General features: G+C 40.2%; 1 protein-coding gene across 2 annotated transcripts; it reads left to right on the forward strand.

The window, feature by feature from the left end:
* The first annotated feature begins 13,150 nt into the window (after positions 1 to 13,150).
* On the forward strand, positions 13,151 to 63,826 carry prkd1 (protein kinase D1). Of its 2 annotated transcripts, XM_019263208.2 has the most exons (21): positions 13,151 to 13,415; positions 25,371 to 25,509; positions 39,892 to 40,023; positions 40,119 to 40,288; positions 41,542 to 41,565; positions 42,145 to 42,355; positions 44,729 to 44,806; positions 44,933 to 45,125; positions 45,221 to 45,344; positions 45,960 to 46,037; positions 46,678 to 46,845; positions 47,590 to 47,701; positions 48,812 to 48,864; positions 51,615 to 51,687; positions 52,136 to 52,242; positions 52,597 to 52,758; positions 54,284 to 54,382; positions 56,712 to 56,872; positions 57,128 to 57,234; positions 62,331 to 62,416; positions 63,318 to 63,826. In XM_019263208.2, the coding sequence occupies exons 1-21, from the start codon at positions 13,158 to 13,160 to the stop codon at positions 63,543 to 63,545; spliced, it is 2,763 nt and encodes a 920-aa protein (XP_019118753.1). In that variant the 5' UTR covers positions 13,151 to 13,157; the 3' UTR covers positions 63,546 to 63,826. The 2 variants fall into 2 exon arrangements, with proteins under 2 accessions (XP_019118753.1, XP_019118755.1); XM_019263210.2 differs by lacking the exon at positions 41,542 to 41,565.
* The last annotated feature ends 71,174 nt before the right edge of the window (positions 63,827 to 135,000 follow it).

A 135,000-nucleotide genomic window follows, 5' to 3' on the forward strand; every position in this document is an offset into this window, starting at 1 on the left:
GGAACAGGTGTAGAACAGTATAAGAGATGAAGCCAGGAAGACTCTTCAGATCTTACTTGGCTCAGTGCTGTAACGATGTATTTTCTGTGGTAGGATCTCCAACAGCTGTTGTTACAACCTGAATAATACTTTGCGAATCCGTCTTCTGATGCTCATCCTGCATCAACCAATTCGGGGAGGTGAATTAAGATTGCCTCAACGTTTTGGGGGCTCGTCCGGGATGCAGGAAGAGCTGGTTTTGGCTTAAAGGACGAACACAAGCGAGAAAGGACACAGACCGCGTCTAAATATGGTGAGCGCAAGCCTGTTTAACTCGAATTCTGCATATTGAAAATACCAAATTAGTGTCCGGATCTGTGAGTGTGAAGTCTCTAAATTTAACAGCGTGAGATCGTTGCAAAGTTTAGTAAACGGCCAGAAATAAGTTTTGAGTGAAAAAAAGTGTGAATACCTCAATTGGCAAAAAAGATAACAACAGACTGCCTGGTCGTGGCGGACAAGCCGTCATTGCGCGAAGACGGTGCCCTGGGTTGGCGGCTGGGTTTGAGGCCCGGGGAGTTCAAGGCCCCCGAATTCTACGGTTTGGGCCCTCGAAGCGGTACTTCGTAAATTCTACTGGGTTTGGGGCCCTCGGAGTTGATCTCCGTAAATTCTGTGTAGTCTGTTGGGTTAGAGTCCCTTGGGTTAGAGTCCCATAAAGATCGCCACAAAGGCTGGGTTAGAGTCCCGTGAGGTATAATTAAATTGTAAATGTGTTTTAAATGCTCTGCTGAAAATTATGTGTTGAAGTATTGTGTTAAATGTTGCGTTAAATTGCAAATGTTGTTGTATCCCTGATGTTTAACTGTCTGTTTGTGTTTTGTGAGAGAAATTAAGTGTGTAAAACCTATAACTTTGAAGTGTCTTCAGTAAGAGTCATATAGAGCAGTGTCTTGAAAAAAAACAAAAAAAAAACAGACATAAACTGACTGGCTGCTCTGACTCTACCACTGAATAGGACTGGTTGTTTGGGGCTATTCCATACAAACCAGTGGCTTCAAAGTTTAGCTAGGATTAAAGGATAGTGTAGAATGAAAGGTGATTTGATAAAGATGACGTGGATGGGGCCCCGTGGGGACCTGGAAGCCCTTTGAAAAACAAATTATATTATTATTATTATTATTATATTATTTTATTTTATTATTATTATTATATAATGGCTACGGCCAGAGTTATAGAGAGAAAAGATAAGGAGGCTAGGCTAAGGAGTGTGAAGGAACAGCTAGTTAAACATAAGGGCAAAAAGTTGTCCGATACAGGCTCCTTAGGAGCCTGGTTATGGCAGAAAGAGAAGGAATGTGTAGTCAGGAGAGATGAGGCATAAGAGAAGGAAAAGAAGGCAGGTAGACTGCAGAAAGGCAAGTGGAGAAAGGAAGGGAAAGATCTAGATCAAGTCGACGGGGATGGGTCTGAGCTGGCAGTCTGGTGGCAAAGCATTGAACGTTTGAATAAGGACGAAGGGAACGCCAACAGAAGGTAGATCCGACTCGCAACTACATCTCCACCTCCATGCCCTCCTAGTGCACCGCTCACGGTGGGTATTTATCCCACCATACAGCTTACAGAGGGTAAGCTACACATTGACGATGACCCAGACTCAGACTGGACTGTATCTCAACAAGGAAGTGACGCTGACACCCTGTCAACCAAAAATAGACCTATATGATATTACACTCAGAAGCCAGAAGAGCCTGAGACTGACAAAGACGATCCCTTTGTACAACGCAGACATACACAAGATTGAACAACAGGCCCAAATCCAACTAACAAACAGAGATGTATAGTGATAAAGTGGAACTACTTAAGTACTGTACTTAAGTACTAAAATGCAGTATCTGTACTTTTTCCCCAACTTCTACTTTTACTGCACTATATATTTGATGATTTATACTTTACTCCGATACATTTCATGTGCTACAATCTTACTCGTTACTACTTAGCGTCCAGCGCGACACGTGATGAATGACAAGGCGCTATGAACAAAATGCATTTATTGTTGAAGGTTTGGTGACAGGACTCGGTTTACTGTCGGCCGTAACCACGCCAAAAAAACCAACACAACAGTCCCTATCTCACATCAACCTACTCGTGCGCCGTACGTCATTACCTGACTCACCCAGGTGCGCTCTCTCACCTGCTCCCCTGCCCCCTAGCTCTTGCAGTCATTCAGTCTTCACAGAGGCGACTTATGAGATCAACATAGATGGAGGAGAACAAAAGTGTTGGCTGATGGCTGATTTTCTTGGCCAGATTGCACACTCTACAGCCAATGGTATCGTTTACAGTGTGTGCACGCCTGACCAATGAACAGTGTAAAGACCCACACAGGAGGGATCTAAACACGGAGCACGGCACTAAGTTAGCTGCTCAGCGAGTCATGGACTCCTCAACAGAGCTTTGGCGTCATTTTGAGACTCATTAAAGTTTAGGTCAACACGTGAGACGCCCTGAAACTTTAGAATGATAATCAATAACAATTATTTGTTGTTTGATGGTTAAAAAAATCATGAATGTAGCCTGATTGTCTCTCAGTTGCTGAATCTCGTATTCTAAATATATAACAGATCTGTAAGCTTCGGAGCTTCTTTGATTATCCACAGTATTAGTGATGACAGAAAAGCTAGAGCTCACCATCACACTGAAACTGTACACAAGGCTGCAAAACGCTGCTCGATTGTATTTAATCCTGCTGCTGTTTGTTGATGTATTTTTCTTTTCATTGATAAGAGGCTCACTGGAAACAATATTATTAATAATAATAATAATAAAAATGATGCGAGAAAAAAACTTGAGACAAGCTTGCATGATTAAAGAAAAGCTGTGATCGAGAACAGCTCTTTAAAGCATTCCTGCCTGTGACAACGTGTGGGTCAGTCTGCATTAGAGAAACAGTGTAGAGAGCAGTGGGGCTGTAAATCTTATTTACCACGTGTAAAGTTAACGTTTCCTGTACCAACTTTCACAAAACACTCCACGATAGAGTGAATTTGATGTGACTGGATGAGAAGTTAACATATACCATCTTGAAACACTATCGGTCTTGTACGTGATGCATCGCCCTGCACATTACAAATCATGTCACACGCAAGCAAGGAGAATTTATGTAGCCCGAGTGCGAAAATGTTCGTAGCAGAAGCAGACTCAAGAGAAATCTGTAGTTGTTGTTTTTATGAGAATTATTATTATTATTTTTGATGAATCACTTGGGATTAATCATTCATTTTTACAGCACTATACTGTATCTGATGTTATACAAGCAAGCATGTTACCAACTTACCATATTTATTTACTATTTACTTATAGTCCTAAACTAGTCGTCATATCTTTCGCTCCCTGAAACACATGTTAATGCCCAGTAGCACAATATTACAGTTGGTTCTTTAATGTTTGCTATTATACTAAAATGCATTCATTTCATTAGCATATATGAGGCTGAACAGGTAGCTAGTGCATCCCAAATGTTTCATATTATATTCAATTATAACATTTTCTAAATCTTATAGTCATTAGGCCCTTGATGTTGATATTTTTTGGGGGGAGGTCGTGTAGAGTACTATAGGCCACTGGGGGTGAGTCACGTGTGGGAAAAACATCTTATACTCCCACTTATCAAGAGCACAAGACACACATGAGGGCGAGCAAGACACAATTAAAGATCTACAACACAGCGTTTGGATCAGATACTTGAGACGAAACAAAAAGTAAATGATAAGAAAAATTAAGACAAATCACACCACTTAAGGTGATGGTAAGCCGCTGAGCCGCCAGGGACTCCTGATCTTTATCCTGTTCCCCTTTAAAGTGCCACAACCATCTCGCAGTTTGCATGGGAGGTGGGGCCGGACCAATGAGAGGTCGAGGATGGGAGAGGGGTCGAGGAAAGGGGGGCGCGAGTCCCAAGGGGAGCGCGGGGAGGAGACCGCTGTTACTACTGTAAGGGCAGGGACACTGAGCACGTGATTGTCCCTACCTGCATGACGGGAAGATTCCGGTAACCCAAAACCGGCAGGACGTAAACTGGGACAAAGATGGTCCTCCTCTACCTGCCGCCTCAGACACCTGCCATGAAGACTATCCACGGTAATGGCGCTTCTTCGAAAAAAAACAGACTCTGCCAACCACAGTGCCCACTTCTCACCCCGTTGGGTGGACAGACTATAAAAACATCCATCTGTGCACTTCACTCACAGTGCCGTATCTCTTCTGTGTCCCCCTGTGGGGACTAATGGTAACTCTGCCCAGATGGAACTGGTTCAGGTGCCAGTACTAACACAGGGGGGGCAGTATCTCCTCGACCTGTGGAAGAACAGTTATGCTGAAACATCTATGACGAATGTAAACACCTGAAACTCCCGAGAAACGCGGTATCTCTCTGTTTAACAGGAGTTGGAAGCCCGGATCACCATTCTCGAAGCCGGTATGTCTCTCCTCCTGACCCCCTCACGTACCCTCTTCTTTGACAGCTTTGCCAGACATGATTGGTACCAAGACAATTCAGGACCACCTGAGTTAAAAAGCTGAACAATTGGAATTCGAAATATTTATGTGGCACACGAAGAGTAACTGCAGGGGTGATCTGCGTCCTAAGCTGTTGCAGTGTTGCCTGATGTCAGACGAAGCTGCCCACCACATGTCTTTCTAGCGCTGCATCCACAACACCAAGCTAAAGATTAGGAGGCGTGGTAAAGAGGCGTTAGCCCAGACTGATGGCAGAACACTCACATACTACAGGTACAGTACTCTGTCTTGGCCAAACGTACAAAATAGTAATAATAGCATCTAACGCTGCTGTCATGAAACACGACCACATCCCCAGGCACCATGGTAGGGAGAAGAGACCACTACCTGACAGCAGAAATGATTGAAATTACCTGACCATCTGTGGCTCTAGCAAACCTGGACCCCTCTCAGAGTTGATTTCCTGCATTGATTTGGCTAACGCTTCTTTTGTCTTCCCCTAGCAGAAGAATGCGAGAGTTGTTTTCAGTTACCTACAAGGGTTACCAGTTGCGATACTACGGCTGCCACAAGGTTTGCACTTTTCTCCTGGTCTGTTTAATCAGGTACTCAAAGAGCATGAGTGACTGTCCTTTACCCACGACATACACTAGTACAATATGTAGATGATCTACTGGTAGCCGCACCTACAGCAGCCTCTTGTATTCAACGTGACACGATACGTCCTACAACAAACAAGCAGTTTCAAGTAAGCAAGATCAAACTTCAAGCTAGAAAGCAGGTCTCATTCTAGGGCGTAGATATCACAAAAGGGGTCAGCATGTCTCCAGAACACGATTAACATTTTACACACCCTAAGCCAATTAAGGTAAAAGACATGCTCTCCTTTTTTAGGCCTGACAGGTACAGCCGTAGCTATGTAGCCAACTACACGACTGACACAACCACTAAGAGACCTTGTTAGACAATAGGCTATGGTAACCTGACTGCAATTTGGAGTGGACTCAGAGGCTGAAGCAGCGGTTTATTTCACTTAAACAATCACTTGTCAGGCTGCTGAGCAGTTACACAGCTATCGGCTTCCTATCTTATCACTCAAATGAGTAATACTGATGTACATAAGTGTCATGCTGGATGGAGGGCACATGGAGTGGGACAGGTGGGTGGCCAAATGATGAGAACTTGAATTGGTGGCATCTTTCTTGAAAGATATGGCCCAGTACTAATCAAAACATGTGAACATGAAAAATTCAATGCAGACCAACTGTAGACCAGAAACCAGGTAGGTACCCCTTAGAGACAAAGTCAGGGAGAGAATTATTATAGACTACACGGATATGATAGACTCAGTTAGAGGGTACAGGTATGTGTTGATGTGTGTGGATATGTATACGGATGGCCCGAGGCATGCCCACCAAGAAGGAAGATGGTAAGTGTAATCAAGTTTCTGGTAAATCAGTATATCCCCCGGCATGGTTTCCTGGAAAGATCAGATCAGTGAATGGGAACATTCAAAAACCAGGACTCTCAGCAGTAGAGGTAATGTTGGGGTTAAAACACTCTTTTGGTATCACCCACTCACAAAAGTGGAACGAATAATAAGGTAAAAGCAAACTGGCAAAATCTGTGCACAGACCAAATTGAATTGTTGATGGTTACCTTGGTTCTTATGTCTATTAGGAGCTCAGTCAATCAGATATGGGTTCACCCCCACATGAACTCCCGGGGGGGGCTTTTCCCCGACAATACCTAATTTACCTCTGATGAGAAGTGATGATCAAAATCTAATCTCTAAAGCTTACTTCCATGAACTACAGGGCTTGGTGTCAGTATTTTCCAACAGGTGAAGGAGAGTGCACGAAGACAGCACCTCCAGAACAGAGTGGGTTTTGTTGGAGTCATCAAACGGAAATGGTCCGAACCGCCTGGACAGGGCCATTCCAGGTCACGGAGAGGACCTCCTACGCTGCATGTGAAGGGCAAAGGCGACACCTGGTTTCACAGGAGCCAGTGTGCCTGGCAGGGAACCAAAACGCTTCCCTAACTGAGGTCCAAAAGGATCTTCAAGCTGAGAGCACTGAGCGGCTGGCTCAGAATAGATCCCCCCACACAGGGCAGAATATCCCCGGGTGATGATCAGGGCACCAGGCAGTCTACCCCTGGGGCCGAAGAAGAAGACTTGGAGACGGGAGGAGGTGAAATAAGCGCTCCCTCCTACACATGGTGTGCCAAACCATCAACAAGAAAGAAGAAAGACAACATCCAGCAGCTGTGAGCAAATAATGCAAAAAACCTAATTCAGTTGTACATGTTGGGGGGATGTGTCATTCTAGGGTTGTTATGTGGGCAATGATTAAAGCTTGGGTTTCACAGGGACAGGACCAAGTGTAGGACGATTAGGGATTTGTATTAGACCGTTAATTATTTGTTTAACATTTTACTTTACTATACATAGTGTTTTCCAGGTGTATACAATTTGGCTATAGAGTTGAGTTAAAGAAAAACAAGACAATTAGGGTCAGAAACTTGCCAGGGTTTTCCCGCCTGCGAGCTAACAATAAGGGACTGGTTACTAAACAGTTTCATTTTATCTAAAAGGTTTGAGACAAAAGTTTAATATGTTTGGAGTTGGAGGTGCGTATGATAGGACTAGGTTTCTGTCAGCAGCAATTGTACATTACTTTTTATTTGTTCCACTCCATTGACCACGTGCCGTCATCCGCATTTGCCTGCGCCCTTAGAAAGCTGGATGGCAGACATGTTTGGTTCCCTTCTGATTTGTATTTCTATGTTTTTAGCTATATAGTTACGTGTGGTTGTGCTGTCTTCCTGTATCCGTTCCCTCTCATTAGGCTGATAACAGCTGCTATAGAGAAAACAAGACATTCCATACTGACGTCACTCCTTGTCTTCCTGTTCTATACATAGCTGCCTTATATGGTTATATTTTAGCTGCTCAAAATAGGGTGTTTTCCTTCTAAGGGTGCAGCTCATTTGCATTGTCTGTGCAAACCTTTTTGAGACATTCCTGAAATAGCCACCTGAAATAGCCAGTAGAAGAAATAGGAGTCAGCAACAGTGTGTGTCCCTGCTGTGCTGGACACTTCTCACTGTTACAATCATTTGTTTCATTATACATTCTTTAAACAGTGCAATTACTTGAATAGCTAGTGTGTTTGTGCTGTACATTTATATCCACAGAAACAAATAGCAAATAACAACGTATGTAACTTTTAAAGTGATGACTATAAATGTTTACTCCTTATGTAAGCACCAAACCAACGTATGTATTTTTCTAATGCTGAGTGTTTACAGCTACTAATGTGTGTAACACTGTTACTGTGAGAAGAGAAAATGCAAGTGCACTGACCAAACAAAAGTTTACTATAAAAACGAAATATACAATAGACCGGGAATTGAAAGATTTTATGTCATTGTTTACTAATTAATTCATTTGTGAGGAAAACGATTCAACCGGAAGTGCATTCACGAATTCACAATTTCATTTTTAAATGTATCCCTTGCATTTCCGGGCATGACAGTGGACGTCTGCAGTTTTATTTTGAAATATATCCCGTTCATTTCTGGACAGTGGAGGTGCCTGACAGTGGAGGTAGGTGCCTGACAGTGGAGGTCTGCAGCCAGCATCTCTTGCTCTAATTGGCAGATTACCTCTGTGATTAGTCAGCTGATTGGCTATTCCTCTCAGTGTGTGATCACCTGACTTAAAATGATCCAATAGCGTGTTGTCGGAGGAGACATTTAAATGAAGTGCAGCCCTGACAGAATAATAATCATCTCCACTGATACACACACACACACACACACACACACACACACACACACACACACACACACACACACACACACACACTGTTGTTACAGATCTCCATGGCAACAGGTTTGTTTATTGTCTGACCTGCTGTCTCTTTAGCTGAATGTACTATTCCAGGAGCCGTGACACACACAGTAACAATAATCTGATGTCTGTGTGTGTAATTCATTTGGATTTTCAGCGGTGAACGTTGGTACAGTGGTTATTTACAGACGTAAACTGGATTTTTGTGAGAAATGATTACTTTGTTATGGAAGCTGCTCCTGTCACGATCAGTGAATTCAGGGCAGTCACGTAGGATGAAGGGAAATTTACTGAAATCAAGTGAGGAACAAAAACACAAGAAGTCAGTCAGAAGAAGACATTAAAATGCATTAAACACTAAAATGTATGAAGTTATGAACTTACTTTGGTTACAGCTGCTCTATGATAATCAGTGAAAGCATCACTGGTATGTTCAATGGTGACATCTTTAACAGCGATGGAGATACTGTGGAGCTCAATGTAGAACAAAAATAACATCAGTAACAACACAGGAATAGCGTTGCATGCATGCTGGAAGGCTTCCCAACACATCCAGTTCATGGTAGGTAGGACTGACGGTGAAGGCTGAGGGTATCCTGGTGGATACATCCGTAACTCACCTCAGTAGTGTAACGTTATTCCATTAGATAGACTGTAGCAGCCCTCACAATCACTCATAGGCTGTATCAAACAGCGTCAAAAGAGAGAAAGTGTTTGATTGGATGTAAAATTAGTACACGCCCCCCAGTGCTGGATGAGTCATCAACAAGTTTCTATGATTTATCAGGAAATGACAAACTCTAAAACATGACTTTGTGTCACTGTTGGTCCAGATACTGGAGGACAGAGGACAGATGTGATAGAAACACTTAAAGTTCATGTCTGGTCCCAGTAGGTAACCGAGAAACCTCGATCTCACTGAGACACATAAGTTTGGTCAAAAATGCGATCAGGTGAAAAAAAAAAAGAGAAAATACCAAACATGCTGTCAGTGATCTGATCTTTCTGAACCTTTACCAAAGTATTTAACTCACCCAAACCCACCAACATGTGGAGGACCTGAACTGTAAGAGATACATCATTTAAAAATGCCACTATCTGGGTTATTTGTAAAGTTATTTTTTGTGATGTAAAAAATAAACAACAAAAAAAATGAGCAGGTCAGGATGAGTATTCAGCCTCAGAGTGGGAGTCTGCATTTCCTGAGAGCACACTGTTCAGCTGCTGAGTCATCCTCACATTAAGGAATGATTCAGTTTGAGAGATTCCTCCGTTCACTCACAGCAGCACAGACTGATGTTACTCTCGGAGGTCTGTTTATAGACATCCTTTAGTGAAGTCTGGAACAGTACAGATTGACTTCGGATGTCATCCACTTACTCAAACCTGAACAAGAAAAGAACGTTTCACAATGACTGCTGTTATGTTCAGACAATTAAAACGGTGTGATTAAGACAGGTAGCAAACATAGACCTTCTCTGTCAAAGTCAAACCTCTATGAACAGATATCAACATAAAAATACAGAATCTGCAGGTGAGGGACTAACGAGTTTCTGTTTGTAGTCTGAGTAGTATTGATCACGTTTAAACGGACTTTGGTTGCAACAGTCCATGCTATGAGCAAACGAGGCAGAACACCTCAGCCGCAATGCAATCTGGGAACCTGTCAGCTATCATCTGACGAGAATTCAGCTTTTATTACCAATACTGCCTTCAAATGCAGATATCTGCATATAGAGAGAAAAGAGGGTCTGAAACAAAGTAACAACAAAGAAATCATCTCACTGTTTCACCACCAAACTGTCCTCGGTCCATTTATTAGCTCTCGCCAGCAGTAAATCAGCGGTTTAAATAAAATAAACTTAAAACATCCTAAAAAAGATTCAGGATGACCTAAAAGTGACCTCAGAGACACAAAATGACTTAAAGAGAGTCAGAGTGACCTAAAGAGACAAAGTTTAACATTCCCACACTTTGCAGCTGGATGATCTTTGGTTGGGGTATGTGATGATGATGATGTATTTTGTGGTTCAGTTAGTAATGGATGTCATCCTGCTGCATTTTCAGCGTTTGACTGAAAATAAAGTTTCTTCCAACTCGACCACGAGAGCCCGTTTGTCAGAAAAACAGAAAGTGCTTTGAGTCATTTCAACAAAGGAGCAGTTTTCCAAGTCTTGGACTCTCTTTATCTCCGTCTTTGCTGCTGATGACTAAAGTTCTGCCGTCATGAAGTTCAGTGCCTTAGCATCATCTACTCTGACTCATCACCATCGTACTGTTTTAACACGCGGCTCTATAAATAAGGACGATCCTTTGACTGCACATTTCCAGCCTGCGTGATCTACAGGGAGCTGAACCCTGGCAGAGTGAATCACTGCAGAGACGAAGGATGAAGATTTTACAGCAAAATACAGATGAAGCAGGAGGAACAAACCATCAGCACTTCTTTTGATGGGATTATTACTGGACGTCATGAAAATTTAATCTCATGCTGGAGAAAATCACTTCCTCCACATTAATCTGCCATTCAGGATGCGGTAGCTGATCTGGAGCTGACCTGAGGCCTGATTTAGAAAACACCTGAGACCAAACTGTAAAGGACTGTCAACCGCTGCTGTCTTTGGTTAGCACCTTGTAAACTGTCTTCACACCACGTCTGACTTTTTAAAAATTGATTGATTGATGATATTTTCTGCCTTTTACACAGTGCATGTATCATTTTACCTTTCTGAAATAATAAAATGATTTTAACATTTCTGTTTGAGAGCTTGTGGATGAGTTATTCTGTTTTATTGATGCATCAAATTCACAATATTTTTCAAACTTAAACACGTCTGGTTTTCTCTTGAAGTGACCCGCCTGCCTCAACTCGTGGAGGTGATGAGATTTAAGAATGCTGCACCTCTTTTTTTTATGGTATAATAAAATAGAATTAATGTTATATCAATCAAGATTGATGTGATTGTTACACACACACACCATATGCCACCTCATCCTTAGTAATAAATGGAAGTTAAAGTGTAGGAGGGTTTGCAGAAGTGTGTCTTGTCTGTGTGTGTGTGTGTGTGTGTGTGTGTGTGTGTGTGTACATCTGTGTATGCATTTGTGTACGTCTCCTAGCAACCAACACACTTCCCTTTGTGTCTGTCTGTGCAGCGGTGCTCTGAGGAAGCTCACATTCAACAGGTGTGTGTCATCAACACATCTGTCTGCATCTGTCTGTATGTCAGTGTGTACAGACAGACAGACAGACAGACAGACGCTGTACAGCTGCATCATCATTGTTTCTAAATCTTGTTCTGCCTCGTTCTCTTCTTTATGACGTCTACAATGCAAAGCTCTGATTGGCTTGTTTGTTGCTCCAATAAATGGAAACATCAGGACAGATCAGAGCTTCAGAGGCTGGAAACCTCCCGCAGGAGGCGCTGCACTGCAGAAAAGGTCAGAGTTCACAAAAAATATCGCCCGTCCCTGCAGATGTTTTTGACTCACTTTGTAATACTTTGTTTTTGTACTTCACCTTCTGTTCATCCATCTGTCAGTTCAGAGTCATCGCTGCCACAGAGGAGGAGGAAGAAGGTAATGTTTAGGACCATTCTGCTACTTTTAGGCCAACAAAACACTGTAAGAAGAAAACACACATTTGTTGTTGTTTGTTTTTTTGTTATTTACTGTTATTTTAAGTATCATGCCATTAATGACAAATTAGTTTTTTACAAAAATTACAGTATTTGTCTTATTTTTTAAATTACATACAAATTTCTGTCAAATGACAATAATTATCTGTAATTAAGTATGTGGCTCATTATGTAAATATGTCTGTCCAAACTAACATTTTTCTTTGTTCTTTTTATTTTATTTTATTTTTAAGTTTTACAGTTTTGTGAATCATCACTTGATTGAAGGTGTTTGACTGTAATAATTCAGCGAAAAGCTGTAGAATAACAGTGTTTCTCTGTAAAACCTTGACTGAAAATTTCAGTGAATGTATAGCTTTTGACATTTATTTGAATTATGATTTTATTTTAGGGCTTTGCTTGCTGCTGACAGGCATATGACACATATGGCATATGTTTTTGTTTGTTTGTTTGTTTGCTTGACAGTGAATCAAATAAAGAGTAAGTATTTCTACACAATAGTCTATAATAAAAATTTGAATGTAACCTGCAGAAAATGTCCAAATGTTTGGGGATTTTTCAGAGTCAGAGAACAGACAACTTCCCCAGTTTATTTAACAGATTATCCCAGAGGCATAAACACAAACACGTCCTCAGATCTCTGCATTTACATGTGAAACTCACTTTTCCAAATTAAGACTCGACACCTCTCATCAATCTATCATCCATCAGTCCAGCAGCAGGCTTCCCTCTCTCCTCTCCTCCTTCCCTCCCGCCTCCTCCTCCTCTCCAGCCACTGTTGACGTCCATGGCTCTGTCACCCGCATCACCGGTATCCACGCTGCTCTCGGGTCCAGTCATGTAGTCATTATGTCTCCTTTAACTCCCTGTGTACTCACATCCTGTCTCTGGCTCTTCTGCGCTTTTCCTCTTGTTGTGGTTTGTTAATCAGTTCGTTTTTTGTCGGAAACTTGTTTTTTTGCGCTTTTTGGAGAGTTTCGTGCGTCCGAGCATCTCGCACCTCTCCACGCTTTAAATCCCTCCTCTGGTTTGCTCCACCTGGACCTGTCGACTCCCGCTCCGCCGTTAATTTCCCCATTCAATCACCGCGCGGTCATTTATCATCGTCGTGACTCCTAATTGTTTCTTGGCACGGTTTGGAAACCACCGGGGAAAAGGTTCATATGAGTGCGCCTCCGGTGATCCGTGCGCCCAGCCCGCTCCCGTTCTCAGGGGGGACAAATAACATCAACACCGGCACCGGGGGAGGAGGAGGAGGAGGTGGTGGTGGTGGTGGTGGAGGAGGAGGAGGAGGTGGCGGCGGTGGTGTGATCTCCTTCCACATCCAGATCGGTCTGAGCAGGGAGCCGGTGCTGCTAGACGCCGCAGAGCTCAGCCTCAGTCAGGTCCGGGAAGTGGCGTGCTCCATCGTGGACCAGAAGGTAACCAAGTAACCATAAACCAAGTCCTCATCAAACCCTCCAAGTCCTGGAAGATTTGTAGTAATGTGTCGAAAAGTTCAAAAAGTTAAAGTAGCTTTGAAAATAAACACGATTTTTGTTTGGTTTGGTTCCAGTCTGTCAGAAATATCTCAGAGAAACATCAAAAACAGTCAGTGAGAGGATCTGTGTTAAATATAACTGAAAACAAAAAAAAAGTTAGATAAAATTAATGTGGAGAAACTTAGAATCATGGCCGGATCAACATGCTGAAGGGCCCTGGGGCAAAATTAAGCTGCTGAGCCCCCTTACAGTTTATTTAATCTGCAGGATTTACAGGTTTTATGTAATTATCCTAAACTAAATTCCAACTCAGGAAGCACTGTACAGTCAGGACTACTGATGTTTGTCACTCATCATATTTGATCTGCATTCTGAAACACACTTTAACCAGAACCGTGACACAGCCACAGTCTTCATCAGAGGATGGGGTTTACCCAGTTGCCATGGAGATGACTGAGTTGTCATGACCAAAGTACGGAACTGTGGTTGGTTATGACATGGTTAGGACGCCCTCTTCCACATGCATGTGTGCATATATGTGTGTGTGTGTGTGTGTGTGTGTTTGTGTATCAAGTCCTGAATGGATCAAGGTTTGTTTAGGCTCAGGGTCAGAGGTCTGGCAGTCTACCATCCCCTGGCCCCTACCAGAGTCAGGAAGCTTGATAGTATTAGAACCTCTGTTTGAGTTCAACATTTATTGTTAGAAAGTCAATCAAACAATATGACAGAGACTCAAAGAGAAACTCCTGAGAAACAAAGACTATAAAGAGATGCAAAATTATCACAAAGGGATGCAAAACAACCACAATGAGACTCAAAACAGCTACATACAGACAAATAGCCATGATGAGACGCCAAACGATCGTGACCGTGAAGTGATTACAGTAACACAAATTAACTACGAACAGATGCAAAACATCCACACGAAAAAAGGCGAAACAACTGCCCAGAGAACAAATGACCTGAATATGATGCAGAAAGACTGCAGACAACTATAGATACTCAAAACGACCACAAAAAGATATTTCTGCCATTTATAGTCATATCCTGCTAAAATCAAACTTGTGACTATAAGCTCATCTGTATTGACGGAGGTGCTTTGGAAAGTCAAAAGTTTACATGTTGTATGCGATATGTTTTATATGGGACTGTTTGTCATTGGCTCATGTCTTTTCAGACTCACTGATTGGCTAAAAAACTGATATTTGACTTTGACATAGAAACACTGACACCCTAATGAAAACGTTGCCTGTTATGATGTGTGGTGCTGAAAGTCTGTGACGTGTAGCTGACATTTTCCTACAGACAGTGTGTGTGTGTGTGTGTGTGTGTCTGTGAGGGGGAATATTCAATACCTAACATGTGTGGATAATGTGCAGTGCCACAGGCGAGGCCATCTATAGTAACTGTAATTTTCAATCAATGATTCGGCTTTAACTCTCGTGACCTCCTGGACTCTCATGTGGGTTCGGATTCATGTCGGACAGTAAAACACATCAAAAAACACGTCACACACCTTTCCCCTCTCTTTATTGACCAAACATTTTAATCAAAGTGGTGTCTGACTCATTTACACACTGAAGATGAAGTGAATTAGACCAATAATAGATTCAAAAAGTGACACATTTATTTGAGACATAATTTCTCCTCAGATGACAACACATCGTCACCTTGTTGTTCTTTTCATTTACTGCTGGTGACAGTGTGATGTTTGACTGCAGCTTGGGAAAGAGTCCTGCAAACGGCAAGACACCTCTAGCAAGTGTGGGTTTTGTTTTCTGTTTTAGTACATAATTGTATCAAAAATCAAAAATAGAGACAAATAAAGACATGACTCCTGTAGCATTCAAGGCTCTGATTGGCTAGTAGTCCTTGCCTCTGTTGTTTGGGTTAGGGTTAGCTGATCTGAGGCAGATTCATGGTGGTTTGTTACAAAAAAAGCAGTCATAATTACATGGGAAGCGCCATTTTGTTTTCTAAGGCTGGTGAAGACATAGACCACCCTACGCTACCTCTGACTGGTGAGTACTTGTTTCTTAGTTGGGTTTAGGCAAGTGGAGTGATGCTGATTAGGGTATCAGTTGGTACCCACAGTTCGCTGTGGCAAAAACGCAGGTTTTTCTATTCACTTGAACTCCAGCAGCGATCGGAGAAGCTGAGCTAGGAGAAACTCATCCTGATGACACACTGCGGTGGCCAGTCCAATGATCAGAGTGGTTAAACCCTCCACAGTCATCTTGAAATGTTACTTAAACTGAGCGTGATCCAGGTGGGTTCATGGACAAACTCTGACACTCTACCTGTTGTGTTCTGGCTTTGTTTATTTCATGTTCCCTACATGTCCTACTCACAATTTATATTGCAAAATACTGACACAAAGAAGTTTCATTTGATTTGAGAGAGAAAGACAGACAGCAGTGGTTGAGTGGCATAGACAGTGAATGAGGGAGAGGGAGCATCGGTATCGAGAAAGTCGGTGAATCAGTGTATTAAAAAGTTCTTTTCTGATTGTTTTATAGTGGTTGCACAAATAAACACGCCGCCACGCAACCCTGCAGGAATTCACCACAATACCTAAGTTGGTCTTGAGGGTAAAACAATCAGAGGCAATGTAGGGCAGATCATTCCTTCACGAGATGTTGGAAGGTGGACAGAGGGAACATGGAACTTTTGATGTTAAGGAGCTGCTGCATAGTTGAAATATATTAATATATTAATATTTGCAGAGCCTCTTTAAACATCGTAGTGCATAGTGCAGATGAACACATGAACACACGACATTTCTCTAACGGCTTGCAGTGTGTTTAGCAGTATGTGTAAAGCATACAGTATGTGAGCCTGGAAAGCAGCGATCTGCTCCAGTGTTAGTCAGTATGGTGACTCACTCTGAAGCTCAGTCACTTCTTGTTGGAAACAAGATGAATTCTGTCTTTGTTCGCTCGCTCTGCAGGGGTTTCTCTGTTTTTCTGGCTTTTGCTTTATGAACTGAAGCTGTTGCCAAGCATTTGCAATTAAACTAGACGGAAACACACACACAGACAGTGTCAGTGTCCCCATGAATGTGATAGAAGTCCTCTTTCGCATACAGACAAGTCATGGTTTTGTGAATGTGAGCTTGTTTTTCTCTCATGTACACAAATAACAATGGTGTTAATAATGTGATCTTTCCCTCTCTCACTCAGCACCAAATCCACCAAACCCACAATCCTTTTCCTGCTTGTGACACATTATTGATTTATCAGTTTTATAGTCACATTTTATTAAAATGTCTATTAAAAAAGGTTTTATAGAGCTAATCTTACAAATATTTTTTAAGATTAAATGCACTAAACATATGATTCTACAGGATTCAGGATCGATTATGGTATGAAAACAGGATTGAGACAGAATTATCATTTGAACAGAGAGGGACTGGGACAGAATTGGAATATGACTGAGATGGATAAGAATGGGATCAAAATGGGACTTTAAAGGATCAGGATTGGGATTTGATGAGGATTTAGTCGTGATAGTATTGTACGAATCGTATCGCAATGTATTGAAAGAATCGTGACAGTACTGACATAGACATTGGGGCTCCTAACTGAAATGGGGCAAGCTCGGGACTGGACTGGATTTTTGGACTGGACTGGAGAGGAATCCGGATGAGATTGGGATTCAATTGGGATTTAATTATGAGCGGTTCGTGCCAGGATTGGAATGGAAACTGGGTGCTGGGAGCTAAGAGGATCAAGCGGGATAAGATATGGCTTAAATAGTGCCATTTTTAGACCATTTAAAACACACCCCATATCTATTTCTCATTCACACACATATATACATTGCATTGGCTGCCATGCAAGGTGCCAACTATTCATCAGTTTTTAGAAGCTAACCCTTTATACGCATTCAGTATCTTGGCCAAGGACACTTCGACATGCAGACTGGAGGAGCCAGGGATTGATCATCTGATTAGTGCATGAGCCACTCTACCTCCTGACCCTCAGCCATCCCTGAGATTGAAAGATCAGGATGGTATCAGAATGCGACAGGATCAGGGATCATAATGGGATCAAAATGGAAACTGGACAGGAATCAGGACAAGATTCAAATAGGATTGAATCGTGAAGAGCTCGGAATGGAAACTGGATGGAAGGAGAGGACTGAGCAGAATCGAGATACATTTAAGAGAGGACTAGTAGGGTATCGGGACACGAGTGGTAGTGCAATGGAAACTGAGCTGGGATGGAATCAGGATGACATTGGGTCTGGGCTGGGTTTGGTAACGGAACAAGAGTTGTAGTGCGATAGGATCAGGATGAGATTGGGTCAAGACTAGGATGGGACTGGAAAAGGTTCAAGCTAGAGATCAAAATGTGATTCGGACAGAATTGGGATGAGGGCTCCAAACTGGACTGGGGAAAGTTTGCAATTGTACTGGATCAAAATGTAATGGAAAGCAATCAGGATGAGGTTGGGATTCAATTAGGATTTAATGGGATTCTAGCACATTCAAGATAGGGATTGGGACAGGATTGATACAGAAGTAGGAAAAGATCTGTTCCACTGCAACCAGCATTTCTAGATTTACTCACTCTGGATAACAAATTAGAAAATGGTGGAAACCACCTGCCAAGTGTGAATGCAAGCAAAAAATAAAGATTAAAAAAAGGCAAATGTATCCACATTAGCGTGGTCACGTCGTCTCTTACACACATACATATTCCCATAATGTGTCCATTATCTCTGTTCAGATTCACTAATCGTCTCATTTCAGGTGAAAATCACCTCATTTCCCTCACAGTGAGACTTTTACACCTGAACGCAACCACACATATACCTAAAACCTGAGAGCAATGGTGCTAACGGTATGACAGTGTGCGACATACACACACACAGGTTGTTGATTAAAGTGTTTATTAGCAGGGTGTTGTATATTCTATAGAGGAATATGAAGTACAGCAGGTCACCCTCCAAGCGATGTCACACCAAACCGGTGTGACATCGCTTGAAACATGCAACACTTAACACTTCAAATAGCACCAAATGAACTGATTAACAAGAGATGTGTGTGTGTGTGTGTGGGTGTGTGTGTGTGTGTGTGTGAGTTGTATTTGAATTAATTTTTTAATAAACTTCCTTTAAGGTTTTAAGAGGTTTAAAAACTTTCGCTACAGAAGTCGCACTGACAGATCTGAGGCCCAATCAGAGCTGAAGATGAGGTGTTTGGCTGCCTGCTCATTGGCTGTTTGATGGTTAGGGTTTGCAGAGATTATGGTTGGTGGACTGTTGTTTTTAGCCAAATCCTACATTTAGCACATTACACAGAGACAAACAACATGCAACCTATGGGCAATTTATTATGGAAATATACATCATTATATGTATAAATGAATTTTTTTACCCCTTGTAAAAGTTCCCAAAAACACTGAGTTCAAATATCAAAATCACATAATCATCAGTAAACAGAGGGACTTACCTGGATCTCACACTGATGGGTGCTGTTTTCTAGGGGAAGTATGTCAAAGAGACAACAGACAGGACTTTAACACTTAGTTAGCTGATTTACATGTTAACAAAGACTCAAACTACCACCGCCTTACTGATGTGTAGGCTGAAGTATGGGTTTCTCTCTTCCACTATTTTGAATTTTGACAGCAGTACTCATTTTAACCGACAGCTACACATAGCTCCTTTGAGGCTAGTGCATTTAAAACACATGATCGTGCTGTCATGATGTTACGACCATATTAAGGGGTATGAAAGAAGTAACATAAAAAACAGATTTTAACGGTTATTAACCAAAAGTAGTTTATTAAATGAAAGTTTTTAGATTGTTTTAACAAAAGGAGGTGAGGCAAAAGGGAACTAAGGGCGAGCAAGTGCTGTTAAAACGAACAAACCAACATAACAAAAAGAGAACTCTAAACAGAGCCTATATTATCTAATTAGAAAACCAAACGAGAAAGAAAAGCCTTACTATCTAAAATTAATTCCAAATAACAAAACACACATCCAAACAGCACCCCTGAACTAATGTCTCTAACAGAAATCTTCTCCAGTGTGATCAGTAACTATAACTAAAACTAATCCCTGCCCAGTCCCAAGCCAAAAGGTACAGAATCCTCACCAACTCCGAATACCAACAAACGAGGCAAGCTCACAAACACACAACCAAGTGATGCCGGGGGCTGCGGTTTCAATCCCGGTGATGCTGCTGCGGGGGCGTTCTCATTGGTGGCGTGGGAATGGTGCCGCACCAATCCTGGCCCTGTACAGCTGACGACATGTTGTCCCTGCCTCCATCAATTTGGGGCCAACCAGGGACCGGCAACCGCACACCTGCATTTACCTATGGGAAAAAACACTACACACACACATATGCGCAGGGCGAAACGGCGACAGCCGTAACACATGACATGAGCAATATTTTAGAAATAAGGCAACTATGCTTCTACAGTCTGGAGCAGATTCCCCTGAAGTGAAAAACATACATGAATAAACAGCATGACCTGTGACTCGTTGCAGTGTTTACAGTAAATCTCCCCGGCTGTAAATGTTCTTGGTTGTCATGTGAAGTCATGTGTTCCTTCTGTAGATTGTTTCTGGAGGTTTCATCTTTGACACATATGCAGCCTTTTGAAATGCCTCGAGCTATGTGTGAATGCATGCTCTGTTTTCCTTGATGAGTGCGGTGGTGCTTAACAAGGTGTAACTATGAGACAGGTGTGTGTGACTCCATGTATCACTTCAGAGGTGACGTTAATGTCACATTAGGTTACATTACTGTTTGTCATCCATCAGACTGAAACAAAGATGAACATATTTCTACAAGTAGTTTAAAAACATTTACAAGGATTAAATAGTTCCTGCATACTGCTGTTAGAAACTGAATACAATCAGCTGATAATAAACCTGATCAGCCAGCATCAATAATCAATACACAACCATTAATCAAACCAATAACTAACAGCAGTCAATGTCAGACAACCTAGTTACCTAATGTTTCTGTGACGTTGACAGAACGTTCAAAAATAAACATATTATCAGTTTGAATTAAACTAAAGCTCCCTGCACTGACAGATAAACTCTATTTCTGTACAAACTTTCCAAAATGTTCAAAGTTTTTTCAAAGTAACTACCCAGTTTCATACTTTGTGTTTTGTGTCTTATTGTGAATATCAATACGGATGCTGGGACAACACCAGTAACCATGGCAACCGTACACAACAACAAAAACCAACTCAAACAAAAGTTACATTTGACCAAAATGTATTTATCACGAAAAAGATGAAAATCTAATCAAAATTAACATTTGAAAATTGTTTCTCGAGCTTCATCTCTGCAGAGGAGTAAGACACACACACACACACACACACACACACACACCTACCTCTGCCCTGCTGTAACAGTAATAATAAAGCCGTGTGTGCTGTGTTTCTGTCGGTAGCGGTTTCTCCTTGTTGCCTGGCAACTGATGATGATTGCGGCTGTGAAGTGTCCTTCTGAGGGCCATTATGAGGCACACACACACACACACACACACACAGAGAACAGATGTGTGTGTTTTCTCTCATTGTTCTCCTTCATTATACTTTTTCCATCCATTCATGTCTCTTTATTCATCTTTCTCTTCACCACACTGTCTTCCTCAGTCTCTCCTTCTTTCACCATTTTTCCCTGAAGTCTGTTCATATTCTATATTTTTCTTCTTGACAACTTGTCAGCTCAAACCAGCACGTTTGAGGAGATTACTGAGCCTTTTGTTAAACATGAAGCTATACATTTGTGAGAAGTATCGAGGACATGCCGTTGGTTTAAGTCTGAACATGAGTTCTTGGTTCATTCCTTCCTTGTTTTTACTTGTTTTTTTTTAAATGACAAAAAGGTGAATCCTTGCTAGATGATAGCCGATGGTTTCCAAAATTGCAGTTCTGTCAGTGTGTTCTGCATTTATATGCAGATATGTCCATAGAGATTGGCTCTGTAGGTGGTCAGGGATGCATTGTGACCAAATTGAACACAAGTGTAAATGTAATTGCTTTGAAATTCAAATCTATCCATTTTCTCTCTATTATCCGGGGTCCAGTCATATTCGAGACGTTCTTCTCCCCAGCAACACATTCCAGGTCCTTCTGGGGGATTCCAAGGTTTTCCCAGGCTAGATGGGCTATAAAGTCCCTCCGGTAAATTCTGGGTCTGCCTCTGGGTCTTCTGCCAGCAGAACATGCCGGAACAGATCCAAAGGAAGGTGCCCGTGAGGGATCCTAGTCAGATGTAAAGAATCACTACCTTAAGGTGGTTGCGGGGTTTGTGTTTCTCTGCATTCCTGGGAGCTGTTTTGTCCAGGTCAATAGACCTGAGTAGGGTCAAGTAGGGGCAAATTGATCCCAGGGGAGAGATCAGACTAAATTCAAAACCCTTATTAATCAGACTACAAGAAGCTGTAGCACCTCACCCAGATTAGGGAAACCGGCGCCCGCATCTGAAGCCCGAAGCTCACCGGAGAGCGTTTGGTAACAAGGTACGAGTCCATGAGGCTTGGCCAGGCCTTGTCATACTTTGTCTCCAGAGTGTGCAATATAATGTGGAAGCCCTGGTTTTCCACAACTGAATAGGGACACAAATTCCTGGCAATAAAAACTGCAATAGTGCTCATGATTCGCTTTGCCTTTTTTGAGTAGGGCGGAAACTTTGCTATTGTGTGCTGGATGGCTCTCTGGGTAGCATCTGATCATAAATCGAAATCACCTCTACATGGAACATCACCTCATTGACGGGGAAGAACCGGAGCTTCTGCTTGATACCAACTAAATATCGTTGGGCTCATCTCTATGCATAGCTCTGAATCTGGAACAAAAATCGTGTAAACAATTTTAAAAAACAGAGACCTGAAAAGTTTATTTCACGTAAAATGTAAGATTATTTTACAGTGCAGGTGTGAACAGGGTGTTGAGATGAGGTCTTTATTAGTGTATGAACACACACACAGAATACACATCAGGTATCTGCCGCTGTCACTGCTGACGAACTAACACACACACACACCTTTATAAATGGCATCACGCAGCATGTCCTGTCGTCATGGTGATAGTCCTCATCCCCATTAAGTGTTCTAAGTGAGGGCCGGTACATTGTCGCTGATTCTCATGTTGCTGTCGAAGGTTTCTGTCTCTAAAATCTTCAGCGTACAGTTTGTTTTAGAGAAGAGGTTTTCAGCTGCAGGTGTGTTCCTGTGTGTAAATGAAACGCTGTTTACCTTCACAGTCAAATAAATCAGCGACACACACACACACATCAGCAGCATGTGACATGTGTGAGAGAAAGGGCTCTGATGCTTTAAATCTAACAAGTGTTTCTGTTTCACACATTAAACCTACAACTGTACTGCGTTCAATGCACCTCACTCACAGTGGAGGTTTTTGACTTGTCATAGCAGGAAAAACGCTAATAACATTAACAATAGCTCAGTTCCAACAAGTGTCGCAGTCAGACGTGACATTCAGTTTCACCAAAATCAGTCAAATAGTTGGTGGTGTGTGACTTAGTGCCGTAAAGCGTTACGTACTTCTCCTGACCCGGAGCCCAAAGTTACATAGTGTGAGAACAGACGTACGAATGACAGAGACACCATTCACCTGATTACAAGTCAGTGTAGCATCAACAGGAGTTAATAACTGTTTGGTGTTGAAATCATCTGGACTGTATCTGAGTACAGTGTGTATATGTCAGTATTGATCTCTTGTTATAGCCCTGCTGCCTGCATTAAACTCCACTCACAGTCATCTAACGTCCTCCTCCTCCTATTTCATTTGCTCTTCATCAAACACATTTTAACTCTTGAGGGTTTTTTTTGTCCATCATGTCAATCAGCTACGATCACCAAGTTAAAGGTTCAATATTTTGGGAACTTTTTGGAGAGTGAGTGAAGATTATTTATTTTGTGTGTGTTCTAACGCATCAGTTAAATACTAAAATCAAAGCCTTTGTTTTCATTTGTCATAGAATATAAATAGTAAACCAGGAACAATTTAAAAAAAAAGAGCAATTAAAAATGAATTGACTCAAGCAAGACAGGAAGTGACATCAGCACTTTCCAGTCATCAAAATGCCATTCAGTTCCCTGTTGATTATAAACTTCAGTTTGTTTCAGAGATATTCACTGAGCGATGAGTTGAAGTGTTCAGGTCTAAACACTCAGCTGAGCTTTTCTTTGTTAGTGAAAAAACTCCAACATCCACAATGCCTTGCAGGGCCTTTGGTTTAATATACGTGTTGTACATTCGGTACAGAAAGTATTAAACAGAACTGAATAGAAAGAGATGGAGGAGGAGAGGAATCAGCCTTGAGTTCTTGCTGCCATGACAACAAGACTAGCACTGCTGCTATGGTGACACCACACACACACAGGCATACATAAAGATGTATTCATGAAGTGTATTGTTAAGGGTCTTTTTAAAAGGCAGAGAGAGAGAGGGAGGTGAAGGTCTGATGAGTGAGAACATGAAAAGTGAGGAGTCCTCTCCTCTTCATCACATCCTTATTCTTCCTCATGTTCAGTTTGTTCTCCTCTCCTCATGTTCTTTCTTTATTTCTTCTGTTGATTCTATTGTCTCCTTTCTCCTCATCAAGAAACTCATCATTTAGGGGATGTTTCTTCACAAACTTTATGTGAAGCACTAAAGCTACTTCACATTTATTGGACTTATTTGATAGATAATAGTATGAAATTCAGGCTTCAGCTGAAATGAAAAATATCAGAAAACTGTAAATAAATAAAAAATACATTACATACACTCTACCTGTGTGTGTGTGTGTGTGTTCTCGCTTTGTTTATTTCATGAAACAGTTTCTAAACCTGAGTCTGACTCATGATTATGCTGCAAAATAGTAACACAAAGAAGTTTGGCTTTTATCCAATGGTTTGAGAGAGAGAGAGACATCAGTGGTCGAGAGACGTAGACAGTGAATGAGAGTGAGCAAGTGAAATAAAAAGTTATTTCCCGGGAATTTAACTGCAGTCCTCGTCTCAGAGTCTGTGCTCGACCTGGCTCAGTTGCCTTCTAACAGCAGATTCAGTTAGCAGCAGCTGGTAGCAAGTTTATCTATTCATCATAAACTGTGTGAATCACAGAGGTTTGAAGCTGAGCAGCTGGAGGACATCAGAGGGAAAAGCAGCAAATATATTGTGTTTAAGCCGGTTAATCAGTGAAATAAAAAGTTATTTCCTTCACTGCTGTTGTGTGTGTGTGTGTGTGTGTGTGTGTGTGTGTGTGTGTGTTTGTGTGTGGTCAATAGCAGGCTCAGCGGTGCTCTGCGCTTGTGTTGCTCATTTCAGCGACATCATCGATTCCTCAACATGGTAGCAAACTGCACCTTTAACATCCTGTGGTTTCACTCCACTGAGTGTGTGTGCATGCGTGTGTGTGTGTACTCTTATACTGAGGACTGAATCTGACTAATTTAACTTCAGATAACTATCCCACAGATGTGTTTTAAAGTCTTGTTTCCGCAGTCGTAGAGCTCGGGAGCTGATCAGCTTCAGGTACACACCTGTCTGATCAACGCGTTCAAAAGTGTTGTCATCTTTTGCCAAAATTTGTGTGAATCCATGCCTCATCTCACCTTAATCCTGCTGCGACCGAGGTGACATTTATATGAATATTTATGAGACGACTTAAACAAAACAAAAGGTTGTGAATATAATGAAATAAAACCACGCTGATGTTTATTGTTATTTGATTAATATGATTTGATTATTGCAGTCTGGAGTTTAATTAATTTGAAGTGATTGTGTGTTGTTTGGCCACAGAGCAGTCACAGTCCAGCTGTGGAACTTTTTGTGCTGACAGTTACTTAAAAAAAAACTTAACGCATCAGTCTGTGGTTGGTCAACGTGTCTATTCTCTGTTTCAGATACCGGAGTGTGTTTTCTATGGGATGTACGAGAAGATCCTGCTGTTTCGTCATGACCAGACATCAGAAAACGTGCTGCAGCTGCTGCGCTCGGCCTCTCAGATCCAGGAGGGGGACCTGGTGGAGGCCGTACTGTCAGGTAAGATGGGATGGATGGTCATCAACATGTCAAACAAAAAAAAACATGCAAGTGTCATCGTTAAGGTATCAGCAGGTTTAAAGTCTCCATGAAACTAGTGTTTAAATGACTCGGATCACTTACTCTCGGACGGTAAAATGAACTAATCTTTTTATGAGTCCTTTCGTTCATTTCCTTCATTTCGTTCATTCACTAGTGCAGCGTTGTAGCCCTCTTGTGGCCAATGTAAATGTGACAAATGAACGAAAGACCGATCCGTATGAGCGTACTGCTGCACATACTGCTCGTCAGCCATGCAGCTGCCTTGTGGTGAGAGAACGTACTGCATGAAAATGAACGAATCACTCACTGAGACTACTCATTACTCCTGAATCATATAGAAGATTAGTTCAAATTGAACGATACGTTCACGACCGACACACCACTACATGAAACAGGAAGAAGAGATCCGTTTTCTCCCTCATCTTTACATGTTTCCTGTGAAAACAGAAAGGGACTTGTCGTGGATATTGATTGACGATTGCTCATAGACTGTATCAAACAGGAAGCACTACACTCCGTCAGAAGAGAGAAAGTGTTTGATTGGATGTAAAATTTCAAAAAAAGATTAAAAAATGAGTTGAAAAAAGTGAAGTATTACCAACCTGTAGTTGACATCACAACAGCACATTTAATGACCTTTGTTTCTGTCTTCATTATGGTTCCAGTATGTTGGTGTTAGCATGTTAGCATCTATTCAATTTTCATTTCACACTGAACTGGCAAGATTAAGAAGTGAAACACTGACAGATCCACTTTAAAATACAGGGCCAGTTCAGCCTTCAGTCAGTTATTATTTATTGAAATGACCCACATACACTACAGGATTAATCCGTCTCTGACCAGCGGAGGTTTTATTAAAATCACCCCACCCACAGAGAGACATAAATCTCGCCTGAATGAAGCTTTTAATGCAAATCAGCGACCAACTGAACATGAAAATAAACAAACTCTTTTAGAATATAGACATTACATTAGATAAGTTTAGATGAATCTTTATTGTCATTGTACACCGTAAGTACAAGGACAATACGTGTATCAGCTCACCAACACAGGGGTTAAGAAGTGATGAGACTGACATAAAGATTTTTTAATTTAGTTTAAGTGTATTGTGTAATTTGGCAGAAATATAAAACATAGAAAATAAATATGTCAATAAACATTTACATTTAGTCATTTAGCTGAAACTTTTATCCAAGGCAACTTACAAATAAAGGAAACAATCAAGGTAAAGTGTGACAAAGATGTTTTGCAATAATAACAACAATAGGTACTTAGACATAGCATCAAGTGACAGTTGTAGAGGGGAATAGATTCATCATGTTCACTTGTTGGTAGTGTTGGAGAGGAGGCACTCTCTGAAGAACTGGAGGTCTCCAGGAGTTTTTTGAAGGTAGAGAGGGACTGATAGGACCTTCCACCAACAGAGAACAACAGACGAGAAAGGTTTGGACAGCCCTGAGCGTACGAGTAGCAGAGCCAGGCGTCGTTCATTGGAGGAGTGCAGCGGTCATGAGGTAACATATGCCTGTACAAGGGTGTTTAAGTAGGTGGGTGCAGTACCAGAGACAACTTTATAGGCGACCATTAGCGATTTGAATTTAATGTGGGCCGCTACAGGGAGCCAGTGGAGCTTGATGAGCAGTAGGGTAACATGTGACCTTTTGAATTGGTTGTAGACCAAGTGCGCAGCTGTGTTCTAGATCAGTGTTTCTCAATCCTGGTCCTCGGGGACCACTGCCCTGCATGTTTTAGATGTTTCCTCCTCCACCCAGTACTCGAGTTGAGGGGGCATGGGGAGGGATGGCGTCCCCCCTGGCGGAAAAAATGGTCAAAATCATCACTCTTCTAAAATGGTCATCCCTTCTTCCATCCCTCGTGGCATTTTATCAATGCATGTGGAAATTACTTCTATTTAACACTGGAAATAGAATTACTATTCAAGATTTAGGGGGGCTATATGATAATCAGCCTATTACCTATGACAGTGGTTTTCAAAGTGTGAGGTGCGCAGCGCCTCCCTTGGGGGGCGCCAGAGGACTTCAGGGGAGGCGCGGCGTGGGAAAACTAAAAATATATCTTAAGATATGTGTCTCATCACTGTGCGATGAAAACTCGGCGAGCCAGCCCCCAACGAGTAGCAAAAAAAAAAAAATCCACAAAACAATAGAATATGTCTCATCTTTGTTGTCTTGTGGTCAGAAGTTCAATTTGAGTGCGAAGAAACGCTGCTAATGTCTCCTGCTATGTCTCTGCTTTAGTTTGAATCAGTCCCAAAGCTCCTGGTTGTTACATAAAGACAAAGAGGCTTTGAAAGTGAAGTGTGACCTCTTGGTGTGATATACTACCTTTGGGTTTACTTCATTCTGGATCGTTGGACCATTGGTGGGTCAAAGGTGAACGTGGGCGGTACTAATCGATTCTCCTGACTCTGATTGGTCGACAGGTGACAGGTGACAATCATCAAACACTGTGTTGTTTTAGCCTTAGCAGCACCGCTAGCTGCTGCCGCAGCTGCTTCATGTTCTTTAATACCGCTTGTTTCAAACATCGCGTCGTATTAAAACTCAAAGTCTTCTTTCCTCCTCTCTGAATCCTCCTGAACAACTTTTGCAAACAACTGATGTTAATAACTGTTGTTATCTTCTGCCACACTGGTGAAGACATTTTCATTATTAGTCTGGCAGAGACGGAACCAGGCTTGGGTCCTGCTAATAAGGCGAGATAACTTTTGTTACTACTTGGCCTGCAAACGTCGGATGATGAACATGTGTTTAAAAAATCAGCTGAAAAGTTAAATTGTGTGAAGTTGAAAAGTGAAGATGTTTTTTAACAAAAATGTATTTAAATGAATAAAAACACACAAAGATGTTAATGTGTTTTAAAAAGATGTTAAAAATACACACAAAGATTGTGTTTAAAAAAAAACATTTGCGCACATTCACAAATAAAGATATTTAAAATGTTTTTACAAATATGTTTAAAAAAAGATGTGAATGACATTTATTGTTAAAACCTTTTTCTCCAAGCCTTCATGGAACATTCAAAGCAACATCAATAACAGTAATAAAAGTAATAATAATAATTGTGTGTGTTGGGGGGGGCATTTGCTGCTTTTGAGTTCTCTGACACGGGACTCACACAGGAGGCGTTACAGCAGCCGCGGTTTAGCTGCATCCTTTGCCCGGCGTCAACTCACACCGGCAGCGGAGCAAGCCAGCCGTATTCACGCGAGATCACAAGACAATCCTGGACGTACACGAGACCCCACGATAAACTGTGTATAAAGAAAACAACAACAACAACAAACAGCTGACTTTGCTTCTCCGACGTGGAGGAGATTATAAAAAGCATATGTTGTGTCATAAATTATTGTGTGTTGTTCCACTTCAACAATTAGTCTCTCATCGTCCATGCTGAGACCCTTTGATCGATCTTTGATCACCTGGTGCCACGGGTCATGACGTAACGTTGATGTGAAGTTGTGATAAGCGACATGAACTGTGTATTGTGTTTTATTTTGAAAGGGGGCGGAAGTTTATTATGTTGATTCTGTGTCGGATTTCTTGTCTGGTGTGCAGTGCTCTGTTTAAATTTACGAGGTTTAGCAGCAGCTCATGGCAAAAATAGAAATGCTACGGAATGCTTGCGCCGTGGCGCGGAGAGCCGCTGCTGAGGCGTGCCCTGTGTGAGTGCTCTCATTGACTAGACTGGCAGCTATCTGCTACGGTGACCGCGGCGCAGCCGTAACGCGGTTGTAACGCCTCCGGTGTGAGTGGGCCTTTAGGGGAAGCCGACTATCCCACACTTTGAAAGAACCCCTGGTTTACATAATAATCTCTAGATGTCCATAGTTAAGTGGTTATTGTTTCTTTCCGATAAATAGTATTGTCTTGTGCAGGCCATGCAACTGAGAATGCAAGCTATGAATCAGGTGGGATTTAGGATTTGCCATGTCTAGCAAGTCACCCTAAAATTGACTAGAATGCAGGAAATTGCATCTAAGAAATACAAAGTTTTCTGGGGGAGGACCCCCAGACCCCCCGCAGGAAAATATGGCGCATAAATGAAAAATTTCACCATCCCCCCTGGTTTCATTTTACAGCTCGACTACTGCCTCCACCACACCTGATTCAAATGAGTGGCTCGTTATCGCTGTAGAGCTTGATGACGAGCGATTTGAATCAGGTGTGTTGGAGGAGGAAAAATCTGACCCCTAAAATATACAGCATGCGGAACGGCTGCAGAACAGCTCCGCTCCAGAACGACAGCTTACTCCACTGTCTGCCATACTCACACTTAATCCGTTGTGCTTAGGTGCATCTCCGCCAGCGTATGTGTTGTGGAGGGCTGCCGGACGCCGCAGTCGTTCCGTGGTCCCCGAGGACCAGGATTGAGAAACACTGATCTAGATCATCTGAAGAGGTTTCACTGTGCAGGCTGGGAGGCCCGTCAGGAGGGCATTACAGTAATCTAGTCGTGAGATGACCACAACCTGGTATCAGGAGTTGAGTAACACATTGAGTTAGGTAAGGTAGGTGATTCTTCTGATGCAACCGAGGCATCGTGATCGGTATCAATCAGTATCTTTTTTTTTTTTTTAACTTTCCACATATATTAATCAACAACATTTCCTTGTTCATGGTCATAAAAAACATTCTGATGTATTTGCTGTTGCAAATTCTACCTAACAGGGCTGTTCTAAGTGATATTAATACTACTCCTAAGAAAAGTAATATTAATTATAATATTAATAAGTATAATGAGCATGATAAACTTTGACAACAATAAAATAGAATAAATACCCAATAATAAATAAAGAAAAAAAACTTAATTAAAACCTTTTTCACCACTAAGCAGAACCACAGAAACCCTCCTGCAGGCATTAATTGGCTTTGTCAGTCTGAGAAACACCTTAAACAATCCAGATGTGTCAAATAAAGATCTTCAGTCTCAGTTTGGTGTCACTTCGTCTGTCTGGCTGCCGTCCAGCTCAGGACTCAGGTGTTCACGCTACACTACACTAACGGTCTGACAGCTGCCGCTTCCCAATTTGCTGCCTCTCTGTCACCATGCAGTACAGTGTGTGTGTGTGTGTGTGTGTGTGTGTATACATTTGCATAATGCTTGTCTGCATTTGTGTGTTTGTCTTAATAAATGTGCTTCCATATGTATTTCTACTGTATTCCTTTATTTAATGGTTTATTCCAACAGGTTTTTGTTTAGTTAAAGTGCAACCACTAAAAGCAGTTCAAGCGGTGAATGAAACAGAAACACTGAAAGAAATTTAAAATAGTTTATGTTTTTTTCATATGAAGATATGGAGAGCCATATGAAATCAAGACTGAAAGGAGTTAAGGTGTCATTTTAAATAGAAGCACTAAAGCGGCAGATTAAGTTTAAGAACTGAAATAAATGGAAGAAACTCAGCAAACAAACAATGGAAAGAGCTGAAGTACTGAAAGGACTTAAAGAACAAAGCACTTCAAGCAAGAATCATTTGAAGAAAAAGTCAAAGCAGTTGAAGTGGAAGTGGTGGTTTAATGAAAGACAGGCCATGAAAGACATTTAAGTGGGAGACAGTTTTAAGCAGTTAAAACGGTTGAGGTGCAGGTGTCGAACAAGGCAATGAAAAGAATTAAAGAGTCACTTAAAATGCAAACCTGAATGTAGTTGAAGAGTCATTTGAAGCAGAAGCAATGAAAGATGTCATTGAATCAATGGAAAAGGGAAGTGAAATGAAAGAAACAGGTAACGTTGGAAGATGAGGTCCAAGCACTAATAGAAATATTTGATATTTGAAATACTCAGCTTGAAGCATTGAGTTAGTTCAGTTAGTTAAAATGCAACTACTAACAGCAGTTGAAGCGGTGCTTGAATCTAACGCACTGACATACATTGAAATGTTAACAGTGAACACCGGGAGACAGGACAGGACAGGAGTTCAATTGTTTCAAACACTGAATAAGATGGAAGAAACTTAAGACAAGCAATGAAAACAGTTAAGAGTTGAGAGTCATTTAAAGTACAAAACTGAATGCAATAGAAGTGCCATTTCAAATTCAAGAGCTGAAAGAACTTGAAGAGAAGCAGTTCAATATGTAATTCAAGTAGTGGCAAATGAAGGTTGGGTAGCATTGTAGTGTTAGTTCAGAAGTGAACAAGCACTGATAGGAATGGAAGAGTCATTTGATGTACAGTACAAGAGCTAAGAGAAGTTTGGGTATTTTAGGTAGTTTTGTTTACATAGTTAAAGTGCAACCACTGAAAATAGTTGAAGTGGTGGTTAAAACAGAAGCACTGAAATGTTTAAGGTTTGTTGACAGTTAACAATTGAATACAGGACTGAAAGGAGCTAAGGTGCTGTTTCAAATAGAAGCACTATAGCAGGATATGAGCACTAAAATTAATGAAAGAAACTCAACAAATAAGCAATGAAAAGAGTTGAAAAGTCACTTTGAGTACAAAACTGAAAGTAGTAGAAGTACCATTTGAAGGACTTTAACTTTAGAAGAAACTGGTACATATAATCAAGCAGTGGCAAATGAAAGTCAGTCGATGTTGAAGTGTGTAAAAGTTTTAGGTCAAGCCCTGATAGGAGTTGAAGAGTCATTTGAAGTTCAATACAAGAACTGAAAGAAGTTGTGGTGTAAATTATTAAAATAAGTCACCCCAACAGTATTTTACAAGGGCACCATCACTGCAGCCTGGGGTTAGCATGAGTCAAGGTGATTGTGATTAGCTTAAAGAAACAAGACTGATGTCCTTTTCCTTTATATGATAATGAGTACAATCAGACAGTCGATTCCCCATCTTTCTCCCTAACCTACTCCTTTTCCTCTTCTTCTCCTCACCGTCTTTCCATTAATCCTTTCATCCCCCTTTCTCTTCATCTCCCCCATCTTCCACCTCCTTCACCTCTTCTACCTTGTCTTCTCCTCCTTTCTCCTCCTCCTCCTCTGTTAGGATGCTGACACTAAAAACACTTTGGTTAACAGCTTTCTGCCAGTCGCAGCGACAGCTTGAAGTGTGGAGGAAACAAACAGGAAACTGACTTTGTACGGTGTAACAGGCAGCTCTAGCCAAGCGAGCTGATTGGTCACAAACAACCTCAAAAAAAACAAAAAAACATCCTTATAATTCCCAAAACACTCACGCAAACAGGTTTTATTGGCTGCAATTTTATCCATGGAGCTAGTTGACAAACTGTTGTTTCCTGCTGTTTTTTAATCGGCTCACATGTTGATTAAAGTTGTTTAGAATCCACAATAAACCCTGAGGATGATGGGACTGAGGATGATGGCACAATACTCTACTGCTCTGTTCCTATGATTTATTGCTTTCATTAAAGTTTGTTATGAAGACAAACATCAAATTTCAGTAGCAGGCAAATTAAAAGCAGTAAAGGAAGTTTAATAAAAACCAAAAGTACAAAACAAAGCAAACGAAGACAAATACAAACATACACAGTCTAACCCTAACTTCATGTGTTTTTTGAATAATAATAATTAATAATGTGGAAGTTGCTGAAAATCAAACAAACATGGACGCCAAAGTATGTCATTCAAGGTAATTAAACCCAAACTTTAATATAATACAGGTACAATATGTATTATAGTGAATGTATGATATTCACTGTATTAAAATCATAAAATTAATATGCTATATCATCGTTCTTAATACTTGCTCGTTGACAGCCAAAATTATCTTATTTTGAAATTTACCGCCCAGCCGCTCTCTTTGTTTATGTTTTGGCCTTTGGAATTCTGATCAATTGGTTCCGTGTTCGATATCCGAGGTTGCCAGGTATGAAACAAATCTGTGTCAAACACAGCGATGGACAACGATGGAAGCAAGCAAGAGAGTTGGACTCTACCAGACCTGAGAGACAGAAACAGGTGTAGAGGTCAGGTATACACAAAAACAACAACAACAACAAAACAAGCAAGGTTACAGCAGCTTGGGAGAGTTTTATAGTTTCATAGTGCACAAACTCTGTCTTGATAGAGCTCAGTTTGAGTGGTATTTGATGGCTGTCACAGCGGCAGCAGTTGAGAGATTCATTAAGAAAGCCTAAAACCAAAGTAATGCAGAAATCATTTGATGGAAATGCTACTGCCAGCGAGTCTAATGCAACACTGACAACGTCACGTTTTATAAAATAAAAACAAATACAGTAATTACAGTAACGTTAGGTGACTTAGTGCACAGTAACGTGATTATACATTGTGTACTTACATACATAATCACTTTAGGGTCTCTCATCATTTTCATGTGTGTTTTCTAATGTCAGTGCATGTAACGTTAGACTGCTCTCGTTTCCTGAGCGAAATCCAGAGGAAAATACACAGGTAACAGGATACGGGACAAGTGTCGCTATGACAGGTAATATATGTAGTCAGATCTGCCTGGGTGTGACCACCTGCTGGGTGCGCCGTGCTGCCTCAGCAGGTCAGTGGGGAAGTGCCACTACTAGCTGGCGCTGCCACGAATTGAGCCAGCCCTTTCTCTGTGTTTTTGTATGTTGGACGAAACCACTATGAAACAATCTCCCTCACTCTGATTTAATGTATCTTGAGCAGTGCTCTCTCTCTCTCATTACAAACCAAACTAAACTTCTTCGTGTCACTATTTTACAGCGTAAATTGTGAGTCAGACTCTGATTTAGAAGCTGATTCATGAAATAAACAAAGCCAGAACACAACAGGTAGAGTATCAGAGTTTAGCTAGTTATGATTACGTTACCTTTCGCGCTAGTGAAGGTTCAGAGGCATCAACATGGCACCCTGTGTGAGCATCGTTAGGGGAAGGGGGGCGACTGTTTGGAATTCAATTTTACATATTATACCTTAATGGATATTTTACAGTTATTCTATCACTCCACTTTATAGCTGTTCTAATATTAATAACACTACATTAATGTTCATCATATATCTAAGATTGTAACAAAGATGAACACTCACAAGGATTAACCATTTTCTGCATACTGCTGTTAGAAACTGAATACGATAAACTGATTTTAAACCTGATCAGCCACATCAGTAATCAATAAACAACCATTAATCAAACCAATAACTAACAGCAGTCAACATCAGACAACCTTATCATACTTAACAGTTACCTAATGTTTCTGTAGCGTTGACAGAACATTCAAAAATAAACATAATATCAGTTTGAATTAAACTAAAGCTCCCTGCGCTGTCCGGGAAAAATATGACACCAAACTCCCTTTAAGAAATACAGCTGAGTAACATCTGCTGACCAATGGTGTTTCCATAGCAACAGTCTCTGACACCTGCTGACAAGTGCCACCATGGCAACAGTCAGTGACACCTTCTGACTAGTGTTCCCATAGCTACTGTGATTGACACCTGCTGATGAGTGTCACTGTGGCAACAGCCCGTGACACCTGCTGACCAGTGTTGCCATAGTTACACTATCTGTGGATCAGTACCCTGTGCATCCACACTTCAAACAAACATGAACAACTCAACACTTAACAGTAAAATGTTCTGGGGTTGGTCAGCTTTATTATGAAACTACAGTGTTAGTCAGAGATTCATTAAAACAAATAAATAATAAATTAAGAGTGAAATCAGACCTCTGAGCTTTTCATCCCACCTCTGAATGTTTATGTGTCATAATTCAAGTTATAGTTATTGAGCTAATCAGATAAAACACAAATATAATTATTAGTACACCACACCCAGCTGTTCCTCTACTGCTGGTTCACAGTTTCTCCACCCGCAGTGTTTGTTTTCTGGTTGTGCGTTAACAAGCCAGCAGCGAGCGCTCCTTAACGCTCCTAATTCCACCACAGAGAATACACACATAAACACAGGCATTTATATTCAGACAAGGACTACCTAGGAAACCCTCACACACACACACACACATGCTCACACACACACACACACACACACACACAAGTCATTTTCTGAAGCATATAATAACAGTTTGGGAGCTTGTTCAGACTTCCAAACGTATGTTGGCCCTCCAAACAAAAGGCATAAACAATAATTTGAATAAATGGAGGTAATTTCCTGCAGCAGAATGTCTAATCAGAGCCGTATTCTGCTGGAGGACCACAGCACAGGGCGAGTGTGTGTGTGTGTGTGTGTGTGTGTGTGTGTGTGTGTGAGAGAGAAAGAAAACGAAAAGGCGAGAGAGATTCAGAAATACATCCACAGAGAGAGAGAGAGAGAGAGAGAGAGAGAGAGAGAGAGAAAGAGAGAGAGAGAGAGAAAAGGAGCGAAAACGATATCCCAAACTACCCATCATGCCTTGCCAAGCCTGCTGGCCAACCAAACAAACACTCGGTCCATCTGCGCCCACTAAGAGCCTCTCATACCTCCAAAACATTTACAAAATACCCGCTAACAACCCATTCATTACTCTCTGTCTCTGTTTATCTCCCTCCCGTCCTCTCTCTCTCCATCTCTGGCTATAACTCGGGTTATATTCTATATTTTTCTTCCTGCCAACAAATCTCATGTTGAGACTCAATCCAACAGTGAATGTATCTACTAACAAGTTCTGTGTTTGTATCAAAGCCTTCCTCTGTGCCATAGAGCTCCAAAAACTATTAAAAACACACCAACGAGCCACACTGCCTGTTTACAGCCAGTATTAAGAAGCATCTTGCGTCTGGTCTGACCAAGTACACCAACTGACGTGAACATGTCGAATTTTACACATACAATTAATAGTAACAAAAATAGGATATGTCTGTGCCTGTGGAGAAAGTCCCCAAACTCCCTTAAAAATTTTGTGAGTCGTTGAGTTTGGAGAAACTTTATAAACTTTATGAAACACTCTCCACAACAAATTTTTAATTATTTTGGCCTAATTGTAAATTCGCCAAATGTTATACTAAAGCGATATCATATCTTAGACATTTTTTTTTAATTATCAGTTCGTTATTACTTTATGTAGTTATAATATTCCCTGTATGTCAATTTTCTGTTCCTTATAACTATGACATTTTAACTATAGGTAGAGGTTTTAAATAAGGCCTCGGTTTTCTGCCTCTCCCTGCACTTTACATTGATTTGGTTGTAGGCACGAGGCCGCAGGCTAGGCCGAAAAAACTTCTAAAATCCAGTCACACACATGACAGATGGGGAATTAACAGTGTTTAGAGTCTGTGTTTAATTCAGCGTGTGTCTGATCCACCAACCAATGAGAAATCTTCATGTTTGAAACAGTTCACCTCATTCCTATGGTCATCTATTACTAAAATAATGCTTGTCTAACACTAAAATAACACTGGTAGAGAGTTGTTCAGTTGTTGAGGCAATGAACTCTAAACTGTAAAGTTTGTACAGAAACACAGTTTATCTTTATGGATTATATTGATGCTGAATTGACAGTCATACTGTCGACATATGACGTCCTTTATCTCGTGTTTGTAGAGTGATGTGTTTTTTACGGACACGTAATGAATTGTTCAAATGTCATATTTCATAAAGAAAAAATTGGTTGTGTATTGATTACTGGCGGTGGCTGATCAGGTTTATTATCAGCTGATCATATTCAGTTTTTAACAGCAGTTTGCAGGAACTATTATGGGGTGGCTGTGGCTCAGGAGGTAGAACGGGTCGTCGACTAATCAGCTGATCGGTGGTTCTATCTCCGGCTTCTCCAGTCTACATGTTGAAGTGTCAGTGTGCAAGATATCAAACCCCAAATTGCACCCTGTAAGTCAGCTAAATGTAAATATTACTGAAAATCACATTGACATTTGTAATTGTGTCATCTACTTAAAATCCAGCAAATCCTGAGCAAAAAATAAAAAATGTGACTGGACTTTCATCAGTTTAGATTCTCTGGTTTGTTTCTATTGTTGTGTTTCGACTTGCTTACATTTGCAACTGATGCTTAATCTTCTAGGATAGATCCTCCATCTTCTTTAGTGTTTATGTTTTGTGTTAACATCTTGACACTTCATGTTCACTTACAACTTTGAATTTCAGTTGGCGTGGAAGCACTGAAAGGAGTTGAAGCGTATGGTGAAGTGTCTTGTAGGTACAAATAAATGAGTGCCTCAATTTCATAGTACAAAGAGATTTCAAAAGTTCAGAATATGCAGTGTTTTATGATTTTTAATCAGTTTGAAATGTTTTCACAGGTTTGTTTTTATTGCTCACTCTAAGGAAACATGCTCTGAAGAACCTTTTTATCCTTTTTTGCTGTTTTTTGGGGAACTGACTGCAAAAAGTCACCATTGCAGCACTTTTGGTGCTTTGAAGAACCTTCTTATGTTCATGTTTAATAATCTTTTTTATTATTATTATTGTTACAAAGTGTTAGTGTGGTTTCGTCGCTTTTTACTTTTAAACACACTCTAAAGCTATGGAGCATGAGGATGTAGTTGACGCATGTCTTTGTCCAAAAAAAACTCCACAGTTTTCTTTTTTGTGATTTATTGAAAATCGTATGACAAACAATAAAATTGCAGTAATCCAAAATAATAATCACGAGCACGGTCAAAAACTAGTGTGCTCTCTTCGCCTCCATCTTTTCCAACCAAAAACAAAATACGCACATATCACATTACACGTCTTAGCCAATAAGAAGAGTGCAACCTCAATATGGCTCTAACACAAAGATTTCTAAACTTTTTTTAAGCTGCTCACGCAGGCCGGTTGATTCCCTCTTCGGTGTTGTGGTTTTGCCAGCAGGAGGTCTCGGTGCTGCCAGGGTGCCCAACAGGGTTTTTGTGAAAACAGCTGTAGGATGTTTAGGCTCAGATGGCTATTATGGCTGCCGGCCCAGTCACCCCAGATCAGCAGCTGCTCGTCTCCAAGCCGATTTAAAAACATTTTGGAAAACGTAGAAAAGAAAAATCACTTCAGGATGAGACTTAGTACCACAGAGTCTGTGACTGCTTTTTTAGCTCTCCTTGAAAGTGTGAAACACTTCACTGTTGTTCTGCTGGAATCGTGTTGATTCTCTTGTCTTTCGGTTTTAATGTTTAATGTTGCAAAAGTCTTGAGGCGCTCATCACCTATAAAAGAACATTGATTTTAGTGACATGAATCTCAAAACAGAATATTTTGTTTCTCAATGAGGCATCATGTGAAAGACGTCTCTATTTCTCTCGTGTTTTTGATACTTAATTGACCAATTCGTTTTCCTTTTAGGGCTGGTATGTCAAATGATACTTCAATTGCTTTCAGTCCTTACGCTTACCCTAATTTAATTAAGTGCCATCAAGTTTGATTTTTACAAGGGAGTACAAAAAACTATATAGAATAACTGAAGAACATTTTCACTTCAGCTGACACTTCATCTCCTTTCACAGCTTACACCTCAGTTGTACGTTTTATCTGACATTTCATATCCTCTCAGAACTTTCACCTTACCTCACACTTCAACTCCTTTCAGCTATTACCCATAAACTGAAATCTCAGTGGTTACTCTTACATGTCAGCTCATACTTCAGTTCCTTTCAGGACACATCAACTTACATCTCAACTTCTTCTAGCCCTTAATCTGAGATTTCAACTTATTTCACTGCTTTCAATTCATGCTTAGACTTTCAACTGACATGTCATCTCCTTTTAGCACTTTCTCTTCACTTCCTTTATTGCTTACATTTCATGCTGACATTTCAAGTGACACTTCATGTCCTCTCAGAACTTTCATTTAAACATACACTTCAACTCCTTTCAGTGCTTACACTGCTGCACGCTGACATCTTACACCTTTCTAAAACCTTTTATACCCTCATACTTCAGAACTAGAATTCATACTTCAACTCCTTTCAGCTGTTACACATCATCTGACATTTCACTCACATCAGTGCCAACACTCTTTGCTTACAGTTTAACTGAATCTCTTTTAGGAAAATCCCTTCAATTCTCATTTTCTTCAAGTTCTTTAATGCTTACATTTCATGTTAGTCCTCATCTTCTTACATTTACATTGTTACATTTTCTTATATTTTAACTCATTTTGCTGCTTTCGTGTCATGCTTACATTTAAAGTGACACTTCGTCTCATTTGAGGAAGTTCAAAGATAGATTTTTCAGCTGTTTTAGTGCTTATGTTTAATGCTAACATTTTCATTTTCAATTCCGATCCCCTGACCTTGGAGTTTCAGTTGTCATGTAAAAATTGTGATGTTTGAAGTGAAACGTTTCAGTACCGCAACATTATAGTACAAATACATTCAAAAGTTTAGAGGATTCATATTTTTAGGACTTTTTTTTAGTATTTTATATTGTATTTGAACTGTACTTATTCAGCAGAACACAGGTAAATTATTTGACTTTAGAAGGCATTCAGATAAACGTTGTTGAATTCACTCGTATTTTGATGTCTTTTGATGTTCTGCAGCTTCAGCCACAGTGGAGGACTTCCAGATCCGTCCACACTGTCTGTTTGTTCACTCGTACCGAGCTCCGACCTTCTGCGACCACTGTGGAGAAATGCTGTGGGGACTCGTACGACAGGGACTCAAATGTGAAGGTATGAACTTACTGAAGTAGTGTTTCTGCTTTTAAAGCCCCATGAGACAAACTGCTGTATATTGGTTTATATATGTTGTCTCTGTTTGTGTCCAGGCTGTGGTCTGAACTATCACAAGCGTTGTGCCTTTAAGATCCCCAATAACTGCAGTGGAGTGAGGAGGCGCCGCTCGTCAAACGTCTCCCTGACGGGGGGACTGGTAAACATGGGGCGCCCCCTCTCTGCTGAGCCATCACCACCCCACTACACCGACGATGCTTTACTGGTCAGTAGACTGGGGCTCAGGCTCATCATATACATCCTAGTTAGTCCTCATATTATAGAAGAAAATCTACAATCTCTCATTTACTATGTTCTGACCTACCTCAGAAGAACATATCATCCAATTAACACAAAGGTTAGATGGTTTCTTGTATTTTCAAACAACATGTTTCACTTTTACAAGAAAAAAGTCTTTAAAAATGAAGACTAACTGATGAGCACTTTGGCCAAGGAAGTGAAGCTGCATTAATTTACTACTGCAGGTAGTAATCAAGCCAGGCATGCTGATGTTAGAGCAGATAAACACAGTGTTTAATTGTTCCTTTACTCTTTTGCTCTTGTGTATTTGGTCTTTTGAAGGGGATACAAACCACATCTCCAGGCCTTTGTAAACAGAGTAACCCTGCAGCTTGTTCAGTGGCTTCGCACTGTGATGTTGTAGGTCACCCTGTAGCATAATTTCTGGAAGCACCCGTCTGCAGTTTTGATGTGCTGTTGAAGTCAGGTGCTGTTGTATAAAGAGTGAAAAGTCTGCATATGGAAGAGGTTTGGGTGGATGGATGGGTCAAACAAACAAAGGCTTTTCAGCCCAGGAGACCACTGTCCATGTCCTGTGTGAAACCAAAAGTCAACATTGACTTCTTTCTAGTTACGTAGGCCCAATGTACAGACTGTAACTTACATAATGTAACATCATGGTTAGTTACGATCTTTTCCTAGACCTAAGAAAGTCTTTTTTTGCGTGTCTAGACATACCCAAACAACATCATCACAACATTATGACAGTCTAACCGGAAGATACATGCTTATTCTAGCCAACTGGACCGTGGAACTCTGCATGTCCAGAAGTTATACTAAAAAAGGTTCCTACAGAATTATAGTTTCAAATTTAGGATAGGAAAGAATCTGTTGCTCTTGATGTGCAGAAATCAAGATTGTTGTTTGTGGGACGAGTTTACTGAATGGTCAATTGCATTTGAGTCAACACTCCCTCATTATCACTGCTGGATGTACTGTAGCTTGATGCCAGGTTTGACTTCATTTGGGTCAAACAAACAACTAAAACATCTTTTTTAGACTTGAGGAAGTCTAAACTGATTTTGAGACACCAAAGGCAGTCAGTGTATTTTAATGGTTAAGACAAGAAATTATCAATAAAAGAAAAGATCCAATCAATTTATTTTCTTTTATTAAATCATTTAAGCCTGACTCTAACTAACTAACAAACTAACTATCTTTCTTTCATTTGCTCTCCAGTCTCCAGTCAGCCCCAGCATGGAGGTAAAATGCATCATTTTTACCCTTAATAATAAGGAAGTTGCTCTGATGAAGTGCATTAAAACCACATTCTAATTGATTCTAATTAATTGATTTAATGTTCAGTGTTCGTTTACTGCATTGCTCCCTGATCTGTTATTATTGTTTTTAACATACAGTAACTGTGAATACATCAGATGCTTGACAATCTTGACAGTCATTTCTGAAGGTCCAAAAAAGAAAACTAAAGAGATAATACCCTTATTTTTTAACATAGTGATTTAAGATTTTGGTTTATTCATTTATTTATTTATTTATTTGGTAACATTTGTTTTAACAGCTAGGAAAAGTTTCATTTTACTTTTGTAAACCTGAATCCTGAAGAACCAGATGTTACCACATGATGACTTGTAATCATGGGGGTAAATGTCTGCCGGCCAGCTGCTGATTGTTTACCTGGCATTTTCTCAAATAATCAACCATTGTCTGAAATCTGTCCTGAGCATCAGTAATAATGCAAGTCACTTGCTCCATGAAATGCAGTTATTTAGTTGAACACAACACTGGCTGGCCTCCTGATCTATGTCTCTGCTCTTCTCACAGCAGAAGAACCAATTAGATTACTTCCCCGGGAGAGAGCGGCGCTCCAGTTCCCAGTCATACGGTGGCCGTCCCATCGAACTTGACAAAATCTTACTGTCAAAGGTTAAAGTTCCTCACACCTTCCTGATCCACTCGTACACCAGACCCACCGTCTGCCAGCACTGCAAAAAGCTGCTGAAAGGCCTCTTCAGGCAGGGACTGCAGTGTAAAGGTGAGCCTCCTGTTTAACTTTAATGCTGCAATGTGCATGACAATGTGATGTGTCGGACAGAGCAAACAAAATTTGGATGACTTATCTCTGCAGCTAAAAAAAAGTAAAGTAACCCGAGGTAAGGTCATTAAAATCTTTATCCTCGGGGAGAATTGGATCAGGGAATTTAATAGAAATCTGATTGGTAGATGTTCAAATATTTGGCTCAGGTCTGCTTCAACAAGTTACTTTAAAGACAAAGCTGATTCAAAGCTAAGTAACTTTAGAAATAACTTTGATGTTAGCCAATCCTGATACGCCTATATTCAGTGCGTCACAGTAGAAGTAAACCAGGAAGCTACAGAAACTTTATGGTACCAGGGGTAATTCTCATTGGACTGAATAAATGCCATCTTGGTGTCCAGTGTCCAGAACTGGGGCCTCATGTACGAATACTTGCGTGGATTTTCACGTGAAACTTGGCGTACGCCAAAACCCAGAAACTGTCGTACGCACAAAAAAATCTAGATGTATCAAAGTGTGCGTACACATGGATCCAAGCACGTTTCTTTTGTACATCCTAATCAACGTGGAATTGAGCACACATGCAACTCCTCCCTGTCCACGCCTCCATTTACATATGCAAATCTATTTAAATAGGCCCTGGACCTGAGATTCACCTCTTTGTCCGATCAGATAACGCAATGAACAAAGGAAAGAAAATGAATTTCACAGAGTCTGAGCTAAAGATTCTAGTGAATGAGGTGGAGATTCTGTTTGGTACCCTGTCAACAGGGATAAATATGACCAAAAAAAAAAGACGTGAGTGGGAGTGTGTGAGGCTGTAAATGCCGTGGGATCCGAGCAGCGCACACACAGGTGTGGCGCTGCGGCTGACATTTCCAACTTTACGGCCGCTTTTACTGACAAGAATACTGAACACAGGGAGACAATCAGGGGCTTGATAGCAGCTCTAATTTCACCAGCAGAAAATAAAGAAAACCAAAAACATGATATTTGAATGCGCACATGCCCAAATGTGCATTGGCACACTGGCACGGTGCGCGATGGCTTAAGTAAAGAGTTTATTCGTTTCGTATGTAACGCTGGTTTACATACGGGACAATTAAACGAATAAACTATTTACTCACCCAGAAGCCACCCATTGCGCACAGTGCCAGCCTCCAGCCTGTTCCCAGCCATGCTGTTAGTCATAATGAATGAGTCGTGCGTTGAACCAGGCCACTTTGCCACGATGTTAGTTAGCTGCATTTGCGCATCACATATGATTTGAACATTGATGGAATGAAAATGTTTCCTACTTACATAAACAGATTCATCCTGTGATGGCGCTTTTATAGCAATGTGTGTGCAGTCAATAGCTCCGATTACATTAGGGAAAGCGGCTCTCGCTGCAAATTGCGCTTTAATGTTGGCCTGTTCAACAGTATTGTACGGGAATCTGATGTACTAGGAAGACATTAGGATGATTCCGTCCCACACAGCTGGCATGGCTCGGCTCAGGGTTGACTGGCACACTCCTGACCGATCGGCCAGCTCCCGCTGGAATGACCCTGTTGCCAGGAACCCCAGCGTAGTCAGCACAACTCCGGGCCACTCGCCGGCCCTCGTTGCGCTCTAGGGCCGGCCGCAGCTCTGCGCACAGCTCACCTTGGCCTTGGTAACCGAAATCGTCTTATGAGGCAATTATCATGGTTTGCAAGTAAATCCTCGCGTTCCTTAAATCGCTCACGTCGGATTGCACCATTTGCTAGGTCCTCTAACAACGCTAACGCTGCCTTTGTTAATATCATTTTCTTCAACACATTGCGCATGCTTTTATATCCACGTATATAATTGTAAACACGTGGGTGTGTTAATTGTTCATAAGTGTGTCTCTGATGTGCACATCACTCTGATGACTACTTGTTTTCACATTATTAACAGTTTCCCAGCTTCACCTCTAAGGATAGCAATAGCTGTAGAAATGTGCGTACGACAGCTGAAGTTGAAGTTGGCGTGGGGGCACGCACATTTCTATGATCATTTCACGTTTGATACATTTGAACGTGAGCGTGGAAAAGGACGTACGCCACTTTTTTGTGCGTACGCATGCTTTGTACATGAGGCCACAGGGGAGGGGAGACCACACCCACTTAGAGACAGGAAGTCAATAATATTTCATATCACTGGCGTAGATTGGTTAAACCAACTAAACTCAATTGTGGTTAAAAAAAAAAAACAACTCTGACATTTGAACCTTCCACCACAACCTCAGACATTTTCCTGGACGTTGCATCACTTCCGGTTTTCTTAATGAGTGTGTGATGTGAAACGTGACCTCCTGTCACTGCCGCTGTCTTATGGCTCTTCTTTTTTTTGCTTCTCCTTCAGATTGTAAATTTAACTGTCATAAACGATGTGCTCCTAAAGTGCCGAACAACTGCTTGGGAGAAGTTTCCAAAAATGGAGGCAAGTTTCAACACACTGACACGCCTGACTGTACTTACACTATATATATGGGGACCATTAGTGACTTCACATCACATTCATGGACCTAAACCTAATCCTAACATTAAGTGTGTCTTTGTTTTGTAGAGCTCCTCAGCCCAGGGGCGGAGTCAGGGGCAGAGGGATGCCTTGATGACCATGATAATGACAGAGGCGGCGGCCTGTTGGACGACATGGATGAAGCGCTGACATCAGAGGGGGGTCTCCTGCTGGAGGCGGGGCCGAGCGACCTCTGTGACATGCACGACCCCGACCTGGACGAGTCCAACCGAGCCATTAGGTACACACATAGACACACACACACACACACACACATACTGAGAAACACACACACGTATACAGATGATAGATTGTGCTTTGTCCTGCCCCCTGTAGCCCGTCCACCAGTAACAACATCCCCCTGATGCGGGTTGTTCAATCCGTCAAACACACAAAAAGGAAGAGCAGCAATGTGATGAAGGAGGGCTGGATGGTCCACTACACCAGCAAGGACACTCTGGTACTCCACCTGTCTGTACACCTGTCTGTCTGTTGATTTACCTGTCTGTCTGTTTGTTTACCTGTCTGTCTGTTTGTTTACCTGTCTGTCTGTTGATTTACCTGTCTGTCTGTTTGTTTACCTGTCTTTGTGGGCTGAGTTTGCAGACTTTCCCACAAGCATTTAGTAAACAATCTGCTGTGATTTTATCTCCTTAAACCACAAACAACACTTTATTTTTAGGCTTGTTTTAAATACTGAGGATAAAGATAACTGAATATTCATCTCATTGTTTGTTCCTTTCTTTTGTTCATACATCGGCCAGCCCATCTCCTGTTAGATCTTTTGTCATAAATAAAGAAATAAATGTGCTGACACGAAAATTAGGCATATTATTAATATCAGTGAGATGATTAAAGAAGTGAGAAAATGATGAGAAAATGTTCAAACAAAAGTTTTTAGTATGACTTTATAGAAACGTTTTGACAGTTGTGGGTTTTTTTTTTTTTAGCAGATTTTCCTTTAAAACTGAGAAAAAAAGTGTAAAATAAAATACATGATGTCAAAGTTTCTTACGGCTTTTTCTGTCCTTGCTTCCGACCTTCTTTCTTTCTCCTCTCCATCTCTGTATTTCAGAGGAAGAGACATTACTGGCGACTGGACAGTAAATGCATCACACTGTTTCAGAACGACACAGGAAGTAAATACTATAAGGTAAGACAAGATACAACACTGATTTCTACAGAAGTAAAGACAGCTCTTTTGCTTTTTGTTGTATAAGACTGGTTACCAACCTGAGGCCTCCGACGCTTGCAGGAGGTCAGCAAAGCTTCATGGGAGTCATGAGGCCTTCTTAATATAAAGGGATGTAAGACAACGTTTTTAAAATAGTAGTAGTAGTTCTATATCTCAACATAGTGAAGTGACACAGTAAAGACCAGCCTCATCCTGCATAAGAATATAAAACAACCAAAGAGGTCAAAGAACAACGAAAAGCAAACACAGATTCTGTCAAAAAAGAAGAACCTTGGTTTGTGGACTACTGAAGCTTTGAGTCTGACATTATGGCCGTCACCATCTTTTTTTCGTTGGAGCCAGAGGTGACCATATTTGGATGAGAGTGTGGAGCCAAACCAAAGAAAAGTTATGTCAGGTGAACTTCCACAAGTCCAACAGTGTTTGGACAGTGGGAAGCTGGTGAGGGATCATGTCCTTAATGTTTGGACTGTCCACATCATATATGACATTGTACTTTTGCCGTTATTATCATACTCTTGGTCTACACAAACGGCACCGAAACAAGTTTCTGTCTTGAGAGTTTTTTATTCATCCTCGGTTCTTCTGGTCTCTACAGGAAATCCCTCTGTCTGAGATATTATCCCTGGAACCAGCACAGACTTTCTCTCTGCTTCCTGATGGAGCAAATCCCCACTGCTTTGAGATCGCCACAGCATCACTGGTTTACTACATTGGAGAAAACCTGCAGAGAGCTGAATCATCTGTGACCAGCAGCAGCATCCTGGTAAATAATAGTGGTGTGCGATACTGCATATTTTGGTATCGATCCGATACCAAGTAAATACGGGCCAGTATCGCCGATACCGATACCGATACGTTTTAATAAATAAGGTGGATGCATCATTGAATTGCTAAATCTCAATTAATTTTCATGACCTCGTTTTCGACTTGAAAATACAGCCACACTGCGCTCCTCTTCCTCTCTGCCATTGTTCTGTTGTAGTTTTTTCTAGAAAATAAACACGCACTATGTGTGCTGATGAACCTGAGCCAGCAACTTGCTTGTTTGTTTGCTTTGCGCGTCTAAGTCACGCCACGTGACGGCGCAACATCTAAACACAAGAGGGGGGAGCGGGAGCAAAGTGTGCCTGCTGACACAGGAGCGGCAAGTCCGGCAACCTGGCTGTTTCCCCTTTGCCGAAACCACAGCATGCAAACAAGAGTGGAGCTTAAAATAAAGAATCGATCTCACCAGGCTAGTATCAATCCGATACCGACTTGGTATCGATACTATCAATATTTGGATCGATCTACCCACCACTAGTAAATAACATGATGGTCCGTTTACAGACAGATAAGTTCAGGATGTTAACCAACAAGCATCCTCTTGTCAGTAATGTAGCAACAAAAGCTTGTCGTCTAACTGCGAAGATCCACTGAGCATGTGAAACATGAAGAAAAGTTTAGTCCTAATCTGTTTCCTATTACAAGTTAATGGCTAATAATTTATTTTACTCACTGGTTTAAGGTCAGTGGAGTTGGGCAGGATGTGGCTCGGATGTGGGAGATGGCCATCCAGCATGCACTGATGCCGGCCGTCTCAACAGGAATTTCCCACAGTTCCCACCGCAGTGGACACAGTAAGAGACCATCACAGCTGACATCTCCATTAAAATCTGTACATGTTGATCCACTAAGTCTCAGTTGTGAACATAAAATTTCTGTTAATGTTAAGCCATTATGCAGACGACACCCAGCTCTTTATAGCTATAGACCCTGATGACATGAGCCCCTTTTACTGCCCAAAAACCTGCATCTACATTTTGGACATGTTGGTAAGTTTTGAGACATAGTTTTAAAATTTGTTTTGAACACCCGTTTCAAGCCTTACAATAGGAACTAAATGAGATTTTGGTGCTCTGTGACCTTCGGTTACTGGTCACACCCGTCTCTGTGTATTAATTTATAAAACAAACCTTTACCTGAATCTTTGGAAAATTACAATTTCAGCCTCCATCAGTACAAACTAACCTGAAGTTAGTTTTCAAGCATACCGAATAAGTCAAGTAAATTTTGGGGGAAATGTGTGTTAAATAATGCACAAGACATCTAAAATATTCAAATTTGATGTCAGACATTATGGAATAACGTTTTTCTAGCCTTTAAGCTTCTCAAGGGAAATAAAAGTCAAACACCTGATGTTAAGAGGTGCTCTCTAACTTCAATATGAATGCATGAGTTTGGCAGAGAATCCATCTGAAATGAAACTAAACAAATGTAAATGTCATTTTAGTATCGTCTCGCCTGAGAAAGAAAACATTTCCAGCTCAGGTATTAATGTTCATGTTGCTGGTGAATTCTCCTGCAGACTCTCACATCCCCTCAGGGCCGCGACGCCCACACAAAACCCATCAGAGATATTTCAGACCTTCACTGACGTCAAACTGATCATGACTAACGCTTCACTGTGGTCTCACAGTGACTCTGTGTGTTCACCTGCGTGGAAAGAACACTAAAATAATAGTGTCTCAACTGCCAGAAGGCTTCCGATTTATAACATTTATTAATATACTGCTCAGACAGTGTAAATACACATGTTAAAATACTTTAACAGGAGCGACTAAGGGCAAAGAACAACACAGACCTGTTTGTTAAAAGTGGAGTTTAATTAATTTGCTTTTTTATGTGTGTGAATGATTCACTGAATGATTCACTGATTTTTTTTTATCATGTTTGTGCCTCATGAACAGAGGAAATCTCCATTAGTATTTCTGTGTCCAACTGCCAGATCCAGGAGAATGTGGTAAGAAAACACACACACACACACACACACACACACACACGCAAACACACACACATTCAGCTATGTAACCATCTCTGCCACCTCTTCCTGTCTAAAGATAGCCACTGATACGTATTACTGTCATTGTTCAGTGGTGCACCAAGTATTCAGGTTCTGTACTTGAGCTTCCTAATTTTAGAGAAAAATGGCCGCCATGTGAATGTTTGCTAATATATCGGTCAGGTTTTAGTTTTAGTGTAGAACATCTGACAACCTTTCTGCAGGTTTTGTTTTTTCATTCATCTCATTAAAGCCTCATTGTGTAACTTTTTTTTCATAAACTAACGTCTGTTAAATCCTGTTGATGCTACACTAACTTGTAATCAGGTGAATGGTGTCTCTGTCATTCATACGTCTGTTCTCACACTATGTAACTTTGGGCTCCGGGTCAGGAGAAGTACGTAACACTTTACGGCACTAAGTCACACACCACCAACTATTTGACTGATTTTGGTGAAACTGGATCATATTTTATGGAGAAAATGTTTTCTGCTTTTCCCTCTGATGTCCTCCGGCTGCTCTGCCTCAACTCTCTGTGATTTACAGAGTTTCCTGATGGACAGTGAAGTAAACTGCTGCCAACTGTAGCTGCTGTTAGCTAATGTTAGCTCAGTTTGGAGTGTCAGTGTTTGTACCACAGGAGTTTTGGACCACCGGAAAAAAGAGGAGGTTTACAGGCCTGGGGTGCAGGGGAATGCTGACAGGGAGGTGAGCTGGTGTTGTGCCAGAACCGGAGCTGGGCGAGCCGCCAATGTAACCCAGTTTGGCAGCCTCTGTTGACATAATGGCAGAGGAGAAGAGACTGAAGAGGACGTTGACGGAGGAAGCTGTGAAGAGAAAAGGAGAGAGTGAGCGAGCAAGAAGCTGCTGGACAAGAGTAAATGTGGGACTGACTTTTAGTGGTTGGTGAGAGCTTGGTGAAATAAAAGGCTGAAAGACAGACGCCGAGCTGGGCTGACTGCTGTTGGACTAGTCAGTAATATTAGCTGCTGCTATGTCTGCTGTTGTTGACCTTGCCTGATGTTTGGCTGTTAGCAAAGTTGTCGACTTGCTAGTTTTTTATTATGAGTAATGTAATCAGAACAAATACTGAGCTGGGGGCAACACAACACATCACAACAAATAATGATTTCTACGTAATGATGCTTTAACTCTTTGTCTTTAACATGATGACAGTGTCTCTTATGGCCTCATGTTTTCTCTCATTTTTATTCATTTACATTTGAAGAGCTGTCACAGCGTGTCAGGTCGTATATGTAGCAAACACTCTGTACATTTACATGATAAAGATTCACATAACCTTCAAATGTCTGCAAACTCTATTCATGCAAATTAAACTACAGAGAACATCGAGTCCCATTTTTCTATGCAGACACGCTCACCTCGCCGTCTCCAAGGTGAGCACGTCTTCAAGCACCTCAAATGGAGATTACTGTGATTACTCACTCAGCCAAACGGTTTCCATAGCGATGGATGGTAATTAGGCAGTAAGCTCGGGGGAAGGGGGAGGAGGTTTATAATATTGTATTTCTGTCCTCTTTGCTTGAGGTGTGATATTAGGCTGTCAGCTAACAGGGGAGAAAAGGGAGACGTGATTGCAGACAAGGAGAAAATATTTAGCAGTTTTGGTGTCAAAGCTGTGGCAGATCACTGACGCTGTGTAGTTACACTCAGGGAGGCGCACGGTAGGCTCTCCTGTACAAAACCCCATTTTTGGAAAAGTCCTTCACCAGGTGATGAATAGATGTAATTGACATTTTTGTTGAACCCACTTTCAACCGGCCTCCACCTTCCTCCACTTTACTTAGAGCAGTCTTATAACAAAGGAAGCGTGAGACCTTTGACCTTTGAAACCTAAACTTTAAAGAAAGCTTCAGGCCTTCTGTGTTTTTTGAGTGTTGTTTTAAAGCCTGAGACAAATGCAGGGATTTCTGTGCCTCAAAATGTCAAAACATTTGGTTCTTTTACAGACTGTGGTTCTTCCTCTGTTTCCACTTGTAGGCATCACTTCTCTTGTGCCACATCCATTAGTTGACACACTGGAGGACAAAATGCTTCATCAGTGCTCCTTGTTTGTTTGTCTAACATGCACCTTCGGTTGTGCTTCTTTTGCTTTTTTTGCTGTTAGCTAATGTTAGCTCAGTTTGTTACCGGACTGTGAGCTCAGAGCACCGGGGCAGTGTTAGTGTTTGTACCACAGGGGTTTTGGACCACTGGGAAGAAGAGGAGGTTTTCAGGCCCGGGGGTGCAGGGGAATGTTTGGAGTGGAGCCGGTGTCGTGCCAGAACCAGAGCTGGGCGAGTGGGCAATGTAACTGGGCTCAGCAGCCTCTATGGACATAATGGCAGAGGAGAAGAGACTGAAGAGGATGTCGATGGAGGAAGCTAAGAAGAGAAAAGGAGAGAGTGAGCGAGCAAGAAGCCACCGGACAAGAGTAAATGAGGGACTGACTTTTAGTGTTTGGTGAGAGCTTGGTGAAATAAAAGGCTGAAAGACAGACGCCGAGCTGGGCTGACTGCTGTTGGACTAGTCAGTAATATTAGCTGCTGCTATGTCTGCTGTTGTTGACCTTGCTTGATGATTGGCTGTTAGCAAAGTTGTCGACTCACTACACATGTACAAAAAAATTTACACAAAGTCGCTTTAAGAACTTTATCCAAGTGATTTCCTTTATTTCGGTTGATGTGATTGATGTGCACTCTGTTTTTTAGGATATCAACTCGGTGTATCAGATCTTCCCAGACGAGGTTCTTGGCTCAGGACAGTTTGGCATTGTCTACGGAGGTAAAACATACCTGTACAATGTGAAGATGCACATGTCTTCTTCAAACACCACGTCCAAACGTAGCATCATCAATCACTCACTCAGCAGAGAGAACATTTAAACCTGCAATAATAATGCTTTTGTCACTTCAGGGCACCCGAGAATAAAGTTTATTTTATTTTCATGACAGGAATAATACATACAAAATCACTCAATTCCTGTCTGACTTGACTCTGCTATCTCCTTTGGATCGTGTTTGTGTTGGTAGAGACACATCCAGTCTGATATATCATCATATATGTCATCATACACAGGTACTAATAAAGACTAGACTAACTAGTTTAGTTAGAGAAGTGAAAAGCTTTATAAATTGTAAATACTGACATAATGAACCACAGTAATCGAGTAAATATACTTTCTACTTTCCACCACTGGCTGAGTGTGCATGTTTTGTGTGTTTTCATCCAGGTAAGCACAGAAAGTCCGGTCGAGATGTCGCCATCAAGATCATTGACAAACTCCGATTCCCCACAAAACAGGAGAGTCAGCTGCGCAACGAGGTCGCCATCTTGCAGGTACACACAAGCACACACACACACACACACACACACAGCAGTGAGTGAGACTTCCTGTCGTGAACGATGTTCATTACCGTGGCAACACTGTAGGGGTGTGACATCCTTTAATATTCCAGCGCTGCTCAACCTGCAGAAGCTGCTGCTGCGACATGTACACACACACACTGTTCACTTCATGTCTGCCCCAATCCTTCAGGAATATTTTGTCTTCAGGTTATAATTCAGTCATATGAGCATTTTCAATTATAATAGAAAAAACAGATGAATCTTAATAAACATTTAGAAAATAAAAAGTTCGACCTGACAGCAGCTGTCAGAACTTTAGACGATGATGATTTCTCCTCCCTGCAGAGTTTGCACCACCCAGGCGTGGTCAACCTGGACTGCATGTTTGAGACCCCAGAGAGAGTGTTCGTGGTCATGGAGAAGCTCCACGGAGACATGCTGGAGATGATCCTGTCCAGTGAGAAAGGACGACTGCCTGAGAGGATCACCAAGTTCCTGGTCACACAGGTCACACACACAGATACACAAACAAACAAAGGCTCCATTTGTACTTAGCATTTTAAGTGACTCGTATCCAGATAAAATCCAGATGAGATTTAAAGAGATAGTTTGTTATCTGTGTGTTGTATAAGGTGCTGATCCACAGTCAGTGTGTTACAGTAGACGTCAGTTATATTTATTAAGTTATGCAGAATTAAGAGCGTGGACGCTTTGATCGACAGGTAGGTGTCATTACAGATTGCTTGTTTGAGCAACCAGGCATCATTTGGCCCGCCTGAGATCCACAGATGATCCACGTCTTTGACCATTTCTAGATTAGCCAGGAAGCGAAAAAGGCAGCACTGCCAATATGGAGACAACCAGAGCCACCACACTGAGCTTCACAACAGCTCTTCAGAAACCTGTGAGGGACATCACAGAGACTATGTCCAGGGTTTATACTGTCAGTGCAGTCAGTACACCCACAGTTTGTAGAAGCAGACAGGAAGACCAGCATGAAGGTAAGCTAATGTACAGGGGCAACAATAGAATAGATTTAAGACACTAAAAAAAGGCAAACCTAGAGAAACCAATATAAGTTGAAGTGTACGCTATATTTAAAATACTTTCACTACCGTACCTTGCTGTCAGACAGATCTTTTCGACAGGGGGCTGAAACCTTATATCGCTCTGTCCACAGCCACCAGACTCAATTAACAAAAACAGAAAATAACCTTGCAGGACAGCTGTTGGTCTACCTCTACAGCAGCAGCTAATGGTAGTTCAGAACTAAGGTCTTAAAAATGTGTTTCAAAGTCAGCTAATTAAACAAACTAACTGATGGAGGCAGTGGCGGACCACCACCTGCTGAGTTCTGAGAGGTAAAATTACAGTCTTTGTCAATGAAGGTGAAGAAAGCATAGAGTTGTCTGAGAGCCAGGGTGGTGAAAATATTCTTAACATAACGTACATTTTGTTTTATGTTTTGTTGCTGCCTCTATCCACAGCAGTACATTAGCTTAGCTTCATGCTGGTCCTCCTGTCTACACTGACTGTGGATCAGTGCCTCATACAACCACATTTCAAATAACTCAAAAGTTGGAGACACTTTCATCTAGATCGAATATACGTGTCTGTCAGATCACAGTACTACTCCAGTGCAAAAGGAGGTGGTGTTCTGATCTGAAGCTGTTTAAAAACAGCAGAAGAAGAACTTTTACCAATTTAGTCAACAAAAACAGTTTAGCTTGCGTTAGCGATGAATCATATGAAGTACGAGTGAGACAAAAGTCTTCTTCATGTCTCAAACGCTCCCAACGTGGTTTGAACGATCAGATTTTAATCCGTCTTGAATGCATCTACACGTAGATAAAATTTTTGATCGGACCAGTATCTGATTCAAAAACATGATGAGGGTGGATGAACCCTGTTTGTTTCCTCTAGCGCCACCCTCAGGACATTTTTTAAATTTAAATTCATCCAATCAGATTGATGAAACTCACAGTTTATTATCATTAAACATTAGTTGTGTGTTTCTGTGTATCACCGTCAGATTCTCGTGGCTTTGCGTCACCTCCACTTCAAAAACATTGTCCACTGTGATCTGAAACCTGAGAACGTCCTGCTGGCTTCTGCAGACTCATTTCCACAGGTACGTGACAGGGACTGTGTGGACAACCAGTAAGACTGTAATATTTGGCTGAGGAGAAAGAAAAGGGCTGGAAGCACAATGGACCGTCCTGTTTATGTTAATGAGCTGATGGCAGACATGAGAACAGGTGTGCAGGTGGGTGGTGGAGGTCAGGTGACGGGGAACGCAGGGGTTACTGCAAGGCAGGTGGGAGTGGGCGGATCTGAAATGACAGGATGGAGAAAAATGTGAGGCAAAGAATCAGCTGACATGGTGGCACAAAGTGCATTTTTAAAAAGCTGGAATCATCAGGAATTATTTTAAAAACCCAGAAGAAGACTTGATATGAAGCTGAAAGATTAATGCACCACAGAAATGTTCACAGCCTCCAACCAACAGGCTTCGGACACACACACACATACTGCATATATATATATATATATATATATATATAATATATATATATATATATGTAGGAAGAGGTGAAAACAGCAAGATACAGGCAAGCAAACAAAAGCAGAAACAGACGAACTAAACAAAAACACACACAGACGGTCTATTAGCTGTCAGTGTAACTATTAGCAGCTTTCTGCAGTTTTCAGTCCCCTCTCCAGAAATAGCTGTTTGTGTCAGACGGAGTAACTGTTAGCTCTAATGATGCATCAGGTCGGCTGTTGGGCTCAGCATTCCTCACACGCTTTATTACTTACTGCGTGTCATCTGCAGAGCCTGCTACTCCCGCTAATATCAGGAAACAAACAAAATGCTAATGCCTTAAAGAGATACTTTAAAGAGTTGCTGCATTAATGTTAGCGAAGCGTGTCAAACATAAATAAAAATGTCAGCTAATGAAGTTATTTAAGGAAGAGGCTGACATTTAGTGAAATCCTCTACCCCTTCTTCCCCACAGTGAGATGACTTTCATCTCTGTGTTCAGTATACAATGTGTTTAGCCTAGCTTAGCACAAAGGAGCCTAGCTCCTTCAAAAGAGAGGAAAAAATGTGTTGCAATTGAGTCATTTTAGCCACAGTCACACATTTATTGATACGTCATAAAAAAGCTATTATCAACTATGTGGAAAGGTTAACTAAATTCAAATTGTACTCTGACTATTCAGAGCTAGGTTAATGGCCGAGCTGACATTTGTTAACCTAGAGAGCTAACATAGAAGATCAATATCAGTTTCAGCTATGTGATAGGTCAAGAACATGTTTAGTCTAGCTTAGCACAAAGACTTGAAGCTGAAATCTATCAAAGAAGAAAACAAAAACAGAAACATCTTCCAACAACTCCAAAGCTGTCTAATTCACCTGTTCTGTCTTGTTTATTGAACCGAAAATTGTAAAAATAAGACATTTTGGTTTTAGCAGCAGTTAACATTGCAGTCATTTGCTGATTGATAAGTGAGTGCTAATCAAGGGAACAAATGTGAAAACACAAACAATGCTTCTGTTCTGGAGCTTTGACCAACATCAACACTTTAAAATCGGGTCAGTCCACCTACATCTGAATATGTACCCGGATGAGGAGCCTCGATAACAACAGCAGATAACCAAAAATAGATGTGAACAGCAGCTGACAGTCAACGCTGAAGAGAACTGATACATCACAACACGACTGTGAAGCGAGCCAACGTATCCCGGATCACTTCCATCTTTCTCCTGAGTGTCTGTGAATCATCCTGCAAAGATAGCAGCCAACAGCTCTTCACTGTCAGCAGCTTCATCACACTCATCCTCCCTCCTGTGTTTCCATCCAAACACTGACTGTTGCTATCGAGCCAACAGGCTCATGGAAATCAAATTTGTGATTCAGGCTAATTAAGACTTTTCCCTGACCTGTGTCTTCCCTCTGCTGTGGTAACGGGGCAAAAAATATGAAATGTCTAGGATACTCACAAATCAACACTGGTGTTAAGTCAATGAACACCTAGTTTGAAGCTCATGTTGTCCACCAAATCATCTGACTTTATTTAATTTGTGTCACAAAGAGCAACACTGGAAAACAACATGGCGGGAGTCAGATAGCCAGCTAATGTTTACCTTTGCACAGACATCATGTGCCAATTGTATTAATTCCCAAACCTGTTGCTACCAGACTTTATGTTTATGTTTTACAGTTAACCGGTCACAGTTATAAGAGGCCTCATAATCTAAAATTTAGGGCCAAGTCACAAACATATGTTTCAAGCCTCTACAAATGACACATACAACATACAGTTGAGAGGTCCCAAGTACAGACGTAATTTTCATAAATTAAAAATATTAATGAGGGACTTGAGATTAACTTTAAAACAAACACAATAAACAAAAACATTTTCAGTGACACACCTTCATCTTCTCGTTTCAGGTGAAGCTGTGCGACTTCGGTTTCGCTCGGATCATCGGTGAGAAGTCGTTCAGGCGTTCTGTGGTCGGCACGCCAGCGTATCTCGCCCCTGAGGTCCTGAGGAACAAAGGCTACAACCGATCTCTGGACATGTGGTCGGTTGGAGTCATCATCTATGTCAGGTAGGAAACTCATGTGATGGATGACTTCAGTCTTAAAAGATTTTAGTTTTAATCTTTTTTATGTGCTTTTATTTGTTTTTGTTTTGTTTTGTTATTTTCTTAATTTTCTTCTTTTAGTTTTGAATTCCTTGTGCTGAACAAAAGACTACAACATAAAGCAAACTATCATTTTGAAATCATCACTGTATTACAGGTTAAATCTGTAATATAATTTCTATATTTTATATCAAACTCCGTGTTTCGTCTTCTCTGCAGTCTCAGTGGGACGTTCCCTTTCAATGAAGATGAAGACATCAATGATCAGATCCAGAATGCTGCCTTCATGTACCCTCCTCATCCCTGGAAGAAAGTTTCCCAGGAAGGTACGTAGCATCATGGACCTCAATGTAGTCTCAACATAGTTTCATCCAGGACAGTAAATTGCAGTATCAGCAGCAGAAACATGAAAAGAAAAATGTCCAAAAATATCTTTACCTCATCTTCATAGATAACTAGGTAGCTTCCAGGCTACATAAATGAAAAAGATGACAACGCTGTATAGTTTGTTCTAAGTGGACTTATAGACGACAGCCTGATCAGACAAATGTAGGGCGTTGTGGTTAAAAATTTTTAGTTAATTGTCAGGTGTGACAATCACAAATGTTATCACGGATCAGTAAACCGCCGAGCGACAGCTCATCTGGTTGGCATCTGACAAACAATCAAAAGACAAATTGGATAAAAATTTAAATCAAAACCTAAAATCGAAGTTCAACGAAGCTCGACCTCTAACGTCACCCAGCAACAGAGACTGTTTCTTACAATCTTGATTTGTGTTTGTTGACGTATTTTGATGCATTATGAAGTATCGCATTAGAAAAGTTTGATGGAAACGACAAAATTTAAAAACCTTCCTCAGTTTCACAAAAAGTTTTTCCTCTCTCTCGGGGTCTTGTTGTCTTTTTCTAAAACGACTTAAAGCTCTGAACAATAGATGTAAACACTTTTTGAAATTACAATCTGAATATGTTGTAACAAAGCAAACATTGAAGTCACATGACTGATCAGCTGTTTCCTCATGTCTCTATAATGCATCCATGATGGCTCCACACAGATCTGATGTAACCTTCCTCACATTCATACATGAAACAAACACAAATGTCTGATTTACTTTCTGTATTTGTTTTTCACATCTTGAGCTTACACCATTGCTCTTTTAATCATCTTGTTGCGCAAGACTGGACCCGAACCCAACTGTTTATCTCATGAACCAGCTGGATAGAAACAAGCATTTTCTTTTACTGAATTACTGAAAATTCAGTCATAGTGTCCATGTCCAGATTTTCCTTTCCTTGTTTTGAGAAAACTAGATAAGCTAGCTGTAGCACTCTGACAGAAATTTGGGCATTGTGGCACCTTGTGGCTCAATCCCACTGGGCATGGCTGCGATGGGCGCAGGTCCAGGCAGCCAGAAACCAAAATGAGTTTGTTCCCAAGTGATAGGGGAAACTCAGTTGGAACAGAAATGAAGCTGATCATCAAAGATATGAAAAAACAAGTGGCAACCTCTGTGCCTGTGAAGTGAAGCCAACACAGGAAGTGCCAAAAACTGCAGTTCCTCAAATGTCCACTTGAGGCTGGCTCCAGAAGTGAGTCAGTCTCCATAAGTCCCCATGTTCAAATGTCCAACTTCACAGCAGAAATAAACATGTTTACAGCCTGGTACAAAAAACTGTTTTGGTCTCTGTAGCTAATTTCCCCGTTCATGACAACTGTACTGAGGGTGAATTTATATACAACTCACCTGTTCAAATTATATTAAGGCTTAAAGTTATGCAGAATTAACAGTGTGGACTCTTTGATTGATCAGTGGGTGTTGTCACAGATGGGCCACGTCAGATTCACCTCTTTGCCCATTTTTATATTAGCCTGGAGGCAGAAGAGGCAGGACTGCCAACATGGCAGTGGCCAGTTTTTTAGCCTTAAAACGGCCCTTCTGTCCATTCTTTGTACTGTCAGCGGAAAAAAATGGTTGTAGATTGATGTAGACAAATCAAAACCTGGATACAGTAAACACTCATTGTTTTCACTATGTTGCTGCAGAATGTTGTTTTGTAATGACACTGTGCATCAGCCTTCCTAAAACATGAACAAACCTCCTCTATGATTGCTGTTTCCTGTGGTTATTCTTTGTCCTCAAACATCAGCTCAGGTTTTTATTTCTTGCTTCTCCAACTCGTCCTTGAAGTCAGTTTGAGTTCTTCTCTGCTGCTGCATGACTCATGTTGTTGTCGTCACTGTCTGTAAATGTGTCCGTCTTGTGTGTGTTGGCTGGAATCGTCCTGTTGACTACGAGACAGATTTAAATCAGCCTGACTCACTTGCTCCTCGGCCGGATCCACAGAGTGCTCTTAACCCCGCCCCTCTCTAAATGTCAGAGAACAAACTCTTAACAAGTCAACAAATCTGCATTTTGAAAGATCAATTTAAGAGAAGATACTTAAGGGCTTCTGTCAGAGAACTCATTTCTTTCTCTGCCCACGAGCGGACATGAGTTAAGTTTTTATTGGAGACACTTGAATAAAGAAGTTAAAGTTTGGGACTCTTTTAAAACTCCACCTCTGTTATGATGTCAAACATCACATTTGGTTTTATGAACACAGAATGAATATTATGCATGTGCTATCACAAAAAGATGGAGCATGAAACAGCTTTATTTGAGGGCAGTGAAACAAGCACTCCAAATTGTGTTTAAGAGCAGTTACGTACCATAATAATAATACATTTTATTTAAAAGCACTTCTCAAGGTACTCAAAGACACTTTAGATAAAAAGAACATCAAATCATCAAAACAATATGAGATAGTAGACTGAGCTAAACAATAAAAGCAATTTTAAAAAGGTGTGTTTTTGTCAGATATTTGAAGGTGGGCAGGTCAGTGCAGTCACGGATATGTTTGGGAAGAGTGTTCCAGAGGGAGGGGGCAGCTGCAGAGAAGGTTCTGTCCCCCCAGGTTCGGTGCTTGGTCCTGGGTGGAGGAGTCAGGAGGTTTGCATCAGATGAACGGAGGCTGCGGGATGGATTGTGGCGATGGAGCAAGTCAGTGAGGTAGGAAGAGGCCTGGTTATAGAGGGCTTTGTGTGTGAGGAGGAGGATTTTGAACTGAATACGCTGTTGAACTGGGAGCCAGTGGAGGTTCTGGAGGACAGGCGTGATGTGATCATGGGTGCAGGTGAGCAGACGTGCAGCTTTGGATGTACTGTAGTTTATTTAAAGTTTTGGATGGTGTGCCATAGAGGATGCTGTTGCAGTAGTCAATTCTGGAAGTGATGAGGCGTGAATGAGGGTTTCAGTGGCGGCGAAGGAGAGTGATGGGCGTAGTCGGGCTATGTTCTTGAGATGAAAGAAGGCAGTTCTGGTGATTTGGTTTATGTGATGTGCAAAGGAGAGGTTATTGTTAAGGTTATTGACTCGGAGGTTGCGACTGTGGGGAGATGGAGACAAGGTGGAGTTGTCGATGTTGAGGCGGAAACTGTCTGCAGTTTTGGTGAAGGATTTAGGGTCGATAATGATCATGTCTGATTTGTCACAGTTTAGTTTGAGGAAGTTGGTCTGCATCCAGGAGTGAGTGGTTCACCCATACATTTCTGAGGGTTCTGGTGTGGCTGCTGCCATCACGGCTAGTCTAAACAGCTGTAAACATGTTTATTTCTGCTGTGAAGTTGGACATTTGAACATGGGGACTTATGGAGACTGACTCACTTCTGGAGCCAGCCTCAAGTGGACGTTTGAGGAACTGTGGTTTTTGGTACTTCCTATGTTAGCTTAATTTCACAGCCACAAAGGTCGGAACTCTTTTGTATGTACAAACAAATAATAATAAATTGGAGGATCACAAAGGCAGAAGCTTGCAAATTACTGACTGTAACAGCCGAAAATAAATAAATGACTCAATAAATGAATTAATATGCCATTTAATCACCAAAAATGATATTAAAATAAATGTAAGAATTAAATAATTTAGAATATGTCATAAATTGACATTTTTGTTTTAATTTGCTTATATATTTATTTACCTTTTATCACTTCCTGTATTTATTTACCTTCCCATTTATTTTCTATTTAATTTATTCCTTTTTATTTATCAAAACCTTTTTGTGGTTATGTTAACCCTCTAGACGCCAGTAAATTTCTACATTGGAGTATTCAACACTTTAAAAAAATTTGAAAGAAAAAACAAAAAGTAGTAAAATCAATAAGTTCATATGTGAAAAAGTCACCGCGACCCGGTCAGTCCTTCCTGCTGACTGTTCTGTGACCTTCCTCCCAGAAAACAGCTTCCGTCTGGGAGAGTCCCTCTGTTTACTGATTATGTGACACTTGAACTCACAATGTCTTCATCTCTTTCCATTCTGCACTGTGGGTCAGGATCTCCCTCACAACACAATCTGACAGCTTCCATAAGATTGTAAACCTGGGGATGCTTTGTCAACAGAGACATTTTTAGATTTACAGAGGAAACCGGGTGGAAACCCGCCAAAATAAAATCATAGATATCAACATAATGATGTATATTTCTGGTTCCGGTTATTGATGACAACTAAACTTTAAACTTTCTACAATACAAAGATCAGGACTTTATTTTCTGTGTTTTGATTCACTGGCAATAATTTTAAGATGACGGGGGCCATAGTGAAATACAGAACAAAACTTTGGGGTGTTCAGGTTAACAAAAAAAACAAAAACATTTTTAATTTAGGTCACATTTTCTAAATTCATTAATGCTTCATTTATTTAAATGTTAATTTTGGTGCATTAATGTCAAACTGTATTTATCAAGTCATATAGTCTTATTTTTTTATTTTGGCAGGTACAGTCCTCCCTAGATTAAGCGACTAACATCCAATCTTGTTCTGCTCACACAGAAACTGGCAGAGAGAAAACCGACTCTAACCACAAGGAAATCTGTCAGAGACATGCTGCTCTGAGACGTTGGATAGATTGACGTCGCCATCCTTCGGCTTCACTTTCAAAAGATAAAAAAAAAGTGAAAGTGGGTCATGTGACACCTCTGAGAAAGAGGGATGAGGGAGGGAAGAAATATCTGAGAGAAAACAGGAGAATCAGTGAGAGTGCAGGCTGTTTTTGGAAAGAGAGTTCGACAGACAGATTCGTGGGTATTCATGTGATGGTCCATTCATGTGCATAATGCTAAGCGATGGAGGGCCCCTGTAGCCCTGAGGGGCCGCGAGGTCTCAGAGCTGTTCAAACCGCTGACCCCTGAAGAAATGTTAACATCATGTTAGCTTTGCTCATTAGCCCGGACTGGCCCCTCACCACAGGGGGGGCCCCAGCCTTCCATACTCCTCCTCCCCCTTCCCGTCTACATCCCTCCCTCCGCTGGATGCTCGACCCTGGCTTTATTTCAGTATTTTCTCGCTCATTACTTCCTCCTTTCTCTTCTTTCTTTCTTTGCAGCGATTGACCTGATTAACAACCTGCTGCAGGTTAAGATGAGGAAGAGATATAGTGTCGACAAGACCCTCAGTCACCCCTGGTTACAGGTAAGACATCTATAAATCAAACTGAATAATTTTCTGGATTGATTTAAATGTTAAATTAGCGTGAAAAAGAGAAAACAACACAGAGAGCGAATGATGTGAGGTAAAGGTCAACCAGCAGAGTCACCTGGACACTTCACAGCTCAAAGGCTGAATGACGTTTAAATTAACTTTTATACAACATTATCAACTAAATAATTACCAGATTACACCAGATCAAAGGTTAGACAAATTGTTAAAGGGAAGATGAGGGATTTAGTAAAGAGCTCAGGAATTACAACCTTAAACTTAGTACAACAAAAACTCAATTAATTACTAAAAATTAAGGGTTGGAGTAACCAAATCAATTTAAAAATCAAACTGTTTCTTTGTGATCGTTTTCATTGGTAATGTATACACTATTTTGATTTTACAATCTTTAGTTATTATATAACTGGACTTCCATCTGTTGAGGAAAACCAGGAGAAATGGTTGAAAGCTCTGGATGTAGCAAGTAAATGAACCTTTAAAGGCTTATGATTCATCACAACAATCCACTTTGACTTACCCCGCCCCCAAACAGCAGCTGTCCAATCATAGCTTATTATGTCTTTACATGTATTGTAACTTTATGGATCAACAACTGTGAGGATGTTGATGTTATGCCTGAGACGTGTAGCTTAGCCTCAGACTTTTAGCAGCATACACACCCATTAAATACATATTTAAGATCCTTTATCAGGGTTCTCATTTTCAAATGTGTCAGAGGGAAACATTAAAAAATCGTCTGGAGATCTGAAATCAAAAATCTAGTGTTTGAAAATTGCAGTGAATTTCAACGTCAATCTACGTTCTCACTGTAACAGTAAGTGAGACAGTGCTTAATGAACAGTATGTTTGAGGGTGGGTTTGTTTTCCCTACCAGGACTACCAGATGTGGCTAGATCTAAGAAACCTGGAGTCCCGGATGAACGAGCGCTACATCACCCACGAGAGCGACGACCTGCGCTGGCATCACCACGCCCAGCTCAGCGGCCTCGACTACCCCACGCACCTCGCCAACGGTCCCCGCAGTGACATTGGACAGGGGATGGAGCGTTACCAGGAGCAAGAGGAGCTGGAGACCCTCAGTGAGAGGGTCAGTGAACTCTGAAGAGGGGGCCACGTGAAGAGTTTTAACTAGAACATGAGACGAAAAACAGCAACAGTAACAAAATGAAAGAAAGCACAAAACTAAAACAATTAAGAACACTTCAAATCCAAACAAAATAATGAACAAAACTTACTCAACTATAATAATGTCCTTTACTGACTGCCTATTTTACAGACCCTTAAACCAAATACAAGTTGTTTTTTAAGGATATTAAATTTTCCATTTGCTATGGAAGCACATTGCATTCACTATAAATCTGATGTAACATTTCATAATTCCTTGGCCCAAACCTGAAATCCTGTGATAACAGTATCATCACTTTTTTTCAACTGGAAGTAAAATGATAGTTTTGTTTTATTGTCTGTTCATACTTAATAAATAATATTAATATTAATTCATACCCCAATTAATAATAGGTTTATAGTCCTTGTTGTGTAATAATGAGGTAAGGAACCTATAATTATATAATATATAATTATATAATTTATACTTGCAAAAACATTTTTGAAGTAAGAATGTCGTATTTATTTTCATTTATTTTCAAGACTTCTCTGGTTTTCAGAATCAGGTTCATCGCCAAGTGAGTTTTTGTTAAACAATTACATTAAATCAAACTTAATTAAACTACATGGTAGAATTTTTGTATTTACAAGGTAAGGATCTTATAACTCTCTTATTTTATCTAAAAATTAGGAAATCATTGTTTTAACATTAAGGTCTTACATTTCTATTAGCCTGTTTATTTCTTATTCTGGATGAGGATTGTTAAATTATTCTATCTCCATAACCTGTAAAATCGCTCTGTTGAGTACATTACTCATTTATTAGATGAGTCATATTTAAAATAGATTTTTTTTTTTTTGGTGATTGCAATGCACTCCCATAGTCTGTAGCCGTGACCCATAGAGTTATTTAGAGGCTAAAAACAGCACTTCTTTAAGACAATCAGAAAACTAAAGACGATACACAGTTACCCTAACCCTGTTCTTTTACATTTGACATTGTGAAGAATGAAAGTTTTAACACTTAATCGATAAAATAATTGACATATAAATAAATACTTTACATATAAAACAGCGGTAAAAATAATTATAACAGCTCCAGTGAGCATCAAAACTAAGAAAAGCGTTCATCCCTGGCAATTTTTTTTTTTTTTTGCATGTCATGTATAATCATTTAAAGCTATGAATGTTTTCTAAATAAATTTATAAATTTAAACTCTTGTTATGACAGTTCGCATTCACAAATGTAGTTTCTGATGTTTTTTGCTCTATAGGATGGCAGTTATGAAATGTCTGAGGTTTCATTCCAAAAGGAAATATCCAAAATAAATAATGAAGTTACTCACAAACAAATTGACTTGTCCATCAAATCAATTCACTATATTGATGGAATACCACTTTATTTTCTGAAAATGGATATGTAGCATTTTGGAATGAAAATCCTCAATCGTTCATAAAACTGTGCCAACAAATACCAAAAACTGCAAGACATAAATATTTTCGTTTGTCTGTATTTTTCTGGTTCTACCTTTATGAACACTGTATCCACAGATATCCAAGAATGTTGTTGATGATTTTTTGCATCACCAGGGTTTAATTTGTTTTTTAATCTTTGTGAAATTTTATTTTACAAATCATTTAAGGCTGTCTGGACCACAGGAAGGCGACAGTAGCAGAGCTCCCCTTTCAGTGGGTTTTGCCAACTGTGGTTTAACAACAAAATGGCCGCCTGTCATTTCGTCAGAATGCCGTTAAACTTTCATGTCTTTTTTTCTGAGAAAACAGTTACTGATATAAAAAAAAAGAGGTAATATCCAGTGTTTTTAAAAAATAATACAGCATGGCATGTCAGTTGTTTTCAGTTCGACAGGGGTTTTACCTGAATGCTACGTAGCGTCTTCTGTAAACGGTATGAATGTTGTTAGTTTCTCAGCACATTGACTGTACGTATAGCCCAAATACATGCTGTTCTAGCTTTGCACTGGATTTAACATCAACACCATAATCACCCTGAGAGCTTTTCAGAATGTGTCTATCGAATGTTTACCTAAAAGAATTTGCCTTGTTAGCCTTTTGAATCTAACACATTTTTGGAAGCTTATGGCTTTGGATGATATATATTTGGATTAAAAAATGGACGACTTTTAGGATGGCTTCCCAAAATTTCTTGATCACCTCATGGTGGCTGCCTGTAGTAGAGGTCATAAATCCTGCTTTCTCCTTGTTAGCAGATGGACCATGGACCAAACAAAAAAATCTACATACTCGTCAAATGTATTTTTCACAAAGACTCACTTTTAGGTATTGTAAAACTTTAATTAATATCCCAGGAGTTTACTTGGTTCACTCACTGAAGTCAAACTATATATGGGACAGGCCTTTAATTTCTTTTGCACAAACGTTTTGCTCAGCAAAGACAGGAAATACTATGGAATTGTTTGTTTAAATCATGATTGAGCCCTGCTCAGCTTAGATGCTGAGTTGGCAGGGACCTTGATACTGTGGCTCCAACCCCAATCACTACTGCACAGACTATGGCTCCAAGTGATTACTAGTGCAAAATGGTAATAGCTGTATCTGCAGTACTTTTGCATCATTTTTGGACAGTAGGATGTTTAGATATGTCATCCATCTTGATATGTCGATGGGTTGAACGTTAAAAGTCAACTTAACCTAACAAAGTCCAATTTCAAAGCTTTATCATAGGTAGAGTTCTTAGATAAGAAAATAATAAAACAGTAGGTGGGCATCATAAGAAACCGCTAACAATCATCAGTTTCCATTTTTTTAAAAATACCGTATTTTTCGGACTACATCCGTCCGTCGCTATAACGCAGTTCACTCGCTGTTTCGCAGTTTTTTTTTTGTGTAATTTTGCATGCTTTTTTTTTTACAGCGTACTGTACAGTATGAACGCGCATTGTGTTCTGTGTCCTAAATTGGCTAAGGGAGAACCGCACATGTGTTCTGCGTCCTGATTAACTAAGGGAGTACTGTACAAAATGCGTGTAAAAAGGTGTATAAAAATGTGTGGTTAGGGGTTTTACGGTCTAATAATTGTAAAACGTACTTCGCGGATTTCATTTATTGCGGGTTATTTTTAGAACGTATCCCCCGCGATAAACGAGGGACCACTGTATAGAGTGCACCTGAATATAAGCCGCACCCACTACGTTTTTTAAAAATAATAAAAATTTACATATATAAGCCACACCGGACTATAAGCCGCCGATATCCAGGTTGAAGAATGAGATATTTACCGGATACACAGAAAGATTTTGTACCGTAAATGTTTATTTATATTCCTGCTGCCGTCTCACCATGGATTCAATAACGCCAAGCTTACATGCAGCAGCTCTATTTCCTTCCTGGATAGCCAGATCGATGGCCTTCAACTTAAAAGCTGCATCATACGAACTTCTTCGAGTGCTTTCCATGATGAGGGGGTGAGGGTGTGAAACTAATTTGCTGTTAATAATTTGTTGTGCGTGTTGCATGTGCTAAATAAAAACTAGCATGTTCTTCTTTGCACTGACTTCCCCTGTCTGTCCCCTTTTTAGCACTTCCTAATAGAGCGCCCCCTGGCGGCTGAAGAAAAATCAATAGAAAAGCTGCATCTTTGTATAAGCCGCATGGTTCAAAGCGCGGGGAAAAAGTAGCGGCTTATAGTCCGGAAAATACGGTAGTAGCTAGATAGCATGCAAACAGCTTTTCAACTTGCTTTCTGTTTCCGGTGACATATAACAAAGGATAACAGGATCAAATATCTTCAAAAACAAAAATCTATTGTAAGAATGGGGTCTGAAATGAACACCCAGTCGAAAACACAGGGGGTCGCCAACTGACTGCACAGACTGTAGAGTGTAAAGATCAAGTGATGTGTGACTAAAAACACATTTTCGGAATATATAAAAATGCAAGTACTCTTATACGTTGATTGAATACTGCCGTCCAAATGGATTACTCATGGTCATCCCTAATTTGAATCAGTTGTGAGTCAAATACAAATACGTTGATGTGATAGAGGTAGCTTCCTGATTAGAATTTGATCTTGTCATATTTGTTTTCTTTACATCATTTTAGTTTTTTTTCCTTCTGTTTTTGTGATCATGAGAACATTAAACTTTTAGTGTTGAAATAATTATACGCACATTCTCCTTCAGGCTTGTTGTATTTCTGACTTCAATGCAGTAAAAACTAGGAATGTTATTTAGTGTATTTTAAGTTTTGCACTGAGATCACAGAACACGACTTAGTCCAAATCGATTGATGCTTTCATTATTTAAATTTTCAGTTTGTTTTCCTCCTACAGTCTTTTGCCACCAGAGCACATGGTGGGCGGTTGTAGTGATCACTGCAAATTAATTTAAAAGTTTATAGTTTATTGCCCTATGTGCAGCTCAGTGGACGGTAATGATTCAGAAAAGGCCTCCCGTCACGCTCTACAGGACGTCTGTTTACCGATAAGCAAGGCAGAGTTGAACTGGCACATTTTGAACTCCTCCCATACAGAGACAAAGGAGAACAGCATGTATCAGGGTTATTATATTAATATGATACTGCCATAGATCTGAAAATAAGGGCTGTTTCTCTGACGCCTTCATGGCCTTGTCTTCTTCGTGCCTCTCTTGCGCTGATCAATGCTTTTGACATTTCAGCTTCACTTGGAAAAGAAATATCACCTGTCTCATACGTTTCTCTGTAAAGAGGTGACTTATCAAGCATTTGTTGAAATACTTGTTTTGTATTTGTGTGTACAAATGGTCCAACAGTGGGTTGTGTGTGTGTTAACTATTGCAAAGAAACTGGAGGTCACTGGAAGTAAGAGCTCTGGGTGTTCATCCATGCAGTTACAGTCCACTACTTAAAGGTGTAAACAAGAAGTAAGGACTATTGAAAAGAAAAGGTGACCAGTTAACCAGTCATTTCCTAGAGACAATAGACCTTTCTCAAAAACCAACCAAGTTTGAACTTGCATCCTTGGGAGTTCAAACTCACAAGTCCAACTCACTGTCATCACCATTAGTAAATAATCAAAGGGCTTCAATAAGACTGTTCTCACGAAGGATGACAACAGATGTTAACCTGCGGGCGAGCTTGGCATCCAGCTTGCTCTCTATTGCGATTAACGTCCGAAAATGCTGAAAGGGTCCTGCAGGAGTCCGTTCGCTGTGTGCATGAAACAATTCATGATGAGGACAAGACTTCAGGAAGTCATTACACCTGTCACGAAAATTATCCCACGCATAACTCCCTGAAAAAATCCCTGAAAAATCTCCCTGAAAAAATGTGCTGATGATTTTGAGGTTTGCAGTGTTCATGACTAAGCAAAGCTAGCTGTTTAGTCCTGCTTTTAGTCTTTGTGCTAAGCTAAGCTGAAGCTGAGCATATCTTAACTCCATTTTTCTATTTACAGGACAGATACAAGATCAGTTATCACATTTTTGGCAAGAAAGTGGATCTTTTCCAAAATGACAAATTATGAATGTAATTATTAATAAATAATTATTTTAACCTAAGTTCACATTTACACCCTTAGCCTAATTTTACCTCAACAGATTTCTATTAGTTTTTGTAGTTGAGTTGTCTAGGTCCAGACCTTTCAATCCACTCACTCCACCGTCAACTAGGCGAGTAGAATATTTTCAGATTTTGGGTTTGGGTATCTACAAACTTTAATTGCAGTGGATCATAGTCAAGATCTTGGTATATTTTTTTTTACAGTAGATGCCTGGTTGGTTGGTTGGTTGGTTAGAGGGACTGTGTAATAAACAGTAATTGCAGATTTGATGCTGTGTGTTGATTGTGTAACCAAAATCTTGGTCTATAAAGGCAAAGGATAAACGGTTTGCTGTGCGTTTCAGCTCAGTATTAGTAGATGAGTGAGGTTTCCTCTGAATGTGTTTAGCTTCAAGCTCAGAGCTGTTAGCCTCCAGTGTTGAAATGCGTGTCCGTGTGTTGAATGGTTGACTGTTTCTTATGTGGCTTCACTCCTCTGGCATCTGTGCTCGTAACAACCTGCCTGAAGTGCTCACAAAGTGTTTGCTATCTGCAGGAACTTTAACAATGTATTTTTTTTCTGGATCATGTTTAAATAAAAATATTTTAAAATCATCTTGGAGTGTTCATATTTTTGCAGAATTAATCTCATGCATGGTTGAGTGTTGTTTGACTTACAGACTTAACTGACTTAACTAACTTGACCTAATTTTGTTTTTCTCCAGAATAATCATCAGATGACATTTGTATAATCAGGGCGAGTTCAGAGGAACAGTGATTTCAGTAGTAGTAGCCATTTTCATCCAAATGTGTCGCAAATTTTAACTGAATTTCGAGCAATATCTCAAAAGAAAATGTGAATCAACACTTGTTTGCATCCACTATCATTATGTCAATATTAGGAGTTGGTTCACAAGATAAGCAGTAGGTGGTGTCAGTAAACCAGAAGAAACGGATCCAACAACATCATAAGAGAGCGGGTGGAAATTCAAGGTGTAATAAATGGCTAGTTTGTACCACAAGTTTAACATCTACCAAATGTGCAAAAGTTTTTGAGAAATTTCATATTGTAGCTGTCAAATATTTGAACAAATTAAAATAAAGTATTGGTTGCGTAAATTCTAATTTAACTAGCCTGATTCTTGACTACATTGTTATTCAGTAGTTTTTTGCTGTGCCTCTGCTGCATGAAAATGTGACAAGCTAACATACAAACTTTTGTCCAGGATTTACTTATCAAATCCAAAATCCTTTCACAATTTACTTCCCAAATAAACTGTGTCATGATCATTGACAGTATATAATTAGTGGACAAAGCCTCCAGAAGTGAGTGAATGAACCACCCCCATGGACAGTATGGAACTTCTGTTTAATATTTAATCAGGGCAGATTATTTCAGATTGAATATTTATTTTTCCCCATGTTTGAACAGTAATTCGAATTTCTGATTGCAAATTGTAAGCTCTGGTAAGTAGAGTTGTCACGATACCAAAATAAGTAACCACGATACTATACCAGACAAAGTATCACAGTTCCAGGTATTATCGCGATACTGCAGCCTTTTATTTTTATTATTATTTTTGTGAACTGCAATGTATTTATAAATACGTATTAATTACTAATGTTGTTTGGTGCATGATAAACATAATATTTTGAAGTAAAAATTAGACTGAAACAAGTTTGAAACGAGTTTGTTTTTTTGAGCAGAATTAGTGGTGTCAGTCATAGACATATATATACGTAGACGCGCTGAATCGTACGTTGACGTTACCTCCATTTCGGATGTGGCAAAGTAACTGGCAACACACGGAAAAAGCTGTGCAAGAGTATTCTTTTCCAAGGTTTTTAACTTACACACACACACACAGAGACTGCAATTGTATAGCTGTATATGCATGTTCATCATGCATGCCCCCCGTGTAGCTGTAAACACTCAGCATTAGAAAAATACATACGTTGGTTTGGTGCTTACTTATATCCTAAACATAAGGAGTAAACATTTATAATCATCACTTTAAAAGTTACATACGTTGTTTTTGGTGCCTATTTGTTTCCCAGATATATTAGTGTGTGTGTGAATGGGTGTATAAGAGGCATTAACTTAAAGCACTTAGTAGAAAGGCGCTTTATGAAGTTCAGTCCATTTCCTTTTATTAGTTTACGGGGCAGATCTTCCACATCCTATATGGCGGACACGTTAACGTAACGCAGCAACGGACCAACCTGTATATATATGTCTATGTATATATGTCTATGGTGCCACTAACAACGACGCCGCGACAGACGCTCGGGCCCGGTGCTTCTGCCATGGTGAGTGTGTTGTCTCGTTTTTGTGACTGTAAGTCGTGTGTGCGTCTGGGTGAGACAGAACTTTAGCTTGTTGTTTGTTTCGAAGCGAGTTTCTATGGAAGTGGAGCTGTCTTCATGGAGTTCGTTCTTGCCGGCAGAAACAACGAACAGCCAATCAGCTAACAGACGGGCGGACCCAACGTGTGGAAACAGCCTATCATATCTCCGGACATCACCAGTAACAGGCAAACAGCCAATCATTCAGCAGCTGTGTAGTGCGGTTGCAGTACTTGCCATGTTGGTTTGTTTACGAGGGAGTAGCATGCAGTGAGAAGCCGAGAGGAGAGCAGAGGCGGCCGCTATGTAGCGGAAACTGGCACCGGTAGTATAGTAATCCACGGTAGTAGCGTCATGTAGAATTTCTAGTATAGTAGGAACGGTTACGATTTGGCACCGCGGGGTACCGTGTATACCGTGGGTATCGTGCAACTCTACTGGTAAGTATGTAAAGCAACCCTGTCACCTACAGACAAAACATTATTTGTTTCTTGTCAATGACTACAGTACATATTTCTTTTAAAAATAATGTCCCATGGGGTGCACTGGGTTTGTTATGTAAAGACACTCAAAGTCTAAATACTGGAAAAAGTTATCACAGACTTTAGGCAAATGACAGGACATTTACTTTTAATATATTTAAACAAAACAAGATCTTACCTCAAGCTAACCAGAGTGTGTTTCTAGCATGAATCTATCCACAAGCTAACTTGTCTCCAGTGTCAGTGTCTTGAGCTTAGACCATATAGCCACACATACACCCCAGATTTATAAATGCTGTAGTACTTTGAAGAGCAGGATGTAATTAATGTTCACTCATTTTAATGACAAATGGTTCCAATAATAATGTGTTGTTGTTGTGTAATCTCCTTATCCTTCAGCTACCAGAGATCACCATCCATCTTTCCTACACTGACTCTACCTACAGATGAAGTCCAGGGATTGAGGTACTTTTACGTTTTGAGGTACTTATACAGTACTATAACCATTTGTGCTACTTTAGACTTATACTACTCTACTACATTTTGGAAGCCAATATTGTAAAAAAAAATTTCACTACATACAGGGTCCGACATAACCCATGGCCCAATGGCCCAGGGCCAGTAAAAGTACATGCAGGCCAATCAGAGTCATGGGTAAATAGAAATTTAAGATTTGGATTTTTGCCGGGAATTTCGCTAGGAAAACACCGTTTAGATAAAGAATAATAAAGAAAATGTCCGCTAAAGAGAACTACGAGGCAGAAAGAAGACGGAGGCTTTTATTCCCTCATTGACTCAACAGTATACATGGCTAAAACTTAGCGGCGGAAGTGAAATGTTCTGTTGTGTTTGTCGGCAATTTCCAGCAAAGGCTGACCGGGCGGGGGGTGTTTTTTAAAGGTACGGAAAATTTGAGGAAGCATGCCATGGATGCTCATGATAAGAGTAGAAATCATTTGCTGTGTATGGTGGCTAAGCGGATGGCGGACAACCCGGCTGCCGGTCCGCTGAACTTTTGGGCGAGTCTTTCAAAAAGACGGTCACTCTTCTAAAGAAGAACGGTGTCGACGTCGGGTCCCAATATTCCTCCAATGTGGCATGGTGAGTTAAAATTTGTAGTGTGTAAATTTGCTCATATAGTTTCATAGTGCTCATACTGTTTAGATCCAAAACAATCATACCTGCTTACAATTTCGGCTGTAGCTTCAGCCTTCGTCTGAGCTGTCAAAGCGTCTTGGTGTGACGTGTCTCCCACATACCTGGGTCACCGTTCTCCACCGGCGGTGTGAGGGCGGAGAACGGGCGTGGCTGGGCTGGGGAACATTTTTTTTAAAGGTTTCCCAGCCCTGTCAGCTGTTTTAAGACACGTCACACCAAGACGCTTTGACAGCTCAGACGAAGGCTGAAGCTACAGCCGAAACTTTAAGCAGGTATGATTACATCCTATCCTTACTTACTTGTCTGATCACAAGAAACTAAAATTATAATATCTTGTGAATACGTTGTCCTAACTACTACTTTTTAATTTTTCAGGTTTGGAAATGTCTGGAGGGTCCAGACCTTGAGCACTTCAACTCCATGTCTGTGGTGGACAGGTAGCTTGCAGCAGCAGACAGAAGGGGCTTGGAGTGACACACACACACCTTTTTTCCCTCTCACTGTTTTATGTGATTGTGTTCTACGGAAGATGTGTTCTTAGTTATTGACATTAGAAAGAGAAATTATTATCTGAAATGTGTAAATTGTAAAATGGAAATGAATGGAAATTAATTTAATAAATCAAAATTTAGGTAAAAAAAGTCAGCCGGGCCAGTGAAAATACCCAAGGGGCCAGTAAAACTCTGATCTACTGGCCCAGGGGGCCAGTAGGGAAAAAATGTTATGTTGAGCCCTGACATATATTTATTAGTTACTACTTACTTTACTAAATATAAATCAACCAATAAATGATGACTGCTAAGTGCTATTATAGATGAAGCTATTTGGGCAGTATATAAAATAGTTGAAATTAGCTTCACCTTTGTTTACACATGCATCACTAATTATGATTGAGTGATATATATTAAATCTGAAATAGATAGCCACAATGAAGACTGCTTATGGTTTATTTTTTAAGTATATTTTGAATGCAGTACTTTTACTCGTAGGAGTAGTTTTATGCCCTGGTAATACTATGTGAGTACTTCTTCCAGCCTGGATAAAAGCTCTGTTTCAGTGGAGGTTTCATGTGCGGTGCGAGCCGTGTAGTTTCCCTCCATGTTCAGGTTTGACGGTGATGGGCAACGACAGAGAAAAGGCCTTTTGGGGGGGGGGGACGCAGACGAGTAATCCGTCCAGCTCACACAGAGACCAGAAATCAGATCCTGACAGGTCCTGAACAGCCTTTTAAAAAACATTTTCATTCATCAAAAAATCTATTTTAGCAGCAGCAGTTTTGTTTTTACACACTGAGGTAGAAACAGCACGGACTTAAACTACTTGTACTTTTAGTACTGTTATACTAGAGGAGAATTACAAAGTCTAGTGCAGCATTGGTTCTTGAACAGTACTACCCATTAGTACAATCACTGCTGTACTAAGAGTACTAGAGCACAGTAAATACTACATGATCACCTATTGTAGTACTGGTTCTATAGTACTACTACTGCAGCTGATGTTGCTGGTATAAGAAACTGTAAATTCTACATGGTTCAAGCACATAGTACTACTGTAAGTACTGCTACTAAGCCCATAGAAGCATAACAGACTTTTACTTCTAATTATTTCACGTTCATTTGTGTTTTATTCTTTTATTTTGAAAGTATATAAAGGAAATAGTAAAGTTGTTGTATAAACACTTGGTACTGCAGTATTGTGATCATACTGCATTATTTTTGTCCTCATAAAAACAGTCACTGAATTCCTAAAAAATATCAAACCTGAACTCTCTGCAGGCATCTGTTGGCTCTGATGATCGATGTTGCCGCAAGATGGCGCCCCATGAGAGGCAACTGAGTGTGTGCGTGTCACTTTGTGTGTGTGTTTCTCTATGAGGATGTGTGTGTGGTTTTTTGTGTGTGTGTGTGTGTGTGTGTGTGTGTGTGTGTGTGTGTTTTAACGGGTATTTGTCTCAGAGTTGTCTGTGTGTGTGATTTCCCATGGTATGGTGGAGTCTTTGTGTGTTTGTTGTCTTTGTGTGTTTCTGTCCCGGTGTGTATTTCTGTCTTTGTCATCTAGTTTGTCTTGTTGTGTATTTCGGTGTGTGTGTGTGTGTGTGTGTGTGTGTGTGTGTGTGTGTGTGTTTGTGCCGTCGAAAGCGCCTCCCAACACCTACCGCGGTGCTTGTTGGGACACCGGGGGCCACATGAACACGAACACACACATTTAAGAAACAGCAGACAACAAAAACAAACAAGCCTCCCTATATGCCAATTAAAAAAACACAGAGAGACAGAGAGTGAGGCAGAGAGAGGCGGGTTTAAGACAAAAAACTGAATTATTTTAGAGACTCAATGTGAGCGATTAAAGAAAAACAACGATTAGGAGAAATGAGTGTCTTCATCGCTGCAGCTCGGAGGCTCAAATCCTCCTGAGTTTAAATCTGAACATGAACAAATGAACACAGAAGAAGAACTCAGGTGTAAAAATACAAAACAGTGAAACACATGTGGACACACACACACACACACACACACTTTCCTACCTTACGAACAGTGGACTGTCAGTTTACACCTGCCAAGTGGTGACCAGGTGTTTATGGTCACTTTAAAAATACAAAAATAGGATAGAAAATGTAGTTTTAGGGTCTTTTACTATGCAGTTACTTCAAATGTGGTTTTAATCATTTTCTAAAGAAATTTTGTGATTGATGATTGTTACTGTTTTAAAGTGTTCACACACACACACACACACATACACACACACACACACACGCACATGTCACGTGTGTGTGAATAAATCAAGGCAAAGCTGCTTCCTCGTCGTCTAGAGACACTTTCAAACATCAACAAACATCATTTTGTAAAAAAGTAAAGTAAAAATATGTTCAGAAAATGCAGTTATGTATATTAATTTATATATTTATCCCATTATGTTACATTCAAGACAATATATTGACACAATGACACAATGTATTAAAATTAGTTAATAAGTCATTAATAATTTCAGGTTACATTTCAAAGAAATGAAAAAACGTCAACAATGTGTCGGTTTTTTTTTATTTCAAAGTAAAATCAGACAGAAATTATCAGTAATAATCAATAAAACTTATTATGATTGCTGATATTAAAACTGATGATTTAAAGAAATAAAACATCTCACAGTAGAACAAAAAGAAAACAAATAAACTCTACTTGTGATGTTAAAGAATAACAAACTTGAACAAAACAAATTATTTGAATTACTTTATTATTATTTTATTATGGTTATAATAATAAACACTAAAAGGCTCATTATGATAATGTTGTTAAAATTAATGATTGTTATTTGTATTTATTTACTTGTTTAATTATTATTTGTTGACTCGTTCTTGTAGATTTGGAGCTGTTGTTTAGATTAGATCAGATATTTACACTCTGCAGAAGCAAACTATAGAACACATGGTCAGTGTGTTTTATGAGCTAATTTCAGTATTTTTAGATCAAATCTGTTTAAATTTGATGACAAATTAAAACATGAAATAAGTCCATGCTCCAGATTTTGCCCTTACGTTTATTTATATATCCGTCTGGAATTGTGACAAAAGGAAGACAGAAGTGAGGCTTCAAAATGAAACGGACAGAAATCACAAGAAGAATGAACTAAATAAATACATTACAATAGTAAAATAAAACATTTGTTTTCACCATTAGTATTAGTATGGAGTATGACAGCTAAAAGTAAATCATATTTGGCAATTTTAATGTTGTATAAACAGCTATACTGTGCATTACTACATGCCATCCATTTCTTGTTTGTTTCTGCAGCAGAAAGAAGCGCCAGTCTGTTCAGCCGAGAAACAAAAAAAAAACTCATTCTTTGTGCTGAGACTCTCGTTAAGCGTCCGCCTGCTGAGACAGCAACCAAACCATAAAGAAACCTACATATAACACCTCGTCAATTATTCTACAGCGTGTACAATGAACGCACGACAGGAAATTAAAGCTGCGCACATAGAAGCCTTCAGAGGAGACGAACATGTGCAGATCACAGGACGTTTAAACCATTTAGGAAGGAAATGAAATATAAATGTTTGTTTGAATATTAAAAGATCAGATGCTGATGCTTTTCTCCTCCAAAATAGAAAACACAAAGAGATGATCACTTTTAATTAAATAATTAAAAAATAGATTATATTTATTTATTTATTTTTTTGTGTGTGAACTTGATGCTGGTGTTTGAAATTGTAATTCTAATTTGTGTTTTGATCTTTTATTTATGACAATACTTTCTTTAAATTTAGTTATCTTCATTCAAAGTTTATTATTATTAAAGAGCATGGATCAATAATCCACCACATTTATAGATACAACACTGTATTATTATTACATTTAATATTACATTTATTATTATTTTAAATGTTATGATGAATTTCTCTCTCTCAGACTTTTTTCTTAATTTGTTGCCTTCAATTTATTTCAATTTCCATATTTATATCTGAGGACAACTGAAAACACACAAGATCTCAAAATCATTTCTATTTTATCATTTTGAAATGAATGATTTGTTTTTAATATTTATCTTATTTCATATATACAACATATAGTCTAATCCATTTTCTCGTTATTTTGTTTCTCATTTTCTTTTTTATTCACATTTTTAGGAGTAAAATCCACGTCTGTGTGAAAATGAAAAACAAATTTCAAGAAAATCAGATTTTATTCAACATTAAACACATGTATTAAAGCACTGGGGTGTATTTTGCAGTGTTTGTGCTTTGTGTAATTTATTACTTCAGTTTAAAATCCTTTTTTTCCCTGCTGTGACACTTTTGTTAATCCTATTTAATCTGTGATTTATTTACAGATTATATTTCACAGTATATATCAATAAATATAAACACAATAATCTCCCTTTCATTATCTTTAGTCTTTAGTTGTAAACAGACTCTAATTTCTATTTAATGTAATTTTACCTTTGTTTCCTCTTGTATTTCAGTTTGTGGATTATTATATTTATTCCTTCTTCCTTTCAGTTCACAGCTGACATGATCTGCAAAAGTCTGCAAAAGTCTGCAAACACAAACGTGAATTGTATATTTCAGATCTGCTCCAGCATACCTTTTCACTCCAGCCTCGTTCTATTGTCTCTTTCTTTTATTTCTATTTTTACATGTTGTGTTCCTGTGTTATTCAGAGCGCCGAGGCGAGCTGTCAGCTCCGCCGCGAGGCAGAAAAGTCTGCAAACCACCAGCCACCATATGTCTCTCGCTCTCTCTCGTTTTCTCGCTTCATTACTCTCTCTCTCTTTTCATTCCCCGTCTCTGCTTCTTCATCCTTCTCACTGTATTGATTTATTTCTCCCTCTTTTTTATCATTTATTCCCTTGCCTTTCACTCTGAAACATAAAAAAAATCAAAAGGGGTTTATTAGATATTTAAATTTTTACAAAAGCACTGCAAAAATGAATATAAACTTACAGGATATTACAGTGATGATGGTGATCGACGCAAACAAACAGTGAACATATTTATCAACAGGCATTAATCACACAAACACCATCCTGCAAATGTGGATTAATCCACCAGTGGAAATAGTCCCCAACAAACTGGAGCTGCACTGAAATAACTGTTAATAAAGCACTATGACACAGAGCGAGAGGTTCGTATTGTATTTAAAAGGTCCCTAACAAATATACAATCAATCAAAAACACCAATATTAGCCTTGTGTTTAAAGGTAATAAACAGATATTGATCAGACAGATGTCTCTGTGCAGCCTGCTGGTGTGATATTGTACAAAAACGAGGTTGAAGAAACACGAGTGAACTCTGAACTTAAGTCTGTTGGAGCTGCCGGAGCTCGCACCAAAAAAAAACAGGAAACTCAACAGACGAAGCAAATATTTACAGTGTGGAAGCGTAGTGTGACCAAACCTTTGGTCTGGAATTGTGTTTCTTAAAAGATGCAAATAAACAGAGCATGCACAGACAAGGGGATTGTGGGTAATTTGATGCACATGGGTTGGTTCAAATCAAAACGGAAAAAAATCACTAAATCTGAAGCAGGGGTGTTGTGATATATTGACAATAATCAAAATCGAAACATTGATGTCATGTTAATAATACACACGATGTATTCAGCACCTCTTAAATCATTTACATATCCCTCTGCTCTACGTTTGTGGTTCCCACTCTGGGTAATTGTTCTTTTTGTTTTTTGCCTTCATATTTAGAGCGTAATTTTAAAAAAATGAAACAAAAAATGTGAATTGATTGATTGAATTTGATTTATAGCATTGTTTTTTAATATCATGAATTATTTTTACCATGAAAATCGTGCAGTGAAAATGTGGTCTCATGACAGCCCATTGTGTTTTTCAAAAGACGCATATGAACAGAGCATGTACAGAAATGGGGGAGTATGGGTATGTAGATGTACATGGGTGGGTTCAAAACAGAACAGAAAAAAAATTAAGTAGTGGTGTGACGATATATTGATTATAATCATTGAATTCAAATATTGATTTCAAGTTAATACATACATGATATCATCTTATAAATAATAAATAAATAATCCAGCACCTCTTAAATCATTTACATTTCTTTCTAATCTACATTTGTGGTTTCCCACTCTGTGGGATTCATTCTTTTCGTTGGCCTCTGTACACTCGTGTTTAGAGCAGAATTCATTTAACAAAAAAGAAACAAAACGCCCAACAAAAATTAAAGATGAATTTGACTATTTTATTTTAAAGATATCGCTTTAATATCATTATTTTGACCACAAGAATCGTGTAGTGAAAATGTGATCTTGTGAAGCCGAAGGGATTACTTGATGATTGTGCAACACAAGTTGTGATATTCTTTTTTCTACAATACCTGTAAATTATAACGATAGGAAAATACTATGGGATGATTATGGTTTACAAAAAAGGCAAATTTAAACCCAAACCTCGATATTCTGACCCTTCCATTGGTACTGAACGGAAATCATGAGGTGCAGACTCATCCAATATGGACATAAATCTTATGAACACTGGTCTGAAGGATGGCTGCACACTCATGTTCCTGTGGAAATAAGAGAATATAATCATGTTTGTATGGAATGTTTAACATTTCAAGAAATAAACTAAAAGTGTGATTTGTATGTAACCATAACAGCTGTTTTTTGTTTTTTATTTTATTGTTTTCTTTTCTCCCTTTTGTTGGAAAAACACTGAAGCATTTGCGGTAGGAAGGATGAAACAGAGCATGACAGAATTGTTCTCTCTCTGGCTCTTTATCTCTGTTTTCAGCACCTTTCAGCCTCTTTTTATTATGTTATTTTTTCTGCCGCTGTCTCACACAATCTCTCTCTTCCACCGTCTCTTTGTCTTCATCTCTCGCTCTTTTCTCCTCTCCCTCCTCTTCATCCTCTCACCGTCTTTCACTTTTCCCTCTCTCTCTCTCTCTCTGGCAGACAGAGGGATGATGGGTTTGTTGCCGTAGTAACTCCTTCATTCAGCCTCTCTCTCTCTCTCTCTCTCTCTCGCTGTTGGCACCGGCAGCATCACCCGATGACGACACACAAATACAACAGTTTTCCCACGTCGAAATGATTTAGTTGTGTCTGTTAGGAAACAAAATGAGGCTAGACAACATGAACACCCCTCCCTCCGTCCCTCCATCCTTCCCTCATCCCTCCGTCTATCCGCCATGCTTGCTCGCATGTTGATTACACACAGCGGCGGAAAAGACAACAGACGAGTAAAAACAAATGAATCGAGCCTCACAATTATCGCCCTGCCGTCGTTTTTCATCTCGGAGCATCTTGTTTCTCTTTTCAGATGGTTTGTTGTTTGTGGTTTCATCGAGATGAGATGAAACGTTATTGATCGCTGCAGGAAATGACCTGATGCACACATACAAGAGATAGATGAGAAATGAGATCAAGGCAAGATGTGGCATGTTGAAAGGGAAAATCTGGCCAAAAACACTGTTAAAAAAAGAAAAGCAATGATGATGTATTTTCAGTGTCTGTCTCAGTTCCATATTTTTATTTCCTGTTGATAACTGCCCAAAACAACAGCATCAGTCTTCAAATGCCAGAAACAAACCATGTTCAGTGGATCTATAGATTATAACTCCTGTCCATCGGGGCATAAAGACATAAACCTTGTAGCTAGAAGAGGTCAGGAAGGACAGAAGATCAACAAATCATCCAACCTAGATGTCCAAATCAGTCATTGCCTTCAAACACAACTTATACAAGTGTTTTACAGTATGATCAAACATTTTCTTCAAAATCTCGATTCAAATGAGCATCTGATCTGATCTTGTACCACACACTGGGTACCCTAATTCTTTTTTCCTGCCTCTATCCACTGAGTAACATTGGTAGGTTTTGTTTTTTTTTCATTTCTCATTTTACACATGAATTTCACCTGGAACATTGTTTAATTTCCCAAGTGAAACCACAGGTCAACAGTGAATGATTTCAAGTTACTTACACAATCCTAACCACACATTGTTTCCTGCAAGTCCAAAACTCCTAAAATGCAGCGTCTGTAAACGTCATCAAATTCTCACCCAGTAGACTGCTGTTCCAAAAGTCAACAGTGACTTTTTTTAGTTACTACGTACATGACATGATGTAACATGCCATCCCATCACGATCATGTCTATGTTTAGGTACAAGGAATTCTTGGTTGGACAGTTGAAGAACAATGGTGGTCATGCTTACAAGAAAAAGGAAAAGCATTTACTGTAGGAAAACGTCCACGTCTGGAGGAGGGAGCATGTGAATGGATGGATTGGTCAAAAGAGCGGACTTTCACCCAAGAGACATTCTTTAACTGGCATATCATGCCATATGTAAATCTGAACCAAGCTGGTTTGCATGATATAGTTAAACTTATAAAATGTACACAATGTGATATAACATGCCATCTGATGATAGCACAGTGATCACATATACATTTAGGACCTTCTTGGTTAGAGAGTTACAGAAACAGAAACAGAAAAGGGAAGCAAATGGTGGAAACTCTGTGTCTGGACAGGGATGGATGGATGAGAGAGGCCTTTCACCCAAAAGATGGCTGTTTGTGTTCAATGTCAAACCAAAAGTCATCTGTGACTTATTTCAACTTATATACCCTGAGTAATCAAACCAAACTGGAAATTATTGTTAAGCATGACTTTGTCCTTTTATGTGTTGAGGTGAAAATGAGGAGGTAAGAGACGATCTGGTTCTTGCAGAACAATACACCAAGAAACCCAAGACAAAGGTTGCACGATATGTGCAAACACGCTTACATTTAAACAACAGAAAACAGAGTTAGAGTTAGGCAACATCCACCAATCTAATGCATGGTTACTTCTGATCAAGTGTATTTATTTAATCACTTTTTGACTTGGCTTCATGACGCCAGACTCACTTTCTACATTGTTTGTCCTTGTTTGGGGAATACCAACACCTGAATGAGGCCACTTTGACCTGACACTGTCACACTGTCCTGATTGAGAGGGTTTCCCATAAAGGCCATAACAACTGTTTCTGGGAAATTGTTTCATACTGATTATTATTAGAATAAACAAATGTTCACAAGTAAGTAGTTGAAGTGATGAACTAATTCATCAGCACATGCACATCCAAAGAATTTGGATAAGTTACGTAACTTAAAGAAGTCATAGATACATTTTTCACAGTTGTTATGGCCTTTATGGGAAGCCCTCTCAATCCATATCAGGACAAAGTGACAGTGTCAGGTCAAAGTGGCCTACTTCAGGTGTTGATATCACATTGATTACCTCCATGGTTCAGATTCGTTTCAGGTTCAGGCACAAGTACCTCTTGGTTACAGAAGAGTTAGAGAATGATGTTTTTTGATGATGGGATAAAGAAACCAACACTGACTTTAGGAAACAGGAAACAGGAAGTAATCAGCGGTCTAGCTTTTTCTTACACAGAATCAAGAGTCTAAGGACAGAAGGTGTCACTTCTTATACAGATTGTAACGCCTTCTGTGGTTTTGCAGTAAATAATCAGACATGATCAAGTAACACAGACATGGTTCATGTCAGACCTTTTTCAGAATCAGAATCAGAAGTACTTTATTAATCCCTGTAGGGAAATTGTTTTTGTTACCGCAGCTCCCAAACAGTAAGTGATAGCAAGAAAAACAATAGAAAGAAACAAAACTTTAACAATATACCCTATACAATATCTTATTTTAAACAATATATACACACTACACTACTGAGATATGAGATAGTTTAGTTTTGAAATAAATAACAGTTAAATAGAGCCAGTAACAGTAAAAAATAAAAAAACAAGTAACAGTGAGGTAACAGTAGGATATGAATCATTTGGTTTTGAGATAAATAACAGTTAAATAGAACCAGTGTCAGTATATTAAAAACCAAGTAGCAGTGAACTGTGCAATATGTAAATCAAAGCCATATAAGAGTTTAGTGGGAGTTTAGTGAGGAGTTGTACAGGCTGATGCTCACAGGTAAGAAAGATTTCTTATGCCGTTCTGTGGAGCATCTTGGTACCAGCAGTCTCTGACTGAAGGTGCTCCTGAGTCTGTCGAGCAGCTCATGGAGTGGGTGGTAGTCATTGTCCAAGATATCCTGCACCTTAGACAGTATCCTCCTTTCCAACACTGCAGTCAGTGAGTCCATCTGTACCCCCACAACATCACTGGCCCTACGGACAAGTCTGTTTAACCTTTTTGAACAAATGTCCATTTTATTATCTCCTTCTTTTAACCATGTGATGTCCTGTGCAGAACCCAAATATAGATGGAGGAATTTGTTTCTAGTGTGGGCAGAGAACACAAAGAAGAACCCAAGACAATGAAAGAACCTTTTTTGACAGGATATTATGGACACATACCATTCTGAAATCCATATTTTAAGGATGACAACAACATGATGTGTTGATCAGGTTATCTGAATCCAAACTGGCAAAAATGTGTCGGAATGTGTCTTTAAGTTTAAACTGCTGTGAAAACATCTGAAAACAGATTTTTCTCAATGTTTGTGAGGAAAACTAAACTGAGTCTCTCTCTGCTTCTTGTTCTGTCAGCCGGATCGATTTTGTGTCACCGCTGCTGTTGTGAGGATTCGAAACGATTTTATCAGTTTTGAATAATTAACCGAACATTTATGCTGTTGACTTGCCACAACAACCTATAGATCTGTGTGTGACTGGAGGATGATGGTTGATGATGAAATTTTACTAAAAATAATTAATTTAGATTTAAGTGGCTTACATTTAAAACGTGTATCCTAGATCTGATTTACATGTTTTTTTATAACTGTCACATGACTGTAACATAACTTTGATCAAAAGAAAGATCATAATCAGCACAAAACAACTGTCAAATAATTAATTCTGGCAAATTAATAGAAGTGTATTTTTAAAAACTGATTTAAATATACACTGGTTTACTCGTTTGATTATTTCAGGTATATTTAGTTGTCATAATAAATAAATAAAACAAACACTGTTCAGAGATGTAGTCCACATTCACATGATCCAAGACCTGTGAACGCTGTGTGGTAGTTTTTCTTGTTCAACATTAAATTAAAAACTTTCTAATAATTTCATTTAAAAATGGGCTGTTTTTTTCTGCATGTAGTCGCTAGTCAATTTGCATTAAAATGTCTAGAGCTGCAATTTGGTGAAGAAGCAGTAAAACATTTGATAAGTTCTGGTAAGTTCACAATGGCCATACTCTAATTGAGTCAACACTAATGGATGTATCTGAATTGAGATGCAGCATTAGTATTTTATTAACATCATTTTAATGACTGCTACAAACAGCAAACGTAACACAGCTTCACTTTTTACTGACGATGTATCACTCCACCAACGTTGGCCATACTAACAGTACAGGTAACATGCAACGTTAAGTAGTCCAAGTCATTCTAAATAAGAAAATATATTCAGGTAAACCTCAAAACAAATGGATTTTAATCTGCCAGATAAATCCTGAGAAGACTCCCAATGTGTCAAAGTGAACTTGAAAGAGCCCGTCATTTTTCAGTGTGCAGGAGCTTTAGGTTTGTGAAGTATGTCATTTCTGTTTCTTCTGTTCTGTCAGATCAATCCAACACCCAGTACATCCGTAAAAATTATTTTACGTTAGCTAATGACAAATGAATAAGTAGCTTACTGATTGGAACTGAAACTGAATTAGCCGACCACTTCATATTCTCTCTTTGTGCAGCACCCACTGGGTGTCTGGGTGTAACGTTATGTAGCAGTGGGGTTGAATTCCCATGTTTATGACACCCAGTGCAGCACAAAGCTATTCATTTGGCATTAGCGAACATGAAATAACCTTTTCTGGTCACACTCGATATTGGATCGCTGACAGAACAGTAGAAATTTCCTGCTGGTTAACCATTCACTAGCTTGTGTCGTGTACATAAATCTCTTATTTACGATCCTTCAGCTTCAGACTGAATTAGAACTGCATCCTCAATTAGCATACAGAGACAGAAATACATAATCTTTGTAATTAACTTATGAATTTAATGATTTATTGCTGCATTCATTCATTTAATTAGGTCATAATTAATTAGGCCTTCATATTCTCTGGTGATTAAATCTTGACTACGATGGATGAGTTTAAAATTTTCTGCAAGTTGAATTCCTTAGAAATCGATCTAAACACAGTTTAACTTGATCAGCAGGATCGGAGGTCACGTGGCACTGTAAAAATCTGCAGCCTGCTCCTTTAACACAAAGATCTGCCAGGACGGAGGAGAAATAGACTTTTTTTCTCAGAATGATGCTGATGTTTCTTGGCCTTTCTCTCCTTTCTCACTCCGTTTAAAACAAAGCTCTGGCTGCTGTCAATCACTCAGTAATAGCCGGCGAAGAGAGGCGGCGAGGTCGTTATGACTTTGTGAAGCGTCTGCTCAGTAGCTGATTGGATGAATTAGTGACCATAATCATTAGCAGCCGTGCTTCAGACAGACTCTTAATGTCTCTGTATTAGCACTAATGGAATGCAATTTCAGCTCTCCCTCTGCTCTCCATCACCCCGCCCGGCCATGATCCCGGGGGCACCGCCGGACCGTCGTCTAGGTAACTGTAATCACGTGCTGACGCCAGGTCTCCTTCCTCCTCCTCCTCCTCCTCCTCCTCTATACCCCTCAGCGAGACAGAGAGAAAATTAGAGATGGCTCTTAATAAGAGTCCTGGTGCTAAAAGAAAATGACCAATATTCTTCCTCAGGCAGGGAAATGATTTTGAGCTGCAGCCAGTTTTGTGAAGGAGCAGCGGGGGAGATTAGCTCGATTAAGGCCAAATCAGACCTGCTTCCAATTTGATGAGAGAAGGGAAGATAATAGCTCTCAGATTGGTTTCTCATGCAGCTCCGGCCTTCACTGAGGGAATTAAACCACTCTTTGTCTCTCCATCTCTCAGGGTGACTCTACTCCCCCGAACCAATCAGAGATGCTAGTTGCTAAATTAGAAAGCTAATATAACCTTTTCTCCCGAGAATTACCTTCATGTCCAACTTGGTTTCATTAGCTGAACATTTTTTTTTTCTTTTGACGGGGGGGGGGGTGGTGGGGGGGGGTTATGTTTTTTTAACTTGTACCATTGCTGCAGAAAATAGTTTTGTTTCTAAACCACGTTTCTGTTAATATCAGGACACGTCACGTACAGTTCTGTTCAAAGGTTTGACCGAAGTTCAAGGCATATACAGTATTAACCTGCAGGTAACTATAGCAACAGTACTGATGCTTCAGGCACTGTTAGCAGTTAACCTAAGTTAAGTTTATTCGTATTTGGCATACGTGTCCTCTAGGAAACAGTGTTACGTCTAGCAGACAATAATGTAATAAAGAGGTCAGTTGAAAAGAAGACAGACTTCCATCTTTTAAAGATTTTTCCTTCTCTGAATCGAGGCTTTTTGGAAATCTGTGATGTTGGACTGCATAAATAACATTGACTTTAAACTGACCAAGGTGAAAAAGTTTATCGATAAAAGCAAAATCTGACAGATAAATAAATGATGTACGCAAGCTCCATTGAAGAGCTTAAACCATCAGATCAGTGTGGCGCATGTGCTGTGTCCTCCTGCTCAGTGGTTTGACAGTGACAACTGAAGAGAGTCCAGAAAGAGGAACCCACGAAATCTAACCCGGTAAGAACTCAGCTTTTGTATTATACATGGAGCATCTGGCGCTCAACCAGGTGAGCTACTAGGGCATCTCTTGATTGGAGAAATAGCTCCACCAATTGTTTAACCCAATGGACCGACTCTTAACATTGACATATCACTGACATATCAGTAGCAAGTTCACATTTTTGTTTGCAGATTATCCCCAAATTCGGTAAAAATTTGCACAACATTTGGATGGAATCCTGGCTAATGACAGTCAATACTTTTGTTGTGTTCCCTGATTATATTATTGTTACTTCATAACACAAGGTGGCAGTGTTGTAAAACACATACTGTTGAGATAGCGAAAAAAGCAGAAAAGAGAAGTTTCAAGATGGCGACTACTGAAGTGTAGGCTACAATACGATCTGCTGAACTATTGTTTTGTTGTACTGTCTGTTATGTAAACAGTATTTTTTCTCTACACTTTCCTTCTTACACGTTTCTTACATTTATGTATTTTCTATCTATCTAAAAAATGTAGAAAATTGCATTGTGGGATTATTAGCAGAAAGTAGTTTTGATGCCATGGATGCTACTTTTTGGGTTCAGTTGTGGAATATATCATATAAGCTGTGTCTCAATTATAGGGCCACAGGATGCAGTCTTTGATGGTGTGGCCTCCATGGGCTACTGGATTTTGCCAAACTGATGAATGTTAAATGAGACAAACTTTACAGCTGAGTAGTGTATTATCGTCAATTTCACATCCGAAATGCAGCCTGAGTTAAAGGTCTAGTGTGTAGGATTTTGTGGCACCTAGCTTTGAAGTTGCAGATTGCAACCAAAAGAATACTCTCCCACTTCTCACTCTTTTTTAATTTGATTTTGATATTTAATGATGTATTGCTATTAACTTAATCAGTTAATTAACTGTAAATAACTTAATCAACCAAATCAGTTAAATATTTGGTTCAGTTGGAATAACAAAGATGAAGGATAACACCAGTGTTTGTTCACTTTTTGTAAGTCTGACCTTTTATTAATTCAAATACGTCTGATATCGTTTTCATTGTTGGCTGGATTATGGGTGGTGATGCTGGACATGTTGCATTTGCTGTGACTTCTTTACAATAAAAGCCATGAATGTTTCTAATTAGCATGTTGTGTTAGCATTACCAGAAACTTAATCCAGCTCTGATATGACTGTAGGAGATTGAACAGCGATTAGAGTAAGACTCGATTACATGCTACTTGGTGTCCTGTCAGTCCCTTTATGTGTATGTAAAGGAATTTTAAATCCAGCTGTGGATGGCTGAATCTGCAGTAAACATGCTAACTGCTAGAGAGGTCATTTGAGAATGTAAATTTATGTAACGCCTATACATAAGGCATCTACTTAAACTATGGCCTACTTACTAGCTATTTTTGGAGCTTTCAACTCCATCTCGTCCTCCCAAGTTGTTTGCCAGTTGAAGAGGAGTATAAAGTCAGTATTTGGACTGGCACAGTATTTGTATTTTTCAGTTATGAAAATATTTCAAACGTCAACACAGACTAAATGAATCTACCTGAAGCTCAGGTGCTGTTATCAAACGAGCCCTACATTCTGTACTTTTCTCTGGGTTACTTTAAAGTCACACTAACTTTAAGGAACAGCACAACACTTCCTCCGTCAACTCTAAAACATATAAATCTAATTTGCTGCATAAAGTGTAAAAGTGTAAGTAATTCATAGCAGACTGAAGTGATTCAATTAGAGGAGATTTCTTCCTTTGATGCTCGTTACACTTCAGAAGGTGCTGAGGTGAAAAAACTCATTTTGAAGAGATGAGTGAAACGGCTGGATGTGACCTTTACAAAGAGACGATGAAGACGAGGAGGTGATCTAAGATGAGAGGTGCAGAAACAGCGAGAGTGGAGGAGAATTAACGGGACTGACTGTTCCCAGATCAGACTCAGCTCACTTTACTTTGACATTTGAATGACGTCACGCGTCTACATGTTAGTGTGTCGATCTCAGTTGTATAAAGAGCCTTTTGAGTGAGTCACACTCAAAAAATTTTAAATATCTTTATTTTGTCAACAGGTTCCACGTAATTGTATTAAGTAATTTAAACTCAAAAATGTTATGTAATTGAACCCCTAACATAACATTTTTGAGCTGAAATAACTTTATACAATTACATGGAACCTGTTGATAATATAACTTTAATTAAAGTCAACATTTCATTTTTTGAGTCAGGAGGTTTATTTTTCTGAAGTTAACTTACTTAATTTACAGCATTGATTTTTTATTTGACAACAGTATTTGTAAGTTTATGCGGATCTGAGGGACAAAATGATAAAATGCTTTGTCAAGGTTCATTGGTAACAGGTGATTGTATCATGTTAGAGTGTGAAAGGGGCATCCTCGAAAGATTCAGTCATCCACATCAAGGATGGGGTAAAAAACTGCAAATGGACCAACACTGACGAGTGCTTGTTTCAGACTGGTTTTAGAAATCATGGACATCACATTTCACACATTTACATTTTGTACAGCATCCCAACTTTTCTTAGAATCTGGGTTGTATGTTGAAAGATCCTGATCCCATGAACAACTCTCTATGGGCCTTTCCTCAACATTACTGTTGGATTAGGGTCTGGAGTTTGACTTGGCCTTTCCAAAACATTAACTGTGCTCTGCTTTAACCATCTTTGCTAGACCGATTTGTCTGTTTAGGGTCATTGTCTTGCTGCATGACCTTTTGAGTTTCATTTTACAAAGCTTACCCTGACATTTTGCTGCAAAATTCATAGTTCCATCAATGATTTCAAGTCGGCCCGGATCCTGAGGTTCTAAAGCTCTATTTTCTACTCATCCATTTACATTCTTCCAATAACCTCTTGTTTCATCCACATGGCCTTTAATAAACTTTCTCCTTGCTTTCCTGCCATGCCAGCTTGTTCTCACTCCTACATTAACTCCTAACAGTGACCCTACACTTTGATGCTGTAGGTTCCCCTCTAGTGTAATTTCTGGTCCCTAACCCTGAGTAGCTCAATGATTTGATGTGCCGTCAGTGAAGTGATGGTCTATAAAGAGCAAGAAAGTCTACATATGAAGGAAAACAAACAGGGCTATCAGAGAGGAGACCCAGAGTAAAACCACAAGTAAACATGACTTTCTTCAGGTTGCATAGGCTATGTAGGTTACATACTTGCAGCACAGTAGGTATGTAATGAAACAAACCAATTAGTTTTGGTGAATAAGCTTAACCAGAGTGCAACCATTTCACAATGTAAACCACCAATCTTTGTCTGACTGGACATTGCATGTTCCATGGCTTGCTCTTGGAGTGATTTCTCTTGGACAACCACTCCAAAAGTCACATTTGAGTAACAGTGGTGTTGAATTTCGAATGATGTTCCTGATAGTGGATTTTTAAAGGCCAAACTCTTTAAAATGGGTTTGTAACCTTTCCCAGTCCAGTGGCCATCAGCAACTACTGTCTAGAGACTGAAGACCTGATTCTGATATAAAGACCCAGATTTATGTTCTTTGAAAAGGGCGCTAAACTCTCATCCACCATACCACTGATACCAACAGACTCTAGTTACCCCTTTAAATTAACAGTCCTGTGAGGACAAAGACATTAAATATTGTATGATTATTATTTATATACTTTTAAGACTCAGTTAAAAAGATCTGGTCACATTTAAGGTCACATTTGTGACGAAATACAGACAGTTGTAACGTTCGAGCAGTACTGTATAGATATTTACCATCAATCTGACAAAAGATTTAAGTTTCTCACTTTTTAAAGTGATCACGTCAATAAAGTATTATAGTACAAACAAATCAAGGCAGTATACATATCAGTATTGTTGTTTTTAGCAGCTGTATCTTCATTATTTTGGTTCCAGCACTTATAGTTTAGGAAAACATACCGTTGTTCTGTTTCAACAGAAAAACAAAGCAAGGTTAAAAAATGCCAGCTGTCTTCTCTGTGAAGAAATGTCAGACGCTTGTTTAGTTGAGTTCAGTTGCAGTTTGTCGTTGTTGTAATGTTGTGTAGGTTTTGTTCTATTTCAGGGACGAGATGATGAGATGATGATCCCTGTGGGGAAACTAGATATCACAGCTGATGTCAGAACGTTTCAAAGCTTCTCGACTTTAATTGAAAATCATGTTGAAAAGTTTAATTTCAAAAGCAAATTTAGACTTTGAAAAGTGTCTCAAGAAAAACAACAGCATCATTAGAACTCTGCCAGCCTCCCATTCTCACTCAATTAGAGCGTGACTCGTGGAAATTAGACTGTAATTACACTGACTGCTGCTTTCAATATTTTTAAAGCACAGAAACAATATTATATCGCATTTATTTCATTTTCCTTTTTAAAAGAGGGTGGTGAAGAGTATCAGTCATTTTGTCAATTAAATGTAATGTTGCCCATATGTTTGATCAGAGTTTGCACATAAACAAAGAGAGGTAGCGGTTTAGTCAGTGCCTTCAGTCAGCTGAGTTCAGGGATCAATGAACAAGAAAATATAACTCATTTTCATTTAATTTGCGGATTGACAGGTTCCTGTGTTTCTTAAGACTGTCTGAATGTTGATTTGTTTGACACAAAAAAATAATATTCTTCCCACTCTGCTACTCATCACTCACAGGAATCAGTCTGGTGGCGTAATGAGTGAGAGCTCACTGGACACAGGATGAGTCATTAACAAGTTTTTATGATTTATCAGGAAATGACAAACTCTAAAATATCATGAAGAATACCTGAAAATACTGAAAACATGACAATGACTTTATGTCACTGTTGGTCCAGATACTGGAGGACAGAGGACAGATCTAGACCGTAAATATACATCATTACGTTGATATCTATGATTTTCTTTTGGCGGGTTTCCATCCAGTTTCCTCTCTATATCTAAAAATATCTCAAGGTTTACAATCTTATAAAAGCTGTCAGATTGTGTTGTGAGGAAGATCCTGACCCACCATGCAGAGTGGAAAGAGATGAAGATATTATCAGTTCAAGTCTTTTGCTCACATCACATAATCAGCACCAGTAAACAGAGGGACTTACCTGGCTCTCTCTGCCCAGACGGAGGCTGTTTCTTGGGGGACAGTTCACCAAAGAGTCGGCAGGGAGGGCTAACCGTGTCATGATGATTTTTCCACATATAAACTACAAATGTCACATATTTGGTATTAAGTTGTGTTTTTAAAAAAATGAAAATAACTTATGATCAGTTTTTCAGATCAAGCTCTTTGAGTAGGAAAACAGTAAATGCTTATTTGTGTGAACTGGGTGGTCCAGGGGGTTATATCAAGATTCTGACTTTATGGAGACTTTAAATCTGGACGTTAAAGGAGGTTCAAGTCCTCCATCTTGTTTTCATGCTGCCTGTCTGCTTCCTGTCTCTCTCTCTCTGTCTCTCTCTCTGTCTCACACAGATTAAACAGTCTTGAGACACTTGGACGGGCCTCCAGTTGAGGCAGGCGGGACTAAGCGCTGTCACATGTCAGCAGCGAGGGCAGCAGCTGATTGGTCGGTTTGGCAAGCGAGGGCAGCTTTACTGTTGTATTTCCCCACATCAAACACCTTTTCAACCCGTTGCTTTGACAACCGTCAGCCAGCAGCTGATTGGAGCTGACTGCGGCAGGTTCACACACTCCGGCCGTCCTCACACAGGTCTGATTCAGTCTGAGAGAAAACATGCTCACAGGGAAAGTGATGATGAGATTTCATTTTATTTCATGTCAGATTAAAGTCACAGTTTTGAAGCAGATTCTAAAAATGTAAGTCGTGAAAAAAAAAACACTTATTTAAAGCTTTTGAACTAAAAACTGAAAACTAAAACCACCTTCCTTAGTTACTGTTGCTATGCCGTTTTTTCACAACCTGCATGATGTCAACAGGAAGGAGGTGCTAGGGCCGATTTCTGGGGAAAAGAATGTTAACAAACATGGCCTCTGAGGTGGTGTGTACGATACTGGCCGTCCCGCGTTTCACCGTTCCAGCACGACAACATTCTTTTTTTAGTTTGTTGTGTTTACATTTAAAGAGCGCTCTGTGCTCCTATTGGTCGACGTCACCAACAAAGCTTGGAATCTGTCAAAATCATTTTTGGTGAATGGTGTCTCTGTCCCATGTCTAATCATTTTCTTTGATTTATGAAGCAAAAAGATGTGTTATAATGTATTAACATCATTTAATATTTCTCAGTAACCACACTGTTCATAAAAAAGATGGAGTGAAAGAGTATGAATTACTTTGACTAAACAATGTGATTATTACGTGTTTCTGTCCTCTACAGGATCATAAATCAGCATCCGAGGGCCGGCAAGTTAATTTAGACTTTTGGAGAATGTGAGCCGCCTCCAGTCGTCTCACTGCCAGAATCACATGAGGAAAAGTTTCTAAAAAAGGTATTTAAAATCTATTGTGTGTTTATCATGAAACACTGATGCCTTCTGCCAAACACGCAGGTTATTCTGCACCAAAAAAAAGATATTTTTAGATCATCATCATCATCATCATCATCATCAGGAGCCAGGGTGAATTTATTCTCCTCCTGAGAGGCGAGGCAGCCACACTTTGATTTTTCTTGATCAGATGTCTTTTCCATCATCTCCATCACCGACCTGCAGCCTGCTCTCAGTGTCCCTGATTTGCACTTTGATTCAAGCACCACTGGCTAAAGCAAATTTCATCAAAGTTGTTTCCTGAATAAAAAATGAGGGCGTTTATTTCGCTCTGTGGAGCGCGCCGATGACAGCTGAGGGGCTTGGAGCAAGCAACGGATCCACGCGAGCAAGAAAATGTGAGAAACGCCAACAAAACCAGCGCTGATTTGATCCAATGCGGCTGGGAGGTTTATAGGAACCCGAAGAAGAAGAGGAGTGAGGAGGAAACACGACGGCAGAATCACATTCTGTCGTACGACAACTAAAAAAATGAGAGATTTTTCTTTCTTTATATGCCGAATGACCAAAGCTGCCTGTTACCATCCATGAAAAATGGTAATAAGTGAAGGCCACATCCTCCTGAGTGGCTTTTAATTTGAAGAGGATACAGGAAGTAAAAAAAAAAAAAAAAGGCAACCCAAGAAATCAGAATCAGAAATGGGGAGTTTGTCTTGGTCTAAAACAAAACAAAACAAAAAAAAACTAAAAGAAAGAAAAAAATGAAGTAGCATTAGTTCATGAAGTTCATGGAGTAGCCTTTAAAATGCAAAGAGCTGTGTAGTTTGTACACGAATGTGCAAAGTATTTATCAGGTTGTGTGAAAAAGTGAAGAACATGGAAATGTGGAAGATATTTATCAGGACATGGTAATCCAAAGGATGTTATGAAACTGCACACTGACAGTACGAACATGAAGAACATGAGACTGAGTTTAGGTAGAAGTATTGCTGAATTCAAAAGATTTAGATCAGATTTTAATATCACAGGAGTTGAAATGTTTCATTAATAGAAGGACATTTCCACAGTGTCAGATAGAGTTAGCACTTATTTAAACTGAATGCTTTCAGCTCATTCATTTAAATCTCTGTGTTTTTGTCACTTAACGCTCCATATGTTCTTTCATCTTTATTTATATTATCTGGCACTGTGTTTATTGTTCTGCACGAATGTAACAAATTACCTGGAAGTAAAAACCTGATTTTTATCAGTTTCCTTTAAGTAAAAAGATTTACAGGCACCAGTAATTAAACAGAGAGAAAGATATTAATTCATCCTTTACTGTTTTGATGAGTTTTCACCAGCGTCTGTAGAGAAGAAAAGTATTCAGCATTTTAAAAAATGAACTTTGATTGAAGTCAAACCTCTTGAAGCTGCTCAGTGTTTCATTTGTCATGACTTCAGAAAAACCTGCTGATGTCGTGAGAGGCCAAACCAGTTCAAATATTTCAAAAACATTTTACTTCAGTGTTTTTCCTGATTTTCTAACTTTATACTTTGTGGTTTGTTATTGTATAATTTTTTCTCTGACAGCAGCTGCTGCTTATTATCTTGATTAATCTTTGCATCTTGAACACATTAAATATCGTCACGATTTAGCAAAGTTATTAATATTTACCGTTTTGTTAGACCAACAGTCAATTTTATATCTGTCAAAGAAAAGCAGCAAATCTTCACGTCAGAAGTTAGATGTGACGAACTGTTGGATGGAAAAGTTATTGAAATGATTAATTGATTCTGAACATATTTTCAGATTCATTTTCTTGATTTTCAGCTCTTCTTCCTGTGTGCAGATGAATATTTGACACATGACTGAAGGTCTGATTCTTCAGTCGTGATGAGATTTTAAACACTGCAAAAAAAAAAAAAAGGAGAAACAAATTCATAAAATCTGCATGCAGGATTAATTTAAAATCAGTATCCAGGTCAGGCAAACAAGAAAAAATTAAGTTTAATAATTTAGAATTAATCAAACTCGTGTCCATGGCTGCCTGCAAATGACTATTTATAGATAAATTACTCATTTTATTTTAGAATCAGTTAAATACGTAAATTTGAATAACCAAAAAGCAGCTGGGAAAAAACAGGCAAAACACAAATAAAAGACTCAAAGAAACAGGCAAATTAATCTAGAAGCATAAGAAACAGAAACAGGGCCAGATACTCACAAATACCACAAACACACAAGAACACAAAAAAAAGAGAAGAAGAAACCATGAACGGACAGAAACCATTAATGGACAAAAACCATAAACGGAAACATGAGGAAACGGGGCCGTTGACGCAGGGACAGGGGCTGGAGTTAGCCGGGCCGCCGATAGAGGAAAAGGAATTGGGGTCGGCTGGGCCTCTAGCGAAAGAGCAGGAGGGGAAGAAGTCAGTCGAGAGGTGGCCGACACTGACCCAGCTCGGCAGAAAAGCTGCAATTGGGCCATCAGTCCATCCATGTGCTCCTGCAGCTTCAAAAGTACCTCCTCCAGTTAATGCAAGGCTCCTAATTCCATTTTTAGGCCACCAGAAATTCCCACTGGGTCCAATAATGGTCTGTCTGTTCTATCACAGGGGGAGTGGGGAGGAACAGGAGAAGGACCTAAATGCAGGCAGGTGTGGGTAAACAAAAACTAATTTTAATAATCAAAAAGGGTCTGGGAAAAAACAGGCAAAACACAAACAAAAGACTCAAAGAAACAGGAAAATAATCCAGAAGCATAAGAAACAGAAACAGGGCCAGATACTCATAGATACCACAAACACATGAACACAAAAAAAACAAGAAACAACATGAAACTATGAACGGACAGAAACCATGAAACCAACCCATTACGCTGTCATTTTGAAAAAAATCTCTGTAAACACTGCGTCATTTCCCGAAATGGATGGACACGGATTCACTGAAAACAATCCAAAACGCTGTAGTACATATGCCAGGCCTGTATGTGGTGCTGTGACAGCAATACACTAAAACCGGAAGAGAAGCCATTGGAGCATGCGTGTAAAGGTCTCGCACTGTTTACAAATGTTCAGTAATATACTAATATATAGTAATATAGAAGCAGAAGGTTTTATTGTAGCAGCCGTAATAGACTGAGTAGAGGCGGCTGAGGTTAAAGGTTAGAGAGGCGGGGCTTTTACGTCATTGTTTCTGGAAAAATCTGCATTTGCCATCCAGACAACTCCAGGCTATCCAGGTGTTTTAGGATTTTCCCACTCTCTGACCCGTTCTCAAAAAATACCGGTTTCACACCTTGAAAAAGCTGGATCCGTCTGGACACAAGGCCGAAATGATAAAGTATTTATGTGGATTTGACAAAAACGTATTTGTGTGGACAGGCCCCAAGAAACCAAGAAACCATGAACGGACAGACAAGGAAACAAAAGGAACACAGGAACTAAATAGACAGGACTAATCAGACACAGGTGAAACAAATCAGGGGCAGGTGCAAAATCAAAAAGGGCGGGAAACAAGACAGGAAGTAGAAGACAATACAACAAAATAAAACAGTAAACACAGAAACAAACTCAAAACTATGACACCCACAGTCCAAAAACCTCCAGTTCAATAGGTTATATAGCAAATCTAAATCCATAGGGGTGTTTGTCTATGTGTGCTGGTGATCGCCTCACAAGTCCGCTGGGATTTTGTGTGTGTAGTGGGAAGTGTGGGTTTTAGTATCTCTTAAATTGGACCCTAAAAGATGTACTGTATACAGAACAAATGTGGTAGGTCAAACCATTAAACAAACATGAGGGGTGGACAAAACAACAAATAAACGTGAGCATGTTTCAAATTCAATGAACGATGAAAAATACAAATTAAAACGCAGAAACTAAAAACTCAACCCCCCTGTGTTAAGGAGTTTGGTTCAGTCCAGGTGTCCACATCACATACTTTTTATATTTTTAAAGAAAACACAAATGTAAATTAAATGTTTGTCTCTTTAAACTCAGAGTAAAAGTGAGCGTGAGTGGACACCAAAGACATAATTAATGATTAATGCTGATTAATCCGTCCCCTCGTTAACGTGAGTTCTTGCAGGTTCTCTCGAGGAGTTCCCTCGTGTTTCCTGTTTGGAGCCAAACACGATGGCTCTGTGTTCAGGTTTCGGCCTCCGTTCTTTCCGAGGAGGTCAGATATCTAACGGTGCTCCACCTTCCTGTCTGATAACCAGCCATTAGCTGATTGGACGCCGCCAATGTGTAATAATATTCCAGCAGGCCGTCGTCTCTTGGGGGGGGGGGGTTGGTGCTGGTGATACTGGTGATGATGGTGGTGGCGGAGGGAGGAGGAGAAGGGGGGTCCATCCATCCATCCGACCAAATCAGCATTAATCAAGACTGCTCGCTTCATTTCTCCTCGTATCAAATCAGACAAATGATTACCGGCATTCAGCCGTCGAGGGCCGTCAAGGGGCCGAGCTGCGTCGCAATCAGACCGCTGCTCGCTTCCTGGAGATCCTGCCGCAGAATCACAGTGTTTTTCTTTTCTTAACTAATCGTTTAATAAAAATGATGATGATTGACGTACAGAAAATAAAAGAATTGCTTGTTTCTGGGGGTGAAAAAAACGCCCAGAATCTGCACATCACGAAATCTGAAGCCGAGAGTATTTAGATCCACCGGTCCTGAAAATACTCATCATTCAGTTTTTTAATTTTATTTTTATTTCTCCTTCCCTCAATCAAGCTCTGTTCCAGCAGAGATAATTTCATTTTCACTGTGGTGTAAATACAGCAGACTGATACTAACACCACAGAAGAAGAGAGAGGATTTAATCAGGACTCACGTTTATGATCTCGTGAGTTCGGACCTGCAGGGACAAAAAAGATGATTTCTTCATTATCACTGATAAATCTGTAAATATTTCAGTTGAACTCGTTGGTTTGTGTTTTCATAATGACCACAGAGGAAATCAGTTCACACACATTTGTACATTTAGTCTGAAGTCTGAAACATTCAAACTGTCTTTTGAAGACATGAGAACCAGACTAAGGCCATCAGTATCTCCTCAAAATGTCTCCGGTTTCCAAAGTGTCCTCATGTTCCCTGACGTCTCAACCCCACTGGGGGCGGAGCTATGACCGTGCCTGTCTAGACAATGATTGTGATTCCACCAGAAGTGTCCCCGGATGCCATGTCAAGCAGCACAGAGCAGGTCGAACTGACAGGAAGCCAGGCACAGAAACAGTATAGGGAATCCAGTTGATTTTCAAAATAAAACTCCAGATCATAAAAAACACACACAAGGGAAACTCTTTAACTACATACCTACTTCTCCATGGTAGAATTTGCATGGAGAATGGACAATGGCTGCAACACCACACAGCTGTCAACAAGTGCTTGCTCATGGTGGGAATTGTTGAGTGCTACATGCAGCTTAAAGTCTCAGTGCTGTTGTGCTCTCTATCAACACTCATGGAATGACTCTTGTCCACTCAGATTAGTTGGTCTTTTGTACAGTTTCTGTCTGATGCCCCAGTGCATGCTGGGAGGGCTTCCCCGCACACCTACAGAGAATTTCTTGTTTTTGTCCTAACCAGCCAGCTTGATTGAATAAAAAGACTTCTTTCTCTCTCCTTCATCTTCTTGGTTTCCCTCAGTTAACCACCCCCTCCCCTGGCACACCCACCCAACCATTCTCTTGTGTTTGCTCAGGTGAGATACCTGGTGTCAAGTTTCGTCGTCACAATACGTGTTTAGAAACAAACACCAAAGACTTTTTCATGCACAGTCACATTTAGTCACATGAAAATCAGATTCAATTTTTTAAAAAGTGAGAAAAAGAGTGAGCACATTTCTGTTTTTACGAAATGTCTTTAAAGTGGACTCAAAGATGAGCAGCAACCAGTCACAAATCCGTCTTTGACTTCCTGTCTGTGGCTCCAAACCCCTTTGGCTGGAATGAAGACGTAAATCTATAAAAACACAAGTATACAGTGTCAGTAATTTTATTTTGCTGTAGTTTTTATTAAACAAACTGAGGGGAATGGTGTATTTGTTGGGGACTATTTCCAGTGGCGGATGAATCCACATTTGGTGCTCTACATTTGGACAGTATATAAATAAATAGATACAGTACGTGTGATGAAGGAACAGGATGGTTACTACAGTTATTCACTGCCGCTCTATCAGATTTTTTTCCCACGCTCCACCTGTTCCTCTGGGTCTCCAGGTGAGCGCCTCAACACTCTCCCCAGGGACCAGCTGTGGTTTTGGGCCATGCTACTGCAGCGGGTCCCTGGTAGTCTAATCCCTGCAGGACCGGGAGCTCTGAGAAACACGGCGTGAGGCTTCTCCCAGACCGGCCAGGCTGTCATTAAATCACTGATCTGATCATTAGAGGCTGCCAGCAGTTAGCTACAGAGCTACAGGGACCCTGCGATCGGTCTGCAGGGTCCCCCTCCCATCTGAGCTGCATTCTTCATCATTTTATGGTATTCAAATTTTAGTGCTGCAAAGAAGCAAATTAATGAACTTCATGACCAAAATAAACCAGAAAGTAGCTTTAAAAACCACCAGACAATGATAAAAAAAGGGGTACTGGGACAGGTAGGAGGTTCAAGGGGAGGAGGAGGAGGTCCACAGGGAGTCCTGTGCAGCTCCGTCTGACAGTGGGAATGTTTGGTATTAACAGACCAAGGCGGAGCGAGCACAGGTGACAACAGATTGTGTTTCGGGATAATTGAAGGATAGGTGGATTAAATGTGTGGCGGTGGACCAACAAACAGCCCAGAATGTTCCGTCACAGCGTTTTCACACAGACTCCAGATCAGGTTTGTTGTCACACATGAGGATCCTGCTGAACCGTCACATGTAAACACGGAGAATATCACGTGACAGTGAAACAAACGGCCGACTGTCTCTGAAGTGGTAAAAAAAAAAAAAAAACACTCAAAATATAAACGCAACTGACATGAGTCACACTCAAAGATCAAAGACGACGACTTTTCTGAAAAGTCACACAAAAGATTTATTTCAGATCAACACTGTGTAGCTTTTCTGCTGTAGCTTTCAACGTCTGTTAAATCCTGTTGATGCTACACTGACTTGTAATCAGGTGAACGGTGTCTCTGTCATTCATACGTCTGTTCTCACACTATATAACTTTGGGCTCTGGGTCGGGAGAAGTACGTAACGCTTTACGGCACTAAGTCACACACCACCAACTATTTGACTGATTTTGGTGAAACTGGATCATATTTTATGGAGAAAATGTTTTCTGCTTTTCCCTCTGATGTCCTCTGGCTGCTCCGCCTCAACTCTCTGTGATTTACAGAGTTTCCTGATGGACAGTGAAGTAAACTGCTGACAACTGTAGCTGCTGTTAGCTAATGTTAGCTCAAGTTGTTAGCTGGACTGTGAGCTCAGAGCACCAGGGGAGTGTTAGTGTTTGTACCACAGGCATTTTGGACCACCAGAACGATATGTAATAGCACCTTTAATCTCCTTGAGAGCTAAAATGAGGGTTGAATTAATATTTTTTATCTGACATTAAAAATAATTTTTATTAGATTTCGACCGTTGATCAGACAAAATGAGACACCTGAATGTGTCACCTCGGACTCTTGAATTTTAATTGTCGGAGCAGCAGTACGTCTTGGTTCAGTGAAACTCGATTAAAGAAGAGACAACCGTTTGGGGTCGGGGAACACGGGGACATCGTAAACAATCCCACGACCTGATTTAGACCTCTGAGCAATATTTCTAGAAAGTCGGGCCCTCAGGGGACAGCAGCAGCAGCATCAGGGGCCAATGATACCTGTTGGCCCCTCCCCTCTCTTCCTGATTGACAGATGGCTTCTCCATTAGATGAGAATGATAAGTGGCTCTCCGTCAGCAGAAAGGACTTCCTCTTGACCTCTGACCCCCGACCCTGACTCTTGACCCCTCTCAGGGGTCGACCAACAACCCCAATCCCTCTCTCTCTCTCTCTCTCTCTCTCTCTCTCTCCCTCTCCCCCCCTCTTTCCAGTTTGTGTGATAGCCTCTTAGCCATTCACAGGTGCAGCAGGTCAGGACTAAGTGATGTGGAGGGGAGCTTTTGTTCCTCTCAAGGAGGAATCTGTCGAGGAGAAAGGAGAAGAAAGAAGACGGATGAGAGAGAGGATGAAGAGGTGGAGAGGCTGCTGTGCTGTCTTCAGAGATACTTAAGAGAAACTGACAGAAAAACAAAGAGAAGTTTGAAGCCAGATTTACCACGTTTTGATTCACTGGAATTCCTTAGTACTACATTTTAATTCATATTAAAAGAACTTTTACTTGACTTTAGTTGTTCTGCTAACGCGTATTTTTCCAACTCAGTTTGTCGCACCTAGTATCTCCTCCTAGTATCTCCTAGTCTTTTTTTCAGACTTTTATTTCACCAAGCTCTCGCCAACAACTAAAAGTCAACTCCGTCAACGTCCTCTTCAGTCTCTTCTCCTCTGTTATTATGTCCATAGAGGCTGCTGAGCCTGGTTACATTGCCTCCTTGCCCAGCTCTGGTTCCAGCGCGATACTTGCTCCGCTCCCCGTCAGCATTCCCCTCTCCAGCTAAAAGTCCACATTCTCATTGTGGTCCATGCTAGATTTGAACTGGCCTCCCTCAAGTTCTTATGTCAAGCCCCTCCAGATTGAGCTACTGCTGCAGAACACAAAGAACAGTTATTCAAATGTTTATTAAAGTGTTCTTTGTTTCACTCTACACCTTACAGGTGTTAAAAAATTGAATGTGTGTGTTCAGAGATGCATGAATCTGGAGGAGCAGGAGAACAGTGTGAAGCGATGAAGGTTGTAGTACAGACTAGAACTTCAATCTTTTTTTTTTTTTTTTAAATCTTAATAGTCTCCAAATCTTTGATGAGCTTTCTTTCATGGTTGATAGTTTTAAGGTTTCCTTCTGTCATATATGGAAGCTCTAGGACCCCTAGAACATCATCACTGACTATTAAAACATCCTAAGGTACACCTAGAACCTCCTAAAGGAATACCAGAAAATCCAAATGTTCATGACCCCCTGAACCTCCTCAGTGACCACTAGAACTTCTTAAAGGACCCATAGAGCCAACTCAATAAAGAACTTCTTAAAGGAACACTAAAACTACACCAATGACCATCAGACCCTCCTAAAGAACACCTAGAACCTCTTAAAGGCCACTAGAACCTCCTTCTTGACCACTAGAATAGCTTAAAGTCTTATCAACCACACCTATAACCTCATCAGTAACCATCAGACCCTCCTAAAGGTCATATAGAATCTCACTGACCTCACCACGTATCCTTAAATGTATCCTGGTTGTTTCAAGGTATCCCTCAGTCACTTATTATCCTCATTATTATTACTGTACTGTACATATAAAATCATTTGTGCTTATAAAACTATAAAACTTATAAACTTATAAAATCATTTGTGCTGATCAACCTTGATAAGGGTTGAAACATTGTATTATGATATTAGTTTTGTTCTGTGAAATTGCATCTGTATTCGGGTTAAAAAATCCAAAAACCTTCACCACGGTTCGAGAAGCTTTATTTCCCAGCTTGTTGGAGAAGCTCTCTCTCACCTGCTTCATCATTGTCCTGTAATTATTTTTATTATTATAATTGTTATTATTGTATGATTTAGAAGAAAGCCTGAGTACTTTCATCAGACAGATTCCTTGGTCCTGGAGTCCAGATTTGGAGCTCCACTGGCGGCTGCAAACAGGCTCAGGTCCTCCAGCCAGCCCAGCCCTCCGCTCTGGACTCATAATTATAATAATTCAGCTTTTTGTATTGTTTCCTCCCTCTTTATACTTTAAAGTGTTCTACAGTAATAGTAGCTCTGCCAGGAGTGGACCGACTCTCTCTCTCTGTATTAATAAGCAGTGCAATACTCAGCACAGCGCGTGGTAAAGCTTCGCCATGATTACAGTACGCCATCAAGAAAATTAGTTGTTTCCCACACACAGCAAAGCACAGCGAGGGGTTTGCAACATAACAAGTTGCTTTTGTTTACAGCGGCTCGCTAGCTGTTTTCATTATGCCGAGACAAGCCCATAGACTCTGAGCCAGCTGCCACAAATCACACGTTCAATTATTCTGCTTTGCTTATGAGCATCCAAATATTTAGTCCACTTACCGCGAACAAAAACAGTAGTAAAGTGATTACAGCCGCCGAGGAGTCAAGTTCTCCTCCGAGAGGGAAACAGGAGGACGGGAAAGAGGAGAGAGGGATGGAGAAGGGAACGTGGAAACTGTTTTTTTTTTCTTGGTTTATTCAGCTTCCAATAAACAGACGTGAAGAAAGTTACAGGTCTGAGATCACATGAAGGGAAGCAGCAGTAAAATGTACTCAAGTACCCAGAAGTACTCATTGCTGCATGAAACTGGACAGAGGGGAAGTAACTGAAGGAATAAAAGGGAAAGGAGAGATTTACAAACAAAATGAAAAGAGTTAAGAAAAGTCTGAAAAAAGGGAGGAAACTTAAGAAGAGGAAAAAGAAAGAAAGGAAAGATGGACAAGAAATGGTAAGGGAGGAAGGATTGAAGGAAAGAAAGTAGGAAAGAAGGAAGGGGAAAGGAAACATTTAAGAAGCAAGGAAGGAAAGGTTTACAACAAAAAAAAAGGAGGAAACCAAGTGAGTCAGCTTAAAGGAAGACAACGAGGAAGAAGCTTTTTTTGTCATCCTGGCCGAGGTCAGAGGTCGTGACCTCTGTGGGGTCTCAGGCCTTTGAAGGGAAAGACGAGCCGGTCTCAGCACAGATCTTCAGATCTTCAGCAGAGGAACGCAGAGTTCCCAGCAGGCCTGTGGAGGAGGATTACACGCTTTGATAGAAAACACTTTAAATATATTGTGGACTAATCCTTTAACTCAGCACTAAGACTTTCTCTGCAGCCACTGTGTGGTCCGACACCAGCTGATACAGGTTCTGTTCAAGGAACGTCTTTGGAACAAATTACCACAAAACAACAGTTTATTTTATTAATATTTTTTTCTTAAAATTACTGACAAAAGATGATGTTTTGATCAAGAGATTTTTTGACCAGTAGAACCTCTTGCATGAACCCCACAGCCACCTACATGACCACTAGGGCTCTTTAACAACCCACAGATCTTTCTCAGCAATGACTAGAACCTCCATTATTTACCAGAAAGACCCATAATTCTCTTAAACAAGACAAGAACACAGTAACTTCTTAATTCAACCCTAGAGCCATAGTGATGACAATGTCCTTTTATGGAGCCTTCAGTGACCATCAGAACCTCCTAAAGGGTCCCTAGATCTTTGGAAAGGATGCCTAGAACATCTTAAAGCACCCCAAGACGCTAGTAAATGATGTAGATGTGTTCATGTAGATCAGTGTTTCTCAATCCTGGTCCTCGGGGACCACTGCCCTCCATGTTTTCGATGTTTCCTCCTCCACCACACCTGATTGAAATGATCAGCTCGTCATCAAGCTCTGCAGTGGCCTGATAACGAGCCACTCATTTGAATCAGGTGTGGTGGAGGAGGAAACATCGAAAACATGCAGGACAGGATTGAGAAACACTGATGTAGAGCTTTCTAAAGGCAGTCTAGAACATTTTAATGACCCCTGGAACCTCCTCATTGACCTCTTCAGTGACCACTACAACCTCCTGAAGTACCCATAGCCCCACCTCAATGAAGTGGCCACCAGACTCTTCTAAATGACACTTTTTTTAAAAAAGATTTTTTTGGCCTTTTCAAGCTTTATTTGACAGAGACAGCTAAAGAGTGACAGGAATGTGGGGAAAGAGAAATGGGGAATGACATGCAGCAAAGAGCAACAGGTCGGATTTAAACCCTGGGCTTCCGCAGCAAGGACTGAGCCTTTGCACATGGGGCAGCTGCTCTACCAACTGAGCTAAACGCCGCCCCCTAAATGATTCATTTTAAAGATGACTAGAACCTACATTTTGTCCACCAGAACCCCTTAAAGTACTCTTAAACGCTCATCATTGACCTCTATAACTCATCAATGATCGTAAGAATCTCTTAAACTAACACTAAAACCCCATCATTGACCATCAGACCCTCCTAAGGACCCCTAGAACCTCCTATAGGAACCGTATATCATCATCACTGACTATTAGAACCTTCTCACGGACCATTTTAACCCCTTAAAGTACTCTTAAACTCTCATTAGTGACCTCTATAACCTCATCAATGATTGTAAGAACCTCTTAAAGAACCAACAGAAGGTCATCAGTGCCATCAGACCCTCCTAAAGGACAACTCCAACCTGCAGATGATTCCTCTAATAGGTGATAATGACAGACTTTATTGATCCACATGTGGTAGGTTCTCCTTTGTTGCTTCTCCACAGGGAGGTCAGAGGTTAGCTACAGAGCAGGATTTGACAGGGGTTCACAAAGACATCAGTTAATGACCACTGACCAGTGACGACAAGCACCTCTTGTGGAGCCCTAGAACTTCCTCAGTGACCATCAGATCCTCGTAAAAGACCCCTAGATATTTATTAAGGATGTCTACAACCTCCTAAAAGCACCCCTAGAATGTAGAAAAGGCCACTTTCATGTGGATTCACCTAAAGGTAGATTAGAACATTTAAGAACCTCCTCTGTGACAGCTAGACCGTCATCATTTTGTTTGACCAACAGTCTAAAACCCCTAAAACAGAAAATTTTAAATTACATAAAAAAGATAAAAGCAGCAAATTCCTACATTTTGTGAAGCAGATCTTAGAGTCCCCCCACCTGCAATCCCACTTTAACACATGGTACTTTTTACTTATAGATTCACCTATTTGGTTTGTGACCATCAGTTCTTAACACTTAAAGAGCAAAGGAGCAAAGAGTTAGCTCCTTAACTCTTCAAATGGTTTCATTTAAGTGAATGTTAGTCCAAAAAGATTCAGACCCCTCAGATTTATTTTGTATGTTGACACCACCAAATGAAACTACATTTAGGAGTTAAGTATAGCAGTATAAGTATAAAGTAATTAAGGTGTACAGCTACAATAGTAAATATTGTTCAATTGATGATTCAAGTAATATATTTGGATGCAGGACTTTAATTTATAATGGAGAATTTAGACTGTGTTGTATTTTGAGTAAACATCTTAATAATTCTATTAGCAGTGTTTGGAGATCAGAACTTTGTCAGGAGAAATTATGAACTGAAAAAACTCTTTTTCAGAGTTTTCAATCTTAAAATGAAAGAATTGCTGATGTTTGTTCAGTTTCAGAGAAAAGAGAGAGTTTGTTTTTCTGCTGCATTTCACAAAAACAAGCAACCAAACAAAAAATCAGAAACAGTTTGTAACCTCTGTAAAGACTCCCAGACTCACACCTCCACCCACACAAACAACACAAACAACACAGCAGACACAACAACACAACTGTTTACCAGATTATGTGCGGAGCCAGCAGCCATGATGAACCTGCAGAAAACCCCTGCACATGACTCATCCAGCATCCTTGGGACTGACAGCATCATTTGAGAGTGAAAGCAGAGTGGAGAAGAGGTGACGGAGGTGGAACATTATTAAAAGAGTAAAGAGGGAGACCGAGAAGCCAAAAAGTGGAAGCGGATCCTCTGGAGGCCGAGCAGGCAGGAGGAAAAAAATGTGAGAGAGGTCGAAGGCTGGACGCTGAATTTCAGAGAATTTAATTTGTGGTGTAAGACGCGATATAATCATCTCTACCCTTCTGCTCACTTATGAAAACCTCATGTCCTCAAACCAAAAGTTTCTACTAACAAGTGTTGTGTCTTTATCTCAGCCTGAAATGCACTTCTTCTTCTGTGGTGCCACAGAGTTCCATTAAAAACACACTGGAGTTTATTTACACTAGAGCACCAACTGTGGATTAATCCACCACTGAACATAGTCCCTAACAAATGCACTATTTCCTCATGTTTCTTTGACAAGAAACAACAGCAAGTAGCTGTTTGAGGAAATTACTGAAACTATTTTTTTGTGTTTTTAAAGTTTTTACTTCCTCAGTAGGAACCAGTGAGCTGAGAGACGGATAGAAAAATAAAGTAACAGAACTAAAACTGTAAAATTAGATTTTACACACAATGATTATTTTCTTCATTTTATTTTACTTCTCTAATTATCTTGTTATAATTAGTAAAATCGTGCATGCTTCATATTCTTCTATAACTTTTCTTATAATCCTTAACATCTATTGCATGCTAATGTATGCTAATATAAGTCTTTAAATTCAGTTCACTCACATACACAAGGTGGAAAAAGAAATTACTCATAAATAAGAAAAATATTGAGAAAATATAACATATATTCAAAATAGAAAAAATAAAATCAAAAAATCAAAAAAGCGTTCCATTATATATACCTCTCAGGTATATGGTAACACAGAAAAAATGTCATTGCTTGGAAGTCATGCTGTTGGAATGAAGGAGCTGTGGTAGTGCTCCTTCATACATGGTGGGAGTAAGATTCTATGAAGTTTCCTGCTTTTTCATTAAATGTGTGCACATTTAATAACATCCCTGAAAACAAACAGATGTCTCTTCTCTGGCTGATATGATTTAAGTTTTTAAAATAATACTATTGACATCCATTATATCTATCCAGTAGGATCTCATTCTTATTTCAACATGCTCACTATGACACAATGATGAACTGTTTATAATCTCAGGCCCATTCACTCCCACTGTTTTTAGAACTTACCTGACTGTCTGACTCTCAAAATTTCAGTCTAAAAGAGAAAAAAACTCACAAATTTTGTGTGAATCTTGCTTATTTTTCTTCACTTTCACCTTGATTGGTGAAAAAACAAATGAATCTGTGCCTTATCTGAGGGAAACCAATGAATATTTTGCAACATTATCACTCCTGTTAATGAACATATGTCATCATTATCTGTCGGAACCCACCGGTAAAATAAAAAACAGCAGAGATAGAAAAATGAAAATAAAATTAGAACCAAAGATGTGTCTTTGCAAAAATGTTTTACTCTAAGATGTTTCATAAATGTGAAAAAGTGCCCAGATAACTTTTTAGTTCTGAATATTTCAGACTGTCTGACATAAAACAGACTTTATTGTCATCCATGTATATACCGTTCAGTACATAAAGGGTCAAAATATTCTCCCAGTCCAGACAGAAGAAGGTGCAAATGAAAAAAAAGTGTGATACATCAATTGGTCTCTACTTGGCTGCCCCGTATTAAGCAGTGATGTCTGTCAGAAAACTACAATCCATCATAATTACTACTTTTGCAGCTAAGTGTTTCTTAGAAAACAACAACGAGCAGAAATACAGAACAAAATACAGCAGAGGAACGGATCAGTCGAAGGCAGGAAGGAGGAAGGCGTGTGTGTGTTTGAGATCATCCAGCTTCATCTGACGTTCTACCAACCGACTGAAGATCTAAAGGTTCCTCCTGGGTTTATATTCATCAGTGATTATTATCAAGTGATTCATAAATTAGCAGCGCCACTTTAAAATCTCCAAAAGAGTAAGTGGACGCTGGTGGAAAGATGTAAGGAAAGCAACAAGTTGCCCATCGGAGTTGACACTTTGTCAATAACTCTAAATATACTTATGGTGAAAGACGCGTGATAAATATGGCTGCTGGTTTTCAGACGTTTAACAAATGTATTTATGGACAAACTGCCGCAAGACGCGTTCAGTGTCTCTGAACTTGCTGAGCGACATGACGAAAATCACCAAAAAAACAAAAAAGTTCTGAGCGTCAGGCTGTGATGGCAGCAGCGCCCCCCCGCCAAACACCACCACCACCACCCCTTCATCTATCCATCCATCCAACCTTCCCCATGACCCTCACCACCACCACCACCGCCACCACCCGCTCCCCCCACCCGTCCCCATTAGCTGCAGCTATTACAGCCCCTGAGAGAGAGTCATTACCGCTCCCATAATCCATGATGATGAAGCTCTCAGCTCGAAACACCGGCAGCTTGTACAGGCTGCGCTTGATTGGCAGGATACAGGGGGTGAGGAGGGGGTAAGGAGGAGGAGGAGGGGGTGATGGAGGACTAGTGGAGGTTTGGTATAGGGGGTTTGTGTGATGGGAACTCCACTCGAGATGTGAATTGGCTTTGCCACTCCAATCAGGCCGCTGGATGACAAATGAAGTGTGTCTCTTTCACTCTCTCTCTCTCTCTCTCACCCTTCCTCTTCTTCTCTTTCTCCCCTCCACCACCCCTCTTCTTCCTTCCCCCCCTCCCTCCTCCTCCTCTCCCTTCACACTTCTTCTCTCTGTCCGGGTGGAGAAAGAAAAGGGGAGTTCATGTGGGAGCGCTTGACAGCAACACAATCACATTTCTATTCAGCTCCCCCGCCTGCCTGTTTTACCTTCCCGGCAGCCGGGCATGCCATGCACGCTAACACACAGGCCGGCCAGCCAATTAGAAGGCAGCGCAAAGAATCTGTGAAAGACACAAAAGGTCTTTAGAGGTTTGGACAGGTGTCTCATTTGGCCGCGGGACATAGTTTCGAGGCTTTTTTTTATGTCTTTGGTCGAATTTGTGGGCAGAAAGCGAGGAAGGTTATTTGTCGCGCTGTCATTTTTTTTAACACCCGTCTCGTTGTCTGTCTGTCGATCCTCGCAGCCCCCTCCATGGGAATGATGGGTAAATTTGAACTGAAGAAATAGGGATGGAGGGAGGGGTGGGGGGCTTTGCTCCAAGCCGATGAAGTTCAGATTTAAAAATGAAATCAAACCTGATCATTTTTTATAATTTGTGTCGGGTCACCCTGTTTTTTTTGTTTTTTTGTTTTTTTTATGGTCCCACTTTGTGAAAACAAACTGAATGCGACTTCTTCTTCTTCTTCTTCTTCTTCTTCTTCTTCTTCTTCTTCTTCTTCTTCTTCTTCTTCTTCTTCTTCTTCTTCTTCTTCTTCTGCGTACAGTAATTACAGTGGGCTTGGAAAAACAAGAGCAGAGATAATTGGTTTGTTGGTTTGCGGCTGAGTTTGTTTAGCAGGGTTATTATCCAGCAGCTCCATTATGGCTGGCAGCACAGAAATCCCTCATTAGCATACACAAATATATACAGAGAGGATGTGGGAAGAGAGAGAGGGAGAGAGAGAGAGAGAAATGTACCAGTGTTTAATACCAAACGCTCTCTCGCACTCTCTCGCTCTCGCAAACACACATGCCACGCACGAAAACATGCAAATATAATCCACAATAGAGCGGCGCTGACACTGCCTCCAGCTGTGAGGAGACGCAGGGAGGCGTCAGGAGGAGTAAAGAGGAGAGACGGCGGAGGGGAGGAAGGTGGCATGAACTATTTGTTCTGCAGACAACTGAGAAACGAGGGAAGAAGAAGAAGAAAAACAGAAAGACAGATGTAGTGGTAATTAGTGCGAGGCCCCGGCGGCGGTGGTTTTGCCACTGGTGGAGAGTGGCGGAGGCTGACAGTGGCTTTCACCCTCCGCCATCATCGCCATCACCTTCATCATCGCCATCATCATCATCAGGGCCTACACAAACCAACAATCGCTGTCAGTCTGTGTCAGATTGGCGTGTCGTCGTAGCACAATGGCTGCTGTCAGTTAGCTCGAGTTCATCTGGATCAACTCAGTTTCCTTTGTTTGTTTGGGAAAAGACGGATTTGTTTGTTTGTTGTCGTGTGGTTCTTTTTGTGAGTTGACTCCGTTTGGTTGCTGATTATTTGGCTTGTTTGCGACATGTACACATGGTCGTTCTTGACCCGTGGAAAAAACTACGAGGGTGAAGGTAATCAAAGCTTTAAAGGTCCACTTGATACTGTGTCCTTTCTCAACGTCGAGATCCTGAGAAAACATCTAGAAATGGAAAGTGGTCCACTTAAAAACCTTTATGACCCTAAGGGAATTTGCTTTGCACAAAGAGCATGTAAAACATCAAAAATGACATTGAAAACATGAGAACATCATACAAAAGCATCATTTGGGAATTTATAAAGACGTCAAGTACAAGTTTTTAAGTGTCTTGTGTCATAAGCTTGTTCATGCTGAACAAAGGACCTGACCCTTCTTTTAGTCCACATCCTGGTCATAACCCTAACCCTAACCCCCATCCTGGTCATGAAACCTTCACCCTGAAGGTTAAAGTGCGTATTCGGACTGTAGAGTGTGCAGTGGCTCTGCTATGATCTTCTAAACTAAACTTGTGGTCTTTCATGTACTGCACAATGGTTCCCAAGTGATCTTGAGACCCAGTTTAGTCCAGTTTGTTCTTGTTTAATACGGACAAAACTCCCCCCTAGTAGAGGTCAATACACTCTGAATAAAGGGCTTGTAAAGCAAAGCTAGCATAGCTAAATCCACATTAAAACTTATAACTTTCCTTTGACCCAGTGTTGACCCTTTGCAAACTTAGACTGGATTCAGACCAAATCTGGCACTGTGGCGAAAATACCAGCACAATGTCAATCAGACCGGTCAAGGTCTGCCTGAAATGTCTCTGAAACTGAGACAATCCAGGTGGATTCATGGACTAAACTCTGATGCTCTATCTGTTGTACCCAGCTTCTAAATCTGAGTCTCACTCAGAATGTATGCTGCAAAATAGAGACATGAAGTTCCCTTTGTTTTGTGTCTGACTGTTTGAGTGAGAGAGCAGTGGTGGAGTGACACAGACAGTGATGACAGTGAGAGAACACCTGTATTGAAAAAGTTGGCTAATCAGCAAAATAAACAGATATTTTCTGATTGTTTCATAGGAGTTACATACAACACAAATAAACACACACCCACTCATCCAGCCCCCAAAGACTGCCGCACAACTATGTGGCTATTCGCTGCAACACCTGATTTGGTCTGAATACGGCCTTAGTGTTGGTGTTAGCACCCCATGTGATATGAAGACTTGGACACACATATGAATACAAACAGTGTAAATTCAAATTCTACTACACTGATTAAAAGGAACTGCTTGTTGCTGCCGTTGTTTTAATAACACCTTTCATATTGCAGAATTCTTAAAGTTAGTTAGGAGGTATCTGTACTGTCAATGTGGGATCCCAAAAAGTTGGGAACATTTGTACTTAAGTACAGTATTTTAAGTACTTGTATTTTAGTTGAATATTTCCATTTTAGGTTACTTTCTACTAAAAATAAAATAAATAAAATTAGGCCACACAATTATAAATTTTTATAATAAATAAAAACCAGTAAGAAAAACAAAAAGAAGTTTTTAAAATCAATTGCATACAAATTTTAAACAATTCAACAAACAAAAAAAACTACAAAAATAAAACCAAGTAAAGTTTAAAAGTAAATTAAACCCTATAAAGTGAATAAACACAGGGGAAAAGGTATAAGGTAGGATGATCAGGACTTAAAAGCTCGGCAGTGAATGGCGCAGTCCCTCAGATCCACGGACAGACTGTTCCAGAGATGAGGGCCACAGTAACTAAAGGTGGACTCCCTGTATTTCTTTATGAAGGGGCCTGCTTGCTGCATAGTAAATCTGAAAGATAGGTCGGTGCCAGGCCATTCAGTGATTCGAAAACCAATAAGAAAATCTTAAAATTAATCCTAAAACTAGTAGGCAACCAGTGCAAGCATTTTAAAATGGGAGTTATGTGTGCCCTCTGTCTGGTCTTCGTCAGTACTCGGGCTGCAGAGTTCTGTACCAGTTGTAGGCGGCCTAGTGTTTTTTTTTTTTCTTTCTTTTTTTGGGAAGACCAGACAGAAGGGCAGGAGGAAAGCATGAATTTGTTTCTCTGTGTCATCCAGAGTAAGGTGTGACTTGTGCGATATTTCTCACTTGGTTACATTTCATGCCTCAAAGCTGAGGTCAGAATCTAAACTTATTGTCAGGTTTTTGACCTGGTCCTGTGTGTGAAGACCCTGGGACTAAAAGTGCTGAGACAGGTGGTCTCTCTGGGGGTTTAGGTCCAAATATTATTATTTCGGTCTTATCCTTATTCAGTTGCAGAAATTTGCTTGTTTGCCATCTAGTCTTTTATTTCAGCTAAGCAATGTACTAAGTTAATAACTGGGCTGACGTCATGAGGAGACACAGAAATGTACAATTGTGTGTCATCAGCATAGCTATGAAATTCAATGTTATGGTTTCTGATGATTTCACCAAGTGGTAGCATGTAAATGCTGAAGAGAATAGGACCCAAAATGGAACCTTGTGGGACTCCACAGGTTATGGCGTTAGTATCTGAGAAGAAATCACCCTGGGACACAGAGAAGTCCTACCCAGTCAGATACAACGTGAACCATTTTAAAGCCACCCCGAGAGGCCAACCCAGGTCTGTTTAAAAGGATATTATGATCAGCTGTGGAGCTGGTTGGAATCATTGTTTTTGACCAGTGCAATCAGTCTGTAATTGCTAATTGCTAAAATCTGAGGAATCCAAATCCATTTTTTTTAAAGTAGTGGTCTAACTATCGCATTCTTTTAAATCTTTAAAAGTCTTTTAGTCTTTTAAATGACAAGTGGTTAACAATGTTCAAGAATTCCTCTTAAAGGCAGCTAAAAACATTAACGTATAATTAAAATACTTAGCGCTGTCTAAAACATTATATGATCTTGTTGCATTTATATTTGTTCTAAGTGTTGAAATCTTGTTTCTGAAGTAGGCAACAAATTCATTGCACTTAGTAATGGAGAAAAACTAACTTGGGCACGTAGGTGTAGGATTAATAAGGCGGTCAGTTGTTTTAAAAATAACTCAGTTTTGTTTTGTTTTGGTTCCTATTTATTAATTTCAGAAAAATGGTTCTGTCTGGCTTTTCTCAGCGCCTTACTGTAATCTGATAAAAGATTGTGAATGTCATCGTGGATCAGGAGTTTATGTTTCCTGCATCTACACTCCAATTTCTACCACAATTTCCTTTGAGTTTGCACATTTTAATTTTTCCATGGGAGCTTACATTTTGGAGCTGCTTTTTTTAGTGTGACAAGGTCAATTGTTGTACGTAATCTAGAATAAAATTTGTCCACTATTATTTTGCAGATGAAGAGAGAGTTTGTGCAATAAAATTTAATTAAAGTTTCTACTTCTACTCCACTACATTAGAGGAAAATATACATTTATTTTTCCTTCACTCCATTTTTCTGACAGCGTTTGTTACTTTACAAATAAAGATTTAAAATACAAAACATATGAAGAGTTTAGAAAACATGATGCTTTACTACAGATTTCATTTACTAGTGCCATTTACTAGTTGAACAATTAATTAATTGATTGCCTGGAAATTGTTTGATCATTGAAGCTATAAAAATATCTCATTGTTGCAACTTCTATATTTATTTTTCCTTGTAGTGATGTTGATAATCGTAGTTTATTTTATTTTAATAATGATCAAATGAGATCAGATAGAACAGTCACAACTTTACTGCTTTAAATACATTTTACTCAATATACTCACATACCTTTACTTGTATCAGAGTATCTTTACAGTATGTTATTAGTACTTGTACTGCAGAAAGATACTAATACTTGTGGTTTTTGGGTGAACTGAGCCTTTAGTCTTGTTTGCTTTAGTTTCTTGTTGTTTGGTCGTGTTGATGCAGTTTAATCAGTCGGTTTGAGGCCTCAGCGATCGCCAAGCTGTGAGAGCTCGCTCAGTTTGCCCAGAGGGGGTGAGGATGGGTGGAGGATGGGGGAGGAAAGGGGGATGCGGGGGTTCAGAAAAGGTAATGTGAGAAAGCTGGAGGTGACAGCCATTGTAGGAAGGTGTGAACGACAGAGAGAAGAGAGGAGAGAGGAGGAGGGAGGACTGAAAAGTGCTCCTTGTCCTGTTAGGAATAGGGACCTATTGAGGAGGACCTTCACCTCCTTCTTTCTGCCTTCCCTCCTCCTCTCCCCCAATCCCCCCAATTAGACAAACATTAACATCAATTAAGGGCCCTCACGGGAACACAGGCTCTATATAATTACCTTAATGGGCGGACGCTTTCTCTCCGTCCCTCTCTCTTTCTGTGTCTTTCTTTGGACCCTCAATCTCTTAAACAAACTTAGAGGGCCTCAGTGGGAGGAGGAGGGAGGGGCGGAGGGTAAGAAAACGTTGATCGGCAGCAGGGGGGAGGCAGGGTGGTGGGGGGGTCGTTTCCCGTTGGCTTTTGTGGTGCTGGTCTTTCTAAAAAGGCCCCGGCTGAATTGGACCTATTGGCCAACAAACAGAGGAGCTGTTCCCACAGAGAGCCGGGACCAGGACAATACAGACCCCCGACTGAGAGGGGGAGAGGGGGGAGGAGGAGAGAGGAGCAGAGGGAGAGAGGTGGGGGGGGGGAGCAGTGAGGAGATGAAGAGAGGAGAAGAGAGGAGAAGAGGGAAGGGAAAGAGGGGAGAAGGAGAGGACAAGACAGGAGGAGAGAGGGAGAGTGGTGATGAGATGAGGAGAAGAGAGGAGAGTAAGGGAAAGGAGGGGTGGGCAAAAATGGAGGGAAAAGAAGGGAGAGCAGTAAGGAGATGAAGAAAGGAGAAGAGAGGAGGAAAGAAGGCAAAGGGGAGATGGTGAGAGGGGAGAGATGGGGGAGGAGGACAGCAGTGACGGAGGGGGAAGAGAAGAAAGGAGGAGGGGGGGGAGAGAAGTGGAAAGGGGAATGAAGTGGGAGAAGAGGGGAGAGTGGTGAGGAGGTAAGGAAAGGAGAAGATGGGAGAGGAGAGAGATGAAGAGGGGAGGAAGAGAGAAAGGGGGGGGTAAATGAGAGTAGGAAAGGTAGAATAGGAGGAGAGGTGGAAAACAGGAGGTTAAAGGAGGCCAGAAAGAGACAGAGGGAAGATAAATTAAAAAGGAAGAATAAAAAGAAGACAAAAGAGGTGAGAAGGAAGTTTGAAAGAGGAAGAGAAGAGAAGAGAAAAATAATGAAGTTTGAAAAAGGAAGAGAAGAGAAGAGAAAAATAATGAGAGAGGCAGATGGGAAAAAATACTTTACTTCAGTAAAAGTATTTTGAAAATACTCCATTACAAGTAAGTGTCTTGCTTTGTGAAGAAGAAGTGACAGCAAATTACAATCTGTTTGTTTATTTTATCATTTTTTGGCTCCGCCAAAACAAATAGTTCCACAGCTGGACTGGAAAAGCAGTGTTGCCAAGCAACACATCAACACTTCCTGAACACTAGCTTGTTAGCTACTTTGTGTAGTTGTACATTGCTGCTTTGTATCATGTATGAACCAGTGAAATAACACACAGTCTTTTCCCCATCTTGACGTTCAGATAAAATGTTATTTTTAAATTCAGCGTGTATCTGATCCACCAACCAGCTCTTATGGTTCACCTCATTCCTATGGCCGTCTAACACTAAAATAACGTTTGTCTAACAATAAAACATCGCTGGTAGAGAGCTGTTGAGTTGTTGGGTTGACAAAAGTTTGTACAGAAGTCAGTCATCTGCCTCTAGAGGGCAGTAGGTGTTCAGGACCGTTGTGTGTGTGTGTGTGTGTGTGTGTGTGTGTGTGTGTGTGTGTGTGTATGTGTGTGTATGTGTGTGTCTGACCCTTAACTGTCTCTCTCTCTCTCACACACACACACACACACACACACACACACACACACACACACACACACACACACACACACACAGTTGCAGTTTGACAACTAACGACTCAATAAGGCCCTCAGGCTGTGTGTGTGTTGGTGGAGGGGTGTGTGTACAACTGATAATTTATTATACGAGATTGCTGGTGTGTAATTTAAAATATGTTTTGCATGTCATCTAAGTGCGCATACATCCATGATTAGTTTTAAACTAATGAATGGTTCAAAAACTTTCTTGGCTGACGTCACCCATATGTTTCCGAAGCGCCATTTTAAAGCAGAAAATATGCATCACTGGCTGCCATTAAGTTGGATGTTCTGTTGCTGATGTACGACAGGCTGAATGACGCAAACAAGACAACAACAAGAGCTGGACGCTGTTATTTCTGCATAACTTTAAGCCTTAATATAATGTGAACAGGTGAGTTGTATATAAATTCACCCTCAGTACAGTTGTCATGAATGGGGAAATTAGCTATAGAGACCAAAACTGTTTTTTGTACCAGGCTGTAAACATGCGGTTCGATGGCCTCAGGATTGGGTCGCTGCTTTTTGCGGACAATCTAGTCCTGTTGGCTTCATCGGAGCGTGACCTTCAGCTCTCTCTGGAGCGGTTTGCAGCCGAGTGTGAAGCGGTTGGTATGAGAATCAGCACCTCCAAATCCGAGGCCATGGGCCTCAGCTGGAAAAGGGTGGAGTGCAACCTCCGGGTCGGGGATGAGATCCTCAAGTGGAGGAGTTCAAGTATCTCGGGTCTTGTTCACGAGTGAGGGAAGGATGGAACGGGAGATCGACTGGGGGATCAGTGCGGCTTCTGCGGTGATGCGGACTCTGCGCAGGTCTGTCGTGGTGAAGAATTTACCAGTCGATCTACGTTCCTACTCTCACCTATGGTCACGAGCTTTGGGTAGTGACCGAAAGAATGAGATCGCAAATACAAGCGGCCGAAATGAGCTTCCTTCGCAGGGTGGCTGGGCTCTCCCTTAGAGACAGGGTGAAATGCTTTTGCCCGGCCATCCGCGAGAAGCTCAGAGTAGAACCGCTGCTCCTCCGCATCGAGAGGAACCAGCTGAGGTGGTTTGGGCATCTCGTGAGGATGCCTCCTGGACGCCTCCCTGGTGAGATGTCCCGGGCATGTCCCTCCGGGAGGCGGCCCCGGGGAAGACCCAGGACACGCTGGAGGGACTACGTCTCTCGGCTGGCCTGGGAACGCATTGGGGTCCCCCTGGGAGAGCTGGATGAAATGGCCAGGGAGAGGGAAGTCTGGGCTTCCCTGCTAAAGCTGCTGTCCCCGCAACCCAATAAAAACGGATAAAGCGGGAGAAGACGAGACGAGATGAGACGAGAGGCTGTAAACATGTTTATTTCTGCTGTGAAGTTGGACATTTGAACATGGGGACTTATGGAGACTGACTCACTTCTGGAACCAGCCTCAAGTGGACGTTTGAGGAACTGCAGTTTTTGGAACTTTCGCATGGCTTCATTTCACAGCCACAGAGGTTTTCTAAACAGGAAATGTTAAGAAGAGAAATGCAGGAAATCAGAAATCAGGAGACCAAATGAGCTCTGGTTCTGTTCATAAATTACAGGTGTCTTGTTTGAGCAACCAGGCTCAGCCTGCCCCATTTTTGGATTAGCCAGGAGCCGGCAGAGGCAGGAGTGCCAAGAGAGCTTCAAATATGTATTTTTAAAGACATTTTATATAATTTTAGTCCTGGATATATTAGAATATTATTCCTCATTTGGTGTGACAACAGCAACAGGAGCAAAGCAGAAATTACTCATATTTTCAATGTAAAACCTCATCTTCACCTCCTGTCTGCTCGCTGATGTTGTCTCAGAGACATTTCAGATGTATTGACTGTAAACAGAAAACTTTTCCTCTCTAACTCTTGTGTTTCTTGGAATTATTTGGCAGTGAACGTGACAAACGGTGAACATTAGCACCAAAGCTGTCAGCAGACTTAATTAATCAGACTGATTTCATGCAGCAGAAGTACAGTGATTTGAAAAGATTGCGGTGCGTTCGAGGAGTTTTTCAATGAGTTTTTGATGGTGAAAGTGCAGGATTTTTTTTCCCCCTCCCTCCAAATTGCAACTAGAGAGGCGTGCTACATCAGCGTTCACATTTACATTTCACACTTCAATCATTTCAGCTGATAGAGTTATAAAAGAGGGTTCAACAGCCGAACAAACAGAAATTCTCAGATCAGCAGTTGAACTTATGATGAGGAGGTAAAAACATGGATCAGAGACAGAAGGGAGACCCATAAAAATGTCTGTTTGATGATAATGTCAGTATGAGGTCAGGTGTCAAAGGTCATAGCAGCCAGATGAGGAGGACTGGGCAGATGGGACGTGAAGAAGGTGTCAGTTTGTAGCAGCGACTTCTCAGGGATATTGATTGGCGTTTACAGCAGCCAATAGTAAGTATGCATTACAACCCCACCGCTATGCATTGCAGCATCTACCTTCCAGTGAACACAGTGAGACCTGGGACCAAACACAACCCCTGAAACCAGCAGTGGTCAGTCTGTCAGTGAATACAGTAGTCTACCAAGGTGGTTTTCTTGCCGGTTTTGGCTCCTGGCATCCCTTAGCTGTATCAGTTCAGTTACATCATTGCTGACAATTAGCGGTTTGCCACTAAGCAGTCTTTCCATCAAGTATTAGTAGCTAATGTTAGTAGTGAGTTGACTTGGAAGAAAAAACTAATTAAATTAAAGTCAGAAGATTAGCTAACTTTGCATCCAAGACAACTGTAGTTACTAATGGTAGCAGTAGGCTATAAGTAATGAGGCCCCGCCATAGATGACTGTAGCAGCCCTCACAGTCACTCATGACTGTATCAGACAGTAGAATTCAAGTTGATTATCACACCGTACTGAAGTAAAAGGACACCACTGGAAGCCTGGAAGGTAACAGAAATATGAGTCTGTCAATTTAAAAAGCTCTAGTAAGCTTTCGGATAATGGTGTAAAAATAAACACCGGTGTGATCTTTTAAAGAACAAAGCTTGCTATTGCTGCGTTCTGGCAATTTCAAAACTGCAAAATGACAGTGAGAGGCCCCAGAAGAGAAGTAGTAAGAGCGTGCAGCTGAAAACAAGGTGACATTTGTTAGTGATTGGCTGATTGACGGCGAGGAGTTTATTGTTGAGCAGCCAGTTGGACACACGGCTCCCACTAGAAACTTGGCTCATGCTGAGACAGCTGTATTGGAAAATGCATCTTGTGCCAACTGTGGTAATATCTGTGTTCTCATTGAGGACGTGTTTGTGTGAATTTGTGCCCTACATGCCTGTCTGCAGACGCCTTTCTGCTCCAAACAGCATTTAAACTCATTCACAAGTGGCTCACTGCTGCTGAGGTGCAACACTGAGCATCTTTGCAGCAGAATATTGAAGTTTCCTTTTATTCTAGGTGTTCTCCAAATGTGTGCTGCTGAAAACAGGAACAAAGAAAAAAATAACTACAAAATACAAAATACAAGCTTTGACAAGACTTAAAGTCCACAGCAGCACCACAAGGCTGTGATTCTTAATACACCGCAGTAAACGTAACTGTGATTATTTATTCTTGGATCCTTCATAGGGTAAAAGAGGAGTGTGACTTGTTTTTGCCTAAATCTAAAGAGTTAACCCAGTGTACCTCACCAAGAAAACAACTGCATTGATCATTTGGTCAAATGCTTAAAATGACCCACATTACATTTTTCCGTCCGCAAAGACATGCAGGTTTGCAGCTATGACATATCCAGGGCAGTGAATGAAATTTTAACATTAAACGGACAAAAAAGGTCTTAATAATCTTTCATGTTCGTGTAGAAGGGACTGACAAATTTGAGGTACTTGCATTCTCTTCTGTACTGCAGTATATCTCAAGTAGTGAAGTGCAAACAAAGTACCTTGAGTTTGAAAAGTACTTACTAGTTACATTCCACGACCAGTTGTCATTTACCTGAAAATAAAGATGAAATTAATGAAATGCTACTAAACTAAACTAACCTACATGGCCTTTTGTTGACAAAAAATAAGTGACTTCTACTGAACTACTTAAGTACAGTACTTGAGTAAATGTACTTCCACCATATCTTGTCGTCTACTAAGAAAACAACAATGTTGTACGTTAACCCACATACAACCTGGCTGTTTTGGTATGTTTGGAAACTATTTATACAAATAATTTAAATTAAGTAATAAGTCATTTAAATTTGAACCTGTGGAAATGTACTTAGTTACATTACACCAATGTCCATACACCATCTCCTCTTTATCCTTCCCCTTCCTATCTTCTCATTTAACATCACTTACCTCATTATGTTCAGCACCTCCTCCTCCTTCTCTTTTCTCCTTCCTCCCTTAGTCCTACATATTATTAGACAGACTGGAGAACTGAGCGAGACATACTGGTACAGTACTAAACTGGTTTGAATCCTGTTTGAAAGACAGGGACTACTTTGAGTCACCTGGTATTTTCATGTGGCATTCCACAAGGCTTTGCTCCCAGTCCTCTTCGGTTTAAAATATACATGACCAGATTATATAGAACAAGAGTAGAATAGTTCAGATATTTATTGGTGGAATAAAAGTACATTTACTCATGTACACATTTAAAGTTCTTGTACTTTGGGTTTTTCTACTTGTTGAACTTTTTCAGCCTCAGTTGTAAATCTGAAACCTCCTCCCTTCACATCATTCAAATGTCAGAATTCAGTTAATTTGCTTTTAAACTTTCCAAAACTGACAACCCAACAAATACATAAATTTCATGCTGTGATTGCCATTGGTCGGCTGTGCGGAGGTGTGATAGTACAATCACCTCAGTTTAAGTTACCTGTTCAGTTTAGACAGTTGTTTAAATCTTTAAATCGCTTTCTTGTCTTCTGATTTGAACAACCAAATCAGTTCTCTCACTAACTGATATCCAATTGGTTAACACTTCAATAATTTCCTTTTGCATCTCCAACATCCTGTTTCAAAAAGGAAATACATCATGTTACATAAACAGATGCGTTCATACTGTATTTTCATTATGACTGCAGGCCTTTCTTGTTCCCTCTCTGTCACTAAACTGTTATTATTTATGCTGTTACATGAGAGACAGGCTGGTGTGTGAATGTTAAACCCAAGTCAGCAAGGGTTATGCAGTCGTACAACCTGCTGTTGGTGGCGATTCAAAGACCTAAATTATTCCATTGTTACACTTTAAGACTCTGCAGCACATATGTGCCTTTTATTTTTCCACTGCTGAAAGTGATGATTTAAGCTGTCATGTTGCCGAGCAGTTTAACAATGGTTTTATAATAATATTTCAGAAAACTCAAAAAACATCCTGGACTGGGTCTGTAAAGTGCTTCAGTGTTTGTGTCTTTTATGTGTGGCTCAGCGAAGGTAACGATTTAATCTGACATATTTCGGAGCAGTAGAATAATAATATTTCAGCGTGGTCTTTAATTGCGGGGGAGAACAAAAGGCCGCAGGCCATTCATCAGGCTGAAGGCTTACTTTGACACCGGCTGCTCCGGGCTCGGCAGGGGCTCTGTGGAAGGAGTTGAGGGGTTTAGACGAGCTGCTGCTCAAACACACTGACAGGGAAACATTAGCTGGTCCCGCGGCTTGTTGAGGTCACGAGTTTGATTCCCTGTGTACTATGGTTCATCCAGGTGACATGCTCTTGTGCTGAATCCCTCCCTGAACTCTCTGAAAAAGACACAGGGCTTATAGACATCAGGGGAAGGTCAAGTGCTCATGGAGTGCCCAAAACTTCCAAAGGGTTCATCGTCAGGAAAGCAAGAATGTGGTAATAAAATTTATGGCACTCTGCCCAAGTAAATTTGATATATTTGTGACAATTTTACTCAATTTGTCAGAAACATCAGGATTTATCCTCTGAGGAGCAGGAATACTAATAGTAAATATAGTGTTTTGGACTCTAGTCACTGTTTTGATGACTTTCAATTCAATTGATTTTGAACAGTGTTTGAATAATATCATTATTAGATACATACCTTATCTCTTTATGAAGACAGGGTCAGGGGGACATGACTTGACTAGCCTTAACTAAAATTTGGGACTTGAACCAAATGACTTGAGGTCAAGTGTCTTTTCGCTGGACTCAAGCAAGATTTTTCAACTTAGGAAGCTCTCATGGCAGTAACTTATTTGTATTTATGATTTAAACTTGATATGTTGGAATATAATAATATTTCACCTTGCTGATGATAAGCTTTATCCCCGAGTCAATGTTGTGACTCGTTTGGTCTGGTGTTCTAAGACAGTGGTTGTTGTCTGTCCAGGATCTGATGTAGTTTTTCTCTAACCTTGTCAGACAACTGGACTCGCAAGATCACAAAGAATGACATGAAGAATCCATCATGCCAGGCTTAGCGTCGTATGAGGAACTACTGGATGCTACGCCAGGAGCTACGGGTGTGGTTCAACACTACGTATGTGTGACAATGTGTTTGAGCATAGATGCTGCTAGCATCAGTTATATCAAAACAGGAGAGCAGAACGAAACTGAAGGTTTTTTTCGATGGAAAAGATATATGGCTATGTTATATGGTTCCTTGGTCTGACTGGTTGAAGCTTGCCTGTAATGGACCATGTCTGAAGACCGATGGTTCATCCAGTCACCTTGCCTGTGAGGTGATTATCAGGTTAGTCGATCCTGTCCTGAGCAGGACACTTTGACACACTACTGGGCATCAAACCAACAACCCTGTGATTAGTGAATGACATCCATAGGCGCACAAGTAGTCTTATAAAGATGTCTAAACTGGGACCCTGTTGCGAAAGTCTGTTGGTGGACAGATTTTAAAAGTGTCAGTATGCTTAAGTCACTGTGCTTGTCTGATAGACTCAGTGATTTGTCAGACATACAGAGGTAAAAAAAAGTGAGTAAGGTTCGAACTTTCTGTCACTTTTAAGGTGAACAACCGACTGCAACTGTGAACTGCAGCTGTGGCTCGGAGGCAGAGCAGGTCATCCGCTAATCAGAAGATCAGCGGTTTGATCCCCTCCAGTCTGCATGTCAAAGTGTCCTTGGGCAAGATACTGAACCCCAAATTGCTCCCAAAGGCTGTGCCATCGGTGTGTGAATGGGTGAATGAGATACATACCGTAAGAATGCTTTTAAGTGGTCGGAAGACTAGAAAGGTGCTATATAAGTACAGTCCATTTACCGTCTGAACGTGTGCTCTGTTTAATTCATTTATAAATGTAATGGCTGTCCTTTTTCAAATTGCCTGCATGTCTTCTAAAGTATATTTTTTGGGCCTTTTATGCCTTTAATGACAGGACAGCTGAAGAGAGACAGGAAGCAGGGGGCAGAGAGAGGGGGAATGACACACAGCAAAGGGCCGTCCGATGCGAGATTCGAAACAGGGCCGACTGCAGTGAGGACTGTAGCCTCTACACACGGGGCGCCTGCACAACCCACTACGCTACCGACCACCCCATTGCCTGCGTGTCTGGCTGTTCTGAACAGATATAAACACTTCAGACACATAGTCACTTAAGAGTGAGTCTGTCAGTCCAGATCACACATCTAAATTTTGATGCTGAACGTCTGCTGACATTTAGAAGTGGTCTTTACAACACATATAATCGAGAGCCTGATACGAACACCCACTGATGGTAAATGGTGCTCTAGAACAGCAATTCTCAACCTTTTAGAGTTTGAAATTAAGCCGACACAGAAAGTGCCAAAAACTGCAGTTGCTCAAACATCCACTTGAGGCTGGCTCCAGAAGTGAGTCAGTCTCCATAAGTCCCCATGTTCAAATGTCCAACTTCACAGCAGAAATAAACATGTTTACAGCCTGGTATAAAAAACAGTTTTGGTCTCTATAGCTAATTTCCCTGTTCATGACAACTGTACTGAGGGTGAATGTATATACAACTCACCTGTTCACATTATAATATAAGTCTTAAAGTCATGTATAATTTACTGTGTAGACACTTTGATTGACAAGTGGGTGACATCACAGGTGACTGGTTTCAGTAACTAGGCTTCATTCAGCCCACCTCAGATTCACAGACAATCTAGGCAGCGGAGGCAGGACTGTCAGATCAGAGCCACCACACTGAGCTTCACAGCGGCTATTCAGAAACCTGTGGAGGGACATCTCAGAGACTACGTCCAGGTTTCATACAGTCTGTGGTAACTAATCATGGATATATGTGACCTGCTCTATGGATGAATGTACCACCAGTGGTTCATGTACCATAGTTTGAGAACCAGTGGCCTTTAGTGAAAAAGTGTTTCTGAGCTCTCTGTTGAAGAAAAGAACTCGCAGAATAAGCAGCATAGATGATATGTGTTTCCACAGAGCAGTGTCATAATCCTGCAGTTAAAAGATGGCAAACTAAAATCATCAAGGAAAGAAAGTGGAAAAGAAAAAAATATAAAGTAAATGAATAAAGGTTTGGCACAAGGGAGGGGATGAGACCTTCATGTGTTACAACTTCCAGATTCAGTTTAAAGACGAAGAAATGGAACATTGGTTCAGTGTGATTTTCCAGCCGAGGAGAAGTCAAATTATGTTTTTGTGATGAAAAGTGTATTTTCGGGTGTTTTGTGTGAATACAGTCTTTGAGTTTTCTGATGGAGAAGCTAATGATTTAAACTTGACATGTTGGAGCTTAATAACGGCAGGATAATAATATTTCAGCTTGCTCTTTCATAATAGCGCCGGCAAACGAGAAAGAAAGAGAGAGCGGACCATTCATGCGGCATGATGGGTAGTTTGACACGGGCTGCTTTTCTGCTCAGCACGATGTTTTCCATTTAGAGACGACTGGCGCGCGCACACACATACACACACACACGCACACACACACACACACACACACGCACACACACACACACATTTAAAGCATCCACACTAATCCACACATGCACTCTCATGTGTATGTTTCTCATAGGGAAGGCTAACAAATGCTAACATATGCTAACACACACACACACGCTCTGCAGGCCTGTCATTCTGTGCCTCGAACGGTTTGATGAGGAGCATTTAAAGCTCGCTCTCTTGACACACACCCCTCATCTGCGATGACAGCTAGCAAGCTATTATTAACACACACACACACACACATACAGGTATGCACATCAAAGTGACAGCTCGGCTATTAACCTCCGGCTCTGACTGAACCCTCATATACATCACAGCAGGGCATACATGCATGTCTATCCGTGTGTGACTGACAGCGGATGGCAGCAGCTCTGCAGCCACAGTGTAAAAACAAAGTGAAAAGCAGTCGACAAAAAGAGCAGCGCTGCCGTCGATGTCATCGGTAAACACTTGGGGGAAATATATGAAAACAGAGACAAAATAAACACACAGCTAGTTAAATATTCAAATGTCACCCCTGTGCTGTGCATGAACTCGGGTCAGACTGTTGCGATGCCTCAAGATTGGACTTTTGAGGTCAGCATTTCAACACCAGAGGTCAGGTACACGTCGTGATCGGCGTGGCAGGTGGTTTAAGACGTGAGGACTCTGTTGCTAGGCGACAACAAAGAGGGAGGTGTGGATGCGTGCGGGTATTATGGTTAGAGAAAAACAACAATTATTACAAATTGGGTTTTATTTTTGTAGCTCTGGTAAATTCTAGCCGTAATAATAACATTTTAACTCAGTGGGTTAATGTGCCTAAAGTGAACACACCTGAAAGGTCAGGATTAGAACAAAGAAAAGAAAGAGGACTCCTCATTAATACAGCAGAGTTATAATATTATTACTCAGTTCTGCCGAGAAGTTTTCGTCTGTGTGACTTTGGTACCTTTTATTAGTTTGTTACAGTTTTGGCTCCGGTTGTCTCCATCGTATGTTAGCTACCGGCTAACAAAAATGAGCAAAGAGGTGGAGCGTGAGTGGAGCTGAGGCAGGCCAAATGAAGCCTCATTACTGAAACTAGACACCTGTGATGACACCCACCTGTCAATCAAAGTGTCCACAGAATGCTACTTGGTTGTAGGTCATTTTGGACTGCGCCTGTTGATAACGGCCCTTGGAAAGATCAAATAAGAGGTTCCGGACTAATTCGCGATTGCCATGATGTAATTTATCCTTCATTACTTTTCCACAACATTTAGCAGCAGTTAGCTTCCTTAGCAACAAGTCCATCAGAACACTCCTCTGTACTGTATTCACTGTTGTCAGAATGGCTTCCATCTGTCTCGCAGGCCGTGTTCGGTCCTGGTTGCTGCCAATGGCAGCTACAGCGGCAGTTAGCGGTGAGCAACAGGTGAAGCTATTGGTCCATCAGGAACTCTGGGTTGGATTGGTTATTGCTTGAAATGAGTTGGTCTAAGCCTACGTAAAGACATGTGATATTGTTAAATAGATGCACCGTATGACTGGTGAAAGTCATTTTTCATCTCTCCTCTATTTTTGCAAGAAACAATGGAAAGACAAAGACTTAACAACCTGAATATCTCAAACAATATTGAAATATGTTGTTTGTTTTAAGTTAATGTGGTCATCATGCCTCTTTAATTAGACTACAAACACAGAATACAATCGTTTGAAAGTGATTGTTTCATTGCTTTATGTCTGTTGCATACATGAGTTTTAGGTCAAAGCCATTTGAATCGAAGATTCTTATTTTCTGACTGAGAGCACCTTGGATTTGCTTTTCTCTTTTGTTCTGTGGTGTTTCAAGACACAAACACATTGACGAGTGTTTAAAAACTCTTTCTGCTTTGACAGCCTGCCAGACATTCACACACAACCCAAATATAAACTGAATTTCTTCTTTTATTCCTTCCCTCTGAAGAGTCTGTACACTGAAACTTAATTGCTTTATTTCTTCTTTTTTTGTAGTCATTAGATGTTAATTTTCATTTTCCATCACTTTATTGTTATGTGTGGAGGCTGAACACGTACGCCGAGCCACTAATTACAGCAGGGAACTGATTAGAGCTGAGTGGCCACCAGATTAACAGCTAATCGAGCGCTAATATCTGAGAAGGAGACAGCTCCATGTTTGATTAATGAGACAGCTAGCTTAATGTTGTTACAATGACAGAGACAGGACGTACACAGAAAGTTGACACAAACACAAAGCGCTGATTGTTATTGTTCATAGAAATGTGCTATTTGTGTGTTTGTTACCTTACTTTAGCTTGCTTGCTAATTGGTATTACTAATCCAAAAAGCAAGCTTGATGGGGTATTTTGACACATATACAGACAACCCAACATGTTAGCTCACAAACAGACATGTTTTAAATAACTTTACCCAGATGATTGCAGTTTAACATTACTTTAAACATGTTTATTACCTCTGTAATTACAGAGGTACAGCGTATAACAGCTAGCTAAACCATATGTTATAGGTTTATCAAGTCAGATGTGTACAATATGATGGGTACAATACAAAATATAACAAACAAATAAATTGATTTATATACAGTGGTCCTTCGTTTATCGCAGGGGATACGTTCTAAAAATAACCCGCAATAAACGAAATCCGCCAAGTAAGTTTTACAATTATTATACATGTTTTAAGGCCGTAAAACCCCTAACCACACACTTTTATACACCTTTTTACACGCATTTTATACAGTACTCACTTAATTAATCAGGACGCAGAACACACGTGCGGTTCTCACTTAGCCAATCAGGATGCAGAACACAATGCGCGTTCATACTGTTACAGTACGCTGTAAAAATAAAGCATGCAAAATTACACTAAGAAAATCCGCGAAACAGCGAGTCCGCGAAAAGTGAACCGCGTTATAGCGAGGGACGACTGTATACTATACTTTGTGTTAAGATTAACAACGTGTGTTCAAATAAGGAGGAACATTATCAAGATAGCAATGTATAAATTAGGTTATTAAAATTAGCTTTACCTACCGGCTGCAACATTAATGTGATAACCGCATTAATTCATCATCCAATCATTCATCATTCATAATCCAATAATACAGGCTATATTTTTCTGAAATGGGCCATTCTGCCTAACTTTTATTATTTTTTTATTTTGATGAGACAATTTTGTACTTTTGTTTCTAACAGAGTAGGTATTTTTACATTGTTACTATTTTTACTCAAGTAGTCCAGTATTTCTTCCTCCACTGCTCAGAGGTCAGCACAGATAGTCTGCTGTTGATCAGCGGCTCCATTTTGCATGAACAAAAAGAACAGCGACTGTCTATCTTTCTGATGTGACAACATGAATAAATCAGCGTGACAGTGCAGTGTGTTATGAACGCCCCCGAAACTTAAGTATAAGGCCCTCCTGTGCACACACATTACGGGCAAATCATTACAGATCGAATATTACATTTTTCCCACGTTTAAATATTGAATACATTTTAACTCCTCTAACACCTACTCATTTTATCCTCTTTGTGTCTGTTCCATGAGAGAAAATACTGAAACTGACCTGGATTAAAGCCGCGGTGGAGGAAATATTCAGATCCTTTACTTATGTAAAAGTAGCCATTAAGCTGTAAAAATGAGCCCAGCATTGGCAATATTGCTCCCATAAGACTCTGCAGAACTGTATCTATTAATCACGTTTTATTGTAAACTTGTGAACAGGTTGCAACATACAGTAACTTGAAAAACGACACCTTCCATGAATTTCTCGGGTTTCTTTACATGGACTGACTTCAGAACTAAAGATGAATTTTCCGTGAAAGGATGTAACGTTTACAACAGTGTGCAATGCTAGCAAATGTTAGCTCAGAAATGGAGTCCACTATTGTCAACAAACAACCGGCACCCGACAATGAGAGGATGAAGCCATTTTATTTTGTTATCAGACTCCTGGGTTGTTCTGGCTGGTTGATTGGTTGGCTTGTTGTTTGCAGGTTACTTTGTCAGCTGGTGTTGTGAGGATACAGGTAGCATGGCTGTCACTAGCAAAATACTATGGATATGTTATTTATAACTTGCCAAATGAATCCCTAGTTAGCATGATCAATGATACTAACTAGCAAGTGATTAATGTTATAATGTTATATGTAATAAAGTACAAAGCAAAGGTGTAACTAGAAATTAATTTCTACTAGCAAAGACTAATGCAAAGGCCTGATGGGATGATTTACAAACAACAAACTAGTTAGCATCAAGGAGCCAGTGGTTCAAATAAAACACAGGAACACCACAGATTGTGACATTATTCTTAACTGTCATTTATTGTCCAGCATTTAGTGTTCATTTCAGTATTCAGTCTTGTGTGTGTCTCTGCTTACACTCACGCTGTTGTTTCTTACCTTGAGTATTTGTGTTCCTACTGCAAAGAAAAAAAAATAAAGGAAGAGCATCAAATCTTTACATTTCTGACACTGGAGCCGTCAAATGTTTTTACATAAACAATAAATATGAAAATAGTCGCTAAGTAATTTTCTGCCAACCAACTAATTGATTAATTTACTAAAAGTTTTAGCTGTTTAACTGTTTAATTTATAACAAAACATCAGAAACTGAAGGTGTACTGAAGTACAAGTAGAAAGTGGCATGAGAAGGACAGTACAGGTAGCTTGAATTTGTATTTATAGTAGAGTATTGAGTAAATGTGCTTAGTTACATTCCACCATAGGATAACAGTGAATGATTACATGTAAGTTGTGATCACATGAAAACATTTGACTCAAGTGCTGCTCCTGTGACAGATATTACCTGTATCCTGCCTCCGGAGCCAGCAGAGCTACTTAACCACTTAACAACAGATTAGTGAAATCATCAGGTAACCGAGGAGGCGAAGTGATATTTGGATTTACACAAAGAGCTTCAGTGTGAGCAGTGAGGCCTCCATAATCCTGCTGCTGCTGATCCCATGTCTGCTGCTAAAAACTGGATGAAATCAACACTGTGATTCTTTCTGTGGAGGAGGAGGGTAGAAAAATGATGAAAGCAATATTATCAGTGATCAATTTCAAAATAGAAGTATGAGGCGTGGAGCAGGTTTGCATTTATCTCCATGTTGCAACAAACTGTCAACTTTAAAATCAACGTCATGAGTTTCACAATGAAAACCTGCAGAGTTCAGGTTGTAGAAACAGAAACTGTTAATAAATCTGCCTCATATTTTACTCCCTTTTTAAGGGTCAGTTCACCCAAATCAAGCAAAAACATATTTTCCCACTCATCCCTGGTGTTGGATCCATTCCTGGATTGATCAAACAAATACAGAAGGTCGCTGTTTGCGTTCTGTGTGAAACCAAAAGTGTGACTTATCTAAAGTTATGTATTTATGTGTGTTACGTATTTAACTTACGTAACGTGATGTTTTTCTACACCTAACAAAGTGTGACAAGTCACAACAAGATTGAGCCAGCAAGTCAGTTTGTGTTTATATGTGTGGTCTTTATTCAGTTTAGTGTTTATATGTGTGGTATTTACTCAGTTTGTGTTTATATGTGTGGTATTTATTCAGTTTAGTGTTTATATGTGTGGTATTTATTCAGTTTAGTGTTTATATGTGTGGTATTTTTTCAGTTTAGTCTTTATATGAGTGGTATTTATTCAGTTTAGTGTTTATATGTGTGATATTTACTCAGTTTAATGTTTATATGTGTGGTATTTATTCAGATCTCTAGAAAACGTTATCATTAGTTGGCTAGGACTAGACATCATCTCTGTTGCAGGTTGTTACTAAGGCTCACTGATATGACTGATTGTTTTCCAGGTATTATGATCAGATCTTGTGAATTGCCTCAAAATATGAAAACATTTTGATTACATTACTACATTATTATTACATTATTACAATTTAGTTGGAAACTGTTGTATAATCACAATAATACACTCAAGGGTGTGCTTTACTTTGTTACCACTGTACTTAAAGTTTTCTGTGTTTAAACAGAACTCATAAACAACATGAGTGTGTGTTGATGGAGGTTTGTGTGTGTTGGTCAGAGTACACTCAGATGATCAAGTGTGCGTCATATTTTCATCTGTTTTGACGGACAGTAAGTTCAAAGCAGTTGAACCTTTCGTTGCATCACCATCTGTTTATCCAATCAGACCCGTTGATGAGTAAAACTCTTCTTCCTCGGAGCGATTTTCTGCTCCTCCCGTCGTGTTCATGCTCAAAAAAACGACTGAAGCATCATGAAAATAGAAAACAGAGAGTTCAGGATGACAGAGGACATTAAAAATATTTCTGCCTCCTCTTCGTCTCTCTCCTCCTCCTCTTCCTCAACTATCAATAAAGGTGTTGATGGGAGCAGACTGATGAAAAGACGGAGCCTCAAACACATGAATACAATCTGTCACTCTCCTATATATACCCCCGACTCTCTCTTGCTTCCTACATCCTTTCCTCCCTGTTTCCTTCCTTCCCAACACCTTTCGCTTCATTTTCCCTCGCCTGTTTTCATTCTTCATGTCATACTTCAAATACCTTCACTCCACAAACTCCATCACTGTAATCCTCCTCCACTTTATTTCTCACTTATCTGCTCTGTGATGAAAAAGTAGTTGAAGTGTCAATTGATAGGTAAGCACTGGAAACAGTTAATCTGTCAGTTGAAATAAAGGGGACTAAAGCAATTGAACTGTCAGTTAAGTAATAAAAGATTGTGGTTGATCGTTGATGAGTTTAAGTGTGCCAGATAAAAGCAGTTGAAATGTCGGTAGATGGCTGAGGCAAAAAAAACCCCAGTTGATTGGTCAGTTGATGAGTGAGCACTGAAAGCAGCTGAAATGTCAGTAGATGCATAAGCCACAAATAAGCAGTTGAACTGAATAAGAACAGTATGTACTGAAAGTAGTTGAAGTGTGCGATGTTAAAATGGCTGAAATGTCAGTAGATGTCTTAGATGTAAAAACAATTAGTTGTATTGTCAGTTAAAGTGTAAGAGGCGAAAGCAGTTAAAGTTGCACTTGAAGTGTACGAGATGAAAGCAGCTACAGTGTCAGTAGATGAAAAAACGACATGTCAGGTGATGAGTTGTTACTGAAAGCAGTTAAAGTGTACAAGATATGAGCGGTTGAACTGTCAGTTGAAGTGTGCTAGTTGAAAGCATTGAAAGCATGTGAATTTTCTGGTAACAAGTAAGAGATGAAAGCAGTTGAACTGTCTGCTGACTACTAAGCACTAAAATTAGTTGTGCTCGGTTAGAGCAACTGAAATGTCAGTAGATGGGATTCAGTAGATGACAGAAGTATATAATTGATGTAAACGTAATTATGAAAGGAGCTTCCTGTGGAATTAAAAAGAGATGAAGCGAAATGAAAATACGCTTTTAAAAAAATAAAACCATCACAACCAGTGGAGAGGAGTAATTCTGCACACCACATGTCTGGAGGAGAATGCATCACATTTACAATCTGCCCCACAGTGACCTCAAGTGATTTTCTTGTAATATCATGATAATTGAATCCATCTTTGATTAATCTAAATGGGTTAATCCTTAATTAATCACTTTCAGTCTGCATGTGTCTTTAGTAGTTGCACTAATATCAAGTATTAACGAGTATTTTGAAGTTTATTTCAGATTTCTGCACATTTTGCCCGTTTCGTCTCTGTTTGTTTTTTAGTGTTTTCTCAGCTGAAGGTCATGTAGTTTGATTTGCTTCTGCTCTTTATGACTTCCTCTCTTTCCTCCCCACCCCATCTCCACCTGAGTTTGACTGTCAATCAAACATGGACGGGGGGTGAGGAAGAGGAGGAGGAGACAGATGGAGGTGAAGGAGGAGGCCTCGGTGCTGCTGGCACTCAGTCTGTGTGCATCTATATGTGTCTATATATACTGTAGTGAATATATGATGAGACTAAACATGGAGGACGACTGCAGATGGAGCTGACGGGGTCACGTCTGCCTGATCTGTCTGTCTATCTGTCTGTCTGTGTTTGCAGCTCTGAACACTGTAGAAGATATACATTTTGTTTTTTAGCACTTGTAGAAACAGAAACTATTTGAATTTTTCAAAGAATAGTTATTTTACTATTTTAATTTGAGGCACCGGGGCAGTGTTAGTGTTTGGACCACAGGCATTTTGGACCACCGGGAAGAAGAGGACATTTTCAAGCCCAAGGGGTGGGGAAATGCTGACAGGGAGTGGAGCCAGTGTTGTGCCAGAACTGGAGCCGGGCAAAGCAGCCTCTATGGACATAATGACAGAGGAGAAGAGAGCGAAGAAATCACTAAAAATAAAGCTTTACCTTTTGCTATAGCAGGTTTATGGCAGGTTGTTTTACTTAATGTGAACTTGTCATAACAAAAACATCTCAAACAAACTTTCCATTGAATATGACTAAATGTAAGGACACTTAACGACAAGAGTCATAAACATTCATAAAGACTCCTTTATGTTCCTGACAGGTCATGTCAGTCTTGCACACTCAAATAATATTAATGTATGCTTTGCAAAGCATTTATTATCTAGTTTCAGTTTGCAACTTTACAATAACCATCAAAATATGTGTATAGATGGTTTAATTATTCACCAACACACTGTTACAGGTACAACTCTGTAATGTCTTAAAGGTGAACTAAGAAGGTGAGATAAGACAGTCAGACAGACAGAGAAAAAAAAACATTAACATCTTATGTATGTCACCATTTCACAACATCAGACATCCATTTCATAACACACACACACACATCTCATATCTCTTATCTCTCCTCCTCCTTATTTTTCTTCATCACCTCCTCTGCCTTTGTCGTCTTCTTCTGAACGAGAGAAAAACTTCAGCGTGAAGCGTAACAGAGAAGAAAGAAATGAGGTGAGTGTAGCCTTTGTTTTTAGTTTATTAAATATTAAGAAACAACTGATCATTTAAGTCATTCAGTCTCTATCTACTGTAAAGATTTGTTGCTCCTCTGTTTGATATTTCTGAAACAGTCAGTCAAATGTTGATGATATGTGGATGAGTATCCACGCAGTCTCATATAAAACCGGCAACTCCTGACACTGCACACTGTGGCCTGCGACTCTCCCGGATAGACACACACACTGATGATGTAGCCACTCTGGGTTGCAATCTTAACAAACACATAAACTTTTACAAATGGCTGTGAATGTGTTTTGAGAGACTG

This window comes from Larimichthys crocea, chromosome V (assembly GCF_000972845.2).
Source record: "Larimichthys crocea isolate SSNF chromosome V, L_crocea_2.0, whole genome shotgun sequence".
Lineage (NCBI taxonomy): Eukaryota > Metazoa > Chordata > Actinopteri > Sciaenidae > Larimichthys > Larimichthys crocea.

Excerpts from the sequence above, each read along its gene's own strand:
- prkd1 (XM_019263208.2), top strand. The coding sequence starts at position 13,158 with ATGAGTGCGCCTCCGGTGATCCGTGCGCCCAGCCCGCTCCCGTTCTCA. Across the intron at positions 54,383-56,711 it reads CTGCAGACTCATTTCCACAG|GTGAAGCTGTGCGACTTCGG; the intron begins GTACGTGACAGG and ends TTCTCGTTTCAG. Across the intron at positions 56,873-57,127 it reads GGAGTCATCATCTATGTCAG|TCTCAGTGGGACGTTCCCTT; the intron begins GTAGGAAACTCA and ends TCTTCTCTGCAG.